Source organism: Perna viridis, chromosome 9, assembly GCF_037379345.1.
Source record: "Perna viridis isolate PV_CMFRI_1.1 ecotype Kerala chromosome 9, ASM3737934v1, whole genome shotgun sequence".
Taxonomy (NCBI): Eukaryota; Metazoa; Mollusca; class Bivalvia; order Mytilida; family Mytilidae; genus Perna; species Perna viridis.
This window is the reverse complement of record NC_142453.1, coordinates 10,538,333-10,659,732: the sequence shown is the minus strand read 5'-3', so window position 1 is coordinate 10,659,732 and position 121,400 is coordinate 10,538,333. Positions and strand designations below refer to the sequence as shown.

Here is a 121,400-nt window from a genome sequence, read left to right as displayed (position 1 = left end):
TGGAGACGCTTCGACTCTGCTTGCGGGATGAGGCACTCATAGGAACCCTTGCTTGAATTTTATCAATATCCGAGATTAGAATATGGCTTAACTCAATAAAGGGGTTGAACTGACGCGAGTTTTGTTTATCGTTCAGTCAGATATAGTCTTTATATATATACGTTAATGATGTGCCCATAAATCGCTAAAATAAGAAGTAGGAAGAAAAATTTAACAAAAATAAACCAATTAAATGCATCAATCATTCAGACGAGAAAGACAAAACAAATTAAATAAATTACGAAGGGCAACAATCAATGCAACAATTTTTAAGTTAATGCTTCTTTTACATTTCATGCAAAAGCATAATTTTATATAACCTGCGCCAAGTACACTAGTACATAAACGCTGCCCAATGAAAATAAAGAATAAAAAATGATAGGCAATCTATTTCAAGTATAATCGATAAATATCTCAATTAAAATGAAAAAAAAAAAGGCGTTATATGCATTTGCGCCAATTTTCCAATATCATATTACAATTGCACTAAATACTGATTATTTTGTTTTCGTTCAGGTAACCGTTAACGATTTGTACTCATACAAAACTGTAAGTCTCGGGTGTAAAAGTTGTGCGTTTTCTCCATATTGTTTGTGGTACAACTAATAGATGTTTTTGCGCAAAAGCATTGCGTAGTAAAAAACTAACCAAATAATTTCCGTCCTAGTCGTTTTAAACGCATTTTAAAAAAGATAACATCTCGGCCTTTCTTTGATGAGGTAACAGTTATTGGAGTAAATTTCAAAAGAGTGTAAAAGCTACTCGTTTAGTAGACCGAAGAATGAATCAGGTGCACCGGTAAGGTTAGTGTTTTAAGGCAGATACTTAGTGTGATGTTTACCAATTATGTAATGGAACATACTGAATTGCTTTAGATATCACTTTTAATTTCACTGCGTGTAGTTGCATGCTGATAGAAAAAGATCAACCACTATCGAGACAGTCTTAGAGGTATAACATTACTCTCTGAAATGACATACATGCATGTATGACTCTCATGAAATACAAGTAACTACTGATTACTAGTGTGAAAAAGTGTTACATGTACATGCACGAATTGTTGAAATGATATTAAATATACTGCCCTACAAGATTACCTAATAAGATAACTGAATGGTCTATTTTCTTATCCAAATCAATCCCAAAGCAAAATCTGGAGGCCTCGACATGATTCTGGCAGTCCTGGTTTGTTTCTTTGGTAAGAAGCTTATGCTTATGTTCATAAAAAGTTAGGTCGCAGAAACAGGTTTTATCAAGAAATATAGTACATTTCGTGCATCTTACATCGTATTTTTTTTCACACAATCGTCTCGGAAGGGACAGAAAGACACGTATATCGATTGTTCACTAGGGAAAAAAAGTTAAGAACACTTAATCACAATTCTCGAATTTGTTTTTTTTTCTGAGTGAAAAATCGATATGGGTGAAAATCCATATCTCGGCAATGTTTATACATATAAAAGCATTTGTTTTAATAATGATTGATTTCGCCATAACTTTGGTTAATGTTGACGCTTATGGCAGGCCATGGTACTCACAATAACATATTTTTATTTGTGGGTAAGACAGACTGGCTGATATTTTACAGCGATTTAATTATTTTTATCGAGGTATAAATACATATTTTATTGAGGTAAAAATACATATTTTATCAAGATAAAAAGTTATTTTATATTGAGATAATAATATTGTGTTATCAAGGTTAAGTATATTTAAGTAGCTGTCTTTGTAAGAATCATGCAAAATCTGAAAAACGTGATACACCCCAAAAAAGGCTACATATTTTTATTTTTGTAATTAAGTTGTTTTATGGGTCTATACTTTGAAATGTGTAATTACTAATTCAAGTCTGCCTGCTCTTAGGATATAATCAACATTGAAAATCCAATAGATTCTGTTGTATTTGAGTGTCAATTACAGAGTTATCTCCCTTAATTTTGAACTCTACGGTGTATTCTATATAATTTTTTATCTCCTAAGAGCATGGGTTATATGAAAAACCGAATATTAATTTCAGTTTACTATGGCATTTCAAACAAAATATAAAAAATGAAAATATATAGGCTTTTCACCTCTGAAGCACATTTTGCATGATTCTTAGCTGGAGTACTTCTTAAATTGTGATAAAATATTGTGCGTACGATGGCCTTCCATAGCCGCTAGTTCTCCATACAAATTCAAGTTAAGTTCCGGTATTGCAAAATTTGTTTTCATTGCTTGGTGTATACAGCTTAGAAAGTACTATACACTTCTGTCAATTCTGAACATTTGGTCTCAATTTGTTGAAATAAAGCTGTTTTGAGACAGAACTTTTAAGTGTGTTTCCTTCATAAATTTTTTTTTTTATAATCCTTAGTGGTGGATATTCAAGTAATTAATAGTGCATTATACTCGAATGCAACACAGTGGTTAAACCGTGTTTTGTTTTTATTAATCATCGGTTTCTTTCAAAATCTTGCCATTTCATAATTATGTCGTTCCGAACTACAATTCTCTTGCACTTATTCCTTTCTTATATTAAATATGTCCATATTTATTTTTCTTTAGAACGGTTGCACTGTAAATTATGCTTCTATGGGTATTCTTAGCTGTTCACCTTTACCTCACAATGGAAGAGGGATCGCACCATGATTCCCCTCCATGATGAAGGAAAACGTACGAAATTCCGAATTAAAATGTGAAACTGGTTTCTTATACAAGGCCAGTATGTAGTACTAAAATTTGTGGGGAACCAAAAAGAAAAAAAAACGTGAAATCATGCATTAAGATAGTACAATTGCTCTTTAATTGTGAGGAAATTAAAGAAACCCAAGATTCGGTCGCCATTCAAATAAACTTACAATATAACTAGAAAAAAAGACACAAGCAATAAAGAATTAAATTTGAGATGGTTGACCAGGTGCCCCGGTTGGGTAAGTGTCTTCTGCTTACTAGAAACCCCTGTCGAGTTGCTCACAAATAGCCTTGTCAGGGTACACGAAAAGAGGTAACTAGGGCACGGTGAATAAATCGGTTCTCGTTTTACGGATGGATACGCCAAAACGATCAACAAGATCATTTAACAAAATCTTTTTTAGCACCAACTTTGGCTGGAGTGTTCATCAAATATGAGGAGGGGATAGATAAGGTATGTCGTTAATTGTGCTAAATTGTTTGGTTAAACATGTTATGAGGTAAGTGAAATCTTAAACGCTCCGGAAGAAACATATGTATTCTAACACCTAAGTCCTTCCATAATTTTTGTTAGCCCTATTAATATTAACTTCCAAGTTTGTAAAATATGTAATAATTTTTTTATTGTCCCTATTCATTCTCCTATTGTCATGGTCTGAAATATGTATGGGGCGAAATGTCCAGTTTTGGTGAAAAACTGTGGGTTGTCATGGCCGGAAATGTCTTTCGGTCAAATTGTCCGGTGTTGATTACATCGTCTTCGTAAACAATCGGGTGCCATGTTTTGACCACCCCAATCTTAGAAAAAGCTCAGATTTGATTTATACTTATTCTAATCAAGCTATTTTATGTTTCCGAGACTTGTATGGTCCCAAATCGCATTTACCAAGTATACGAAAATGAAGCTGCCATTAACCTGTTTTCAAGCGCCCGATTTTACATGCACAAAAAGGATATTGATGCTTTTTTTTCTGCCCCATAAGTATGCAGGATCCTGTTGATAATATAGCCAGTTACGCTCCCTTCGGGAACGCATTAAGGTTCTTCCCAAGCTAAGCCCTAAGGCGCACACAACTGTCCATACAAATATCAATATTTTCATTACTTAATAAATAAACTTTACATATACATGTACATGTATATGATGATGTACATTTACATGAACAGTGAAATGGAACACTTTATCTGACTTTAAAGTTGGTTGGTTTGACAGGTGTTTGGCTCAGCAAGGTTCAAAATGGAAAGAGTTCTGGTGAAGGGTTTAGACGGGTTTTCAGATTATCATACGTGTATCTTATGGAGGGTTATTTTTGCGGGTGTAAATATTGGCGAATTTGATGCTAAAATGTAAAAACTATACCAAAAGAATTGGGGTGTCTAATTTTTATCGGATGCTATGTTGTGCACTAATTGCTTCTACCCAGAGTGATTTTTTCGTGTAATTTATTTTGGCGATTTTAGACAGACCGCTAAGAAATGCCAAAATTAGTACTCCGCTAAAATATCCCGCTATTCAATGTAAGGTTCCCCAGGTTTCACTGTCATTGTCATATAACATGTACGTTGTAACCGAGCAAAGAGTAAAAATGTCGATATATTTAGGAAATTTGTCTGTTCCTATATGAATTAAGTCATTTAACCCAGTTATATGTACATGCAACATGTCTTTACTCTAGTGACATAGAAAATCAAGACAAATAACCTAGATGATATTGCATAGCAATCAACAGGAAGCACACGGTTGTACAATTCTGACTTTTTATGAGGAACTCGGTGGGTGTTTCTAGAAAAGTAGGGGACGCTTACCCTACCGGTGCATCTGGTCCATGCTCCAAGTTTTTAGTGGAGTCCGAGTTTCTCATTTGCTTTTGTTACTTCGTATGTATGATTTTAGTCACTTCATGTTCCTTGATGTGTATGTCTGTATTTCATGTCTGGTCTTTGTCCCTAAATACATTCTTTTGATTGACGCTATAACCTTGGTTCCCTTGATTGCTCTCTTACAGTACTGATACAGACAATGAAGCAAACAAACAAAGAACGATGAACAAGAAAACACACACACACACACTCACTATGAATCAGGATTCAAGTAAACAAGGGCTTGATGCAGTAATCAAAAGCAATGGGCTAATAACATTGTGTAAGCATTAAACTGATAGATTTGTATTACAGATTTTAAACATTTGAACCAGTAAATTAATTTAATTTTAAGCGAATTATCAACGGTGATGACACCACCATTGAGACTCACCAATGGCAGGTGTCGCTTCAAAGAGGCAGCGGAAGTTCATGGAGCCACTCGTGTGGAGGATCCATCATTTCAAAAGAGTGGGTCTTGACTGCTGCTCATTGTGTGGATGGAAGTTCGTATGTACATGTTTAAGTATTAAATAGGTGTAATATTTTCTAATACGACAAAACATGATGTATACATTTTATAATCATATTGTACACTAATATAATTTGAAAGTGCACACATTTCGTGTTGATTGTCTTTTTTTTTCTCTTTTTGCGCGTTTTGCCCATGTCATTTGAGTCTGATGTCTCTGAATCGTGCTTCAGTATTTCTTATTAAAGATTTATTATAAACGATATGCATCTTTAAAAAAATATTTACAGTGCAAGTTCTTTGAGAATTGCTGCTGGTTCAAACAACTGGAAGGAAGGGAAAGTTACTCGTAAGATAGCTGAAATAAAACAGGCAAGCATTTAATTCCTTTTTAAGCCTTTGTTTTGTTCAAAACTCTCTCACACATGAAATTGCATGTTATACATGAGCCATTACCACCCCTTCCGTGGAATAAGAAAGTAACATGTATTCAGTTGAGGAGGTAGACCTACGGTAAGGGACATAACTCTCGAAATCAGTGATTTGCATCATATTCAATTTCACCAATGTCTTTTAAGCTTTCGTTTGAAACAGAATAAGTTACTTTGATGCTTATATGAGATTGATATAAAGAGCCTAAATACAAACGTTCCAATGATTTGTAATAATTGTGTCCCTTACCTTAGGTCTTCCTCCTTAAAAAAACCTCTTTGATACCAGTTGTTGCAATAGTAATTACGTAAATTTTCAATCTACATATGACAAGCATTATTTTATTATCAAGTTTGATAACTGGACAAACTATTGATATGACTAAATTCTACATGCGACAGCTCAGAGAACACGAAGAAATGAAAATGGTTTTGAGTGATTTAAAATAAAAATATATTACCAAAAGATTCCGAGAAAAGCAACCATTCTGTAAACAAATTGTTTCTATATAAATGTTTTTGTACAAAGACGCATGCAATCAACCTGTTCTAACTACCAATACAACACCGACTTGGTGGTGCATTCTGTAGCCTGCTCGCTTAGTGTGCGAATGGACGTGTGTTAGATCCCCGGTCACGGACTTTAAAACTGGTAGTCATTGCTTCTCCGCCAATTTCGTAGTATTTACGGTAATGGAAAGAGAAGTGATTGGCTCGGAGTCAGCATAATGTGTTCGAGTGTGGTGGCATGCCTACATATGGTCTGTTGCTTCTGTGAGCTGGCAAAATGAAAGTCGGCCTTTTACAAAACAGGATCTGTTGAATTGGTAAATCAGTTTCGTTTTGAAATGTATGAAAGACCTGCCACAAGACGTTATGCAATTATCAGTCAATCAATAAATCACTCAAGATCTATTGATTGTAGCATCCAGACTATGATGGAATCTCTTCTGGTTTTCCAAACGATATAGCAGTCCTGAAATTAGAATCACCATTAGATTTTGACGATACTGTGTCCGCCATTGAGTTGGCCTCTGACAACGATTTCACCAATGTGAAGTGTGAAATATCTGGATGGGGACAGACAGGTCAGAGAAGTATTTCAAATTTTCTATCCCAGCTTTGAAAGTGGGTGGTATATACATATCAAATAGTCCGTCCATTGGTACATGTTTCGTTACAGTTTTTTTGATGCTGCCATTTGATATTTAGATATTTACCCGAAGCTTATTCGTAGATATGCCATTACTCAGATTTTGTTCCAGAATGAAGCGACAACAACTCAATGCTTGACGACTTAATCTTCTTTTACATATGGTTTCTAGGGTGGGAGGGAATATCTTAGTGAGCTTTGATCACTCTTATTTTCTATAAACATTGATCGTAAATTTTGGTCGTTTGTTCAAAATTTGAAGAGTTATACTTATGATGACAATTTACGAAATTTGGTTAAAAATTAGCAGAAACGAATCTTTGAGCCCCCTTTCAAAATGCCAAAAATTCTTCTCTAAATGTTTTCTTTCCTTTTTTACAGACAATGGTATACCTGATATACTACAAAGAGTATACATGACAGTTATATCTAACATAGACTGTAGTAATAAGTGGTCGGTTGTCAGCGGGGGCATAAATGACGGACACATCTGTATTGGAAATGATGAAGATGTTGCCGCTGATAAATCTGCATGCTTTGTAAGTACATGTAATTAAAATAGTAGAAATATAAAGAGTAGTACAACGTTTAGTAGAAAAGTTAAATATATCGTCAATTGTTCATATTTAAATGTTTACATGGTCCAAATCCTGATGAAGACAAAGAACTTAAATGCAGTGGTATACACAAACACATATAGTTATTGAAAAACTTTGTTATTGCTAACAAATGATATTGAAATTTATGATTTAAAAAATAACAGCAACTAATAAACAACTAGAGTTCAGATTTGAAATCTTAAGTACAAGTTTCTTTTAAGACACAGGCAAAATTAAAAAAAAATGAATCATGAATTTCAACAACAAACCAACGCAGCAGCCAACATCAACTCTGTACGAAACAGCAGTGGCATATTTTTTTCTATGCCTAGCCCTAACCTACTTTAAATGCTTTCAGCTTGTACTACTTAAGTTTTATTTATAACAAAAATATGGAACTGTAGCGTATAAATCGGCCGAGAAGAAGCTTAAACTTTCTTGTATGTTTGCATCGAAATGCCGCCGCTGTTTCGGAGTTTTGATGCAACAGTCAATTTCCACACACTAAACCTTCGCGATTATACGTACCATAAAATTTTCTCTTTATCTGAACATTTTTATCTGAAGAAAATGTTAAAAAGATGACAACTACCTTTGTGGGAGAGACACGTGGGGGGCGGGGGGAGGGTGGGCGAGAATGAAGTACATATATATGTATATTGTAGGGAGACAGTGGAGGACCAATGATCTGTAACTCACAGTTAGCTGGCGCCACATCATGGGGCAGTGGATCATGTTCTAGCTTCCCGAATGTCTACACCAGGGTATCTCACTTCCGGAAATGGGTTAGAGATACTACTGGTGTCTAAATAGAATATCTGACATATTAAATTAATTTTATCTTGCATGTGTTTGCATATGTTATTATGAGGAACGTATACAAGATTAATACGTTTTCTAAGTGACTGCACGCCCTTCTGGACCTGCTTAACCCGGAAGTTTGTTGAACCAATATGTATTATAATTATTTACAGTTGTATCCTCAATTGATGAAGTCTGATAGTCGTGGTATGTGACAACCACGGGAACAATGCCACATTTTTCATGTAATTATAATCTTATGACCCACTTGTAATGGTAACGTTGTCAAAACCTATGTAAGATATTGTATATTATACGTGCACATTTACGAAATCATGAAACGTAGAAAAACTAAGTTCGTACACACTATGAAATATATTATTACAAGGCCCGGTTTCATAAAAGATTTTCCTTATATCCTTGAATTTTCTTCTAGTCTACAATTTCAAGCAATTTGAGCTTAGGAAGGATATAAGGAAAATCTGAATTTGAGATGTTTTATGAAACCGACCACAGATAAATTAAAATTTGCATGTACTTTTTTCTTTGAAAAAAACCCTCTTAAATTGGAAAAAGGAACGTAAGAATCTTACAAAAAAGAAACTTATAAATGTAATGAGCCATTAAAAAAGGGGGGAAATTGCCACACTATAATACGTCACTTAGAGATTATGATGAAAGAAATATAGTACTGTTCTACGATTCAACACGTCAAGAGCACAGTGCATCGTAAAATTAATAAAGCAGATATGAAAAAGGTTTCTTTAAGTTGTAACCTTGTGGAAAAATACAAAAACAACACCAACCATGCAAAACTAAATAAAAAAAAAAAAAAAAAAGAACAAACACTAAGAAACAAAAAAACAAAAACAAAAAAACAAAAAGAAAAAAAAACATGAAAAATTATATATATAGGGGGTTTATCAGGTGCTCCAAAAGGTTGAGTATGTCCAACTCCTCCAACGGCAACCACGACAGACATTGATAATGAATTGTGTCCGGTAAGCTTCGGTTAGAGTGTAAAATCTGCACATAAATCTCAATCACATTGTGCCTGATCTAATTTGTATGACAATTTTTGCACTGAAATCCATACAATTCTTATCGTGTTTTGTTAATAACGAAGCGGTCTTGGAAAAAAGAAGAATTCCCGAGCGATTCAAGACGCGACATTTCATAGGAAAGGCTTAGTAAAAGGCTAGATTTCATCCCTAATAAATTTGAAAATTAAAAAAGTCATAAATATCATTCCCTATTTGATCCAACCTTGACAAGATGAAGAAATTTAAGATAACATCATAGTTCACACAAGACATTATAATGTCAATTTCTATATATACTATACTTGATTGAAATTTGAAAATAGAATACTTTATGATATGGGAAAAGACAGGTGGAAGAGATAAGAAGTCGTACCTTCAGACCTGTAAGTCCTGGTGTCAATTAATTTGTCTCTACAAAGATGAAACTCATTCTATTCCTGGAATTTTGCGGTGAGGATTTATTTTCAGTTAAATTTTGTTATAGATCTGGTTTAGTGTTACATTATTGTATCAGTGGCGGGTCAGGAGAGGGGTCCTATTATTTGTCGATATTTAAAGAAATGGAATATTTTTTCCAACAAAAAAGGGGGAGGGGCAACCGTCGATCTTCTCTACTATAGATCCGTCACTTCTGTATCTATGCAAACTAAGCTTATGCATAAATTAGTGCATCCACTGTTTGTGATTTTAGTGCATTGAATAATAAAAAAAATAACCAAACAAAACTAAAACAACACTCCCCCCCCCCCCCCCCCAAAAAAAAAAAAAAAAAAAAAAAAAAAAAAAAAAAAAAACACATAGTGAAACAAATGGATGAGACGCGTATTGTTATATGTAACATCTTCAGTGCAAAACTTTACACTCGTTTTAAGTCGCAGTCTATATAAAAATCAGACAGGAGGCGATTCAGCCATGTCAAAACCCACCAAATCCAGTTTTATTTCTTATTCAGAAACCATTATAGATCACATAACCAGCCTTAGTTTTTCATTTGGGGGTTTAAACTTTAAAATTTACATAGACTGTACATGAAATTAGCACTTTGCAAGAGTTATCGTTCTTGATTTTGTTTGATTTGATTGATTTAAGTGGTACATAAATGTATGATTATCTAATACGTGCAGATCATCTAAATGCAGAAATGATTATCGTTATGTGAAAATATAGCATACATAGAATGAAAAAGCATAATTTCTTTTGTGGGTTTTTCTACAGCATGAATCACTTTACCACTGTCAGTGTCTGAATTTTATGTGGACTATTACTTAAGTTAAAGTGACATCAAGATCAAAATATATAAAACTGTCAAATGTCAATTTTAGCTTTCGTGAATGGAGGAGTTATTCAGTCTGGTGCTGACATAGTCAAGGTAATGTCTTTTCCCATCAAAATGCTTTGAAACAAAGCCCGCGTTTGTATACCTTGGTTTGCTCGGGCATCAATACAGAACAGGCGTTTTTACACATTAAGGGACGAATTCAAAGATTAATAAAGGGGGAGGAGTTCTTGAGAGCCCATAAATTAATGGTAACAATTATTATTGCTCAATTCTGTATAATATTGTACGAAATTAATCAAATTACAAGGAAAACGAGGGACAAAAACCTTGAAGTTCTACTCATACTCAAGCCAATACTGTTTCCTTCTTAGGCTAGAATTTTTTTCTTATTCAATGTAATTACATATTATTAAATATGGCGTAACAGTCTTTTTTGTTATTATGATCACGTGACACAAAGGATATTCCACAAACATGAAGCCTTGTTTCTATTATTAAACATATTGACGTTCTGTGTCTATTTACGTGTGTATTGACGCTAATATACTTCTAAATCTAGTTCGGGATATAAACCGCTCCGTTCCACAATTACTCTCAGCCAATGGCGGAAGTGCCAAAGACGAAGTAGACAAAAAGCTTATACATTTTCTACATATGTAATATTATATACATCTAAAATTAAGGTCTATCACTCATTTCGTCCTCGGTCTATGTAACCTGAACAGGTCCAAATATAACGTATTGACTTCGTAAAAAGTCCATCATTGATAAATATTAAGCACCTTTCTGAGAAAGAGTCAGGCAATTGTTGGCACATCATTTTTCTCAATTTGATCTGTGTTTGCCTCAAATATATTCAACTAGAGCAATGCGTGGACACAGTACTAATTTGACGAATCTAAACAAAATGAGTAATCGTTGTAAAGAATCTACGATCATCTAATATACACCAATGGTTCAAATTGCTTCAGTGGTTTAAGAGGAGTTGACCTTTAACCTTTCGAGGGGACTTGGGTTTCTTTAGAATCAGAATTTTTTTTATGTACTTTTCTAACGCCTGTAAGCGGAATATTTTTATCTTTTTATACATGTATTCACATTACTTATTTTTAACTATTTTTTACCAAATTATCTTTTCTCCACAGCCAGGATTGAAATATTTTAACAACCAAAGAGACAACCAAGCTCCTCCCTCGAAAGTTAAATGGCGCGTCCTTAGCAAAGTTCCATATCCTCATGCCAATGCACTTGGTTTAATCTGGAACCAAGAAGCTGTTATTTTGGTCCAAGGCCAAATTGGACGCTGGGGTATGGAAGGAGGTGTTGTTTTAGGACGACATATACTTTAAAAGTTGATATGGCCGGTTTGGGGGGGGGGGGCAAACTCCATCATAATACACTTGCAATAAACAATCTGACTATTCTATACATGCGTTGCGTGAATGACGTATTTTTGCAATAATCGAATATTTCAAGACTAGCAGTCTCTACATGTACTGGTGCTATAAGCTGGTTGTCCTGAGGCTTTGCCCAAGTTTTCACTTCATGACCAGTGGGCAGCAACAGGGTAACCTTGATTTTTAATTTTCAGGAATTCTGGTTGCGTCACGTTATAGAGGTCCTTCTTGGCCTGGTTTGAGGATGTTAACGTTTTTTCATTGTCAAAGACCCCCATAACCTACATTGTGTACATCAAGACGCAGAAGAGACATTAAAGCCCTGTTCCTTGATATCGGTTATTTTCTATGTATCGTGTGAGTTTTTTTTCAGACGCACATTCACTCCTTAACCACCCTTTTATATGTATATACAAATATATGATCAATCCCATAACTGGGACTTGTTCGCTCCTAGCATTTTGTCCTATTATTCTGCAAAATTTTCTGTTATTTATCAAAGAATTACCCCCAAGAATGCTTTCAAGTAGGTTATCAAAGTGGTCTCTTACTAACTCGAAACATATTGACCAAACTTTACGAAAAACGAGATGACTTTTCATTCAATTTGTCAACTTTCCTTTCATCTGTGGCATATCATAACTCATACGTTATGCCAGAGCTTGCCGAAACTACGCAGACTTTTTGTATTGCGCTACACTTATAACAAATAGGCTTCTGTAACAGGGTTATATTGCTGCAAGATTGAAGTCATCACTATAGAAGATTTATGGTCGTCATCATGAAATCGTCGATCGCTACGGTGTATCCATCTGCGCCATGAAAATTGATTTGTTCGACGTGTCATAGTTTTCATTTCCTATTCCGTCTACCCCGGACATGACTTTATGGACTACTCGGCGGGTGTTTCTAGAAAAGCAGAGGACGCTTATCCTACCAGCGCACCTGGTCCATGCTCCCAGTTTTTAGTGGAGTACGAGTTGCTCATTTGCTTTTGTTGCTTTGTATTTATGATTATAGTCACTTTATGTTCTTTGTTGTGTATTGCTGTTTCCATGTCTGGTCTTTTTATTACCGCTATAACCATGGTTCCCTTAATTACTCTTTTATCTAGCTCAAAATCGAACTTGCATGTATTTTTGTGCTTAACAACTGCACAAAGTTTTATCAAATGGAAAACGCCCGGAGACGAACGGACAGATAGATGGACACTCAACTGAATTTTTATGCATAATTAAAAGTTTAGGCTTCATTTACACATTATCCGAACTATGCATTTTGCTCGAACAGAACTTTTTATTACACAATGTAATAAAGGACAACTCAATTTTCTACATATATACTGTATAAGCTTTTTAGACTTGGTACTACATTTTTAAGTCATTCTAAAGGTGTACAAATGCCAATTCCCGTTTGTTTGTGCATGATACAAACGTAAACCAGTCGCTTATTTTTTTTTTTTTTTGGTAGGGTGGGATGGGAGGGAAGGGGAGCTGGGTTGAATATCCTTTCAATTTCTGAAAGTTCTGCTCCACCCAGTTAAAAGGTGCATTATAAATTCTTAAATTTGAAATAATTAAATATTTTACTCAAAACAATGGGTAGGGGGTTTACAAGCCAGTTTAAACATACATGTATAAAGAGGCAGGGATCCGGACTTCGGGCGCATGCAGATGTTTACACATAGAAGGGGGAGGTTTCTTTCGACAAGTTCTGCACCTTTCCATTTCTGAGCAGTTTTAAACCTCAGAAAATTTTGCGTTTTCCGTAGAAAAAAGATTGTTGCAAAGACAAATTTAGGAAGTACACAACACTACATTTATTCCTCATATCACAAATATATTCGATCTTGTATGATTTCAGCGGAGTTGCGGATCAACAAATTTATCTGTTCCTGAAGTATTATAGATACATCTATTTAACAACTGAAAAGCCATTTAAATCAATCCTGAAGCATCAGTGACATATGCATTTTTTACTGGTGAATCTAGGAAAAATGTACAGGAAAATTTTCCATAGTGCATTTCAATTGAATTTGATCTATCAATATCTTAAAAATGAAAACTTTACAAACACTTTGATGGTTATTTCTTCAGTTTATGAGGTATAAATACTTGGATCAGGCAAGTTTTTTTTCACACCTTATATACATTTTGCCTGATTCTTATGCAGAGAAGTACTTAAATAACTGGAGCTCCGTCTCCATTAAAATAAATTTATCGACCGCGACCACTCCGCCGCGCGAGTACATACATCTACATCAGGGACGATCTTCATGGTTGTATAAAATTATTGAAGAGATGTTTTGTTATAAATCTGCACAGATGAAGGGTTACATGTAAGTTCTAGAGATTTACACGTATAAATAATTAGACAGAGTCGGCATATACATGTATATAAAGCGGCTATGTGTTCTATCGAGCAATGTCAGTAGTATCTTTGTTTCGAACTCCTCTCTATACAGTTTCATTTATAGGGGTCACATCTGTTTTATTGGCTTTTTTATTTCCTCCAGCAGGTCTACCACGAGGTCTTTCTGGGACCTCACTTTCTTTTGTCAGTTCATTCTTTGGTTTGCATTGTACCTTCCTTTCATCCATTGCACGTGTTTGGCATCACGACTGGTGATCTCTTCTAATCTCCTTCGCTAGTCGACCAAGAAGTGACCACATATCCTTTTTCATGTCTATTTATACTTTTCTTCATCCAAGAACACATCCTGAATTTCCCATATGAAAATGTTGCTTCTCAATCTCAAGTTACCGAGAGTGCCCTGTTTCATGTCCATCAATAAATAACCGTGGGGTTTGGTGCTGGCATACTCGTACGATTTCATAAAGTAATTTGTCTTTTGGGAAACATTGGTTGGGCCATGGTCATGGCCTGTGATACATCTCTGGGATTTTTCAAAAGAACCAGGTAATAAGCATTCAGACTGATGGTTCTGTGATACTTATTTTTGTTGAACAGATTCCTAACCAGCAACATGATACTTATATTTTTATGGTGAGAATATTTCGTGAAGAGATGGGAGATATATTCAGTGACCGAATTCATCATATCGTCTAAAAAAGCAAGTGTCTCTCTGGGATCCAAGGTGTCAAGGTCGGGGAGTCCTTGTACAAAGTCGACATCCTTCATGGTTCCATAAATCGTCTGGTACACGTCGTAGCACCATGTTATCCGATCGGGTCTAGGCATCATCATGTGTTTCACGTTTTGAACAAATCGATGTACAAACACCCTTTTCTTACTTCCGGTAGGTCCTGCTATGACGCTGGTAAAAGGATGAGCCCACGGCATGAAATGGTCGTCCAAGTATCCTTTGGGTACGTCGAAAGCAAGGGGATCGCCTGTCGGGTGTATGAAAAAGTTTTCGTCAGCTGGGTCCTTGTGCAAGCTTTCTTGCGTTTCATTCTGGATCAATTGGCGTAGCCCTTCCATCTTGGTTTTTTTCTTTTCTCAAAGTATATTGGTGCAGTTCTGTCATCAAAGTATCGTAGTCTGATAAACCAGTTTGCATTGATTCTGTCTTTCTAAGGTTGTCTTTTGCTGGACAGGGTGCGTATGTGGACTGTATTGGTCTGTTTGCACGGTTTTTGTAGCGTGATAGACGCAGTAATCTTTGCGATGGTCTAGAATAAGGAAAACACCTGGTTTCACTCCGGTCGGGGTACATCAATTAAAGCTTGGTATCCATGAGTTTTCCTAAAATGACGTTTCATGTTATACCTGTAAAGATCATCTTGCATTCTGCATAGGTCGTGGACATTTTGTAAACGACGACCTTCTTCTTCGACAACTGAGAACAAAATGATAACAATTCTTTTTTACTTTTACTTTTAAGACTATTTTTGCGAATCTTTTGAGGCTATGTTTGGTTCTTTACTCCCCCCTTTCTTTCTTTTAACCCCTTAAAATTGACTCTTGACTCTTACCCCGACTCTTGACTCTTACCCCGACTCTTGACTCTGACTCCGACTCTTAACTCTAACGACTCTCTACTCCGACTCTTGACCCCTACCCCGACTATAACGACTCTTGACTCCTACCCCGACTCTTGACTCGTACCCCGACTCTAACGACGCTTGACTCCGACTTGACTCCGACTTTTGACTCTAACGACTCTTGACTCATACTCCCGACTCTAACAATTCTTGATTCTTATCCCCGACATTAACGATTCCCGAATCAAACGACTCTTATCTCTACTCTACTGATTCTAATCACCTGAAATTTTCCCTTCACTCCTCCTAACCTTTACTATTTCTATCTTTAACTCTAAACCTTTAACCTAACATGAGGATAAACACTAGATGGTTATTTCTTTAACTACTTTATGAAATCGTACCAGTATGACAGCGCCAAACCCCACGGATATTTATTGATCGACATGAAACAGGGCACTCCTGACAACTTGAGATTGAGAAGCACCATTTTCCAATGGGAAATTCAGGGTGTGTTTTTGGATGAAGAAAAGTATAAATAGAGATGAAAAGGTGGTCACTTCTTGGCCGACTCACGAAGGAATCATTATAAATAAAATATAAAAGAAAAAAAATCTTGTGTAATAGAACTATACTAAAGAAAGGCCTCCTTACAAACCAGGGTAGCTCAAAACCGATAACACCTATTAAAACCGTTAGCGACAGCACAACAAACATATTTACTACCAGAGCCTCATAACATGGGCCAAAGTTTGAGTGTAAGTAACTTGAAAACATACTATAGCAACAAAAAGTTCCTTATAAAAAATCCACCATACAATATTTAAACAAAAAATAAACAAAAAAACAAAAAAAAAAGGGGGCGAAGGAAACAAACCACGAAAGAAATTAGCCCCGTGCAGATCCGGGTGTCAAAAGAATAGGCCTGCAGCAGCGCTAAGCTTGTTGTAAAAGGCGACTAAATAGTGCTCAGAACCCTAGCCGGGGGCTAGGGCGCTCTGCCCACAGAGCAACTGGGATGTGTGCCCCAGGTGGTGGAATGGGGTACCCCTGGCGTGTTACATGCTGGGGTTGTCAGGCTATGGTACGGAAAACCTGACCGCAAACCATAGTGGTGCACCGTGTTGGGAAGGATGCCACACGTTAAAGAACCCTACTGTGGTGTTCTCCCGGAGTAGGAAACATGAGGCTCCGCCACAGGAGGCTAAATTGCCCGCCCCTGCCCAACTCTCCCTTTTTCCAGTTTCAATCGGAGTTTGTCGACCCCATTGTCTTTGTGTCCCATCCCTTTTTCATTTCATCATCATCTCAGGTTCATTTTATCACCAATTTCATGTTCATCGTCTGTATATAGCTGAAATACTGCTGCTCGGACGTTAAACCCCAACAAACAAACAAACAAAACAAACGAATGAAAATATGAGGAAAAAAATAAAATTAACATAGCAATGGTGTACCCAATAGAACCCCATAACGGGTCAAATCAAGTACACGCGACATGTAAACATTGGAAGTATGAAACAGAAATCGGTTTACCCGATAGAGCCCCCCATAACACAGTAACACAGATACAATCCATGAAAAGGTTGAGTGTGTAATAGGTGATGAAATGGTCGACTACAAAAATCTAATTATAATAAAATGAAGGGCAATACATTATTCAAAAGCTCTTAACTTCCAAATGTAAACATCAATTGTAAACCTTACAATTGGCAGGATAATCATTAGTGTTTAGTCAAAAAGGAAACATTAATTATTCAAACTGAATAAAAAAATATTAAAACAAAAGTAAAATTAATGTCCGAGAGGTGAACAACACGTCCTTACACCTGTAATGTATTCATATGGCACAATAAAAACGGTTAAATTAATACATGGGCTATTGAAAGTTTCAAACATCTGTGTAATCCGTGAGACATCTATTCAAATTACACAATCCATTGAACACAAAGAAATCCAAATTAAAATTTAAGATCTTTTCAAAGTGCCCATTTGATTTGACATTATTGCACAAAGACAATGGAATTACAATTAATTTACAAAAATAATTGAAAAAACAATGAACGATAATGAAAATGTAAACATAAAAAAAGTAATATAAACAAAGAAAGACAACTCTTGTCATAATATCCACTCTCTTTTTATACTTACCTATTTACACCATACTATATAATGACTCTAATTAGGACACTTTATGAGGATACCTATGGAGGTCGTTTCCTCCCTCTCAAACCTTCACCCCTTTCCAGGTTAGAGGGTCCCCATGTTCCCTTTATTGGTCTCCCATCTAAGTCCACTTCCGGTCCTAAGGTCCACTTTCGGTCATACCCAAGGTCCACTTTCGGTCATACCCAAGGTCCACTTCCGGTCATACCCAAGGTCCATTTCCGGTCCATGGCCATCGAATGTGACGTCATGTGCATGCGCATCGGGTGCTCCCCTGCCCATACCCCCCCCCATAAAAATACGACTTCTAAAACTCATACTATACTACTGATGTCGATATTAAGCTTATGTGAAATTAAGTTTTAAGCTTACAAAGGATACAAATTAAACAACAAAATCAAACATAAACATAGACTGGAGTTAATAGGATGCAAATGACTATGTTCTAATGAGAATATTGCTATTTTTGGATGGGGTTTGTGAGGGGCATGATTACATTCTGAAACACTTATAATTCAGTTTTTTTCAGAGAATTGTTGGAGGAGAAGACACAAACATTGAAAATTACCCATGGCAACTGTCACTTCAAAGAAAAAACTCTCTTACATGGAGTCACATTTGTGGAGCCTCAATAATTAGTGAAAAATGGGCAATAACCGCTGCCCATTGTGTTGACGGTAGCGTGTAGGTATTCTGTTGATTTCCAATCATATACATACACTTGCATGAACCAAACACTTCCTCTCTGTGTGATTATTGCTTCTTTTGCACAATTTTTTGTTTGTATGCTTTATGATTCACTTTGCATGTATGTTCTTTTTTACTCACGTTATTGGTTTCTGAAATTATCCACCAAACCTCCTCAGTAGTCTGAAGATAGTGTGCTCGCCTCAAGTGCGGGGGTTGTTGGTTTAATCTCCGACGGAGTCGCACCAACACATTAGAATTGGTAGTCACTGCTCCTTAACCAGCACAGGTATTTGGGATTATATTGGAGTCAGAATAATAAGTCTCAGTGTGGTGTCATTCTTACCTTTGGGTTGTTGCTTCTGCATGAGGTAGTATGATAAAATCCGGTTCAATGTGTCGGACACCTACCACTGACTAGTACAAAATAGAGTCAGTTAACCCCAACTCTTTCTAAATACAAATGAAAAAAATGCTCTTGCATATGATAACGTCGTAAAAACATTCATACAAAACACGAAAAGGCTAATTGCAGCGTATTCTTTAAGCGGGTTCCGAGTGTCGGGGGCTGTCCAGAATTGTTACAACCATAACCAAATGTCTCAAAGAGTAATCAAGGGATCCATATTCTAGCGGAAATCAAAAGAATGTAATCCAGGGACATAGACCAGACATGGAAAACAGACAAACACGACAAAAAACATAAAGCATCTAACATATAAAGTAACAAAAGCAAATGAGCAACTCGGACTCCACTAAAAACTGGGAGCATGGACCAGATGTACCGGAAAGTTAAGCGTCCTCTGCTTTTCTAGAAGTTTCTCATAGTCCGGGGTAGACGAAAGAGGAAAGGGAAACTATGCCATGTTGAACAAATCAGTTTTCATAGTGCAGATGGATACACCGTAACGATCCACCAGTTCATGATGATGACCATAAAACTTCTGTAGTGATGACTTCAATCTTGTAGCCACATAACCCTGATCCAGAAGCCACATAACCCTGTTCCAGAAACCACATAACCCTGTTCCAGAAGACAAATTATGTTGATCAAACAAATATGACAACATTTCATTAGCGTTTGTGACGGATATTAGACTAGATTTATAAACGTCCAAGCAGCGGCATCAAACTCTATAGAGATATGAGGGAAGAGGACAGAAATCGTTGGTTGACAGTGATCTGACTTACATTGTTTACATAAAACAACATGTTGCATTTTTTCATTGTAACTTGAATATAGAGTACCGATTCCATTTGTTTTAGAGCTAGCGAAATGAGGGTAGTAGCTGGGATTTCCAAAATATCTCAAGGGGATGGCCAAAAAGTTGTTCTAGAAGAAATTACCGAGGTAGATATTTAAAATTACTTTTTCGCATTTCGATGACATGAAAAATGATCTTTTGCAAGTAGCCGATAACATTGCACTGAACTACTGTAACACGATGTTTTTCTTTGTGCTTTTTTTTTTAAATAGGAGAAGACGTAAATTATTTGTCAGAATCTAATAGTTTGAATAATTAACCTTTATAATTGTACATTCGTATAATAAAAATAGAAATTTATCTGTCAAACTGCCTATAACGGAGATATGTGTATGAAACTTCACACAAGTTCGCATTCAATTAGAACGAGTCACTAGTTAAAAACGTTGAAATCCAGGAAATGTTTTAAAGTGCCAACGAAAAATATACAAAAAACACATTTCATATACTCAGAAACATCCAAAGTGCGTATTGAATGTTCATGTTTGAAAGGTATGATACCACAATTTTGTTGACGATGCACCGCATTGTTAGTGGTATTAAATCGACTAAGGTGGAAGAAAATCGCGTGTCCAGTATATATATATATATATATATATATATATATATATATATATATATATATATATATATATATATATATATATATATATATATAAAACAGAAAATGAACATATAAACGTGAAACCTACACAACCTAAAACTCGGCCCAGGTGTCCAGTCATGACAAGGGAATCGTCAGATAAATTTAGACTAGTTTTAACTAGTTTATAAACGCTATTTACAGCATCCCGACTATGTTAGCGGTGGGAATGGATTTCCCAACGATATTGCTGTGCTAAAACTGTCAAAGGCCCTGACATTCGGTGATAAATGTAGCCCGATTGAATTGGCAGATGAGAATTCCGGAGATTTTTCCGGTTCCAAATGTGACCTTTCCGGATGGGGACTTACCAAAAGTAAAATATTTTTTTACGTTGGATATACATGCATATGTAGATGACTTGAATGTTAATATGAAGCTTCCATTCAATATATAAGCTCAATGTACGCACTAGGAAAATTATTATGCAATGTTTAAAATTTGTAAACATTTGTTGCGTAACACGAAAAGCCAAGATAACCGTATGGTCCTCGATTCTAATAATTTACATATTATATTCATATTATTGTTCATACATTGTATGCTTATTTTGGCTTGGAAACATACAGTAATCATTTATGCCTATGAAAAACAAATCATTACGATATTGATAATCATATATAAACCTAAATATACATGTATGATTATCATATCACGCTCGTTTCATATGATTATCATACATGTATGTTAGAAGATATGTAATCTCATGTGTGACGCTTTTGGCTGTGCAGAAGGGAAATGTCGGTAATGTTTCTGTTTTTTCTTTCTGTAGGAATTATATAAAAAAAGAAAGAATAGATTAATATGGAAAACGCAACATAAGAATCAGCATGTTACCTAAATACACAATAGTTGGTACTTAAAGTAGTCCAAAGCTCAATTTGTGATTTGACACTAAATCTGATATAGTTATATTCATGTTCGAAATCTGTATACATGAATTGCATAAACAAAACCATTGCATTTAAATACATATAAATAGCGAACTTTTATTGTTAGTAACTCTTAGTGTCTTATTTTTAAATTAGGTTAAAAAACTTACTTCTACTGCTTTTTGTTGATGTACGCTGCCGGTATGAATTACAAATCAAAAGAGCTCATGAGTTTCATATTTATTTACCTTGATAAGTTAATTTATATGCCTTATTAAACTATCTGATCAATATTAATTAGTCCGTTTCTCCTATTCAAAAGGCACTGGAATCTTGCCAGATAATCTTCAGATGGTAACCATGACAGTACAAACAAATTCCGACTGCAGGGAAGATTGGTCTCCTGTTTTTGGAGCAACAATAAACGCCGGTCATATATGTATCGGAGGCCCTTCAACCGACGACGGAAAATCGGCTTGCAATGTGAGTTATAAATTAATGTCAGTTTTTTACCTCGGCTAGAGGCTAAACTGACATTTATAAATATTTGATTTCAGAAGTACTTGTTACAAGAACATATTTTAATGAGAAATGCACTGAGGCCACTATGAACTCAAAATATGGTGTATTATTATACAGAAAGTTACAGATGTACTTGTTAATTCTTAGAATAGTTTTTTCTACGGTCATCCGCTCATCACAGTAATATTGTGGATGGATCTTTTCTGAAACCGTCTAGCACATTCCTGCCAATATTTTGTGCATTTTATTTTTATTCAGTTTAGATACTATAGCCTTATTTTGGTATTTTTTAGCGGTTATTATCCTGGTTGTTGATTTTTTTTCTCGCCATGAAATGCTTGTGGTCATGTAGCAGTCTTTTATTTTCATTTTTGTTTATTTCAAATGGCGTAGGTAACAAAAAAAGATAAAGTCCACATAAGTGGGCAAAGTATTTGAAGACGACGATTTGCAGGTTTGTTATATTAAAAATTTGAAGTGGTATTTATAGTAAAATACAACTGCAGTACGTGCTCTACACTAAAATCTGTTTGAACTAATTTCTGATTTCAGGGTGACAGCGGTGGCCCAATGACATGTGAGGCTGGAGGTAAGAAAATCTTGGCCGGGGCCACCTCATGGGGCATTTCTGGCTGTTCAGGACTCTTCCCAAGTGTCTACACAAGGATTTCATACTTTAGAGATTGGATAAAAAAAGAAACTGGAATTTAGATTTTTAGATAAAAAGTCAACTAAAATAGTAATGTTGTTGTTGTGGTTTGTACTCGTAAATATTCATTCTTTTAAAACGATTACTGTACACATAATTCGGGAGTGATTGTTTTAACTTAAAGGACAAGCACAAAAGGGACGTTTAAGGAAGTCTCACATATTCCCGTTGATCGAAAGTAGTCGTTAGCTCAGCCCTTTATCTGAAACCTTTCCAAAAACTGCTGAATGATATTCGATCAATGAAACTTTATCTTCGTTATCTGCTTCCATGTGGGCATTTTCTTACTTTCATTTTCATCTGAATCACTATTGGGATTTCCTGTATGGCTTGTGGGGAGAGGAGAAGGGATCACTATTGGGATTTCCTGTATGGCTTGTGGGGAGAGGAGAAGGGTTCACTATTGGGATTTCCTGTAGGCTTGTGGGGAGAGGAGAAGGGATCACTATTGGGATTTCCTGTAGGCTTGTGGGGAGAGGAGAAGGGATCACTATTGAGATTTCCTGTATGGCTTGTGGGGAGAGGAGAAGGGATCACTATTGGGATTTCCTGTATGGCTTGTGGGGAGAGGAGAATGGATATTACATTTTAAGCTTTGCTAACACTTTTTCTAGCTTGTTTGTAGAAATATATATTGTATCAGTTAGCAGTCGCAGTCGGGTCTGTGTACTGACCAATATATCAAATATTTAATATTCTATTTTATATTCAACCCAAAGTCTTTAAGACAGGACAAGAAACTTATACACGATTCTTACTTACCTGCACCCAACAGACGGCGAATGTTTGCGCAATTTTATCATCATCGGCAAAAAGTATACCGATTTATAAAATTCCATGTTCTATAACAGAAAGTTAACATGAAAAAGTGACGACCTACATACAAATTGTGGCTCTTAGAATAAAATGCAATGACATGTATATATTAAAACACAATGTAGCTGGTATTATAAAATACAATGACTTATAAAAACTGAAGGTAAGGAAAACATGAAATAAAACACAAATTAAACCACATCATTCGCAATATGAACTGCATATATAGGTGGTTTAGAAGAATAAGTATGCCGTGCCCCGCATGCTGGTTACAGTCACATTACAAGTTCATGGAACGGTCTGGAGTTTTGCAACAATAACATTGGTACAATTTTTTAAGACGTAGCCACATACTAAGAGGTCCAAACAAACAAAAACAAGAATGGAATCCAAGGTGCAATTCACGTTTATAAATTACTAGGCTGTGGTGGTAGCTACATCGGCTAACCCAGTTTGAAGTAAATACGTAAACAAGGCAGGATTCTGCATATACACTTATGCACCAGAGTTTCAAATTAATATTTTGATATTAATTATTTGTCCCTAGTCGGGATAGTGTTCGTTATTATTACACTGAATATCAAGTTTGGAAAGAAAATTGTCTACGATAAACTCTTGGATTTTGGATGATTAATATGTGTGACTTTTTTCTTAATTGTTATTAGATATGCTACTTTTGTATGCGTAAACGTGATAGCCAATACCAAACCTTCAATTATAAAGCAAACGTATGAGAATTGATATATTTAGAACTTCTTTTTCTTTGCCTCGTTTTTAGAAATGACTCCAAAAGTGTCTTGAGAATACAACCATAGCTGCCACATTGCAGAAATGATAAATCAATCGTGTGGAACAAGTCAGTTGCATATTAAAAGTTGAGTTAGAAATTTTAGCGCGTACATGTAAGGAAAAAAAACAAACAAAAAACAAACAAAAAATAAAATAAACAAAACAAAAATAAACAAAACAAAAACAAATCGACTACCATCACAAACATAAATATGTGAAACTCTTTTTAAGATACATTTTGTCTCCACATGTTGTCATTTTATATAAATATGGAACTATAGGGAAAACGATTTCTGCAAAAATGATCAAAATAACTTAAAAGAAGTTCTTGGTTTCATCATGTTGTTCCTCTATCTATTTAAGTTATTTCTGTCTTTGTTTTGATTCGTACATGTGTAACTTCTTTCATTTTGTGTGTTATGATTTTTGTGTTTCTTTCCGTTTCTACGTCGTTTCTGATATAACTGTTATACAATTTTATGGCACTGTACTGTACTATGCTAAAAATTAACATTTGGGTTGATGTCGAGGTACTTTTTTCATGGGTAGGTTGGCAATTTTTCACGTATTTGGACTTGGAAATATTTATTACTCGGGCTCATTAGAAAGCAAAGATGCAATATAAATGTATTTGAATATACAAAAGCTTGTTTGAAGTACGGTATGTGAAAAAAAAATGCCAATTATAGGTAAAATGGAATAAATATGAAATTCCGAAAATTCACTTTTTTATGAAATACTCATTACTGTCACACTGAAATTTAAAAAAAAATAAAAAAATGCGCCTGAAATGGGAAGATATGTTGGACACATCGATAATAAAAACAATAATACAATGTCTGTTTTACACCATTTATATGCCAAAAATAACATTTTAGTTCTAGTTGACGATTTTTTTCATGGTGGGTATAGCAATTTTCCACCTATCATAACTTTCAAATATTTATTACTCATGCTCATTTTGAAGCTACGATGTTATTTTTTAAGTACTGTGTCATAAAAAATCTTGTTTAAATACGGTATTTTAAAAAGACAATAATCGGTGATATAGAATTTTTCCGATTTTATAGTAACTGTCAGCCCAAAAGGAAAATCTAAAGGCTTAGATGATTGTATTAATATGAGAATTATCTATCGAATGATATCAAATTTTAGACATTTTAGTTGAGCAATTACCTATAGAGTCGAATTTATGTGACTTTTTTACAAATAAATCGAAAATACCATTACTTGCATATTTTGATGAATTCTGACTACAGAAATCGCCAAAATTCACCAAAAGAACCCCAGAAGTAAAAATTGTGATAATACTTAACAGAAAATACCAAATAAGCCATTTGTATAATGCATATATATACTCTAGGGATACGACATTGAAAAATTATGTCAATTTAAGCGATTTGTCGGTGGGTAGGGGCACAGTTTTTTCATCTGGCCCCAGGAACCCTAACAATTACCGCAACTTTCTTAGTACCATGGTACAGGTGAGATATTGGGCTATATGATGCTATATAAATTTGTATAGTTTGTTCACAAATGCTATCCAAGGAAGACTTAGGCGCTCAAACAATTGTCATAAAAATCTTGGCATTTTGACCCAGTGGGGTACAAATATTGGCTTATACTAAAGAAGAATTCGAGAATATTCTTTGGCGAAAAATTGATTCGGTAATTAGCTAACAAATCACATAACATTGATGAATGGGGAGGGAGGGTGTGCACGGTGGTCCCCTTACTTACTTGACTTACTTATATGATCCCATATCTGTTCTCTTGAAAGTGTTAGTGAATTACAGACAACAGAACGTTTTAGGCTAGAAACCACTAATTCCATTTCCCATAGGCTTCTATGCTAATTTCACAATATTCAATGGCTTCTCTGGACTTTACCTTAACTTTAACCTGCAGAGGACTATATATCAGCATGATTCTACATATGTCAGTTCACAATCCTTAGAATGGCATGTGGGGTTAGCAGACTTGCAGTGCAGTACTGGTCACCGGAAGTGAAGGGTCTATAAATAGCATGGGAAATCCCAGTGTTTTCACAAAATAGGGGTATATTTAGAAACCATTATGGAGATTATGCTTCACATCAAAAGAACCAAAATGCACCTATAAAATGTACAGAAATGTTTATCCTTTCAGAAACTGTTTAAATTTTTTAAATAAGATGAGAACTTTTTTCTCAGCACTATGAGGAATAGGGATAATTTCTGCGTAGGACTATTTTTGCGTACATTCCAAATGCTCATTGGTTGAATTGGTGGTCTGTAACCTAAAGAGTCACTTTCTGTCTTAGAAAAAATAAATAACTATACAAGTATCTTCCTATACACATACTGAATGCATTTGCAAAGTTTCAGTGAAATGTGACAAGCACTTTTTTAAATATTTGATTTTTAAATATAGGGTAACCAAGTTGCGCAAGCAACAAAATGACAATATTCTACCATACTGAAATGCATTAAATATTTGCAAAAAACTTTTTCTGACTTTTCAAATAAAAAAATCAATCATGACTTGTTTATTAACAATATTGATAAATAGATAGCCTTTAAAAGTAATCTTTTTCTGTAAAATTGGTCTATTTTTGAAAATTTATGTCTGACATGCCTCCCCCTTTTTTCTTGATCACATGTCAAAAACACAAAATCTTTAAATTTTCACAAAAGGTGGTATCTTTGGCTTTAAATTTGTAAATACAGTGTTTTCACATTAAAACATGACCAGTAAAGGGCACCTAAAGCAAAAAAGTACTCAAAAATGGATTTTCCATGTTGCCATAAGGAAATGCTTATATATGTCCTTAACCGCAGTAATAAAAGTGAGTTTTTCCTCATTTCTAACCAAATTTTTGCTCAAATCTACACAAAACTTGATTTCAAGTGCTGATTACCACCATATTGAGGTAAACATAGCGCTCAAAGTTTAATATTTGATATTTTTACTAAATTTTTTACACTTTTTACAAAATAGGACATAAAAATCAGCCAAAAAGACCAATTTTCCATAATTTGGACCTATTACTTAAAAAAAAATGCATATTTTGAAGGATTTTTGTAGTGTATTCCTCTCATGGCAAAGTTTACAAGATCTTCAAGTAGTTTAAAGCTATTCCAAGAAACTTTTCATTTTTCCATGGCTGCAGCTTAAGGCTAGAAACCACTAATTCCATTTCCCATAGGCTTCTATGCTAATTTCACAATATTCAATGGCTTCTCTGGACTTTACCTTAACTTTAACCTGCAGAGGACTATATATCAGCATGATTCTACATATGTCAGCTCACAATCCTTAGAATGGCATGTGGGGTTAGCAGACTTGCAGTGAAGTACTGGTCACCGGAAGTGAAGGGTCTATAAATAGCATGGGAAATCCCAGTGTTTTCACAAAATAGGGGTATATTTAGAAACCATTATGGAGATTATGCTTCACTTCAAAAGAACTAAAATGCACCTATAAAATGTACAGAAATGTTTATCCTTTCAGAAACTGTTTAAATTTTTTAAATAAGATGAGAACTTTTTTCTCAGCACTATGAGGAATAGGGATAATTTCTGCGTAGGACTATTTTTGCGTACATTCCAAATGCTCATTGGTTGAATTGGTGGTCTGTAACCTTTATTGAATTAATCGGAAATTACAAGAAAAAAAAAAGAAAAAATTTAAGTAAATCCTAGGGTCTCTATGCCCACTGAAAAAAATGATCATTGTCCATATGCTTTGCCAATCATAAGAAACTATTTTAATATAACCTCCACCTCCGGCTTCTAAATTTTACCATCACAAGTGGAGAAACAACTTTAAATACTCATAACTGAAGTAGAATGCATATGCATATGTATAGAATAAGAGAATTCAAACACATATACGTAAATATAAAGTTGATATTACCCTTATGAAAACACAGAGGAACAACTTGTCAAATCTATCGACATAATTAAGGGTAGAGGCTGTTATCATTTTTCATGTTGTGCATAGGCTCAAACCAGATAAATCCCTTAGTGGCATCATAGTAAAATTTGAGAGGAGAAAAGACAAAAACAAGGTCTTGAGTGTGGCAATAGGTAAACTTCAAGATAAATGATACATTCAGTGTCCATGAGCAATATCCAATCGAAATTATAGATAGAAGGAAGACGCTCATATCTTATAGATACCATAGACAATCTGCATCATGCAATTTTGAAAGAGGACAAGCTATACACATATTGGAGTTCTTTGTGCTATATTCCCCTCCGACTCAACCTGCTGCTAATGCCTCTTTGTCCCATGACTTAATACAACACAGTATATGTAAAAGCATACAAGTCAAAGACTGTACATCAGAAAAAAAAGTTTCAATTAAGTATCTATATCAGAACACATTCAATCTTTTGTGAAACAAGGTAACTCTATACCAGAATTTTAAATCATTATTTACTCGGAGGCATACCGTGTGAGTTGACGTTATTCATGGCATCTGAATTGTGGGATGCTTTTGAAGTAGAATAGCGTAAGGATGGGCATGTAAAGATAGTTTTCCTAAAATTCTCTGCAATTAGTATAAACCCTTGAACAATGCTAAAACAATTTTCAACAGTAGCTTTAAATTTAATGTATTGCAAGGATAATTAATTTAGTGGTGCCCTTTGTCCAATGAACTATATTATGATGTGTTTACACCTCAGTCCACTGACGAATGTCGATTTCAGAGGATATGAGTTTTTAACTTCTTCTATTGTCATGAACGTTTCACGTGGACACTAGATATGACATAAGAAATTCCGTTCCATGATATGACTCTAAAATGTACGTGAAATATTCCATACTCAACATCATCAATTTGGAAACATATTTTAACCGATTTACTATTGCATTTTAATTTCTTTCATTATTTTGTTTGCCTGAGATAATTTTCTCAGAAACAAATCTGTTACACTTCATCTTAACACAAGGCAATTACATGCAATGCATATTTGACATAATGGAATAATTTGACCGTACAATGATTTTTTCCCAGATTAGCGTAATATTGTCAATGTATCTATCTATGTAATTTTGTATAACACACCTTTTTTGGCTGTCTACCAAAAATTTCGCAGAATCTGTTGTCCAATGTCATTAATTTATTTTGCCAGTCCACACTTTGAATATATAAAGGTAAGCAATGCTATTGTCAGACATCTGTTAAAACGATAATACATGTAGTAATTTGAAGTTTTGTTTATTCGCACAAAACACAATAGAGCAAAATAATAGTTAAAAAAAAGGAAAAAAAATACTGAAATAATCGTTTGGTTCCGGAATAAAGCGGTGACGGTCTCTGTTTATAGAACTTCTTTAAGAATTCCAATAAGACTTGTTTCAAAGTTCTTTAAACTGCACCCATGGTAAAAAAAGGGGATAAATACATGAACAACATTTCGTGCAAAACATAGGCTGCGTCTTTAATAAAATGAAGAAATTAGTCCTATTTGAATCGAAATAATTCACGGAAACTCTATTTTATCATTGTTTTACCACAGGCTGGCTATATATCGTAATTTAATCCCTAGAGTTAACACAATGCGATTTAAATGGCAAACCCGTGGTAAACCAAGGATAAAATTGAGATTTTGTGATTTATGTCTGAAATAAACGAATTCATTGACAGGTTATATCATCTTGTTGTTACTCAAAAATTGTTATCGCAGTTTTATCATTCGCGAATGAATGAAGAAAAGAAACCGTATATGGTATCCTGACTACCATATATGACAATGGAATGGGCAAGGTTTTGAAGCAACGATGTCAGTATCTTGACGTAAAGATAATAACTCAATTATAGAACTCATAAGAACAAATACATATTGTAAAAGGAATATATTAAATGGCAAACTGGCAAAATCATATGATTACTTAGTATCTGCTTTTTGTACAGACAAATTGCGTGTATGTTGAACCAGGTATGATGGCTATCCAAGCTTTCAGCATTCATATGGTCATTCAAAGTCCGGTGTAAGTTTGTGTTGATCACACCAAAGTAAAACTGTAAACTCTTTGTCAAATCAGCGTTTTCTTTGTCATATCAACGTTAGACCAGAAAGGAAGTAAAAATACAGTTTTGATTATTTAGTCAGTTGTAATGGAATAATCGGCAATGAGATAATGGTTGCTGCAGATTTTGTTTTAAAACAGCAGATAAGGAACATTTTCTTTATTTTAGTGGGATGACAATATCTCGATGTCGTTTGAAACTTTACATAAATAGTGCGACACCATTATATCTCACTAACTGTGAGATATAAGCCTCCTATATAGTAGAAGCTTGCATATTAGTTCACTTACGGAGACAACATACACAGACAACATACACAGACATGGTTTTTCATTTGGTGGTTGCGCTTTTGAAATACAATCTAAAAGTGCTGTTTTTCTAAAAGTATAGACCAATATAAAGAAAGAACCATTGTCACTTAAAAATATAGCATAGGTAGACCAAAAAACGCACTGTTTGTTCCCAGAAGTTTTCTGCACTATGAGTCACCTTACTACAGGAAGCGTCTGAACTTTTATTGGACTGGTACTTAAGTCTGTTACTGCGTCGACCACTGGTAATAAATTCAAAAGAATGTGTAGACAGAAGGTGGTTTCTCTTATTTCTATTCAGTGTAGTAGGTTATTTAGGCCTGTTTTTGTAAAAATATAAATGTACCCAAGTATAAGTGTTAACTGTGGCTTTTGTTGTACTCATTCATTTTATTCATTACAGATGCTATTCGGACTTTCAAAATGCCATGCAAAGATGCAGAGTATAGTGTAGAAAAGTCGAAGTTTTTGATAAATTACATATATTATAAAAAGCCTAGATAATTTTACGAACTAATATATAGTTAATAGAACATTTTGAGTATATGGACTGTATCTGTACAAAAAATGATATTTGTTTTTACTGAGAACCATACCACAAAAATATATTTAATCGGATTCATGCATGAGAACCAACCCCCTCCCTCCAAAAAAAAAAAAAAAAAAAAAATAATTGTAATATTTCACGTTATTTTCATATGTTGAAATCTGCATAAAATGAGGATCTTTTGTATCTGTGCATATTCAAACAACAAAAATGCATACTTCTGAATAATTACGGATGTAGGTTTCATTCTGTAATGAAAAAGTACATGTACAATCAAGATTGCTACTTATATAAAAGGAAAATAATTTCTCAATTAATTCTCTTTTAAAAAGACATTATTCCCTATGTCTTTAGATAAACTAGATTGTACGACTCTTATCATTGACTACTATGAACCTACAATACTGTACGTAGTCACACTGAAAAAACGCAAAGTAAGCATAAAATTGTTCGTAAAACAGGTGGAATTAAACGAACGAATTCTAAAGCTTTTGTGTAAAGTATAATTGATCTGTATTGATTCGTTAAAAGCGCATGTCTATCCAATTTATAATTACGTCAGACGACATTTCATGTATTTTAATTACAGAAGACCATGTTATTGTAAGTGATATAACTTTTATGTTAAACGGCAATTGCTACATTTATTTTTATACACATCTGGGTCATTACACAATACATGTACATTTAATACTTACATCAAATCCCAATCAAATGTGAACATTGTGTAGCTGTGCTTTGAATGAAAATTTCTAGTCAAAAGACAGCATGTATACGAATTTATACTTCACGTATCTAATTGTATTTTCGGCGTGTATCTTTCAAAGTGAATTAAACGTACATGTTTTGTACTGTTAAAACGTGAACTTGTTATAGTATTTATCTTGCACTTAGAAGTAGGTTAAACTTCCTGTTCTTTTATTTATAGCCTCAAAATAAAAATAGATATTGTTTCATATAAATATTTTCATTAATCAAAAATTATCATAGGATTCCTAAGTTAAAGTCCTGTATAGTACTTGTATTATGTAAATATGAAAAAGATCGAAAAGAAACAAATGTAATAAAAAAATGCTTCATTTATTCAACGAAATGCGATAGTAGCCTGATTATTATTGCAACCTCGATGAGTTCTACATATTTGGAAATTTTACAATAACACAAAAAAGAATAGCAATAACTTATTTACTTTGTCCGTAATTCTTTTATGAAAAAATATTTTTATCGGACTTATCCTTGAAACTATTGTCCCCAAAAATATTTAAAAAAAACTGCCGTATAATAAATAAAATGTGCATGATTACTTATTACTTTGTGTAGTATATCTTTACTTTTGCAGACATTTTTTGATTTGAAATTATTGAAAGAATTTTTTTAATACCGGTTTGCATTTTGTATTGACCTGAACATTGCAGTAAATCTAAAGCCTATAAAACGTCGAATTCGTAAAAAGACTTACTGAGCATTTTTATTCCATATATTACAGGTTTAGATAGACTTACATATTTTTTTTTTGTTCCATAGATATGTTTCAATTTTGTCACTTTTTTGCTTATAGTTACGCTCGCTGCTCTTCGTTCGTAAGTAGTTTCCTCATTTTCCAAAGTATATTTCATTATGATACAGTTTGTTTTGATTTAGAAATTAGTTTTCAGTTTGTCTGAAATATTTAAAAGAGAAATCAAGGGAATTAATGTCATAGCGGTAATCAAAAGAATGCAATCCAGGGACAAATACCACATATGGAAAATAGACATACACAACAAAGAACACACAGCAACTAAAATTATATACACAAAGCAACAAAAGCAAATGAGCAGCTCGGACTCCACTAAAAAAAAACTGGGAGCATGGTCAAGGTGCACTAGTATGGTAAACGTCCTCTGCTTTTCTAGAAAAACCCACCGAGTTGCTCATTGAAAGTCAAGTCCGGGGTAGACGAAAGATGAAAGGAAACACCGTAACAATCCACGAGTTCATGATGACGACCATAAAACTTCTGTAGTGATGACTTCAATCTTGAAGCAAAATAACCCTATTCCAGAAGCCTACTTGTTAGAATATTAGCGCGATACCAACAATCTGCGTAGTTTCGGCATGCTCTGACGAAACGTTTGAGTTGTGATATGACCAATCCATACGCAGGGCTGAAGGGGTGTTGCCACAAATTAAAGGAAAGTTGACAATTCTGAATGAAAAGTCATCATATGTGTCGTAAAGTTTGGTGAATACTTTTCCTTTACCATCGATTTCTAAGTGTAGGCCAAGATATGAGACTAACCACATTGTCTGTAAAAGTCAAAACACGTTGCATGTTTTTATTGTACAGGTAGAATTATTACTATTAGATATTGTGAATATTTCTAGAAATATCAACAACTTACAAGAGTTTTGAAAATATTGTTTACATCTATAGACAGGCATTAATATAAGTCGTATAAATCCAAATATTCACAGGTTCAGTTATTAATTTCCTATTAATTAACCAACGACATTCTATTATATAGACTTCTAACTACCATTGAGTATTTCTTATAACAATAACTACTTCTGTAATCAGAGCCTGATTTGTATATTATTTTTACATCTATTAGGTTTTTTGCATTAATATGACCAGTTCACCATGACCTAATGTAAAGTTTTCACGTAAAGTTCCTAGCTTTTGTATAAAATACGCTATGGGTATGTGATAAATGTTTACAGACAAAAAAATCATGTTCAGTAACTGCAAGTTGTTTTCAAGTATTGATATACGGTATAGTGGACCAATTTTACGGGTGTCTAGTTTTGCGAATTTTCTTTATAAATAAGAGTATTGTCTTATATATATTGCGTATATTTTATTCGCTTCCATCGATATGGAGTACTGAAGATATCCGTGAGATAGTTGGACTAAATTCTGACGAGATTTCATTTTTGCAATTCCCCCATCCTCGCGGATATACTAAAATTAAACGATGTTAGAACTTTCAAATTTGCGATGATTGTTGTGAAATGTATCATTAATTTGATCCTCTATCCTATATAATAACACCTAAATGAGCTGTCCCGTCTTACCACACATGTATACAGCCCTAGATTAATCTTACGAGGAGGAAATGACCCGGCCAGCGTGAGCTATATTTTATATTTTTATATTTTGATATAGCCTAGCTGGTCGAGTTGTCTAGGGCGCTGGACTTTGTGCAGGCGGTGTTGATATAAATGTCACAACGGTACCAGTTCGAATTCCGCGGTGGGAATGACCGAAAACTTGCATCGCAATTGACAGTTCTCACTCGTTGGGAATTTTTCACACGCTTCTTCTATATATACAATATTTGCTCACCAAATCGTTTATGGTTGTTCCATGGAAGCAAAACGTAAAGTCACGGCGATTCAATTATGTAAGTCCGAAGATATCAGATTATACACCTGGATGTTGATGCTGTTATAGTATAAGAAAATACTTTTTAAAGAGTGCAAATTTTATTATGTTGTATGCTATACACCCGTATCAAAGTGTTTAAAGCATTATAAAGTTAAATGCTTTCATAATATTGTGAACACAGTCCAACAAAGGATAAAGACGTATTTAAACCGTCCTTTGCGCCTCAGCGTTATCATTGCATTAAATACTGAAATTCCTTTGTGTGTTCAATTTTGAATTTGTTAATATAATATACATGCTTCAAACGGAAGTTGCTTATGTGTAAATACGCCGACACTCCAAATTGGGTGTACACGCTTAATGTTCAGCCACTTAGAAAGACGTTAAGTAAGTTTTTCATTTATATTCCAAGGATTTCTTTCTTATCCTATATTGAATTGGATATTGCTTTGATATTATGTAAAGATGTATGTTCATGTGCAGGCAATTTGTTCAAAATAATATGAATGCATTAAGGTGTTGCCTTTTAAAAGTAAGTGACAAGATTATTATTGTTAGCATAATCTTTGCAGACGACTGTTACAGCTGTGCCTCACACGTCACAAGTAACTCATCTTATAGAATATCTGACGCAATCAATGGTGTTTTTATTGACGTTCAAGTGAATCCTGATCTTTTCTCTACCTTTGTATTTACGAGTCAAGTTCATTGTTACTGATCGAAACGATTCTTATACAATCACCGAATATACGTAGGGCACATTTTCATTAACTTCTACATAATAAGCAATTATGTAATCAGTCAGTGAGATACTGATATTTTCTATCATTTCTAAAAAGATTAGGATTAAAAACTTTGAAAGTGCATGTTCAGTGTAGTTAAAGAAAATGAACCTCTTCTTTAAATCTTTGTTTAAAAACGCCATCCGAACTTGGAGTATACCTGTTTCAAGAGTTTCGTAGGAGAAGGTAACTAACTGGAATTGTTCATTGGTTTGTGAAAACGCATGTCCTTTAATTTCTCAAAAACAGGATTTCTGCCTAAGAAAAAAAAAGTTAAGCGTTCATTTTAAGTATCAGTCGTGGATACTGTTCCGTCTTGTTATTTACGGCATTAAGTGGATAAGTTAAATGTATAGCCAGCAAGTATTTATTACTAACAGTAACTGAAGGCGGAGGTTTTTGTTGATAAAAACACTTAATTTTAGAACCAAAAAGTTGCATTGTACTCTGACCATCTTACCAACAAAAAAAAACCCTATTTCATGAATTTGTCTTCATTCAAAGACCATAAGACTTTTCGAGATTTCGAGATCTCACAATTATTTTTTTCAACCATCTATCAATCGTTTTTGTCGGAACCTCTTTTGGGATTTATTCATTCTAATCGGTCAAGTTACTGTATTGCTTGTATATCGCGCAAGGACATAGAAACTAGCGATAATTTTCATTCTCACTCGACTGGCGTGAGATTGACAATTATCGTATAGCAAGATCAGAGAGATTTTAAACAAAATAGCGATAAAAAAGTATGGCAAGCAGACAAAACAAAATGTCAGTATATGGCCACTGGTACACTTATTCGATATACAGGAAACTAAATACTTTACGTTGATCAATAATGTCTGTTTTTCTTTTATCGCCATTAATTACTATGTACAGTAAATTGTAAGACTTAGAAACTGAGTAGGAAAATAAATACCAACTGATTTGTTCATCTAGATGTAAGAAAAACACCGCAGCTGTTGCTACATTAGGTTTAACTACCATTATTGTGGTAATAGGTATGTATCTAAAAGATAGGCAGGTAAGTTTTGAGCTATTGCTATGAGACAGGGAAGTGGAAATCTAGGCAACCAGAATTGGAACGTCTATAGCACACAAAAAGGACAAGATATACCCGTACAAATATAAAAAAAACTGATAAAAAATAACGTACAGAAAAAAAAGAAACAAAAGTAAATAAATGATTCTTGTACGTAATTTGCCTGCAAGTCGTAGGAGGCTATAGTAGTTGCTTGCGGTATGAACAAGGACTGAAAATGAATATCATTAGACGGAGACGACTTTACATAATATCCGGAAATGTAAGAGAATGCAAACAAAACGAAATAAATATTGAATAATTCACACTTGGCAAAATAAAAGAAATAATATTGAATGAATAAGCATAGTTTGTTTACAAGCATAAAATGTGCGAAAAAAGAGAAAAAAAGAAATATTACTTACTTCTTATTATCAAAATTACCGCCGGTAATATATTTATCTATCATACCTATTCTATCTCTATCAATGGCAAATTTATTCTAAACATGAAAGAATAATCAGTGTATAGAGAGTGGGCTTCCCCTTTATAAAAAAAATATGAATAATAACCACCTAAATGCAGTGATTATTTTTTTTAGATATTGTAAGAAGATGGTCATATATTGGTCGGTTTGTCTTTAAATATCTTTTCATTGGTATGGCTTAACTGACCTCTTATATAATTAGACGTTTATATTTACTCGAATTGTATTGCATCATCATTTCCTTATAACCCGGTACCTATGAACTTAAATTGTTTGTTTTTGACACTCTCCTTATAAAAAGAGGGTTTATATGATTTTGCAAATTTAATTGAATTTTAAATCTTGTATTTAAATATAAATTATAAATCTTGTGGATTAACAAACGTCTGTACAGACATCTGTATGATTAATTGAATGAAAACATTCTTTAGAACGGTGTTCTATTCCATGTACGCCGGTGGCATTTCATAGTTCTTTTTACAAATACTTGTTTTACTTAGACATTTCTTGATACATTTTCACTAAATCCGAAAGAAAGGAACATTTTGTTCAGTGGTTGTCGTCGCTTATTGTATGTTCATTGTTATTTCTTGTTTTTTATATAGATAAATACTAAATACTTACTTTGAAATCGTTTTTTGCATGGCTTATGGTGGATGATTGTCTCATTGGCAGTCATACCTTATAACATAATCAAACATTGTTTGTTTGATGGAATATATGGAATTGTCTCTCTTATATCATGAAAATTTACTATTTTTTAATTAGATTCGAGTTCTAGGTAAGGTCAATATTTAGTCGTGAAACATATCTTGAGTAAATGCTAAGAATGGCTGGTGTTATGTAATTGTTTCAGATCACTTCATGTATAAATCCGATCATATTACATGTTATAGTTATTGCACTGCTAGATGATTTGCGCAAAATTTGCCAAAAAGGCATTGAACATAGTTGCCTCGTGTAAGAGTAATCAAGGGAACCAAGGTTATAGCGGTAATAAAAAAAATGTATTCCGTGGACAAAGACCAGACATGGAAAACAGACATGCACGACAAAGAACATAAAGTAACTAAAATCATACATACAAAGTAACAAAAGTAAATGAGCAACTCGGACTCCACTAAAAACTAGGAGCATGGACCAAGTGCACCGGTAGGGTAAACGTCCTCTGCTTTTCTGAAACACCCACCGAGTTGCTCATAAAAAGTCAAGTCCGGGGTAGACAAACGAGGAAAGGAAAACTATGACCCGTTGAATAAATCAGTTTTCATGGTGATGATGGATACACCATAACGATCCACGAGTTCATGATGACGATCATAAAACTTCTGTAGTGATGACTTCAATCTTGTAGCAACATTACCCTGTCCCAGAAGCCTATTTGTTAGAGTTCTAGCCCGATACAAAAAGTCTGCGTAGTTTCGGCAAGCTCTGACATAACGTATGAGTTGTGATATGTTATGAATGAGTTGTAAACTTCACGAAATACAGTAAGTGCCATATTTTGGCTTTCCATTTGGCCAGACGTTGTAATTATTAAGTCATGTTTCACGTTCGTGAGCGATGAGTTGAAATTTATTTTGGAAGTATACTGAGTTACTAATAAATTGATGCATGGCATACTATGATGAAAGATATTAAGTGTTACGTTATCCGATTTTGGTTGAAAAGGTGGAAAAGATCACAGCCACTTGATACCTATTTCATTATTTTTGTATGAATTAATTACAAAGAAAACTTTTCAATAAAAGGTAATGCTCAAGATAAATTGAAGGCAGTACATCAATATTTTACATTCCCCTCCCTTTTTTTTTATAGAACATAAAGATATTGGTATAATTAACGATGCAGATCATGAAGAAAAATCTCTACATGTATGTGATACTGAAGAAACTACAGGTAAACGATACCATCATGATGAGTAAAATCTGAAGTTTTATTTATAAATTGTTTTGCTGGCATGCGTTATTTTGGTATTTACACCAATACCCACCGAGAGGTCATAACAAATGTACAATGAAGTACATATGTACCTGGTATAGGTAATGGAGTCAACCAAATAAGTCAAGAAGGCATTAATGTATCCTTAGAATGCACGGGAAGCGAAATTCGTTTTGATATCGGGTTAAAGGCAACATTACAATGTTGGTAGATATTATAAATATCGAGAAGAATTCAGACGGATACAGTGAATGCTATACCCTATCTTGAGAAAAAGTTTAAGAAATCCAGATTGGGTTCTAAAGATTCTTGTCAAAACATTTTACCGATAAAAATAGGGTAGGAAGAAGAAAGGAAAACCTAATGAAATCCACTTTTTTTATTTAGTGTTTCCTGATAATCTCAGACATGTTTATTCTGCAAGTCTGCAGGAGGATAACGTTTTAAGCTGGAGAGGTATTATTGTTTTTTTTTTTCATTTATCATAAATCTGTTGACATCCTAGGACCTTGTAGACTTGTGACGACTTATCTGTTGAATGATTTCTTGCATCATTTAAACTTCCGTATACATGTAACATAATTCATGGATCAATTGTGATGTTTCCCATGTAAACAATGAAAAGAGTAATAGCTTACAAATATGGTTATGGTTATTCTTTTTAAATAAGAATGGATAGTTCGATAAAGAGTACTGCATAAATGTTTTTAATGTGTGTTTTTCTTTTAATAAGAACATTACAAATACTTGCCGGACTTCATTTCGAATTTCAGTGATTCTCTTGCACTTTTACCCGCCCCATAGGGGATGGGTGTAAACTGTCTAATCTGTGAGTGGGTATTTTTAAGTTTATGAGGACTTCGTCCTCTGTCATTATTATAAGAAAGCAGTTACATGTAAAACACATTTAAACTTTTTTTTGCATAAAGACTGCGCATTTGATTATAGACCCTAGTGAGGTAGAAATTGTGAACCGTAATCAGCCTGGGGAAGGTAAATGCAACATCACAAATACAAGAAACAAAACGAGACAAGAAGACATTAGTGCTTCCACTCACGACCATCCCTCAGGATATCCAGTTAACAAAAATTATATTGATACTACATCAGATGAACTTTATCGCCGAGGTTGGTAGAAGTTTCAAATATATACATCACATGAACGTTGTTGTACGAAATAAAAATATTTAAGTGTTGTAATTGTCAATTGAATAAACCAAATATCATGTTCATATGATAAGTAATAGAAGTGTTCGAATTTTCCTCACTCCAGAACAGCCAGATCATCTTTTTTTATTGGTAGATTTTGAATAACTTATTAAGCATCTTCTTTATTTTTCAAATTTTATCTAAACCTATTCTCATCAATACATTTTACACTGTTTCATTTAATATATGTGTTTGCGATTAAAACTATTTCAACTTTCGAATTTATGTTCTTTTTTTTCCTTTTTTCTTTAGACTGTTTCATATTCGTAACGTTTATTTTATCATCTTGATCACCACATAGAAAACACTTCTACTTTTAGATATAAATATATCAAGGACTGTCGACGCCTATACATCGAATGATGGTATGATAAATACAGTGATTTACTCTTACTATCAATGTCGTAATTGCATATGTTTACCATTTACCAATTTTACACTGTGTTCCAAATTAATGTTTCAAATACAATGGTTAAGCATTGTTAACATAAAAGTAAAAAATATTTAAATTGCCACAATATTTATTCTTTCAAAAACAAAAGTGCATGCATGGGGAAATTTCTTTGTGTAACTCGTCAGATAAATTATTATTTCAATTGTTTCTGCTTGATTAAGCATTTAAATTTTGCACATTGATAATGCTTTTAGAGAGTTTTTAATTTTGTAATTGTGTTTTAGCATTTGAGACATTAGTTTCATTGGTTTGTTTTGGCACATTAGTGTAGGGGTATATATATTTATCTATCATACCTATTCTATCTCTATCAATGGCAAATTTATTCTAAACATGAAAGAATAATCAGTGTATAGAGAGTGGTCTTCCCCTTTCTAAAAAATATGAATAATAACCACCTAAATGCAGTGATTATTTTTTTAGATATTGTAAGAAGATGGTCATATATTGGTCGGTTTGTCTTTAAATATCTTTTCATTGGTATGGCTTAACTGATCTCTTATATTATTAGACGTTTATATTTACTCGAATTGTATTGCATCATCATTTCCTTATAACCCGGTACCTATGAACTTAAATTGTTTGTTTTTGACACTCTCCTTATAAAAAGAGGGTTTATATGATTTTGCAAATTTAATTGAATTTTAAATCTTGTATTTAAATATAAATTTATAATTATAGTATGGATGCAAATGCCAAAATAATTGTTTTTATCAGACGTTGAAATTCACTCCGAGACTGACCCTGTACTAAATCTATTCACCGGGCATAAAAGGAGTCGAGGATTCTCAGCCGCATGATCTACGTGAGTGTAATATTCCCAAAGAATTTATTATATCTTTTATACATTTTACTGTTTAGGATGTGTGTTTAAGCATTTACCGATTATAGTTTGACTGTATGTTTTATGGTACTAACAGAGTGTTAGTACTCAACTGAAGAAAGTTGTGCACCAAGTTAAAGTGTTCTTGTTTCTGTTTAAATGCGGAAATCTCTTAATAAATTATCTTAAGCATATATGATCTAAGGAAACAATTTCTAATTTCATGTAATAATTATCATATTTCTGTTAAAACGTTTGCTCATACGGGTAGAATATAAAAATAAAATTGCTCCCGATGATTACTATGACAACACTAATTTAAAAAAAAACAATCAATTTATTCGAAACCAAGTCGAAGTATTAAAAGTCCGTTGAACTATGTTACCATCCAAGAATTCTCATTGGTCCTTGATCGGTCAGATATCCTTGTTGTTTTTGAATAATCATTGTAATTAACGTTACTTGAAAATTCCAACCTACATAGAATGTTAAATGCAATTTACAAAGTCATTTCATTTATCTTAAATTTACCAAAAAATCCAAGGTACTTGTTGTATCGTTATCACAACATGTACTATTTTTCGGCGTTCAATGAAATGTCATTCCAGTATCATTTTTCATCTACGAATCATCAAATACTCTCCACTCCAAATGGAAGGTGAACCTCTCCTTCTAAGGAACCCTTACACTTGTCAAAAATATGTTTATTGTACTTCTTCAATTTCAAGGTCGTGCATCCATTTTATTTATACCATGTATCATATAAGCAAAAACGCTGAAAGGAAAATGGTGTTGGTAAGGACAATATAAATGTGCATGCTTTGGAAATGTAACAGCAAGCTTTGCTTGAGTAAATGCGTTACGAAGCATATGCTGTAATTTTAGTACAAAAATATATCAAAATGTACATTAGGTTCATTTGTCTCTTAGACGTAATAAAACTTTGTAACAAAACTTTAATTTTCTTTGATATAAATGGGTAGAAATCCTTAAACCTCATTCTGCATTTAAAAACTGGCATTTGTTGATATAATTTAGCTTCTACAAAAATTTGCCTTTTATTTGTCTTCATTTTATACATGCACATTTTCATTTAATGTAAATTCAGAAATAAATGCGATGTTTTTATTATTGCGAATAGTATGTATGGAATTTTGATCGTAACTTACATTTGACCTTCTTAAAATCACAGAGATTAAAATTGCCTTTTTAACAAATAATTGATGCACGTAATAATTTCTTAATTTTTCGTACTTGTTGATAAAACAAAGACGACAATAAATTTTATAACCATCATTAATGGTATGTCATAACATAACTTTTTATACTTCTGACAAGTTATCTTATACATGCTCTGTTATTTATTTTTTTGTGGTTCCTTTCTCTCTTTTATAGAACAGCCATCTAAAATTCCTGAACCAACTGTTAAGTCTCAGGCCAAAATAAAAGATGGAGAAAAATACGGTTAGTATTTTCACAGATTATTCTACAGTCTTTTGTTTTGTTTTGAAGCGAAATTTACATGAATGTTTCTTAGAATATTTTACATATTGGCTTGAACTGAAGTGGGGCTTGATAATGCATTTGTAAACATTGCCGTTGTTTAAAAAAAATAACCATAGGGCCTTACACTTAGAAAACTAAGTCTAATTAAGCTCTTCAGTTTAATGAAATATAATTTCCCCTATAATTTCACGTTTATCAAACTACCCGTTTCAGAATCATTGCCCCTAGTATGCAATCTTTGGTTGCACTATACAGATGGGATTGAGGTGCACTGTTTTGTACACAAAATTGACTCGGTCTAATTCTGTAAAACTTAAAAGTAAAAAGTTAAACTTGGTGGAAATATTGATTGTGGGTAGTAGAGCATTCGTACATAAATAAATATAATACTTGTGAAAGCAAAGAGGTGTTACATGCATGCTTTAAACTATCGGGAAATATTCAGGTCCTCGCCGGATTAGGTTCTCTTCCCAGCGCCAACTGTCTGTTTTTTTTTTTAAATGCCACATTTTCCCACGAACTATAAGAATTATAATCATGAATAAATGAGCGGAAAGTTACACTATTTATTTGGTTTTTTTTTACAATAATACCATGCCCGCTTACTTTTTCTAGCAGTTTTAAAGTGCCTGATATTTTAGAAAACCTGTTTTTTGACAATTAATTTTGGAAAGGCACCAAAAATGTGTTTTGAAAAGTGATGTATTTTTTTTATTTTGTTACCATGGGTACAAATTTTCATGACAAAATAAAAAGAGAATATCTTTTTATGGATCGCTATAATGTAAGGTTTTGAAAAAATATATACTTTATACAGAAAAAAAACGGTTGGATTTGCTTGTTTAAGTATCTTAATATAGCTTTATTGCCACAAATGGTCATAAATTTATCTGCAGTGACCTATCTATATAGTGGAACCTTTACCTTTTTCACATTTTTATGTGTTCAAGGAAGTTACAGCATAGGCTATAGGGGCCTAATATTGTTGAAAGTATAATTGCCGTTTCTTTGTTATTTTCGTGTTATTCTATCTGAAAAGAGCAGTTTTATTGCGAATTTCTCCCAAATATTTTGTTTCGCCAAGTTCTAACTAGAGTTATGTGGTGAGCATGATGTTATCTATCCATGGAAATATTGCCATAAAAATATTCTTGAAACGTTTCCTTCCATGTAGCCTGATATTTCATCTGGTGGCAGATATAAATTAAATATAGGGACTTCTTTTAAAGATAAACTTTTGTTCCAATGAATCAAATGGATCAAATAATTACCACTTCTCCAGATAAAAAATTTAGACTATTTAGAGCCCATAATTTGTATTACAAATTAAAGCGAGTAATATGTTCATTTAAATGATAGACTTTGTTTATCCACCATTATATAACCTTATAAACTACCTAATTCAAGTCATGGTAATCAAATCAACAGAAGACCAACATTTATATGAACTTATTTAATTACTCGCGCTGAAATATTATTTTGTCATCGCTGTCGAAAGTTATCTGTTCAATAATCATTACATGTTTTAAAGAAAGAACAGTTATGTTATGTTAGTTGGGGTTTAACGTCCGAGCAGCAATATTTCAGCTATATTCAGACGATGAACATGAAATTGATGATAAAATGAACATAAAATAATGATGAAATGAAAAAGGGATAGGACACAAGGGCAATGAGGTCGACAAATTTTGATTGCCACTGGAAATAGGGAGAGGTAGGTATGGTCGGGCAATTTAGCCTCTTGTGGCGGAGACCTGTGGTTCCTACTCCGGGATAATACCACAGTAGGTTTCTTTAACGTGCGAGGAACGTGGCATCTTTCCCAACACGGTGCACCACTATGGTTTGCGGTCAGGTTTTCCGTATTATAGCCTGACAACCCCAGCATGTAACACGCCAGGGGTACCCCATTCCACCAGCTTGGGCACACATCCCAGTTGCTCTGTGGGCAGAGCTCCCTAGACCCCGGCTAGGGTTCTGAGCACTATTTAGTCGCCTTTTACGACAAGCTTAGCGCTGCTGCAGGCCTATTCTTTTGACACCCGGACCTGCATGGGGCAAGAAAGAATAGAGTAATCCATCTTAACCAAAATGTCACTGTTGCAATTAAACGAGCATCCTTTGGTTTCACTTGAATATTATTATGCTTTAAATTAAGGTCATATTTAGTAAAAATCATATTGATCTATATTTCTTAATGAACATTCTATATATGAACAATCTCGTATTACAATGTACACCTTAAAGGACTTACCTCAATGAAAAATTTCACAGTGCTTGTTTTTTTAATTAAAACGAATAGCTGTTTTCATCTTATGATGAGAGCAAAAGATAATTAAAATAATTAATACAAAAAATCGAAAAAAATATTGATAATACTACTTCTCGATAAAACGACTTCTTATTGCAATAACACACACATAACCTTGCTTTAAAATTTCACATGCCTCAAAGGTAATTGAACTTGTAAATAAGTTTGACTTTTGAAATCATTTTAGGCATTTTGTTTATCTTGCAGCAAGATACGTGAATACTATTGAATCAATGGAAGAGTGACATAAATGTTTTTGTGACAGCAAACGCGGTTATAGGAATATTGCAGCAAAACAGCTTTGTGGCCATTATAGGAGCCTCTGGGGATGGGAAAACTGTCATGGCAGAGCATATAGCTTTGAAGTTAAAAATGAACAAGGATTTATACTGAAAAGTGTGCATGCACCAAATGAATTAGATGAGGACTTGAATGTAGATACAAAACAGGTGTTTATTGTAGACGATCCAATTGGAAAACAACATTTAGATGAAGCAGCACTTTGTTCATGGGTGAGATACTCGAAAGTTTTCAAAAATGCCTTTACAAAAGGAAACACTAAAGTGATCTCGACTATCAGAAAACCCCTTTATCAGGCCAATGACAAACCAATTAAAGAAACATTGCTAATAGAATACGTTTTTGATTTGAGACACGATGAACATCAACTTACAATTGAGGAAAAAATGGCAATGATAGCAAATTATGTTTCTCTTAAAGAAATGCCTGATAATCTAGCGGATCATATTGGCGAGCAAATTTATTTTCCAGGTTTTCCACTTTGGTGTCACGTTATTGGTAAATTAGTTGGGCAACATAATAACTATGCAATAAACTTATGTACTCCACTGATTGTAATTAAAGATTTCATTGAGGAAATGAAACAAATAAAGCATTTCTATTTCTGCAGTATTGTTCTCTGCGTTTTGAATGATGGTAAATTTGACATTAATGACTTGAGCGTTTGTGATCATGATTGGGGAACTGAGAGAGTTGAGATAACGAAGGACAATAAAACGATATATGATATTATGAGGTCTTGCAACGTAAACTACAAAGAGTACAACTGTTCCGATAAAATGAAAGATGCCTTCCGTGATTTGGCAGGAGTATATTTCCTTAAAAATAGGTCTCTTTACAGTTCTTCATGACTCAATAACTGGGGCAGTTGCTGTAATATACGGTGATTCACATCTGGATGTTGTTCTTAAATACAGTAGCTCAAAATTCATTAGTGAATTTGTTCGCACTAAAGGTGCATGTGATATTGATGAACTTAATGCTTGCATTGAAATATCTAATAAGAAATATTACAAATTGCTTGCCGAACGCTTCATTCAGGACATTAGAAATGGTAAGTTTGTCGATGTTTTCTCAAATAAATCTATGCTCGATGAGACATTTCAATTCTTTATGAACAATTGCTTTCAAGAACTAAGTGAATCAAATATTAAAGACCTGGTGTACCGTCTTCCGAAAGAGGCTAATACAAAACTGAAAGACATCGTTCAATGCACGAAATTCGCTTTAGACATTGCAATATTGTCATCAACAGTTATTCACTGGGTATGTAGATTCGGGTTACTAGAAATGTTCAATTCTTTACTTTCAAGAATTGAAAACAAAAAAACGTTTTCTCACACAACTACCAGGTGACACTAAGCCTCTTCATTTTGCAGCAGGATATGGCCATTTATCATTGGTTAAGAAACTAATTACCATTGGAGTTGATGTCAATGTAAAATCATCTCTAGATGTCAAGAGTAGCGATAAAATTGGAGAGTTTCATTCTGGATTTACTCCATTGTTGTATGCCGCACGTCAAAACTATCCGGAAATTGCAGAATTTTTACTTTAAAAAAATGCCGATCCTAACTTAGTGAGATATCATGGTGGTTCCCCGATGTTACTTGCAGCGGATAGAGGTCACACCAAGGTTGTTGAAATATTACTTCAATACGGAGGAGATTCTGTGATCATGGAACAACTCCTTTGATTCTTGCTGCACAGGAATGGCATTTGGATACATTAAAAATACTCATTAAATACAAAGCAAAAATAGACCGACAAAAATTTAATTCGAACATATCTGCCTTATTCGGAGCGGCTAAGAAAGGACGCACTGAATGTGTTAAATTTCTTGTGGAAATGGGCGCCAATATCGAACTTAAAGGTGAAAATGGCTTGACACCATTAGATGTTGCTAAACAAAATAACCATGCAGAAATCGCAGACTATTTGGAGGAGAAGATAAAAGAAGCCAAAATGAAATCTTGATCTATATAGAGTTCTATATGTTTGACATATTTAAAATTATTTGTTCTTTTGTACAACTTCTTATCCTATACTAATAAATAAAACTTTACACAATAACAGACATTATAAGATAGAAACTGCAGTACTGCCATTAGTGTGTTTTTTATCTTGTTTACGTAAAACGCCTAATGTCATATCAAGCAAACAGAAAACGTGTTTTAATACTATCATTAACAATTGTTAAAAATGTTCAGGATTTCAAACAAAATAAATGATATAAAATTGCACACAAATATCTTGTACCACGAAATACATTTTCTAATAAACGAATATGTTCACAGCATATTCATTCACAGGTTTAAACAAAAAAGTTGACATATTAAAACCGTTTCAAAAAGTTGACTATACATAGCGAGAATTCTGTTCATACTCAGCTTATTTTCGTTCAGTCCGACTTTTATAAGTGCCCTAATGTTTATAGCCTTGATAAATGCCACTTCTGTTTATATTTCGCTATTAAATTATGTAAAAATTGCTATCTTGGAATATTGAAAAAAATAGCATAAAAATAACGCGTGTGCAAAATGGAAGCCGCCATAAATAAAATAAAGTTAAACATATAAAGCGAGAGGTCATTGCGTGTATCGAATTATGCATGTAGCACCGTTTTATTTCAAGTTGTTGAAAGAGTAATCAAGGGAACAAAGGTTATGGTGGTAATCAAAAGAATGTAATCCAGGGACATAGACCAGACATGGAAAACAGTCATACACAACAAAGAACATAAAGTAACTAAAATCATACATACAAAGTAACAAAAGCAAATGAGCAACTCGGACTCCACTAAAAACTGGGAGCATGGACCAGGTGCACCGGTAGGGTAAGCGTCCTCTGCTTTTTCTCGAAACACCCGCCGAGTTGCTCATAAAAAGTCAAGGTAGACAAACGAGGAAAAGAAAACTATGACCCGTTGAATAAATCAGTTTTCATGGTGCAGATGGATACAGCATAACGATCCACGAGTTCATGATGATGACCATAAAACTTCTGTAATGATGACTTCAATCTTGTAGCAACATAACCCTGTTCCAGAAGCGTATTTGTTAGAGTTCTAGCGCGATACAAAAAATCTACGTCCCTGGCATAACGTGTGAGTTATGATATGAACGCTCCATACGCAGGTGCCGAAGGGATGTTGCCACAGATGAAAGGAAAGTTGACAATTCTGAATGAAAAGTCATCGAACTTTGAAGCATCATTGAAGCATCGAACAAATAATTACATTAATGAAGTTTGTCCAGTAATCTCCAGGTGGGAGCTAGTATTTGTGTTTTGGATTAACACAGATATGTTTATTGGCACATCGGATTCCGAGTTATGCACCTACTTCGGAATTTTTTAAAAGGTATACAAACATCATTCAATTCTGAGATTGAAATGTAAAATGTATTAGGACCGAGTTGGATATTAGCCGAACATATTAGTTGAAGGACGCTAACCTTTTTATATTTAACATAATGTAGAATGTATATTAATATTTAAACTAGACGTAGATGAAAGTAGTTGACAGAAAATGAAACATACTTTATTTATTTTGATACACAAATTAACAAATATGAAAATATCAGTAAATCAAATATTCGAGTATAAAAAAAAATTAACTTGTTAAGCACTGTTTCACCCAACCTTGTGGCAAAGCACTAACAGAGTAACGACATGGTGATCGAATAAAGAGGAAATGTATCATCATGACGAAAAGTCATTCAGAGAATCGGTATTGTGGACGAAGATATTATCCATATTCAGCAACTTTATGTCAAGCAGCCAATAATTTTAGTTTATGTTTTCAGTCAGGTTTGCAGTTCCAAACGGGATATACATCAATGCTTTCAACTACTTTATCACCTATTCAAAGCGGTTCAGTTTGCAACATGCATATATTTCTTAGTTTATAAAAGTTTTTGTACAATAAAAATTGTTCATGCTTTCTGAATGGAACTCAGTTGTATTGGAGGCAGTAGAATAAAAACGTTTTGAACCTTTCAGTAATGTTGATATCAAATTCATTTCTTAAAAAAAAAAACTGTTGTCTTGATAAATATGATAAGCTTTTATAGATGTTATTACACCCAGGAGTAGCAGTTACAATTGGAGGGGAGGAAATGGAAGGAATTGAGCAGATTTCATACTTAGGAAATGCATAAGATTGGTTGCACAGACAAATAAATCAATGTCAGAAAAAATGCAAAGCCCGTAACTAGTGTTGAAATCAAATGTGCTCTGCAAGAACACAAAAATAGAATATTTAATAGCTATGTTAAATCCGTACTCTTTAAAAGGGTCAAACTGGGAGACTACCGGCAGGATTGCAACACAAAATTCAGGTATTTACCATCAAACGTCAAAAACACATTTGTACATTTCGGTGGACAAGGAAAATTACCAATAAGCAACCAAACAGGAAAACAGCTGATGTCCAGATAAAAAAACAAAAATGACAATAGATTGGTCACACAAGGAGAAAACATCAGACCAGTATCACCAGAAAGGCGTTGGACTAGAATCCACAAGATCATGGAAAAATGTGCGACCAAGTTATCTCTGGAAGTTTCCGACAACAAAGTAATAAAATCCACGGTAACTAAACGATGGAATTTTTTTTTCAAAATCAAACTAAAATGTAAGAAACAGTTACTTCTAGAACCAGAACCAACAAATATATCATGTAGTCAGAACCTGACTTCAATTTCATGTATTCCAAGCAAAAACAGATCCAGAAGTTGTACAACTGCAATAATATCTTGGTGTACTTCCAAGGTAAAGAGGCCATCAGCTCCTATTATACCAAAGGCAAACAGAAGAAGATTAAACGTTTTGAATTCCGCTAGAAAAAAAAAACACCAGCAAAGAAATCACCAGCAACTCGCAATCCAGGACCAAAGTTAAGATTAGTACAAAATACATGTGTATTCCACCGAAGTTCACTGCAGAAGATTTTAAATTGAAAATATAAACTTTTATGTTTTGTAAATGAACAATGGCTTATGTCTTTTAATCGCGAGAAAACTTAAATAAAGATAATTTCAAACACGGATAAAACTGATCTTACCTTTTCATTGAACAATAAAAAAAGAATCACACAAGCACTTAGGTGTTACAGTTGGTCGTCATGACAAATGAAATAAGCATATCGAAAATGTAATAGCTAGGGTAAAAACACATCAATATTCTCGGGAAATCGTAATATCAACTATCTAGACAAAATCTAGAAAAAAAAAAACAATATTTTTATTAGACCTATTTTCGAACAAGTTTGGGATAATTATGGATCGGGTTAGGCTAATCAATTAAAAAAATTGCAATTGATGTGCAAGAATACTGACTGGTTTACCTACATTCACGACAACAGAATCATTATATAGGGAATTAGATGGCAATAACTAGCAGAAAGGATGAAATAACGAGAATTACAAATGTTCTATACATGGTAGACAACAATGCACCAGATAATTTATGCAGTATTGTCCCGCCAAATATCCAATAGACGTTAAATTGTCAATTACGTAATGGGCAAGGTACAATTGTTCCTTTCTGCAGACTTACTCTGCTATCCGAGTCATTCATTCCACCAACAATTCGTCAATGGAATAATCTTGACCAAAATATATGTAATTCTGACAAAAGGCAAAATTTTAAATTAATTTGATAGAGAAAAAAAATCCCGTCATATATTTTGTTTGAACCAAGAGAGTAAAATATTATTCTTTGTCAATTAAGGTGTTCGGCACCCTTTATGAACTACGATCTTTTCTGCTGTAATATCGTTTCCTATCCTTCTTGTCGATATAAGGGTTAATTGAAGATGAACGTAACTTCCCTACGGGATGTCCATTATACGCGGACAAAAGACGTGCACGTATGAATACAGTAAATAGGCTAGCCAAAACATGCCCTTAATCTATTGAACTCCTAACCAGAGGTAATCATGCCCTTTCTGATAAAGACAAATATATGTATTTTTAAACATGTCCAGGAATTCATTAAAAGTTCCGAAGATTTCTTATAGTATAACTCCTATATGTTCACCGGAATGTAACATCGTCATCACTCGCTTTCCTTTTAATTCATCCATAGATTTCAATCAACATGCATGCTAAATTTCAATTATTTGTAATATTGTATATTTGAAAAGACATCTTAAGTGTGATTCAATTGTGTCGGACCACGTTTGCTTTGAGTTATGACATATGGTTATACATGAATATAACGGACCCGGTAGATCTAATTAAACAGCGTGGGTGGCTTCTTTTATCTTTTTTGTGGTTCTTCGGCGATCCATGTCACAGGTTTCGGTTTGTGGTTTACCAACAGTTGTATATGTAGGACCTCACATTGTTTGACATGAATATGTATTTATGTTATGGAATTTAAAACAAGAAAAGCAATAATGACACAACTATACGTAAATGGAAATTTATGCATGTGTGCAGGGGATGTTGATTGTACGACGAAGAAAACTATCGAAAATAAAAATATTTTGAAAATAATGGTTTAGCATATGCAAAAATAAGTTGGCAAACTCTGTCCATCATAAAATGCATGTATCCCTGCATTTTAATATGGTCCGACATCCCATTAAAGTTATTAGGCATGGTTTATCGGCGATTTGAAAAAAAAAAAAAAGTTGTGAGTCATTTTTACATATTCATCATGAACAATTTTAACAATTCGAAAGCAGGTTAGTTTTCGATATTACATGTATTGTATGTCTAATGAAGATAACCAAATTAACATTTCCGTATTCTGAAACATTCTGAACAGATTTTTGTAACCCCAAATCACTGAAAATTACTAAACGGCTATTGAACACTAGACTAAAAACACTGAACACGAATTGAATAACCCGCACTTCATTTGCATTGAATCACTGAGTAACACTTGTATTTTTTTGTTCAGTTAATTCAGTGTAAATGCAATGGATTTGGCCGTTTCAGTAAAATTGTGGCTTACTAGCGTTTTCTGGTAGCATCAACATTCACTTTCAAGTCAGCAAGTAAACACTCTAATACTTTAACATTCGTTTTTCCTTTTTAATATTGTACTTGATATTTGTCCGGCAGAAGTGACATAATTTTGTTTAGTAAAACCACCTAAAGTTTCGCAATTATTTCTCTCACCATCAACTTTGTTCCTATTGCGGTAAGGGCTACAAATGTTGCATTCTCTCAGATATAAGATCTGAGCTCTGCAAGTCCGTCACAGCATGGAAGAATTAATATAAAAAAATAAGATTCATGCAGATACCATGGCAAAGATGGTACATGGTTTTACATATTTTAAGCTAAGATGACCTCTTACAGTAAAACAATAAAATTGTAATTACATCTGTATCCCTTTGTTCCCACAGAATGTGACTGCAAAATACCTCCATAACGATTTATTTATTTCCTGAGTGATGCAGTCTATATATAATATACGAGGAAATCAAGGGAACCATAAATAAAAAAAAATATAATGTACATAGACTGCGATCTTAATCTATACCATTTGAACATGTTTTTATATATACTATCCGTCACATAAATTGGAATTCATCACTACAGTAGTTTATGATCGTCATCATTAACTCGTGGATCGTAATGGTGTATTCATTTTCACCATGAAAATTGATTCAACATGTCATAGCTCATAAACCCCGAACTTGCCTTTTTTATGAGCAACTATAGAGAAGAAAGGACTCTTACCCGACATGTGCACCAGGTCCATGCTTTCAGTTTTGAGTGGAGTCCGAGTTGCTCATTCACGTTTGTTATTTTGTATGTATTATTGTGGTTATTTTATGTCCTTTGTTGTGTTTTTCTGTTTGCCAAGTATGATCTTTGTCCCTGGATTACATTCTTTATTTTCCGCTAGAATCGTGGTTCCTTTTGATTATTATTTAACGAAATGTCGAAGTGTCAAAATAAAGTAAGGAAGTTGTTTATATATTTTGATAAAATAAAAAGTATAATATCGAAACTTGAGAAATAAAAAATGAGTAAATGTTTATTTAATCGATGTTTAATTTTGTATTATGCTACATGAAAGGTAAAACAATGAACTGTTCATGTTAAAATATTTTTAGAGTTAAGGTTTCACTCTGAGGCTAAATTCTTTAAATGGCTAATGGAATATTATGTTTTGATATTCTTTGTATATTTTTACAATAACAATTGCAGTATTTATATCTATGGTTACACCAAGTATCAATCAATTAGAAGATCGGTGAATTGTGATTTATTGAGAAACATTGTCAATGTCTAAAGTAGCAGTCTTTGTAAAAATCAGACAATAGGTGATTCATGCATATCAAAAACCCACTGAATTTAGTTTTATTTCTTAGTTAGAATCAGTTACAGATCACATAAACAGTCTTATTTTTCATTCTGGTGTTGCGCTTTTGAGATAAAATTCGTATAGATTGTACATGAAATTAGCACTTTGCAAGAGTTATGGTTCTTGATTTTGTTTGATTTGGTTGATTTTAGTGGTAGATAAATGCACGATTTTCTCAAAAGTACAGTAGATTGAAATAGCATTATTTGTTCGGTGGTTTTATCCATGAATCCGAGATTTTCGTGTAACTGAATCTTGTGACGTTCCACTATATTAGTTAAACCTGTACACAACAGTGCTCACACTACCAGGAATTTAACTACATATTTTTTTGTACTTTTAATGCCAATATAAATTCAGTAAGTTTCTTTTGCACACGATTCAGTAATGTATTATCTAATACTATTTCAGTACTGAAATTTTCAGTTAATTATCAGTACTGAAATTTTCAATTAATTTCAGTACTGAAATTTTCAGTTAATTTCAGTACTGAAATTTTCAGTTAATTTCAGTACTGAAATTTTCAGTTAATTTTCAATACTGAAATTTTCAATTAATTTTCAGTACCGAAAAATTCAATCGTTTTTCAGTACTATTTTGATCAGTATTTTATAATAACAGTTTATACGTAGAGCATGTAATATTTTTAGTAACATTTCACCAAGAATATCTGTTTGAAAATGGATTTTTTGTAAGTCATTTTTGTTAAAATTGATTTGTTTTATTGTGTTAGGTTTGGTTTTCTTAATGTATCTTAAAAAAAAAACGGCTGTTGCGTGTGTGTCCCTACTATTTCACTGTGTTTTCCGTGCTAATAATGAATTGTTTTGGAAACATGTATGCTTCCTACTTAACCAATTCTTCATATTCTCGAGGAAGTGTATATCGGGAGAACTCCTGGCATGCTATAGACATGTCACAGGTAGCATAAATTGTATTTTCATAATTACTTTTATTCAATAGCTAAACCTTTTAAAATCAAGTGCTATCTATAAAAAAAACCGACGCAGTAATTTCTTTTTTTTCTTTTTACTTATAGAATTCTACAATTTATTCAAGAAAATAAAAAAATAGAATGCAATTTCAATTTTCGAAACAGTTTATTTCGAACGCCACTTAGTTTTCAGTATTTGGCCAATCGGGAAACAGAATTGTGATCAGGTGACTTGCGTTTTCAAAGAAAAGCGTCCTTAAGATCGAAGGGTAAAATGCAGTACTATACCGACTGCATCGAAAAAAAAAATAATGAAATATTAGGAGTTGAATTTACAGGAAACTGTGTACAGAGAAACATATACAGAGGATCACTTACCAAACTACTTGTATAGTGGAGGAGAAAGAATAATAGTGGAATACGATTTAAGTCATTAAAGACAAAGAAACCGGAAAGAATTTATTGAAAAATTGATTATTGCCATCTTTGACCTTTCCATAAAACGCAATTATGTTCAAGAAAAAAAAATAACTACACTTCAAGTGTACAGATGATTTACAGATGAACTACCAACAACTATTTCTGAATAACTCACAGGTCACTTCTTTCATCTCTTCTCTTCAACTCTTCTATTATCTCCGCTCTCTAATTCAAGGTCTTTGCTTTCATCTCACACTCAACCTTCCGAACTCATGGAGACGTTCTCATTTCCCATTTTAGCGTTTGTACATCGTTTATCCTGCGTTTACACATCGTTTTGCGTTCGTTTAAACGCACGATAGAAGCGTTCGTTTAAACGCACGATAGTAGCGTTCGTTTATTTTTGTACTTTAATAATTTCATTTATTTAGCTGTTATTTTTTATATTTTTTGCTATTATTACTTGAAATAATTTCATTAATTTTATTTTCTATTTCTTCTGTCTTCATTATATGTCAATATTTTAAACGCACGATGTGAGCGTTCGTCTATCGCGCGTTTATACGCTTGATAAAAGCGTTCGTTTATCGTACGTTTGGGTATCGTGCGTGCGGAAAACCTAAACGTCTTAACACAAAATAAAATTTTTGAGCACGTTGTAAGTTACATGAAGTCTTAACACTTCACTCTGTGTAAGCATCAGTTCGTATCCAAATGATTTTTAACGAATTTCATGTAACATATATATGAATAGTTAAAACTGCATACCCTTTTAAGTGTTTCATCACCAGTAATATGACCACATAAATTAATAAAGAAAACAGTTCGATGATTTCCTTGAAATATCAAATTATACATTTTCATTTCACGACTGCAAAAACTGTTGTAATGTTTTTTCCTCTCACACCTAATCACCCCAACATGTTTTGTAGTTTTAAAACAATGCACAAGTCTAAATTAGACAAGGGAAACGTGTTTCTAGCCAGTAAGGGTAAAACATACATATACAACAAAAAAATAAAATAACCAAAACTATACGTTAAGAGAAACAAAAGTAATATAGCAACCAGGACTCCACTAAAACTGGGAGCATGGACCAGGAGCACTGGTAGGGTAAACGCCGTCTGTTTTTCTTGAAACAACCACCGAGTTGCCAATAAAAAGTCAAGTCCGGGGTAGATGGAAGAGGAAAGGAACTATGCTCCTGCGTATGGAGTATTCATATCACAATTCATGCCAGAGCTTGCCGAAACTACGCACACTTTTTGTATCGCGCTAGAACTCTAACAAATAGGCTTCTGGGACAGGGTTATGTTGCTACAAGATTGAAGACATCACTACAAAAGTTTTATGGTCGTCATCATGAACTCGTGGATCGTTATGGTGTATCCATCATCACCATGAAAACTGATTTATTCAACGGGTCATAGTTTTCCTTTCCTCGTTTGTCTACCCCGGACTTGACTTTTTATGAGCAACTCGGCGGGTGTTTCTAGAAAAGCAGAGGACGCTTATTCTACCGGTGCACCTGGTCCATGCTCCCAGTTTTTAGTGGAGTCCGAGTTGCTCATTTACTTTTGTTACTTTGTATGTGTGATTTTAGTTACTTTATGTTCTTTGTTGTGTATGTCTTTTTTCCATGTCTGGTCTTTGTCCCTGGATTACATTCTTTTGATTACCGCTATAACCTCGGTTTCCTTGATTACTCTTAGACCAGTATACAACATTCACCTTTTTGCATCGGGAATCCACAGAATATACTTCTATTCTTTTGATTTCCGCTAGAATAATGATTACATTGATTACTCTTGTAATTTGACTCAAAACATTGATTTTTTATTCAACTGAACTATGAATGTACATTAAATCTGTCACGTACAAAGTGCAATTGTCTATAATTTTCGTAATGGTAACATGTAACGTATACGGTACTCTTATTAGGAGTTACTATTACCATAAGGAAAGCAAAATGGTTTTGAATTTAAAAAAGATGCAAATATAAAATAAAGTTTGTGGGTTTATTATTGGAACGAAATTTCATCTAAATGTTTTCTAGAGGATATACTTTCTAAGCGTTTATGTGTAAAACTAATACTAAAATATATGGCTATTGATAACACTAGCATAAGTCTCCGCTTGAACAATGACCACATTCATTATACCACGTGCAAACTCTCGTCCCGTTTACCCAATGTTATCTACTTACTCTAAAAGGTCATCAGGAGACTTGGTGGAGATTTACTTTTTGAGGAAGCAATGGGGCTAAAACACACGAAGTTATAAAAAACAAAATACGGAAGCTTTGCCTGAGGTTCAAGAGCTACAAAAACGTTTTGAAGACCTTCAAAACACAGTCCCATTAAATATCAGATAATGAGAAATAGACACATGGAAAATAATCATTAAACATTATTACTCAGATATTTACAGAGCTTGGCCATTTCCCTCTGAAATTTTTGTTTTTTAACTGTTTTTTTGTTACATAAAATAGTTTGTGTTTACGGTTTTAAAATGAGATATACACATCTCATTATTTTAGTGTCAAAAGTCAAATTCAATTTCCAATATGATATTGCTACTTAAAAAGAGTTTTTAACCGAGGGGAACCCTTTTGAGTGTTTTCTTTTCTTGGATGCACTGTTTAAAAATCAATAGGAAGTTGCTTTGCAAAACTGATACTTTTCTGTGTTTAGATTTTTGCCAACGTGTCAGTTCATTTTACTACAGATAAAGAACAGTTCTAGAGCCTGTTCTTCTGACTGTTCTAGCAGTGCCGGCTCTACTGCTAGACCTGTCAGTAGAACTTTCAATACAACTGTTCTAAATCTTTCATTTAACTGTTCGTCTGACAGTTCTAGGACAGTTTTGTGGGAGGTAAAAACTGATAGCATCTGTATATTAAGAACCATCTCAATAATTTCAATATTTGGTTTGGTGAAAATATTATTTTAAATGGTCTTTGTGAGAGGTATTGCAATTGTCATTTAAAGAAAAACCTGTTTTTTTTTTTTACTAATTTTATAATCGCTTTGTTTTTTTCTGTCTGTCAGCCTTTTTTTGCCCGTGTGTCAATTTGTCACACAAAAGACGTGGACAGATATTATAATTCTCACTAAATGTTTGGACAAATATTTGACATAATGTAAAAAGATTTCTTTGTTTATTGTTTTCAATTTTGTTTCTGGTTGAATCATGAGTAAATTAGAGTAGATACTAAATGGTTCAGCTGTTAATAGGATCTACTGACAGGATAGTGTTATTCTTTTTTTGACGTTTTATATACAATTTTGCTCTTTTAAACACCTCCATTAGAGGACACTATATACATTTGTAAATTTGTCAATGTAGATGAAAAATATAAGTATATGCAGTAGACTTTGATTTTTTTAGAACAAAATGATGCAACATTATGTGAAAGGCGAAACATTGGCAAATAATTTGTTGTTACATCAGTGACGAAATACTCGATTACTACAAGACAAAAACTTAATATAATTGGAAGCTCAGGGACTGGAAAATCAACAACGTTTGGACGTGTGACTCTCAAAATGGCTATGACATTCTACCAGTTAATGAACCACGTAAAACTGAACAATACTACACCCCCCCCCCCAAAAAAAAAAAGAAAACAATTTTTGTCATAGACGATATTTGTGGTACATATTCAGCTAATAAAACAGAACTAGATGAATGGAAAAGGTTTGTAGGCAACAGCAGTATGTTACTTAATCAAAGTGTTAAGATTATTGAAGCATGTAGGTTATAGGTTTGTAGGGATGATTTACTTAGTTCTTTATCATTGTTTTAGTCTTGTGTTTGTGACCTGTCTGATAATTTAAAATTATCCGATGAAGAGTTACAGTCAATTTCAACAATAACCTGCATGAGAGATTGCTGGAGTTATATTTTTACAAAGTATGAGGAATCTCTGCCAAGAACTATATATTTATATCTAGGTGTACCATCTTTTTTTTAGAAAAACAACAATGTATAATGTTTTTAAGTCGAAATTTTAATTGCGTATGAGGAATAGAAGTATACAGTGGTGAAAAATCATAAGTTTTTTATGCTATTATATTCTGATAGTAGTAAGAGAGTAGGTAGAAGGTTGAAGCTCCATCGCATACTTCGTCAAGACGGAGTCACAAAAAGGCATTAATAAAAGCAAAGAATCTACCCTTGATGCGACTCGCGCATGTGTGATAAAAATCAACCATCAAAGCATCATGACGTAAACACCATTGAAATGATGGAAAGTTATTAATATGAGACAAATTAAAAGTCTGAGATGAATCATACAGAGGCCAAATCAACCTTTGAACACCAAAATATTTATCTTGAACTTGATCATTACATATCAATATATCATGCCATAATCGGACGACCTAGCATCATAAACCTAAGGAAAGAAGATATATCATTACACAATATCGATATATGTACATGGTACCATGGTGATTGGAAATCTACAATGGTTTTTTTTTATTGTAATGAGGGAACAAGACCAACCTTTGTAGCTCCTTCTAAACAAAGAGGCTACACCAAGGTAGCTAGTAAAACAAAACAAGTTTGATTGGTTGTAACGCGTAAGGCATGAAGCATAAATTTCTGGTCTTCAATTTGATATATTCGTCATATATGTGTTGGTCAATCTTAATGTAATGACGACCTTACGACTTCTGAAGTGATGATATTAACCAAAGCTTAACATACCCTTGACTTACTCTAGAGTATCATTACCGTGACGTAAAGGAGAAACTCTAGCATACGGAAAACATGTTGCACAGTAGTTTCGGTGGAATTTGCAACAGCATTTATTCATTTTGAATTTTACATATTGCTAACATTACTATATGATACTTACGATTCACAACCTTTACATTGTATTACATCTTTCCGATAACGGTAAGGATTAGACGACAACCAACCCATTTGTGTGTTCAAGGACGCTTCGTAGAATATACCAATGCATAGCATAACGACTGAGTCATACATGTACCAACAATATTCGGTTAAGTTAACACACACACACAGCGTACAATACGGAAATATATTCTGTTCCTTTATATCTATTATATGCAACGAATTATAATTGAATGTATTTGACATTCTACGGGTATTCAATTAATGAACGACTGGTTGAAATTATCGTTAAAATATAATGTTTCTTTATGAAAATGAGGACTGTACTTTACGAAATCTATTTAACCCGAAATCGCATTTAGAATCAAATACTTCATTTATGTTGTACATTCGTTATTCATTTTCAGCCAAGAAATGTATGAATATCTGTCATTTGATATACTTGATTGATATCATTGTACTCAATAACTACAGGGTCGATGCCTCTGCTGGTGTCCTAAGGTCTCCGAGGATATTCAAGAACCCATTAGTAGGATTTGTCTAACCACGAAATGTATCATATTTCATTCATTAAAGTTATCAAGTTTTATATTATTACAAATTCAAAATACTTTAAACAATGAGGCTTCATACATTGTATTGTATATAGTATAACCTTTTGGTGAAGGATTCGGTCTCTTATTTCAACAGTTTTGGTTTTATTTACTTCTTGTATACAACTAAGTATAAGATTATGATTTCCCTACATATTTGATTCCTATGTTGAAAATTCAATGGCGAAGTAAGTGATGCATTATTAATGATGCTCAGTCTGAATATGAACATTTCTTCTAAACTATTACCATTTCATGTCCATTATATCATCCACCTTATGTTCATCGCCTGAATATAGCTGAAATATTGGTGCTCGGGGTGTTAAACCCCAACATTCAATCTAAACTATTACCAATCGAAGTTTTTTTTAAATAAATCATTACAATAATATGAATGAAGAGTTCATTTGCTTTTAAGGTATCCGACCCATAAATGGCCCCAAAACAACCAGCAAAACAATTTGGTTTTTTATCAGTAGTTATAAGCAGAGGTGTCAAGTGGTACTTAATATAAAAAAATCCGTAAAATGTTCAAGGTATTAGCACAGGGTTTGGTTATTCACCCCCTTTTTGCCATATTTTGGGGGTTAGGGGGTGCAAGAAGTATTCAAATGACAGTAACCACTTTAATATAATATACTACTTTATACCTCTAGAGGAACCGTAAAGATGTTCTTATCAATTAAAACTAATAAAATTCTCATAGCTATAGGTTGTTCTATTTTTAGACATGTATGGTTGTTACTAAAAATAGAAATAGAAGAAAAGGCTAAATAGGCACAACCTCAGAAATTAAGGAGTCCAGAAATACAACATTTTTTGAGGCACTCAACATTTGCATTAAAAATAACTTTAGTTATTGTTTATGTTGTAAAAAAAATTCAGAGACTTTTACCGTGCCAATTTCTATGAATTAAGATTCGTAATGTCAAGGTCATTGACGTGAGATGTAGACAGGTAATCAATTATGTACTTTTTTTGGTGTCTCGTTTCAGTTTGTCTCTTTTGTTTTTCACGAAACTTTAAGTTTGCATACAACTTTGATAGTGGGTCATAATAGGGACATTTAACAATCAAAAGTTTAAAGATTAAGGTCATCTTAAAGGCTAAAATCTGATAACAATTTCCTTTTAATGCTCAATCCTCAAAATGTGTATTTTTGTAATAATTTGATCAACTGATCCTAGCTATTGACAGTTTTACACCTGAGAAATATCATTAGATGTATATGGTCAAGTCCAACCTCCAACACAAGGTATTTTGGAATTCAAATTCTTGCAAATATGCATTTACATGTATCACTATTCCAAATCATAGATATAGAAATGTGCGACTATGGTGCATGAGAGTATTACACTATTACACAAAGTGAAGTTGGAATTACAAATCTAATTATTAAGAATGACGATTTCTTCCCTGTCGATTCAAAATGATGTCTTGAGGTCATTAGTTTGTAGAAAAGTTTAAAAGACTCTTTTTCATAAATGAGACAATACCAAAGCCAAATAAATATTTGGCATCTTTGCAGCAAATCTAACAAGGGTTCCCTCAACACTTATCTCGGGATCCTAACTTCATACATATAATAACCAAAAACTGCACAAACATAAAATAATTTATTTAGAAGTAATCTATACTCTGAATTCTAAATTCAAGATCCCTATCAACGCAGAAGGCTAGTTACATGCATTTATAATACCAACATTATTTATCAAGCATAAATAAAAACAACAAAATAAGTTATGACAAAAATATGTGATACAAATGAATCTATCAACTAGAGTATTTTAGGAAACCTAATTGCTCAACTGCAATAAATGATTTAATCAACATGCTTAGATAATTCAAGTCCTTCAAAACACTTATAGCTATAGCTGATCACGTCTTCTCAAATAAGAATAAAAAGCTTCACAGAGTGCAGCATGATACAACTGCAGTGGTCAAATCCTGAACACTTGAGAGTGCAAACACAATATTAGTTTTTGGCACACTTAAGCATAGGGACTTACAATTCATTATAGACAAAACAACATTTTGGACACCTTATGCACAAATTTAAATTCAATCCAAATATTTCAAAATCAGACCAAAAATAAGAGTCAATTTTTTGGGATGGGGCCTCTTTTACCCTTTATAACTCAACAACTGAATGGGATATCTGAAATCTGATTGAAAAAAACACCAGCAGGACTTTTTATGAGGAATCAGTTAAGTAAAATGTTGAAAATAGACCAAACATTTAACAAAGTAGTAGGAACCTTCCTTTAGTCAATAGTAAAATAATATCCAAATGTCATAACAATGGGTTAACCACACGCAAAGTAATTGCATGGAAAAAAAGGTCACCGTTTTCACTATACACACACTGCTTCAAAGCATGGGATACATAAGTCCTAAATGACACATACAGAACTATGGTTCAAATAAGCTAATGAACTCTTCAACACAATTCTGCAAAAAACTTAAAATTAATAATTTTTGTACCACAGACGACATTAATTTTTTATGATTTGAAAACCTTGGTTTTCCAAAAATGTTCTTTGACATAAAAACATCAAGAAGATCATCTTCTCCTTTACGAACATATATAAATTTTAAATGTACACCTGACCCTGACCCAGCCATGTTCTCTGCTGTTGTCATTTTCATTACACCACTAGCAATAAGGGGATGGAAACTTGGCAAGTTCTTAGATTTTGCCTTGATGAAGTTTTCCTTATCAGATGACTATTTGTTTGATATGAGTACTTAAACAGTTGTTCCGAGGTTATATTTGCTGCAATAAATATTTTGTCAAGCATCTTTACATCATCTTCAGCATTATGTGCATTATAGATTTCCTTACAAAAATGTTGTGCTAGATAAGGTTGACTGTATTTTCCTATTTTATAACTTTAAAATCTTTAGTGTGATCAATCTCACAAATCGTTAAACTTATGGTGAGCATGCTACCACCGAAGCGGTCCCATATGCATGGTATGAATGGTTTAGATACTTGGTACATAAATGTATAATTGGATTGAAAAATGTAACAAAAAATCTGGCTTAATGTAAAACATCCTCATATTTCAAGACCTCTTATTTCTTTGAAAACAGACATAAAGCTAATTTCATCAAATATGACATCAGTCATTGTTTATTTTTGTTTATTTTACAAATTGCATAATTGTATAAATTATTTTTTCTTTGTAGACCTGATTTGGTACCTGAAAAGTAATATTACTCACTCAAGTCTGTAGTTTCTAAATCTATTAGAATAAAAGTTGGATTGGCCAAAGGTGGTACTGAAGTAAATGCTGGCTTTGGAATAGCATCAGGAATCATTTCAATGTCATCTGCCTGTTCTGTTAGAATTATCTCTTAAAAGAAACAACCATGCAGATGCACGTCTGTTTGAGTCTATGCAGTTGACGAAGAGAGTTTAATTTTATGGTAAAATGTTGATAGTAATTCACAAATTCAAGAAATTTGGTTATATTCACAATTAAGGGAACCCTTGTTAGGCAATTCATCTTCAACAACAGCAAGTAAAACTTTGACTGGACTCAAATATCAATTTTCACAAAACAGGACAAATTTCACCCATAAATGTACCCCAGCCTTTCTACATGAATGTACCAATGGGTTTGCCATTGTAGATAATTTTAACTTGCTACAAAAGTTATACAAATTTAATATGTGACAAGAATCTAAACATACCATAAACCTTCATCGTTGGATTGGTCTATCTCTGTTGTACATACCGCACTCATAGCTTGCACCCTCTGACGCCTCTCAGGCTCCTTTGGCAGTTGATCTTTCTTCCTTTAATTTTAGGCGGCGTAATTTTTGTTCTGGTAATATGGACTTTCCTTGAAGTTTTTCTCTTTCAATATCTTTCTTTAAAATATATGAAACTGTATAGCTGCCTGGGAAAGCCCATTCTTTTTGAATGTCTGTGAACAGAAGATATATATTGTATTATTTAATGATGCTTGATTGAGTATAGTCAATCTGGGGATTGAATACATTTGCCGTACCTCATCTTTGCATACTTCTATAGCTGATATGTTGATATTAGATCATATTTACTATGTCTGAAATTGTCCTTTGATAAATATCGGGTACATGACAGTGACGTAAGATTGCAACTAAGCACAAAACAGAATTTTGGCAAAGGACCAGTGATTTTAATGCTTTTCGATTTAAAAGTTACGGTGTGACTCAAATTTTAAATAATTAATTTTTATATATAATTTGAAATACATGTAATAGAAATTACTCAAAATGATGTCTTTCATTAGGTCTACATTTGTACAAAAGTATGCAGAATTATAGTTTGAGTTGGGACATGAATATAAATCAATTTAACAATATGTGTTTCTCTTAATCATGCTCTCAATTGAAATCATGCAAGGTAATAGCATGTTTGACAAAAAAAACTAGCATAGAAGTTCATATCTTCTTAACCCCAGACAAGTACATTCTCTCTTCATTAATGCAAGCGGCTGAGGCTTTGACACGGAAATCCAAGCTTTCACTCTCTCCATGAAGATGTTTGGGAGCACTTAAAGATGTTGCTCTGTTAGCATGTTCACATGCTTGGCTGGACCCTAAATCAGAATAAACAACTGCTTTGGCAATAACTGGCTCAAAAATCTTTTGAGGCTTTTCCTTTTGTACTGTATTACTAAGGGGATCTTTGTATGGTAAACTTCTGTGCAGCTATTTTATGCCAGGTTTTCTTTTATAGCCACAAAAATTGGGTTTACAGAGGTCATGATCTCCAAATTGGTGAGGAATCAAGGCTTCTAGGTTTTCTCTCAGGTCATCTGGGCAACCCCGGTTTTTGGCAAAGACATATTTGAGTGATTTGGTCAAATGTCTTCTTACCAAGCTGCTGAGTTTAACATCTTTGTCAGTTTTCTGAAGACTATACAATTTAGAAGAAATATTGTTAACTGTATGGTTCTTATCCAATTTTTTTGTAACTGTTAAACCAAGTTCTGCTTTCAGCCTTGCTACCAAAGTGTTATCCCCATCTCCCTCAATTGACTTCACAGGTGTTCCTTTCTCCATCATCTCTTTGATAGCCTGCATTCCGGTCTGACTCTCTATCAGCCTTGCTGATCCTTTATGGTTCCATACACATCTGTGTGGTTTTGGCTTTCTGCCAGGTCTATTTCTTTTCCACAATTTACATGTTCCACATGTGCGATGTTTAATAACAGTTTTAACAACTTTATTACCATACTTACGTTTGCTCATCAAAAAACCTCTACCATAAAGCTAAATTGCAAAAGGCCCTTAACTCCTGTAAAATTTTTTGAAACAAAAATGGAGGCATAATATGATAAACTACATATAATGACTAACAATCCAACAAAATTTGAACAAAATCCATTGCGCGGTTGCCATTGATTTGTGCCCACAAAATGTATCTATGGTGTATTATGAATAAATTCTGCAAATTCCTATAACTTTTGTAAAATTTGTCAAACATAATATGTTCAGTGTGATGGACACACACATGGATGGTCACCAGTATTTTCATGTCTTTTTCCAGCAGCAAGTAATAAAGTTATGAGACCGATTCCATTATGTTCAAAAATAAAAGCAGTATCAAGCTTAAATTACTATATTGGTGCCATTTGGTCAGGGTTCAACTTCTGCCGGTGTACCTGTATCAAGCTTTAACCAGCAAAGCACATAAGTAGCACTCCAGCTAAGAATCATGGAAAATGTGATTCATGAGTAAAAAGCCTTCACATTTTTATTTTTGATATTTTTTTTTTAAATTGCCAAAGTAAACAGAAATTGCTATTCAGTTTTTCATATAACCCGTGTTCTTAGGAGATAAAAATTATATAGAATGCACTGTAGATTTCAAAATTAAGGGAGATAACTCTGTAAATGACACTGTGGAAGAAGGTTACAATTTAGGATTTTTAACTCAGTTCATTTGTCATGTTTACCACATCTCCGAATTATATATATTAATTTCAGAAAATGATGGTAAAATTTTCTACAATTTATATATAAAATCCTGTTTGTACATATATTTAGGCCAGAGAAGTTTTATTCAGTTTGCGCCTTTTTTTAATCTTCTCAAATGTATATATTGAAATGCACTTGAAAATTAATTGCGGTCTCATGCCAGAAACTGCGAAATCCTATCATATATAAAACGCAGATTTATAGTCTTAAGAAAATATATTTAATTAACGAAGGCACATCTCCTGTCTTAGATTCTTTCAGTACAAAGGGCATTTAAATTACTTAAACGCAAAAGTAGCATTGAAATAATTATAACGCCTGACTGAAATCAGTGGAATGAAATGTATTTCATAATATATTTTCAGTTGCAATTGTGCTAGTATTGATTATTGGTATTTGCAACATACGTGGAATGCGCATGTCTATCTGTTATGATATGATATCGACACTGCAGAGTGTTTACTATAATTGTTAACTAATTGAAGGTAAATTTAATATAAGTTTAATGATTTTATTATTAATTGTTTTTAAGTTTTCATTTTCTTTCGGGTTAAAATTGTTCATGTTTGGAACCGTCACATAAAATTTGAAGTTTAATTGATTATATTCCTTAGCAACCGTGTTTGAGCTATTTACATGAATGCATGTAATGTAGCACTGCCGTAATATTCAATCAACTGTGTTTTATTGTTGCAATCATTATTTGTATGACTTTAGAATATCAAATAATGCATGGCAGTGTGCATACATGTATATAGATACATTGTATCATTGAAATGACAATTTTACTTCCGGGTTTATTTTTGACATTTACAAGTAGCAATAAGTCAACGTATTACAGTGCTATATATTTTTGTCATGGGAAGATTGTGTTTAAACTTTACCCCTAGTAACGCGTTATTGGGATCGAGTAGAAAACCGATTAATTTCAAAGAGTAATCAAGGGAAGCAAGGTAATAGCGGTAATCAAAAGAATGTATTCCAGGGACAAAGACCAGACATGGAAAACAGACATACACAACAAAGAACATAAAGTAACTAAAAGCATACATACAAAGAGTAATTAAGGGAACCAAGTTTATAGCGGTAATCAAAAAAATGTAATCCAGGGACAAAGACCAAACATGGAAAACAGACATACACAACAAAGAACATAAAGTAACTAAAACCATACACACAAAGTAACAAAAGTAAATAAGCAACTCGGACTCCACTAAAAACTGGGAGCATGGACCAGGTGCACCGGTATGGTAAGCGCCATCTGCTTTTCCAGAAACATCTGTCAATAGTAACATTGTTTTAAATGTTTATGTAACAAAGTAAATGAGCAACTCGGACTCCACTAAAAACTGGGAGCATGGACCAGGTGCACCTCTGCTTTTCTAGAAACACCCGGCGAGTTGCTCATAAAAAGTCAAGTCCGGGGTAGACAAACGAGGAAAGGAAAACTATGACCCGTTGAATAAATCAGTTTTCATGGTGATGATGGATACACCATAACGATCCACGAGTTCATGATGACGACCAAAAAACTTTTGTAGTGATGACTTCAATCTTGTAGCAACATAACCCTGTTCCAGAAGCCTATTTGTTAGAGTTCTAGCGCGATACTAAAAGTCTGCGTAGTTTCGGCAAGCTCTGGCATAACGTATGAGTTGTGATACGAACACTTCATACGCAGGAGCCGAAGGGATGTTGCCACAGGGAAACAATGATAAAAACAATTAAATTCAAAAGCATATTTACAAACTAAATTAATGGATGGAAGAAAGTTTTTGCAAAACTTCAACTTATAAAAGGTTGGGATAAAGAATTAAATGATTTATATGGATACGCACTTGAGGACAATTGGCTGTCCCTAAAATATTTCTCACAATAACGTCTTCGTCGGTTCAACAAGCTTCCTATATAACTAACTGCTGCAGACAAGCCTTTCCAAATCCACGGAAATTTTTCAAATCAAACGTCGCGTAAAATAATTTACATTTCCCAACTTCGTAAGATTCTCACATTTTCTGAGAGGGCTTGCTGCAGCGTTTTGCTCGAATTTACCACAGCCTGTTTGCAGTTTTTTTTTAAATTATCGTTCAAATTACTCATAAGTTTCTTTAAAACATTTGCCATTTTATTCATGTCATTCCGTACTAGAACTCTCATACAATTATTTCTTGTTCTTATCTCCGAGATCGAAATATTTCCATATTTATTTTTTTCTACGAGAAATTTGCACTGAACGTATTGTTTATCGCCATCTTGTTTCTATGGATATTTTGAGATGTTCCCTATTACCTCACAATGGAAGAGCTGAAATACCACAATTTCCCGCCATATTTCTTGTTCACTGCCAATTCAATATTATATGTGGTTAGTCTCATATTGGTTACCAGTTGTAACATTTTCATTCTGAACTTTGGGATTTTTCTTTCACTAAAGGTGAAGAGCAGAAATATGCATTTGATTTCAAACTAGTGTGATCTAAACTTGTTGACAACTTTGTTAATATGTTGAATATATGCCTACTCAAGTAGGGACCGTATGGAATTAAGATGTGCCTCCTTTTGTGAATGATTTGTGTATGGTTAAATATTAAAATTTTGATAATACTTCACCATTCACAAGTAATAGATGTATAAGATGAGTTGAATCATGGAATTTCGTAGCGGGATTATGAAGTTATTATATTTTATGGAACATTGAAAGTGCTTGTACATGTATACATAATGTATGCATGTTCACGTTGTTTCATAAAACTTCATTTTTATGACATAATAAAACTTCTTTCAAAATGAATAGATGTCACAATTTAGTTGAATTGACAGTCCATGTCTTTATTAAAGCAATACATTGTGCAAGAAAAATAGAGCTAAATTGGATGAATTGCTCAATTTTCAATATTCTAAAGATAAATTAACTTGGAATAGCACATTTTCATCATTTCAAAAATCACACCAGATTCATCATGAGTTTTGTATATCTACAGAGAGATGGCACTCATCCAATCATACAAACAACGGTTAAAAACATTTTATGACGATATAGTTATGGACGTTGTACACACATATTTTGAGCTAAAGGTACTCGGAAATATGACATTTGAAAAACTTCTTGAAGAGAATTTGCACATTCTTTTCCACATGTGGAAACCAAAAACAAAATGCTGTGAATGTTTAAACAACCCATTAACTGAATCGAAGCGACGCCAAGAACTAAACAAAAACCAATTTGAACTTTTGTATATTAGCAAGGATCAAAGCGCATCAGATAAGGAACACATTCACGCAGAGAAGTGCCTTAGAATATTCACTCCAAACACGATGACATTGTCAGCGGGTGTTATATCATTGGATATCTGCTTAGTATATATTTTGGTAAAGCATTGTATGACACCTGGGTCGTTCCCAGGTAACCCAAGTGTCATGGAGGATATAAAGAATTGTAGAAACTTTCATGCACATATTGGAACTAATGATAACGATATCAGGCAGCAACTGGAAAATACATGGAGCACCTTGGAATCATCAGTACAATATCTAGCTGACATTCTGGGACGGGCATATAAGCATGGGCTACAGAAAAGAATTGATGCGTTAAAATCCAGCCATGATTTAGACTACAGTTTAGAAAAGGTATGCTACAAAACTATTCTTCCTATAATAACAGGTATTTTACTGAACAACATGCTTATTCATCTTGGCAGAGAAAAAGTCGTACAAACGGACAGCGAAATACACCGACTTACAAATGCAAATAGTCCCTTATGTCCATTTTGTTAAATTGCAGAAATGCAGTTTATTCTTATTCACTATATGCATCTGTCTCTCGACAAAATCATAACATATTCACCACCAGTGAGACTTATGAATGGTTATTTGTTTTCTTTTGCAGAGATTTGTACAACTATTCATAGACCACACCGAACCAGTGGGTAAGGCAAACCCCCCCCCCCCAAAAAAAAAAAAAAAAAAAGACAAACACACACATACGCAAATTATGTCAAAATTACATAAATAAATATAGGGAAGAATGTACCGTAATTGTTTTTAATTACTTTATCGTTTTCCTCATTTTAGTTATGGGGCGGAAAAATGGTTATGACTGTTTGTTGATATTTCAAAACTCGCTACTAAATAACATTAACCTATTAATTGATGCCGTTGTTAAATTATTTTAATTGACGACCGACTGTTATCTATTTACAACTTTGCCCTCTTTAATATATATTAATATAGTTCAGGATAAAATGTAAATTGAGAACTGTTCCGTCCTTCGATTTTTTGATGACTTGCTTTGAATGAGTGTATTTTTTTACAAATGGAACTATGTGAAACGATTTAATTTGCTTTTTTTATTTAAAAAAAAAGTAACCAAGGAAATCAAGATTCTGGCGGTAATCAAAATAATTAAATCCAGAAACAAAGACCAGACACGGAAAACAGACACACATGACAAAGAACGTAAAATAACCAAAATGATACATAAAAAAGAAATAAGCAACTCGGACTCCACTAAAAACTGGGACGTTGGACCAGGTGCACCTGTAGGATGAGCGTCTTCTACTTCTCTACAAAAACTTGCCGAGTTTCTCATAGAAAATCCAAGTCCAGGGTAGACGAACGAGGAAAGATAAACTATGACACGTTGAACAGATCAGTTTTATGAGTATATAAGCAAACATTTAATTTCTACTACAGGTAAAATTAATTTCCGTTTTGAAAGGACTGAATTCAAGACGAACACCACAAAGCTAGACAGTGATTATCAAACAGAAGGTGATTTGAATCCAAAAGTTATCAAATAGGTGTTAGATAAAGAATTTATTAGTGTAAAAGTTTTGGGATATGCTAAATAATCATAACTTAATTGCACACGTGACAAACTTAGTATGAAAACTGGTTCTTGAACAGTTCACTTCTTGTAATATCTGATGGTGTTTTCGTTCCATCAATTCCTAGATGAATACCCCGCTCGATAGTTACTTGCCGGTTTAGGCTTTAGGCGGTCCACCTTGACACCATTTTAAAATGTAAAAAACGTTTGCGTAAATCGCTTATTTTGTGCATTATTTTACATCAATCCCTTCAGTTTATGCATTTGAATTACTGCAGATTATAAATCTTCGAAAAACAAACTGCGACTACTTGAAACTATTTCAAACTTCAGATCTGCAGGTTAGTGAAACGTGTCAATTCAAATGAATGTAGACAAATAAAAATAATAAGACATTAGCTGTTTTGTTTTTTTATTTCTATTAAAAGTTGTGACGTGCATATTGATATTTGTATAAATAGAGTGAATGTAATTGTCTACAAACATTTTCATATGGAATGAAACGGAACTGTTCATATATTTGGCAGTTTAAATGTATATTTTTCAGTTCAAACTGTTTCAACCATGATCTTTTATATATCGATTAATATAATTGATATAATTAATGAATATAATTCCGTTCTCAAAATGTAGAATTCGCCAAACCTAAGTAGAAGTCTCGGACGAGAGGTGATTATTGCGTATAAAAAACTCACCAAAAACACTTTTGTTTCGAAACAGCTTTACCGCATAAACAGTCTTTGTTCGGCATTCGGTTGGTGTACTACCCTGATAAACATCACATAGATTGTGTATGATGAAATTTGCACTTTGAAAGTCGGAATTGAATGTATGATTTAAAAAAAAAATGGTTAAGGTAAAGACAGTACAAGTGTAATAGGAAAATAAAGCATATGGAGACCAAAAGTCATTGTTCATAAATTCATAAATTTCGACTTATAATACTGCTGTCTGACCTTTATATGAATGTTAAACTTATGATACTTTAAGCAACAAAAAAGAAAAATGCATGTCATGTTTCAGGTTGTAAACGATACAAGGTGTACTGGAAGTTTGAAAATCTAGCTGACGATTCTGAGGTGAAGCTAATAGAAGAAAAGTTGAGTTGTTTAGCGAGAATTTCCGACTTCGTTGTAGAATGTGTTTATGAAGGATCGATTGTTGTAGTTACGACAATAAATCTAACAACTATAGAAACGACCAGTTCATTGCAATCTATTACTGGAGATTTCTTAAAGCAGCTTGTTGGAGTAGCTGAGCTTGACTCGACAAGAGAAAAAGTAGTTCGCGTTGAAGTTGAAATCGTTGGTGAAGCAGTGGATTCTCCTGTTTCAGAAAAAGGTTTGAATAGCTATTGTCTTTTTTTAAGAGAAGATTAAGAAAATGCACAAAGGCTATGAGTTATCAATCTTTTGGGATAACAGTTTGCAAATGGAATCACTCTGAAAATTAATCAATTCTTAAATATGTTCAAAGTGCATGTTTATATTTTTTCGTAAATCTTCATTCACTGAAAAGTTGCTTTTTTTAAAAAAAAAATTATCGGCGTTTAAAAGCGTTGGAATGCACACAATTTTAATGCTGTCAGTAAAGTGATAATGTATATTGTAGTAAGAAAGAATGTTTTTAATCGATTTATTCATCAATTGCTTTCATTTTATTCCTCATTTGTTTTACCAGTATACAGAATATATATTGTATCTTATGAGAGTATTATACAGTTTACAAGTCCACTATTAGTTATCGACATCTCTGTATTTTAATCCCGTATGGTGGCTAATTTTGACGAGTCTCATTTTTTGCGATTTGAAGACAAAAGATATACGAAAAAAATTGACATTTCTTATTTTGACGGATACTTAATGGTACACAAAGTACCTAAGCCAGGAGTAAATTCGCAAAATTTATTAGACAGACCGCCAACTTACGCGAAAATTATAATATCCTGGCAAAATTACCGCTATACGATATAACATGCTCCTCTACTGGACAATCCTTTCCATTAGTAAAAACGTAAACAATTATACAGCGGTTACAAAACACAGCGCCTTTCTGAGAAACATGTGAAACCAATTTAATTTAAAGACGTTTGCTGGCCTGACGACCTCATTTGTTTCCGAAGTAAAAAGGCTTATCGAACAGCGTTTTTGCTTACCGTGCCGTGTGCCTTTGTAACTGGCAGGGAGCGTCTAGTGGCATTCTTGAAAGACATTGTAACAAGGTGCGCTTTCAGACTCTTTCTCTTTCTAAAGGCAGTACTTGGAAGAGTAATCATGGGAACCAAGGTTATAGGGTAATCAAAAGAATGCAATCCAAGGACAAAGACCAGACATGGAAAACAGATATACACAACAAAGAACATAAAGTAACTAAAATTATACATACAAAGTAACAAAAGTAAATGAGCAACTCGGACTCCACTAAAAACTGGGAGTATGGACTAGGTGCACCGGTAGGGTGCGTGACGTCCTGGGATGAGATAGAGGGCCAAATTCAGGACATCCTTTTTGAGATCCTGATCTGTCTATTTATTTATGTTGAAATGAATTCCTTATTTTTTTTCAGATTGTTTTTTCTATTATTAGACCGGAATATTTATTTTAATAAAATTTAGAATTAGAAAGTTGACAATCCCCATCTGAGGCATAGCATTGAACATCCTAGGCAACCAAAGCTAATGATCAAAATTAATTTTGAAGGGCACCTTGACTCTGAGTTTGATAGTTTTTCTTCTTAATACTTTTTCCCCTAAAGAAGGTCATAAGGCCTAAATGTTTGGCTTATATTTTGCAACATTTTAACGTTTTATTCATATTTTATATTTGTATAGTTCCTTTTTATCTTTTAAACGTGGCCATTGTTCACTAATTTATTATTCCTCTTTCTAAACTTTACCTGTCCTGCTCTTTAATACGGAACTCCTCGGAATGCGGGTAAATTATCTACCCTTGATTTACACAGCGCTTTGGATGTCGCTTCCGTCCTAATGAAAAATTCGTATAGATATAAAAATACAAACACAATTCTTGATCATATACCACTATTTATCTGCGCAAAATATTGATGTCGAGAGGTGAGTATGGACGTGAAGGAGATAATGTATTTCGAAACCAATATTGTGTAATACCGAATACGGTTTAAAAGCCAGGGAAAGGCCTTTCAGATGAATATAATCTATTTCAGAACAAAAGAGGTTTCTAGCCTTGTTAGTATAGCAAATTGGCTAGTGTCAAATTTGTGAAAAAAATGGCAAAAATTTTCGCCAGAAACTGCTTATAATGGTTAAAAACGATGAATTTAAAATTAAATAATAAAAAAAAAATGAGTGCCTATGATTTTCTAGCAAATATATATTTTAAGAGAAGAACTCAAAACTACCTAAAACAATTTCTTGCCCTGTTTCATCATTTTGCCTTGCTCGTGTTTCTGTAGTGCGTACAAACTCTGTTTTATATTAAATTTAAAGTTTAATCTCAACATACCAATGACATTTTACTTTCAGATTTAATGCTGCCTTGACTTCTTCATTTGATAATATATTAGATTTGTATAACATCAATTGTGCTTTTGATGTAAATACTATAAACTGGGAAATTTTCGCGCCGTGTTTTATGTGGTTTCTGCTATAAATTTGATCGTTCATCAAATTTTAATGTAATGTTCTTTCAGGAAAATGTCGCGACAGTTTAATCCGCGTTACAGATGTTGGCGTGGAAGTAGCGAACATTAAACTGCCACCAACTGTTTACAGAATAATAATGTAGTTTGTCCAAATAGCAATTTTTTTTGACTTAGAAAAAGTTCAATGTAAGTATTTGTAAGAATCGTGCAAAATGGGAAAATATGAAACATGCCTGTCAAAATTCAACTGATCTGACAATATAATTTAATTCAAGGATGCTTTCTGTATTTGGAAAGGCCATTATTTGATCTCTGCATCACTGGATTTGTTCAGAAATTTTCAATAAGATGTTAAAAGAATCAGGTTTTCGACAGAGTCATCTGCCTTTGAAATATTCATTTTCAGTGCATTTCAAAAAAATTGCAACTCAATACACCAGGATTATATGGAATATCTATCTTTTTTTTTTCCTTGTTTCTGATGATGCAAATTTTCTAATTGAACTATCAAAATGACAGGTTTTATCATACAATGTTTTACTCATTGCCTGATTCTTACATAGACTGTCACTTAAGTATTGATATATATACAGGACTAAGAAGCGTGTATATTTTGACAAATGAGACCTTTTCTAACTTTAGTAGAAATTCATTAATTTATTATTGCACTTTTCAGGTTTAGGATCGCCCATTGAAATAAGAGATGAGGAAAATATTAAAAAGCAATCATTTCAATTTAAAAAGAGAGAAATCAGGAAAAGATTGAGTATCCCAGAGAAAGAAGAATTCCCAACGAAAAGACGAACAGTGCCTGCGACAGCACCAAGTGACCAAGAACAAGGTAATCTTATAACAAATGTCCGAAGATATAATTCAGCCCAAGAATAACAGATTTATAAGGTAACACCAATCGCTTGTTTACATTAAGATTAAACACCAGTCACTGAAAAATGGCATACTCATATATCATTTCATTTTATGAATAATACAGAACACCAGGAAAAGTCGATTAACTCAGTTAGGCTGATAGTTTAACTTCAAGTTCACTGGACTTGAACGACTTGATAAAGATTCATATGCAGTTCATGGTATATCTATTTTTAAGTTATCAGTCACCAATACTTAGTGGATGACAACTAACTTAAACGACTGTGCTAACTGGCTTTGGGACTTGAGTTTTTATTATAAATTTCGTACTTTTAGGTTGAAATTTGATGAAAATTTGATTGAATCTTAGTGACACTGTGGTAGGTTTTCAAGAATATGTATGTAGAATTTTGTACAATAAACACATGCTAATGTATGTTTTTGTTCTTTCAAATAACTTGTCCTACTATTTGAATTATTGCGTTACAGCTATAGCAAGAATAAAGCCAATAGTTGCTTCTAGAAGTGATACAACTGGTTTAAGTATATTCGAGGATCCAAGGACTCACAGCCAGCGTAAGTCTTTCTTCATCTTAAACAAAATAAAAGAAACACCAGTAGTGTTTAATATTGTTCTGTGAATTTTCAATGTTCAAATCCACGTAAGAGAACAAATACTTTCATATGGACTATATATTTTATTCGAAAATTGCCCTAAAGTTGGAGTGTCCATATCACAACTCACATGTTATGCCAGAGCTTGCCGAAACTACGCAGACTTTTTGTATCGCGCTAGAACTCTAATAAATAGGCTTCTAGAACAGGGTTATGTTGCTACAAGTTATCACTACCAAGTTTTATGTCGTCATCATGAACTCGTGGATCGTTATGGGGTATCCATCTGCTCCATGAAAACTGATTTATTCAACGGGTCATAGTTTTCCTTTTCTCGTTTGTCTACCCCGGACTTGACTTTATATGGGTAACTCGGCGGGTGTTTCTAGAAAAGCAGAGGACGCTTACCCTACCGGTGCACCTGCTCCATGCTCCCAGTGTTTAGTGGATTCCGAGTTGCTCATTTACTTTTGTTACTTTGTAATTTTGATTTTAGTTACTTTATGTTCTTTGTTGTGTATGTCTGTTTTCCATGTCTGGTCTTTGTCCCTGGATTACATTCTTTTGATTACCGCTATAACCTTGGTTCCCATGATAACTCTTGGACATTCCGAGCAATTATCATACAAAGTGGATTGTATTTTACAACAGGATCTTAAACAGTTGTCTCTTGTGTTTTCGGTAAACATAAGACGATATTTTTGTGAATTGATTATTATGTTATCGCTGAACTAATCCAAAAGCAAGGCATGTAGTTAAGCCTGGTCTTTTGATCCCAGGTTTCGTTATATAGATGACAAATTATCGTTAAACATTCATTATTTCATGGATTTTATTCTATGAAGCCAGCCTCATAGCATGGCCTACACTTCGGGATCGATGGAATAATAAAACTATTGACCACAAAAAAAAAAAAAAAAAAAAAATACAACAAAAAAGAAACGACAAACACGATTATAATTTACTCCGTATTGTGAATTTTCATTTGATCTATGATAACATTCCTTTAGCACTTATGTATGTAGCCCATAAGTCAAACCAGAGCTTGCCGTAGGAACGCATTATATTGTACCACGTTTGACTTCTTCCAATAAGGCGCCTTGATCAGGGATACGTTAGAAGATTAAAGTCATCACTACCAAAGTTTTATGGTCGTCATCATGAACACTTGAATCGTTATGGTGAATCCATCTGCACCTCGAGAACCGATCGACTTGTCTCATAGTTCTTTTGTCCTCTATTATCTACCTCAGTCTTGACTGTTGGCTCATCTGGCCATGGGCCAAGTCAACTATTGCCATCTCTCGTCTGTAATCGTCCGTTGATTTGTTTTAAAAGCTTAATTCTTTTTTTCTTTTATAAATCAGAGGGTTCAAATTGTATAATTATATAATACAAATAACTTAAAAACAGTTGGGTTCAGCTAAAAGCTGACACGGATAACAGTTCTTTAGCGAATTGATATGGACATATGCCGATATTTAAAAAAAAATCAGTTGACAGATGTTCGAGATGCGGGTAATGAAAAGGACACATACACTACTGATGAAGCTGGTCCAAATTGCTCACTTACTTTTGTTTTTTTGAGTGTGATGTTTTGGTTGTTCCATGTTATTTGTTGTGTGTGTCTGTTTCCCTGTCTGGTCTTTGTCTTTAGATTGCTAGAAAGGTTAGTAGTTAAAGTTGTCACAATAGTGCCTGATGCAAGAATAAGCAAGGGAAAGGAAACCAAGATTCAAGCGGAAATGAAAATAATATATATTCCAAGGATAAACACTAGACAGAAAAAAAAACTATGAACACAAAATAACGAAAAATCACAAGAAGAAAGAGAAATATCGAACAAGACCTACTCCATTCAAAACTTTGATTAAATAAATAAAAAAATATGTGTTATCAATGAAAAAAAAATGTAATGTATTTTCTAATCTGCAGAAAAAAAGTACAATGAAATTATTATAATGCCGCATCGTCTATATGAATGCATCACTTTCCTATAAACAGTTGTTCAGCAATTTTTTTTTCTGTGTCATATTTTTGAGTATTTTGACACACTATATTTAACTATATGTATATTTTTGTTTCATTTTATTTCTATTTTGTTTGGTGAGAGTGAATGACTTTGATAATTGTAATAAATATCATTTATTATAATATAGCTTAGTTACAACATTCACTAATTTGCAGAACTACCTCCTCCTGTTGTTTCATACTCTAGTGTTTACTCACAAAGTACATTGACACGGAGGGTACAGGATGGTATGTTATAACACTGCTACTATTATGAAAAATTCAAAGTATCTATTGTTGAAATGACACGTTCTTACTGCGAGAGTTATTACATGTGGTCTGATACATACAATTTGAATCTAGATATTGTAAATAAAATATTTTTTCCAAGAAAATCAATGTCAAAGCACGGAATAGCTTTGACCAAATGTTATCTTCATCGTTGTGATGGGGTACAATTGGACTTTTTATCGTGAAAAATGAATGGGCACATCCGTGCTTTAATACTATAAGTATGTAGAAAGTTAGTTTAGCAAAATAACAGACATAGTAACAGTTGTGAAAAAAAATATGTTTATATACTTTGTTATATTATGATGGTTTCATTAATTTTTACAGTACCGTCATCCATGGTCTGTCAGGCTCGTTTTGAATATCAGGACATATCGGCTGAAAAAGAAGAAGATGGTACGTTGTGAAGTTGGTTGATATAATATTTCATGGGCTAAGAGGGCCCACCTTCCAGTCATCAACCTTATAATGATCTTTGTATACCTTAATTTCTCCCATTTACGAAAAAAATTGTCGCGGTTACAGTTACGGTCATTGAGTTATATGTTAAATGAAAACCTTAGAGCAATCGAAATATCTCTTAAATTCGTATATTTTCCGCTTTCGAAAGCCTTTTAGTTTTTATGCCTTAGACCTTTAGACAATAATGGCTTATTTGATATTTTTCGTTAAGTACATTGACAATTAAACCGCTGGCGTCGATTTAACACAAAGTCGTAAGTATGAAAATGATCGTAAATTATGATGTCACAATGCTATTTTATGTTTTGACGTCATTACTTACGATCTACTTTACACTGACGACTTTTAGTGAAATCGATGCCTTGGGTTCTTAAGATGGCTAATTGCGATTTCCAGTCAAACTTTACCAAACACGGGCTAAAACGGAATATCTTTTTTTCCATAAATGGTAATATGTATTCGACTCTTTAAGTGATTGCAAGACGAAAGTGCCTCAAGTATGGCACTATTCGGGAAATTACTCAATTTTCTATATTATTAAACCAGGAATAGCATATTTTTATTGTAACAATTTTCCAAGAATATTGAAAATACTCCCCTTCCCCAATAAAACAGGATGTGTATGACCACCTATGTTAAGCAACATATAAAAACTTGTTGTAAATGTTATATATTAAAAAAGTTTCCTCAGTAAATTGAACGCATTAAAACGTGAGAAATGTTTGTTTTTGGAGAAAAGCAAGATATAAGTCCTTTACCAAACAATGAGGTCCATACTTTCAGTTTTGGGCTGAATATATGTACAAATATACATCATTCATCCTTGAAGTCTGGTGTATCATTCTATATTTTGACAAGTTTATCGTATCTGGTTAAAGCAGTTTTTGAACTTAATTTTACTTTTGTGAACTTAATTTTACTTTTGTATGGCCCCCTCGCAATAGCATACATCTGACTTAAGCGAAGGCCCTACCCTAACTTTCATGAAATAGTTTTATGTATATATTTTCAATGTATGTAATAAATCAATTTTAGTATCTTCATTTGTGAATAAGCTCTAAATCGGAAACAAAGTACATAGTATATCAATAAATTGTACACAAACAAACACAAAAACAAAACAAAACTAATTGAAAAAAGTTGTGTATGTTTTGATGACAAATTTGTCTTGTTTATTATGTAACATCTTATACGATTAAGATCTAGAGCTTTTATTCATTAAATAAAAAAAATAAATAAAAAATGGCCATTACGGTGGTTCCTTATAGCGCTCTATGTTACTCGCAACTCTTTACATTTTTTAATTTAGTGACTCGCTGTACGTATAAAATATACGATATTTTTTCGCGTCATTAAAACACTATCTTAAGAGAAATTCACTGGACTCACTGTATATATCAAATACATGAAAACATCTTACGAAAGTAAAACAAACTATATTAAAAGTAATTCACGTGTTTTGTAGTTCGAAACAGAAATGTCATTGCAGCTATGGGGAAACGACATCTACAATTCTATGAGAGTAAAATGTTCTATAATGCTTTCCAATCGTTGAACTTCAGCCGCTTTTTAGCAATTATTGGAGCTTCAGGAGATGGCAAAACATCTTTAGCTGAGCACTTAGCAATGCATTTGAAGAGGATGGACAAAGACTACCAATTAGAAATAATTCATGACCCTGAAACATTTGCAAAAAAATTAAAGGTCGCAAAAAAGCAAGTTTTTATTGTTGACGACCCTTTTGGGAAACAAAACCTCAACGAAGAAGTTCTCACCGCTTGGGTAAAACTCTCAAGACAATTAAAAGATAGCATTTCAAAAGATCATACTCTAGTCCTTTCAACAGTACGGAAGCCGCTTTATCAGGCAAATCAAAGGCGGATTAATGAAACAATGTTAACAGAGGCCGTTTTTGATTTAAGTCAACCAGAAAATCAGCTTTCAGGCGATGAAAAGATAGGAATGTTAAGGAAATGTCTCACGGTAGATGAATTACCTGTCAAACTGTTGAAAGAAATACAGGAGCAAGGTTATTTTCCTGGATACCCTCTTTGGTGTCATTTCGTAAAAAGTGAAATCGGGAAACGAAAATACTCTTCTCTTTATATTCGTAGGCCAGAAATTGCAATTAGGCAAATCGTTGAAGAAATTAAAGATACTAATCTGAATCATTATTGCAGTCTTGTTTTAGCCGTTCTTAGTAAAAATGCAATCTTTGACGTCAACGATTTGATAGTGTGTGAGCGCGATTATGGAAAAGACGGAAACCCATTGCAAACAAAAATATTTAACATAATGAAGTCCTGCAACGTGGATTATAAGCGAAATGATTGCTCCATTGAGATGAAAAAAGCTTTTGAGCATTTAGAGGGAGTTTTCTTCATTAAAGATCATTCCGAATACAGAGTTCTTCATGATTTGATAACAGGCACTGTTGCAGAGATGTATGGTGGATCAAACCTTCATAATATTTTAGAATATAGTGATTCAGGATTTCTGAGAGAATATGTGCGAACTAAACATGCTGCTGATGTTGAAGATTTGGGCGTTTGTATCAAAATGACAAGAGAAAGTTACTGTGGACTACTGGCCCAACGATTTAAACAAGACATAGAAAAGGGGAACCAAGTGGACGTATTTCTTAATCCCTCAATATCAGATATTCATTTTCGGCCACATTTTATCGATGTTTTAATGACATTAAGTTTTTCAGAGTTGAAATCTCTGATGTACATACAACCTCCGATGGCAAACTCTGAGCTCAGTATTATTGTTAAATATACAAAATTTGCCTTAGATATCGCGATTTTGTCATCGACACCGTTTCATTGGTTATGTAGATTAGGTCTTGTTGACGTTTTCAACTCTGTTATAAGTAGGGTGGGGGATAAAAAGGTATTTGTTGAACAACTTCCAGGAAGTACGACGCCTCTTCACTTTGCCGCAGGCTACGGACATTTAGAAATTGTTAAGAAACTTGTAGAAATTGGAGTTGATATCAATGTCAAATCATCTCTCAAAGTAATGAACAGTGATAAAATTGGAGAATTTTACTCGGGGTTTACTCCGTTATTATACGCTGCTCGCCAAAATCATCCAAAAGTTGCAGAATTTTTACTACAAAACAAAGCCGATCCAAACATAGTTAGAGACCACGGTGGTTCTCCGATGTTACTTGCAGCTGACAGAGGCCACACCGAGGTTGTCAGAATATTACTTCAATACGGAGGAGATCCTGACATCTTTTGTGATCACGGAACAACTCCTTTGATTCTTGCTGCACAGGACGGACATTTGGATACTGTGAAAGTGCTTATTAAACATGGCGCGAAATTAGACAGACAAAAATATGAAACAAACATTTCTGCCTTGTTTGCGGCAGCTAAGAAAGGACATATTCAATGCGTCAAATACCTTGTAGAAAAGGGCGCCAATATCAACCTTAAAGGAGAAAATAACTTAACACCTTTAGCGGTTGCAATGCAAAACAACCATAAAGAAATCGCAGACTATTTGACAGAAAGACAAAGGCAAACTGAATGAAGCCTGGCCATACTTCGTTGATTTGCAATTTGTAATTTCGATATAACAAAACTCGTGAAACTGTCGTGATGTTACTTTCAATATAAACAATTAGTAGAGTAATGGCTTACGGACAGGGCTTTGATTTTCTTCAATGGAAATGCATGGTTAAAAATGTGTGATACTGAATGTGATTTATAAACGTTTAGTCCTTAAATATGTATTGCGGTCTATTTTCTTATTTGGAACCATTAAGCCATTTTGGCAACACTCCATTCCTTAATGGTGATGAGTTCCACAAGACGTAACTACCTGTCAGACTAAAATCAGGCTCTCAGTGCGTTCACGGCTATACCTTCAAAACGAATTGAATACAGTCAAGAAGTGCATTCTCTGTAACTTTTTATTTGATATGACCAAAAAACTGACATGTCAAAATTGTGTGTGTAATTACATATAAATGATATTTACCGTATCTAAAATACATGTAACTTCTAGTTTGAATTAGTTTTTACCCATTTTAATTTTTCATGCACAAGGAATAATTTCCAAAGGGAACAATTTCGAACCGAAAAGAAGACATCAATATAAATAAATGAAAGTAAATGAGCAATTCGGAATGGTATGAGTTCTCACACAAAAGTACAAAATATCAAATCGGACATAGCGTTTCAGACTAGAAGAAAGCAGAATCCGCTCAGTATATCAAAATCTCTACTCCCAGGATGTATGACGTATCTGTTAAATAAATCATCAATCAATCAATTAATCTATCAACCGGTTTTGATTTACATTTGATATACAATAAAAGCATATGTCATTCCGGTAACCAAAGCCGTGGTTTACTTATTATGAATAAATATCTATCTCAGTGTACTGCACTTTAAAATGATTCTGCAAATTAAAGTTGATTCATATCAGATTTAAAATCCAATACTTTGTTGTCCAACCTAAGCAATAATCATCATTCATGATATAATAGACGTTTATAAGTTAATTTTGTGTTACAGACAATGATACGGCGTACTCCCTTTTCTAATATAGGATGCCAGGGTTCACAAACTCTATATCCCAAGTATAGTACCAATCTCTGTGTTGTTGATATCTATTTATTCACCCTACATGATAGAAAGTCGAATGCAATTCATTGTGTATAATGATAAGAGAACAAACACGTGAAAGAGATAAGAAGTCGTACCGTCAGACCCGTTTGTACTGATGTCAATATATCTGTCGAGACCAAGATGAAACTCATTCTGTTCCTTGGATTTTGCGGTGAGGAGTTTATATATTTATACGTAATGTCGTTTTTTTAAATCTTATGTTACCTAAAATGACTATGTATTACAGTGTCTTTCTTTAAGGAAACCAATTCTAGGCGTCATATGATTTTGATATTAAAGAATAATCAAGGGAATTAAGATTCTAGGGGAAATCAAAAGACTTGGGTAAGAGACAAACACAACAAGAACACAAAATAATACATACAAAGTAACAAAAGTAAATGAGCAACATAGACTTTGCTAAAATCTGAGAGTGTGGACCATGTGTACCAGTAGGATAAGCGTCCTCTATTTTTCTTGAAAAAACAAAAACATAAAAAACTTCCGGGGTTGACGAAAGACGAAAGGACTACTATGTCACCCTGCACAAATCAGTTTCATGGTGCAGATGGATACACCGTAACCACCCTCGAGATCATGATGACGACCATAAAACTTATATAGTGATGGCTTTACTCTTGTAGGCATATAACCCTGTTCCAGTTTATCGCGATGCAAGAAGTCTGCTAAGTAACGGCAAAATATTCTTGACTTAATTCTGCTGATTTTCCAAAAAAATTACAAAAGTGTTATACAAATGATTTGCAAGGACAGAAATGTAATCAAAATTAAACCGTCGATTATGTAAAATTAATTAATAACAAAAAAATCAAAAAAAAAAAAAAAAAAAAAAAAAAAAAAAAAAAAAAAAATTGTTTGTAAAAAATGTAAAATTTGTTTTCATATTGATTGAAATGTTGTATAAAGAATAGTAATTTGATAGTTTCATTTATTTTAGCATTCGTAAATGGAGGAGTAATTCAGTCCGGAGCAGATATTTTTAAGGTAACAGATTCTTATTTTCGAATGATCAAGAAGTTGAAGTCTATTGAATTCAGCATATTTGTTTAATTGGGTCGAAAATTGTTGACATTCGTGCACGTATCGACAACTATTTACAATGTAATTCATCAGAATGTGTACATTAAACCACCCTATGTATATTTGTAAAACAAAAGAAAACAAAAAACAAAAACAAACAAACAAACAAAAACATAAACAAAAACAAAAAACAAAAAAAACAAAAAAAATAAAAACCCCAAAAACGGGGAAATGTGTTTGTTTCTGCAAACGAGTTCTAATTCTCAAAAAAGCAAATGAAACGTTTATGTCTCTTTCAGAGGATTGTCGGAGGAAAGGAAACATCGATCAGAAATTATCCATGGCAGCTGTCTTTACAAAGAGGACCATCAAGTTGGTCACATACCTGCGGTGCCTCAATTATTAGTGAAAACTGGGCTGTCACCGCTGCTCATTGTGTAGATGAAAGCTCGTATGTAATTACTTGACTTTGTATCAATTACTTTAAATAGCTTTAGTAACCATTCTGTTACAAGATAGGGCCTTGCATTTGTTTCATTGGAAAACAAGAGGATAACCCGGTTTTTATGTTTATAACATTACAAAGAAAAACTTTCTCTGTCAAATTCGTGCTCTTTTCCATTTAATACAAATTGGTCTTCGGAAATTCCGAGCAAAATGGCACAAATTATTAACTTTGCTACTACTTAATGAAGTCGTAGACATTTTTGTATGACATATTACTACAAAATATCCATAAGTGATGTCTCCAAATTTTAGGCAAAGACATAAGTCTTTCATGTATTGTCCATAGTTTAGAGATATTTATAACAGAGTAGTAAAGTATTAAGTGTATTAAGAAAAACTCCTGTTTCGTTTGAAGGAGAATTGTATATTATATCAAGATATAACAAGAAAAGCGGTTTAGCATTTTTTTCAAATAAAAAAGAAACATCTACATACCTATTGATTATACAGTACCGATAGTTTTATACAGTCCTTTAACCAATCCTTACAACTATTAGACGAGTATATGACCGATAATTGAATTACCGACGACAGATCGATAACGAATTGCCCTGGACCGATCGATCTGATCGTTTTTTAAGTAATATGAAGGATGAACGTTTCAAGTAAATTTCATAGTTTTTTTGGAACGAATCCAAAATAATGCCATAATATTTTGTTTTGAATTCAAAATATTATGTTCACATTTTTAATTTCATTAAAGAAAGCTAATGTAAAGAGTAATCAAGGGAACCAAGGCCATAGCGGCAATCAAAAGAATGTAATCCAGGGACAAAGACCAGCAATGGAAAACATACACACACAACAAAAAACATAAAGTAACTAAAACCATACATACAAAGCAATAAAAGTAAATGAGCAACTCGGACTGCACTAAAAACTGGGAGCATGGACCAGGTGTTTAGATACTTAGTGCTGTCTGATTTATTTATCTAATAATATCCCCATATATATAGATTTATATATCTATATAAGCAATCCCCAGATTCATGAATCGTTTTGACGAATTTAAAACTGATTGGAAACTAATCAATTGCGGATTGCAATTATAGTTGTATGGATTGGTTTAGGTATTGTATATGTCTTTAAAAAAATCTTTATGCATGACGTATGCATAGACTACACAGACATGTAGATTAATTTATTTCAGCCAGGTAATATTGAAAACTGATTAGACAGTTGTTTTATCCACTGTGTTCTTACAAAAATATTAGTGTTAGTTTTAGTAGATCTGTAAATTCTTGCATGTGCACTTGGTGTTTAGTTAACAATTTTATAATGTTCGTTCTGCGATGCGGTCGATAATCTGACCGTTTCATTGTTACATCCATGTCGTGGTTTTAATTCTTAACCGAGTCATACAACAAACTTCATACTTGGTACTAACTTACTTTTCGTCAAATATGAGGCATTTACATAATTCATTGACGACTGGTAGGTTTGGATTGTGAATAATGTGTCAGAGAAGGGAGATAAACTTATCCCTGTTGTGTTTTATGTTGTAATTTAAAAAAATCTGTTTCAGCTTCCCAAACTAGTAAAAACAACGTTCTTTTGGATCCATCTATCATTGTCGTCCTGTATCTCGAAAATATCAACCATTGGTTGTGAAACTACAACCACAACAAATCAATTTATTTATTGAGTATGTCTGTTTTCCATGTCTGGTCTTTGTCCCTGGATTATATTCTTTTGATTACCGCTATAACCTTGGTTCCCTTGATTACTCACTGACATATTGCAGACCTAGCGAAATGAGAGTTGTAGCTGGTACTTCAAAGTTATCGGAAGGCGGTGAGGATATTGTCCTCGAAGAAATAATTATGGTAAGCTACTCTTGTCCTATCAGACAAAACAAATTTGATCTTGACTAATATATTTAAACATACTGGAAAGGTAATCAACATTGAATCCAAATCATATATATTAAATATGTGATAAGATACACTGATATATTCATTTTTATCTTCTATCATTGACCAAAATAAAGAGCACCTCAGAATAAATAAAATAAGAATCAACGATTACAAAGGATTTGCTGTATAAATCTCATCTTTAATATTCTTGATAATTTTCTTTACTGGTCACACCCACACAAACGGCTTTAAATTTTCCTTTGCTATTGTTTTCATTATTTTATGTTTTCGCGGCTATATTGAATTTTACAAAATATCGATACGAAAAGTAACGAAGCTTTCATATTCAATATTTAGATCATTCTCATACTTAAAAAAATCCAAATACATGGCCCAAATTTGAGATAATGAAGAACACAGTGTATCAAACAGATACTAGTATTGTGACACACGAACACACAACTGAAAACACTTACAATATGAGTTAACACAAACCAAGATATACATCCGGTGCTTCGAAAGCGAAATCATGTGGCACCCAAAGGATAATTGTAAACTAGAAAAAGGAACTATAGATACATTTTATAGTTCTATACACTTTCTTTCCATCAAAGTTCATATAAAACCCAAAATTGTTATTGACATCACAAATATTTGGTGATTTATTGTGATGGTTTCACTAATTTTTAGCACCCCGACTATGATGGGAGAGGTGAAGGATTCCCTAACGATATTGCTGTGCTAAAACTGTCAAAATCACTAACCTTCAATGACGAATGCAGCCCAATTGTAATGGCAGATGACGATTCAGACGATTTTGCTGGTTTCGAATGTGATCTCTCCGGATGGGGGCGACTAGGAGGAAGTATGTATATACTTATATCATTGAAACGGTTAGCTTCTGTTTTCCAACCGTCAACAGAATAGTTTACCTCTAAGTATCATTCTGTGTAAGAATCAACGAGTAGGACATCATTTTTCTCAATTTGTTCTTGTATACCTCAAATACATTCAATATATCTAAAACACAACTGAAAAGCTGTCTAAATTTGAAATCAAAGCAAATATACCTATGTGTCTTGAGACATTTTGAGATGTCTTGAGACACGTACAAATGACTGTTTTGAAACAAGGTGTAAAGAAAAAAAATATACCCATCCCTGCTGGCCCAGCCATGACAATTAAGCCATATATACAATGTACGACATGGATTTGGGAAAAGCTAACCAACTCAAAATTTTCAGTTTTTTTTTTTTTTTTTTTTTTTTTTTTTTTTTATAACGGGCACTCATATTGAATAGAAATAGTTACCAGTTGATAAAGGACAATGCAGTCAAATTCATTTCGGACACAATTTGTCATTGAATAAACATGACTTTGACCATCAGATCAAATTTGAAGGTCATATGCAACTATCTATGGCACGTGACATATATTTGCTAGGTGATCTATACACATGCCAAATATCTCAAGTCCAAGATGTCAATTTTTTCGGATGTGTTTCCTTTCACTCCATACATAGCAAATAAACCTCAGTGTCTTGAGACATCGTGAGATGTCTTGATACACGTTAAAATTAAACATGTTGAGACATGATTAAATGTCTTAAAGTCATGTTTTAAGACATCTTGAGACATAAATTTCATGTCTTCAGACATCTTCAGATCACATTCACTTGTCTTTTAAGACGTATTGAAACACCTCTAGTGAACAAAATTTCATATATAAAAAAGTCCTTGTACATGTACAAGCACATTACTCAAATATTTTAAGACACTGTATCTTTGACGCTTTACCCATATATTTTTGCATTGCTGTTTTTTTTTTAAATTTACTATTTCAACCAATGCTGGGCCAATTTTAGTGAGGACACATCAATCCACCCTTAGCCAAGTAAAAATGTTGCATCTGAAATTATCTGCAGTAAAGGGCAAAATTTGGCATCATAATTTGTTTTTTGTGACTAGTACCATCATTTATGACCAACCATATTTGCAATTCATATATCACAATTTGTATCTGCTTTTATCTGTCAGTATTGATACATCAAAATAATGTAATATAATAATGTCAAATAAATCTTTAAATACAATTACATCAAACAAAAATCAACATAAGATCTGCACGTTTTAGAAAGATAAAATGTTCTTTGGGATACATATCGTGTATGTCATCGAATTTAATATCAGACAAGAAATCATTGAGATGGAATCCATCTCTTTGGCCAAATCCCGCCCCATACTCCCTAAGCAATTATGTATGAAATGGATTTGGGAAAAGCCTACTCAAGTTTTTTTCTGTTTATAATGCAGCACTAGTAATCAGTAGAAATATTTACCACTTGAAATAGATGTATGGAATCAATTATATTCCAACCACAAATTGTTCACTGAAAAAAAAAGGGATTTGACCTTGAGGTCAATGTCATAGGCCACTATCCATGTTTCGTGACACACATTCTTTATGTGATCTACCCCAAGCCATATATCAGAAGCCCACATTCATAGACAAAAAAAGTTACAGTCTGGACACGAGTGACTGAAAGAAACCCAAAAAACCAACGAAACTTTTACCTTGAGGTCAATGTGCAAAGTCATAGGCCACTTTCCCTGGTGGTGCATGACAAACATACTTTAGGTGATGTACTCACATGCCAAGCATCAAAAGTCCACATCAACAGACAAACTTGTTACAGCCTGGACATGAATTTGTTACTCACAAAACAGGAATTTGACCTTGAGGTCCAAGATCAAAGTTCATTATCCACGGTATGCAACTCATTATTTTTAGGTGACCTACCAAAATGCAAAATATCAAATGCTTACTTCGAAAGACAAAAACGTTACAGCCAAGACACAAGTTTTGAACGAAGACGGACATTGTGGTCACTATTTTGCAACCGCCACTTTTTGAGGTGAGGCACTTCAAAATTAGGTCAAAGATTTGATATTTGACATTAACTTTTTGACATAACATCTCAGTTAAAATGGTTTAAATCCATATAACCTCATTTTATTTATTGTATTTCTTAATGAAATCAAGCATATACATACATATGACATAAAATCTAATTATCCCCGATCTTTTTGATTTAAAAAAAAACAGACCAAAAATCTACATATATATACATGATACCAAGAGTCAGCATATCAAATTAACCCAGAAAAATTAGATATCGAAATAATTTTGTGGAATTTATCTCTATGCACACCATCTTAATTTTTAAAGACAGACTGACAGTAAAACATATGCTGAATACTAGTATTAGACAAGATAATGCTTTGCATGGCGCAGATTGATACTACCGCAGAGGTTGAACCCTGATCAGTTGGGGAAAGTATGGACACACTATTCTAACTTAACAAAGCTTTGAATATGATTACAATTAGATATTTGACACAGAATAAAAAAAAAGAACCAGAACTAAAGTGGCCACTTCAGCCATTTATCCCTAAATAGTTCCAGTCAAAACCTGCAAAATCAATCCTATCTTGTGGCACAATTCCGAATTAATCCAAGTACTTTCAATCAAGTTATTGTCCAGAAATCAGAAAAAAATAATATGTGTTTCTGGCCCCTTTGAAACCATTTACTGGTATTCTTACTTGGCTCAAGTCACAATCCTAATAAAATGCTTCCCTGTGTGCAGCGTGGTTCAACCCCAGTGGTCAAATACTGAACGGTTGGGGCAAGTGTAGACACAATATATGGGATTTGATACACATAATCATAGGAACTCACAATTCATTATTGACACAGCAACTTGTTTGAAGACATATTATAGCACAAAAGTTGAAATTCAATAAATACATTTCAAAATCAGGCCAAAATATTGAAATGTCAATTTTTTCGGGTGTGACCCCTTTCTTTGACTCCTTATAACTTGAAAACCATCAGAGATATCTGAAATCTGATTAAACAGTACAGGCGGGAATTTTTATTAGGTATCCAATTAAAAAATGCTCAAAATTGGTACAAAAATAAACAAGTTATTTCCTTGACATAAAAAAAAACATGCATGTTTCTCGTCCCTATTTTCTGGAAAGTTCAAGTCTTTGCCCCCCAAAATCAATCCAAATCTGACCATTGTGATATAGAATATTGTGAAACAATATCATTGACTGCACTTATATGCTTCTTTAAGGCCATGGTTGGGACTATAACCCTCAAAATCAATATCTACCTTCCTTTTCTGGTTTGTAACCCAAGTCCTCATTACAAATTTAATAAAAATCAACCAACTAATACTCAAGTTATCCCACAAAAATCAAGTGTCTAAGACAGATTTTGAACCCTGTTATAAAATGTCATAAAGATCAATAAACAAATATTCAAGTTATCGATTGAAAATCAAGTGTCTACACACAATGTTGACAACATGGATGTTAACAGCAACATACATGTACCATTTAACAACCACAATTTTAATGGCTATTCTTATATTGTACTTACATGCACATGTATGATGTATGATGTTATGATCTGTGTTTATAATAATATACAAACAGTCAATGAAACGTTTTTGTTGGCCACTATTCTACTACATTTTTTATTTGTCATCAATGATTGGATCAATTCAAGTCGCATTTCAAAAAAGTGTAAGAATTGTTTTATCATTTTTTATCCAGATAAATATATTAAACATGTAAAATATAACATATGTTTAGCATTTAGGATGTATAAAGAAAGGAAACACAGTGAACTACTTGATTCTTTTAATCAAGCAAGCTATAATTAAAAAAAAGACTGACTATAACAAGTTGAAGTACATTACAACACAGTTCAATTTGTCTGTAACTGTCTTGAACATTGTACACTAAAAATTTTCCTTTATTAAGTATTCATGTTTTTGTTCATTTTAAAAGCACAATACAAGTATTGGTTTACTGTACATTTGTCAAGCATTTTGAACATGCTTGCTGACCGCATATTGACTAGGTATTGTGTATATGGCACAATGAATCTCCTGTAATCGACAACTTTAACATTTGCAATATACAAAAAATGTGTGCGGAATCTTTGTTGAAACTGGTTTGGTACCTGACAAAGAAAGGACATATGATTTACAGGCTATAGGAATAGTAATCATGGTAGTAATTATGTGTAAACGAATCTCCAAACAAAAAATATCTGAAAAGCTTTTATTATGTATGTATCATTACAATATTCTGTGAATAATTGATTCAAATTTCTGTTCCATTGGCTCCCAATGCAATGTCTCTGATTTTAGGCATGTCAACCTCAGTTGACTTCCATAGAAATAAAGATCTTTTCCATGGTAGGTGAATCTTTATAGAGCTTGAGAAGTCAGGAAGCATTCCTCTATAGTGTCTGTTTAAAAGGTTTTATTCCAACTACAAAATGTAAAGATAAACCACAAAGCACCAAGTTTTAAATATCATTTCAGTTACATACATACAACGGTATCTTATTCAATTAATTGAGGGTTTATCATCTGGGAAATTTCTTTGCCAAATGATATTTGTCCATAAGTTGGGTAAGACGAAGTGGGACAAGTTGAATTTCAAGTGTAATGCGCTTTCAAAGCATATATACACGTACCAGGGGAAAACAAGCATACCATCCAATTTACGAAAATCCACAAAGATGTAATGTACATGTACTTATAATAAAACGGTAGTACCTGTATACGAATGTTTCGTGTGTACAAAAAAGCGTGGCATTTCCTGGGTTTCATGCGATCTGTCGTTAAAAAGTGCAGTCTTTAATTCATCGGTTAACAAATAAAACAAGGAAAATACTTATCTGACTAATTGTTGGCAATTTTCTTCGGCAAGAAGGTCTGCAGTTGACAACTACTTCACAACACAATTTGTCCGTGCACAATAACTGGTGCCGTATTTTGGAAACCAGTCCAGTATTAACTGTTAGTTCGTCCCTAAAAAGTTTCGTCCCTTTTCTAATTTCGTACCAATTTCAAATTCAAAAACGTATTTTATATAGATATTCGATCATTTTTAAATGTCTATTAACATTGATTATTTTAACAATTATATCTCAACAATAATTTAGATGGAGTAAATAAACCATGATATAGACTGACCTGAAAATGTATCTTTCTGAGTGACCGATGAAAGAAATAAGCCAAATTTTTTTTAAGTCTTCTTAAAATATAAGGTATATACGTTTGAAATTTAGTGGCCAGTGTTTCCGAAAGAAAGATGTTTGAAGTTACACGAAATAAATTAATATTACAATAATTTCACCAAGTCCAAAGTTCATTTGTACATGGTTCACGTTTGAATAACGTACAAGCGGATCATATTCATGAGCATACAGTCCATAAACCAAATGGAAAAACTACTTAATCACGAAAAGTTTTGCTAAGAAGAATGCTTTCCAATTTCCTTGGCTTTCTTTAGTCCGTTTCGTTCCTAGTATGACTTCTCTGAGCTTATTTTAAAGTATAAGAACACGTGAAATCTTTTTCCTATCTTTACTTCCGAACAGTGTGAATATCTAGCCTAAATCTATAAGACGGCTTTAAATAGTAATGAATTATTTTTTCTTCTATGTCTTCAATAAATACTTGCCGTTTCTTCAAGACGTGTGTCTACAAGACTTGACATAGTCCAAATTACTGAAATAAGTTTAATATCCACTTTGGAGGCTCCTGATCATTTTTTAATTATGTCTTCAGGCACGAAACAATTTTTTTGTTCAGGTGTCTCGAAGACATTTTTGATTTCGGGATGTCTTCCAGACATGAGTCGTGAGACATCTCAAGACACAAAAAATTCGAAACCATGTCTCCACACGTTCCATTGATGTCCTAACACATGCGTCTTTATGTCTCAAGACGTCTCAAGATGTCTCAGGACCCTGCGGTCTATTTGATATGTAAGAGATATCTGAATCTGAAAACAAACAGTCAGGATTGTTCCAAGAATTCATTAATATAGATATATATCTAAGTATCTAAAAACAACATGTTTTTAGCATTTACAGTACGTTTGAGAAATAAAGAAAGAAAACATAGTAAAATAATTTACTTCAATTCAGCAAAATCCGAGAAAAACGAAGATTTAATGAATCTTTTTAAAGTGCATTAAAACTTAGTTCATTAAATCTGTAATTGTACACATGTACACTAAAATGTTTTTATTGAGTTTTTTGGTTTTAAAAGCATAATATAAGTATTTGATGACTGTACATTAAGCAAGCATTCTGCATGTGTTTACTGATCGTGCGTGTGGCACAAAAAAACTTCCCCTACAATATACGACTTTATCATCCGCCATTTACGTCTAGTTTATTGTTTGATACCAGACAAAGAAATGGTACCATATTTAGATACTATAAGAGTAATCATGGTAATAATTGAGTACTTCCAAAAATACATCTCCAAACATGAAGAATTTCTCCGTCATGTATGTTAATATTATTATGTATAAATAACTACAAAACATGAAGATAAACAACAAAGCACCAAGTTTTAAATATGATTTCGGTTACATACATACTTCTGTATCTTGTTCAATTAGCTGGGGGTGTATCATCTAGTAATATTCTTTGTCAAATGACATTTGTCCATACGTTGGATGATTCATTATATTGTGCAAGTGGGACAAGTTGAATGGTGTAATGTACTAAGGATTATATATTACTAACGTTGTGAACTATGAGTTATTATTATTAGCTGAATATATTTTTAATAAAGCGCTAGTGTCTGTATACAAATGATGTTTGTGAGTACAAAAAGCGCGGCATTTTCTACAAATTCTGGGTTTCATACGATCTGTCATTAAAAAGTGAAGTCTCAAATTCATTGGTTAACACACGAAAGAAAAGAAAACATTCATCTGACTGAAGGTGTTTTCTTTCGCAATAATGTCTGCAGTTCATAACTCGCTGACAACACAATTTTTCCGTTTTTCGGGAACTATTCTAGTTTTAACTACTAGTTCATTTGAATGTAAGTCAAATTTTAGTAACCCCGTTGTTATTGTAATTTAAGACTAATGGGAATCATGATGTTTATCGTATTTGGTATAGATTCAAGTTGCTTAATTTACTATTAAACCTTTAAACACTTAATTATTATTTTTCCGTTGTAAAATAAGCTAATGAAAGCCTTTATCACCCTTTCACTTTTATATACAGCGGTCTCATTGCAATTATTTAAATATTCGCAGACAACACATGTCCGTTTTTCGGGAACTATTCTAGTTTTAACTACTAGTTCATTCCCCGAATAGTTCGCCGCCTTTAAAGTTCATACCGTTTCCCATTTGTCCAAAAAAATTTAATTAATATATCACCACAATAATTCGGTGGAGTAAATGAACTATGATATAAACTGACGTGAACATGTATCTTCCTGTGTGGAAGGGTAGTCAAAAGAAAGAGTAAAATCAAATATTGTTTAAAATTCTTTTAAAATATGTAATATATGCTATTGAATTTAAGTGACAGGTGTTTCAAAAGAATGATGTTTTAAGTTACAAATGTACACAATTGAAATTTATTTTCTAATATTTATTTAAAATGGTAAGTTACTTTTTGCATGGTTGACGTTTGAATAACCTACAAGCGGATGCGAGCATCATTCAGTCTATAAACTATATGAAGGAGTAATCAAGGGAACCAAGGTTATAGTGGTAATCAAAAGAATGTAATCCAGGGACAAAGACCAGACATGGAAAACAGACACACACAACAAAGAACATAAAGTAACTAAAATCATAAATACAAAGTAACAAAAGTAAATGAGCAACTCGGACTCCACTAAAAACTGGGAGTATGGACCAGGTGCAAATAGCAATAAATTATGTTAAGAAGTTTGCTTTCCGTTTTCTTTGAATTTTCTTGTAATATGGTCCTTTTTGTTCCTGTCACGACTTCTCAGGGCTTATTATAACGTATTTCACCACCAAAAAACAACTTTTCGTATCTTTACTTCAGACCTATGTTCTAACTGGTCAAAATCTATAAGACGAATTTAGTAACTATGGATTATTTCTTTTTTGTTTTAATGCATCTTGAAGACATGTATTCAAGACACACTTGTCGTGTCTTCAAAATGTTTGTCTACAAGACACGTCTTCAAGTAGGATATAGCCGCAATTACTGAAATAAATTTAAAGCCCATTTTCAGGGCTCATGAACTGTCCTGACATCATGTTTTCCAAGGGCAATTTTATTCGTGCATCTAGAAAACATTTTAGATCTTATGAATGTCTTCAAGACGTGTGAAGACACAAAAGAATCAAGGCAATGTCTCAGGAAGTTCCACTTATGTCTCAAAACGTTACAAGACATTGATATCTATTTCCTATGATCCAGTATCTATGACATGGATGCTTTAAGACTGCTTATGTTGGGAAAACGTGCTAAAGATTTTCCCGCCATTTTTTCATAGATCATTTCAACTAAATTTGACCTATCAATATCTTAAAAAAACAAACTTAATAAAATTTTGGTGGTTGTTTCTTGAGATGATGTGGTATAAGGACTTAGATAATGGCATAAAATATCTGCATTTTGTTCATGTGCAACACCTTCTACAAATTTTGCCTGATTTTTAAGCAGAGAAGCACTAAATTGCACGGAAGGAGTGTCCTACAGATAATAGGTTTAAATTGCCTAATGCTAAGGTAGAATGTAAACAAGAACAAACAGGTTCTATGAAACATAAGTTATTCAGTTAAAACATCAACTACTGGTATTTCACAAATTAGAAAATAATGGTTGCCATTCATAAATAGGTCTAAATGCATTTGGGTATAGATATAGCTCAAAAATATCACTTTGTTGTAATAAAATTAGAATTGTTCAGAACATTGCAAAATAGATAAATATTTGGAAAAGAATGTTGTGTGGCATTAGTTCATTGTATTTACGTTATAATGTTGCCAGCAATGTACGTCATTTAACATAAAAACTGCTGATAATTGCAAATGTGTTTTTTCGGACATATTGATATCCTGAAAACTATGTCCCCAAATAAACAACTTCATATTTCAGATATGATACATAATGTAAGCTATGTAAAAAATGAATGTTTTTCACTTAGATATCCACACTAATTCTTTACCAAATCATTTGATTAGAAAGTACCTAAATAGTACACAATTGACTGCATATTTGAATGTAAGTCAAATTTTAGTAACCCCGTTGTCATTGTAATTTAAGACTAATGGGAATCATGATGTTCATCGTATTTGGTATAGATTCAAGTTGCTTAATTTACTATTAAACCTTTAAACACTTAATTATTATTTTTCCGTTGTAAAATAAGCTAATGAAAGCCTTTATCACCCTTTCACTTTTATATACAGCGGTCTCATTGCAATTATTCAAATATTATTTCGTTTTATTGGAATAAAATGGGGAGGTTTGAAACGCTTTTAAATCTAGAATTTATCCATCATTTATTTTGAAATCCCTATTTCAAGTCAGGACCATTGCGGCACTACCTAATCCGGTGGTGTAATATCTGATTTGTGAGATTTGATTTTGACTTGACTTGATTATGGACCGGAATAGTGTCCGATATGTATTGTTACACTTATTTTACCAAGGAACTTTTTTAAATATTTCTTTAGGCCAGCCACTGCCAGACAATCTACAGATGGTTACAATGAGAGTACATTCGAACACTGATTGCAAAGACCAGTGGAAGTCTGTTTCTGATGCTGCAATTAATGCTGGCCATATTTGCATAGGGGGAACTCCACCAGACACAGATAAATCATCATGCAATGTACGTTGATGGATACTAATATAAATGAGTTAGCCTTTGTTCTGATTCCTCTACTCAATGTTCTATTAGGGAAGATAATTGCATTTATGGAAAATGTAAAAATTGACAATGCAAAGAACTGTTCTAATTAACCAAACAGGCAAACATCAAGAGATTATTGCAATAAAGAAAATGGACAAAAACAACAAATAAAACAATCGAAATAATACACACAAAGTAATTGAACAAACCGAACTAGACCATAAACTGAACCTGGTGCACCGGTGGGATGAGTCCTTCTATTTTTGACCTTGACAGACAATTTTAGATGTTAAAATGGTTTGATATAGTTCCAGCATTGCCAAACATTTTAAAAGATTTTTTTTGCAAATGTCTAATTGTACAAGTAAAGAATATGCATTGAATGAGTCTAAATTAAATTTTCAAAAATCCTTTTACTCATATGACAAAACAGATCTCTTATATAGTAATACCATAAAATTACATGCTCTGCTCTGCTTTTAATCGGCATTTGCAAGTATAAAATTAAACAAACAAGACTTGCGTGATTACTACAATAGATAGTGAAATATTTAAAGCATTACACTTTTTTTTGTCTTTCAGGGTGACAGTGGGGGCCCAATGACCTGCGAGGTCGGTGGTAAAAAAGTCCTGGCTGGGGCAACCTCATGGGGCATAGTTGGATGTACAGGAAATTACCCAAGTGTCTATACGAGAATTTCACACTTCAGAGGATGGATCCGGGAAAAAACAGGAATCTAAATAATGAAATTAAAATTCTACAGGTTAAGTAGTTAAAAAAGCAGTAAAACCTGTCCAAACAATACCCCATTTTGACTTTAGAATTGATTTGGTGTAAACACGTGTTGGTTTACCGATTTGTAAAATATATTTAATCTAAAGAGACTTTTAGGAGTTTCTTGTTTATACACGTTTCCGGATTATCCTGGGTTCGGTATAGATGATTTTTTTAAATAAAAGAACATATGGGAGATACTAACATAACAAATCATGACAATATCGTTTCGGGAATTGTCTCTTCTGTCAAAAATTTAACTCTCATTATCTTCATTTATTATATATACATTTAGCGCTGATCTTACTTCCTGACTTTTTTATGAGCAACTCGGAAAGTGTTTCTGGTATAGCAGAAGACGATGTGTTCTTTGTTGTGCGTGTCCATGTCCCTGGATTACATTCTCTTGATTTCCGATAGAATCATGGTTCCCTTGATTGCTTTTTATAGTGGACAGTCCGAATTTGTGGATGTAAATTATTAGATCCTCAACCTCTTATTCTACACTGGACAATTGTGAAGAAAATTTTTACTTTTGTTTTGAACATACATGTATGAGTAACTTATCTAACCGGTAATTGTTGTAACCTGCCGATGCAAAAATAGGAAGCCAATCATGTGAGACTCGAACTTGCACCCCTGTGACATCTATGGCAACACCGCCTGCACAAAGTTCAGCGCCCTAGACCACTCGGCCAGCTAAGCCAGCGATACAAGTTCGAGTCCCGCGGAAGGAACGACCAAAAATTTGCATCGCAATTTTGACAGTTGTAACATTGTTGGAAAATTTTCAGACCTTTCTATACGTTTACATATCTTCCCTGTATCAATTTGATCCGATGGAGCAATGTAGCGAATAGAGTCGTCACATTGTAAGACGTTTGTACAATATTGATTTGTTGTGACATGCATCATTAATTTTGATCCTCTATCCTACATATTAACATCTAAATGAACTGTCCTGTACTACCATACATCGTGTACTAAGTTACAGCCCTAGATTAATCCTACGAGGAGGAATGACTCGGCCAGCGAAAGCTATATTTTATATAGCCTAGCTGGCCGAGTGGTCTAAGGCGGTGAACTTTGTGCAGGGGGTGTTGCCATAGATGTCACAGCGGTACGAGTTCGAGTCCCTCGGACGGAACGACCAAAAATTTGCATCGCAAATTTGACAGTTCTAACATCGTTGGGAATTTTTCAGACCCCTCTATACGTTTACTTATCTTCCCTGTATCAATTTGATCCGATGGAGTACGGAGACGTATATATATATATATATAGTACAAAGATTTTGTATTGTAAATCGGCAATAGATGGCTCAGAAAATCATTTTACATTTCCTTATATATATATAGGAATAAAATGCACTATGTGCCATCTATATCACAGGAACTAACGGGTCTCGAAATGGACAGTCTCCTTAAACGGAATAGCCCGATATTTTCTTCGCTCGCTATTGTCGTTGTAACATCAGATTCTGAAATACACAATGTAGACACAAACACACAAATTTAAACAAAATAAAGAAAACAAGAAACATGTGACCGATTTAGTAATAAATGTACCCCTCTTTCAATTACTATATTAGGAAAATAATCATAGTTATATGTAAACAGGACAGGAAGTTGCGATGTTTTCTGATCCCACCAAATGGAATACCAACAGGAGGAAATTATTAAAATTCGAGGCGCTTTCATGCGTAGTTGCCGCGAAAAGTGCGAAGAAAAATATAAAGTCAAAAAATAAACTAAGTTCCCAGTAAACAGGACATTATTTTTGAATTTTCTGAAAATATATTCAGCCATATGGTATACCTACAGAACAAAAAAGTGATGAAACTTCAAGCCGATTTGATGAGTGGTTGTTGACAAAATTGCTACGAAAATTCCAATTTTCAAAAATATAAAGTGACAAAATAAACAAAGTCCTCGGTAAACAGGAAGTTGTTTTCGTATTTTCCAAAAATCTGGCATACGGACCGTTAGAATGCGATAAAATTTCATGCCGTTCTAATGAGTAGTAGCTGTGACGTAACAAAATGTCACCGACACACGGAAAAAACGGACAAAGGTAAAACTTTATATACCTCCTAGCAGCTAGTTGTTTTCTTCGACTACTAGTGAAAACGAACAGAAACATCAGGATATGCGTGGAATTATAATATCATTTGCAGCAAGCAATTTGGGAATAAATGTGATATTAAAGTTTAAAACTGTGTATCCCCTCTCCTTTGCAGTGCGGATATGCATTCAATGTCTGGTTGGTGTCCCTGGATTCCATTCGTTTGAATTCTGCTAGAATCTTGGTTTCCTTGGTTACTCTTTGGCTTACACTACTCATTTAAATTATCATCAAAGGATATTCGGGCCTAACATCTCTGCAAAGTATAGATTGATGCCAAACAAAATATTTGAATAAAACAATGATAAATGGAATCAAATCAAATATTATTTGTACGCATCATTGGCGGTGATTACATTTGTTGAAACATACTTCCAAACTTATACCATACACTGCCTCTATGCCCCATCATTTACTTCTTTTAATCGAACTTTTTCGACTTAAACTTTATATTTTAAATTTTTTTAACTTATACACTATACTCCCCATTAAGTTCGGTATGATGTTTGCGTTCTGTCTAGTGACATGGCAGTTATGCTAAGGTTATCTTACATAAATTCTTTAAAAATTGTATGGGAACTGAGATGATGATGTTTTGAAATTGTAATCATGATACAATGAATACAGTCTCTCTGTCATCATCTTTATCCGATTTATGTAACAGTCCTTATACGAATCATGCAAATTCTGTAACATGTTATGCTCCCCATGAAGTTGCACATTTTTGTTCTGGGCTTATGTTGTTTTTTAGGGTCTATACGACGAAATATATATTCATTCATTACAATCCATTTGCTTTTACGAGATAATTCACATTGAAAATTCAATGGATTTTTGTTTCAGTGTCATTTATAGAGTTATCTCCCTTCATTTTGAAATCTATAATACATTCTCTGTAATTTATATCTCCTATGAACAGGGGTTATATGAGAAGCCACATGTTATATTTCAGACTATTGTAGACTACAATAATTATAACACAATACCAAAAGTAAATAAATATGTAGGTTTGAATCTCAGTGTGCATGATTTTTAGCTGGAGTACTACTTAAATTTCGACCAACACTGCAATACAAATAATTACAAAATAAAGTTTAGTAGATAATAAATTCGAAACCTTCACGTTAGCTTAAACTATAATATAATTTAAGATGCATTGATATTATTAAACTCCACTTAATCTGATTTTCATCCCTTGAAAGAAAAATAACCATGAATATGAACGCCTTTAATCAGAAGCCATCAGTTGTCATTTGTTTGCCAAAAATATGACTGCTGAAACCTGCTCCTGATATGGAAGTACAATGTAATCTCGTATCTTGCTCTTTTATGAAATACGACAACAACGTCACGGCGTGTAACCTCTCCATTCAAATATGGTCCTTCTGGTCACGTCGTTACGGGAGATTTAACCATTATCGAAAACGAATACCTGCGTAATAGTCTTTCTAAAGGTCCCAAGTACCGTGAACCACGCTCCATAAATTGGAATTATAACTTTAAAGTTCTTATGGATGCCGTCGAGGAGTATGCAAGAAAATGGATAAAAAGAGAACAAGAAGACATTGATTCTCTGTCAGAGTGGTTAAAGGCCGTGAGGTCTTTAATTTTGAAACGAATGAAAGTCTAAAGTAGGTCAATGAATGCCAAGGCTACATCAGTTTTCAAAGACCCCGATGTCGCAAAAACATTGCCTATTATACATGACAAATATGTTGTCGAACCAGCAGACAAAGCCCAAAACAACATTGTTTTTTGTCTGCAAAACGTTTTATATCCAATTTTTATTATCAGAGGTAGACGTAAAAAACAATAGCAGTGATAAGACCTATACTGCTACCACTCTTTCTAAAGAAGAGATTGTGGAAAACCATAAATCTGTGCTATCCTCTTTTGGTCTATCTACCAAGGACGATAACTGTGATTTACCGTCTATGTACTGGATTCCTAAACTTCACAAGAATCCATACAAACAACGTTTCATAGTTGGATCTGAAAAATGTACCACCAAACCTCTTTCAAAACGTTTAACTTCATTACTCACAACTGTCAAAGAAGGTCTGCAGTCCTACCACAACACTTGTTACTTCTGTAGTAGTATTAATTCAATGTGGATCCTGAAAAATTCGAAAGATCTTTTGGAGACAATCAGTTTAAGACTATTATCTGAATATAATAGCATTAAAACCTATGATTTTTCAACACTGTTTACTTCTATTCCCCATACTCAGTTAAAATCCCGACTTAAAAACATTATACACCGTTGTTTTTTCCAAAAAAAAATGGTACACCTAGATACAAATATATAGTTCTCGGTAGAGATTCCTCAAACTTTGTAAGAAATAATTCCAAATCATCTTCCAAATATACAGAGGAAGATGTTTACAAAATGCTGGAATTTTTAATCGACAACATATTTGTCCAGTGTGGTGGACGAGTTTTTCAACAAACGGTCGGCATTCCAATGGAAACAAATTATGCTCCTTTACTTGCTGACCTATTCCTTCACTCTTATGAGGCTGACTTTATAGCTGATCTGATCAGAAAGAAATAATATCGTTTGGCTAGATCCTTCAATCTAAGTTTTCGCTATATAGATGACGTATTATCTTTAAACAATCCTAATTTCAGGGATTTGATACATCGCATCTACCCAAAAGAACTTGAGATAAAGGATACTACAGACGCTATGAAGTCAGCCTCATATCTTGACCTACACTTAGTAATCGATGGTAAAGGAAAACTATTGACCAAACTTTTCGACAAACGTGATGACTTTTCATTCATCTGTTGTAACATCCCCCCAGCACCTGCGTATGGAGTGTTCATATCACAACTGATTCGTTATGCCAGAGCTTGCCGAAACTACGCAGACTTTTTGTATCGCGCTAGAACTCTAACAAATAGGCTTCTGGAACAGAATTATGTTGTTTCAAGATAGAAGTCATCAATACAGAAGTTTTATGGTTGTCATCATGAACTGCTGGATCGTTATGGTGCATCCATCTACACCATGAAAACTGATTTATTTATAGTTTTTCTTTCCTAGTTTGTCTAGCCCGGACTTGACTTTTAATGAGCACTTCGGCGGGTGTTTCTAGAAAAGCAGAGGACGTTTACCCTACCATTGTACCTGGTCCATGTTCCCAGTTTTAAGTGGAGTCCGAGTTGATCATTTGCTTTTGTTATTTTTTATGTATGATTTTAGTTACTTTATGTTCTTGTTGTGTACGTCTGTTTCCCATGTCTGGTCTTTGTCCCTGGATTGCATTCTTTTGATTACCGTTATAACCTTAGTTTTCTTTATTACTCTTGGACACACATATTACTAATATAACAGACATTTATTTATTTTATCAGTATAGCAACTAAGGTCATGCATTTTTATAATCTGCTTTATGACACGATTGCAATGTTCAAGAAGATAATTCTACATGTGTAGCATTATACTAGAAAATTGTATATGCAAAAATTGTAACGGAACTATAAATCTGACACGGTACGATCTGAACACATTATTTAATTCAATTTATGACAAACACAAACTATTGTCACAGAAATTATTATTCCAATATCCGGTAACGCAGATATGTTTTTTTCTAAACTCGAGGCTGATTTTTAGTTGATCTGATCCGAAAGAAAAAATATCGCATAGCTAGATCCTTTAATCTCAGTTTCCGCTATAAAGATGACGTATCATCTAACAATTCTAATTTCGTTAAACTTGATGCATCGCATTTTACCCCAAAGAACTTGAGATAAGATACTACAGACACTGTTAAATCAGCCTCATATCGTGACCAACACTTGGAGATCGATGGTAAGGGAAAACTATTTAACAATCCGTTCGACAAAAGTGATGACTTTTCATTCAGAATTGTCAATTTCCCTTTCAACTGTTGCAACATCCCTTGACTTCTTACAGTTATTCTTCTTGCTACAAGATTAAAGCCATCACTACAGAATTCTTATGGTCGCCATCATGAATTCGTGGATCGTTACGGTGTATTCATTTGCACCATGAAAACTGATTTGTTCATCGTGTCATATGTTTCCTTTCCTCTTTCGTCTACCACGGACTTGATTTCTTATGAACAACTCGGCGGGCGTTTCTAGAAAAGCCGAGGATCCTGACCCTACATGTACCGGTGCACCTGGTCCCTGCTCCCAGTTTTCAGTGGAGTACGAGTTGCTCATTTGCTTTTGTTATTTTGTATGTATAGTTGTTGCACTTTTGAGATCAAAACTTATAGATTTTGTATGAAATTAGCACTAGCAAAAATGAAATTTGATACGGTACTCACAAGATTAAACTAAATACAGCTATTGATAGCATACCAAGTAAAGACATCATTGGAACAAAGACTTTTAAAAACATAGGTTCTACAATGAACGAAATATAATATCATTCAATGATATACACGATGAATGAATTTTGCAAATGACAATTTGGTGATTCGAAGTAATTCTGACCTTTCCATGTAAAATACGATAAGACGGAGAGAAATATTCCGATTATCAATAGAAATGTTATAATCAATTGTAAGTTATATTCTTAGTATGCAAGAGTTTTGATGTCAAATGACCGGAGGGTTTAATATATTTTATTTGCTTAAGGTTTTAAACAAGGTTCATAGGCAATATCCATGTAGTAGTCCGAGTATTTTGGTATTTTGAAAAGGTTTATAAATGTTGCTTCAATATTTACGTCACCATTTAAGTCGTTAACATCGTCGATAATGTAACTATACCAGTGTTAGTGGTCAACAGGAAAAATTGTAACATATGTGTTTCATAAATTTCTTGGTTTTTCCCACATTTAAGAGCACTACGAAAAACATGTATTTTCAATTGAAATAAAAATATATAACTATTTTCCATAAAGATGTTTGTCGTAAATCAAAAGATTATCATATGATTTCAGTCATTAAAGGCAAATATTGTCATTTGGGCTGTCGTAAAATATGCTGTTCCATAATTTTCTTTAGAAAAATTAATATATTAATATACTGGTCCTAAACATATCTTGATTTTTTTCCTTTGCCTATTCTACCTCATTTTTAAATCCGGATGATTCTTTGTAGGTATTATTTGAGTTATTTAATGTTCTTTGTTGTGTATTGTTTTCTTTATGTCAGGTTGTTATACTTGGATTATATTTTTTTATTACCGTTCGGTTGCTGGTTTTCTCGATTTACCGTCCTATAACTTATTATCGTCTAGAAGATTTTATAAATCTTCTTTCTACAGTTTTCTATCTTTTCGAAACTGCTATACTTATCGTTCTTATATATTTTTATGCGATTTTGTCTTTTCCATTTATTTTTTTTTCTTTTTGAGGGGTTTCTCTTCAAATTACCGGCCCTTAATACATATTCAATGCGTCGACATATTGCTACTTTTATATACGAATAATTGATGCACCTGCCGTTTCAGAATGATCCCGTTCCGATGTTGATTTCCTTGTATCATCCAGTGTTATCTGTGAACTATCAGTAGTCGTCTGTATGTGTTTAGTCTTGATACTGACTGTTTCCTGTGTTGCGAGTTCTTGTTTGACTGCTATAACTTCTTTTGTCGATTCTGATATCGAACGAGCCAGTTGTCGACTTACTTGTTGTAATAATATCACTTGTCACATCTACTGAAGTGCTTGCTTTATCAAGATGAAATGTTGGTGTCACTATTGTAAACATATCCCTCTTTGTAGTTAGATGGTCATTTGTCGTTTTACCTGAGCTGGTACTGGTTGTTGTATCAAGATCACCTATTCTAACAGATTCACTCGTCATTGTTTGTAGGTAATCCGTCGCAGGCAAACGCATATACTCTGAAGAATAATTTATCGTTTCTGTTTTATCACTGGTCGTTGGTATTTTATATTTAGTTGATATAGGTTGAACAGTTGTCTTTGATGACATTTCAATCGTCGACGTATGCATGTCATTTGTAGAAAGTCGATCACTTTCAGGCAGTTCAAACGTCGTAAAAGGCGGAGCAATTGTCGTTGTCGTCAGACTGATCGTTGTTTTAGGATGAACTGTTGTTGTTGAAGGTAGATCAGTGCTTGAAGGTGCGTCACTTGTATATTGAAGGTTATTCGTTGTTGTAGACGAAAACTTCGTGGTTGTAGGTGAACCTGATATTGTTGGCGGAACAGTCGCCGTGGCAGGTAGATCACTTGTATCTGGTTGGTCATTTATTTTTGTCCTTAATAATGAATATATTGTCGTTGTAATCTGTTTACTTTCCGTCGTCGTAAGATCATATGTCGTTGCAGATGGATCACTTGTCTTTTGTAAATCAGTGGCTATCTTTATCTGAATGCCCGTCGTTGTAAATGGTACACTAGTCCCTGTATATGGATCAATAGATGTTGAGGGCAGGCCGCTTTTTGTAGGTGAATTAATGGTCGTTGTATGACGATTATTTTTGCTTGTAGACAGAAATATCTTTGTTAGCAGAACGCTTGTCGTATTTGACGGCGTATTCAAGATTGTTCTAGTAAAACTACTTGTTTGTGGTCCACTTGTTACTTTAGGCGGAACTTCTGTCGTTGTTGGTGGATTACTAGTCGTTGTTAATGAACTCATTGTCGTCGTGATCGTATCACTAGTTATTGGTAATATATTTCGTGTCTTTGATGTCAGATCACTTGTAGATTTTATCGAATCACTCAAAGTTTGTCATTAAAGGTGGATCTCCTTATGTTGCAGACTGATCTGTAATAATTAAAGACTGATTCCCTATCGCTGTCGGTTGCAAACTCGATATTGTATCTGGATTTCTACTTGTTGAAAGCAGACCAAACGAACCAATTGTGGTGAGATCATTTGTTATTGTAAGCGACCATCCCGAGGTATTTGGTTCGGGTGGTTTTGTAGACGGATTTTGTGTCGTTTTTGGATCAGTATTACTTTTTCCACAGCTCGATTTGTTAGTTCGACTTGAACACTCGTCTATCCCGTTGCATTCATTGGCAGTTTCACATTGTCGTACATCTTTGCAAAAGAACTGTCCTTCTGTGCACAATCCGGAATCTTGATTGGGACCTTAACGAGATTAACCTAGACTTAAGCAATCCAGATGTTATAATGATATCAAATAAGCAAAATTTTCATTAACAATAATCAGTACAACTATATCCTGCTCTTTGCATATATCTATATTTTATTATTTTCATACCATTACTTGCATTTTAGGTTCGTCTTATTTTATCACTGCTAGTTTTAGCCTTGTTTTAAGATGCTAATTCGTTTGGATAATATTGACATATTTGATATTTTTATTCACGTATTTAGTTACATTTTGAATTGTTTAACTTTGTTGGCTTGTCTATTCCTATTTGAATGAATGCAATACAAATATGAAATCATATCAATGGATCGGCTAAATTACGCAACGTGCAAGAGATGGACATGTAGATGATAAACGAAATATCTTAAGTTTTTGAAATACACGTTCAAGCTTTTTCTCCTTACATACTATCTACAAAAATGTCAAATGGGCAGTTTGAAAAGATATACATAAAAATCAGCTAAGAACGCTGTCAAAGAACATCCACGAAACAATTTCAATACTGAGTCATTCTTGTCTAATGTGTTATAGACATTTAGTTGTTTGATTACAAAATTGACATTCAAGTCAATGTGTGATCCAGCAATTTGCGAAAATAGAACCACATATAAGCTTCTACAGTTTATAGTATATTGACAGTTTTTATATATATTTAAAATAATAATGTCAGTAGTATAATTCTTATTGATAATTATGTTTACTTGTTTCTCTAAGTTCCCTGTGAGTTATCAACTACTTCATTGTTTTATTTAGTGTCAATATATACTGGGGTACTCCCATTCCGTTGGTCAAAATAATATTCGTCCGATCAAGTTACCGATTTGACCAAACGACGCTAATGTTATTCATAAAAATAAAATTCAGACATTCTACTTCCTCTTCTGCAAATTATGTTATGTGCATGTCTTTATTTAATTACTACACCAGTGACTGAAAGTCGAATGTCAATCATTCGCCATTATTGTTGTCGTACACCAAATCCGTGAATTTCCGGTTCAGAAATTAAACAAATATGGGAAGCCATATGGGATACAATACATTTCCACTAAATAGAAGTATGCTAGTATTGGATTTATTGAAAAATATAGTGCTGGACAAAAATAACTTTATAGAATATGTTTTTAGTCTATTTAAAGAGAAATATTTATATGTGAGAATTTAAACACTTCATTATGTAAGGCAAATTATGTAAAAATGATGTTTATCTTATTTCAATTCCTATTCAAATAATAATTTGACTGAAATTGATTAAGAATTGATATCATTTAGAATATTTTAGATTACTTAAAATTGATATACTAGGTGATCTCAATTATTAGATTATTGAAACTTGCTACTTTTTAATTGATAAATATTTAAATATTCTTATGTAAGTATTTCATGCAACTTATCAACTTATTTTTCATTTGGTAATTCTAACTTAGAAAATAAAATCATTTATCCATTTGAACAACTTTAATAAAATTATCAGCAGCAAAAAAAAAACAAACAAAAAAAAAACAAACAAACAAAAAACAAAAAAAAAAAAAAAAAAAAAAAAAAGCAAACAAACAAACAAACAAAATTTTCTAGTGTTAAATATTGCTTAACTATTAATTTCCATTGAATCTTTCTAAGCAGAATGTTTTTGAGATGAGGCAAACTATGTTTGATATTTTAGTTTGTCAAATCCTCAGAAAATGTTCATTATTTGTTAATCTGGCTTTCCATAGTTAATTCGTATGACATATGACGTATTTTGGTCACGTGATTGTTTTTTGGGAAGCTTTGCAAATGGCAGACGATAAATCAATATGGATAGATTGGTTTCATGCGTATTTTCTACCTTTCTAAAAGGGATTAAATGATATGGCATACAGAGGTTTTGGAAATATTGGAAATACTTTTATGTTGAGCTTAAAATTTGAAAATTACTTGGAATACCGGCAATCTGATCTTTCTTGTTGTTTTCATGAAACCGGCCTGGTTCAGTATCGGCAACCTCTGACCTCTGACTAAAGCACGTGCAATCAGCTCTGTACAAAAAGGGATATTAATAATACATCGGATAGAGGGTACAGCAGTATAAAGGTAAATTGTCAAAACTTTGAATTACTTACATTTGTGTTCATCAGATGTATCCATATCATCACAATCAAAAGAGTAATCGCACCTCAACGTTATCGAGATACATTTAGATGAGTTGGTGCATTGAAACTCATCAACTGAACAATTGTGTGCTTCCTAGAATATAAAACAGTAACATTCTTAGCGCAGTTTGGGTAAAACATTACGTGATGAATTCACGATTGCATATTTTACAATATAAGATACTCATCTCTTTTTAGGCTGTGAAAACTAAGTACATATGTTTTCGTCTTTGATGTCGAGAGGTTAAAGTCATTTATAAGTGTAGTAGTAAATATTGACATAAATACACATTGCTGTGGTAACAGAATGAAAAAGATATATCTGAGTTGAAGCACAAATCAGGGTTGCCGTTTTAAGATGCTGTACATGTAAAAATCTGACAGATTTTGTGATATGGTTGGCACAGGGTAAATTAGATCCCGCTGAGTTATTTGTTTAATTTTTATGTTTAAACTTATGTAATCAAATAGTAAAAAGATTTTAAAGTTTTCTAACAAAGCGACCACACAAAAATAAGGATTTAAGTCCCCCCTTTTTAATGAACTGTAATGCTTTCTATGTATTTATATTCTTTTTAACTGTGCAGTTAATCAAAAATCAGCATTCAACTATGACAAAGGATGTCTTTTTGGTATGAAATGAATCAAAATATTTTTAAAACAAAATTTCTCATGTGCAACCCACTCCCTGGTTTAGCATGGACATCCTCTTAAAATTTACAGCCACATTCTATGAAATATCAAGCACATTAAAACAAGCACAGGAGGAACACGTGCACAGAGGTTGAAAATAGGCAGAACTAGTTATACCTCTTTCAATTCATTTTCTCGCAAGTTAAATTCCTAACCTTCGAAAGTAGTTTCTTTGAAAACAGAAAAGATGATGCTGAGGAGGGAACCTAATAAGACGGGAAGCTAAAATATTCGTGACACTTAAAATTTTCGTAATAAAAATAAACTTGTTTTACGGTTTTCTATGTGTAAACGGTTAACTACATTTTATAAATATATCCATTAAATATCAACTTTTAATTCTGACTTTTACAAAATCAGACAGGGTCAATTTTAGGTGCGCCTTATTGTAACAACCAGAAAATGTCCTGTGGCGTGAATCATTATCTAAAAATATATCTTTATGCAGCATATTTATCCCTGATATTAGGTCTTATAATGTCTACTTTGCACTAAGAGGATGGTGTTAAAGTAACGTTTTCTTTGGCATTGTATTGATGTTACAAATTTGAAAATAAAACGATCGAGTCGTTTTTCTTTTTTTTCAAGCATTATTCTATCGTTGGTCGAACATTTCAGTAACAGAAATAATGAGGTTTCAAGAGATGCTTTGTTACATTTACAATTTATATTGACGGAGTGTTCAATGTAAGACCAGAACTATGAATGGCCTAAACATATTCTGCCGGAAGTGATGAAATTTGTCGACACGAGAGTAGACGATTGTACAAGTGCTGATCATGAGGCGCTGTTTTGTCTTTTAATACGTCGGCGTTTATGATTTAATATTAATCAATTTTTTAATAATAATTTAGAAGTTATTGGCTCTGTGGATATGTATTAAGCTTTCCCTTAGAAAAGTATCAAAAATTCTCCTTACCGAATGAGATTTCACTAATAGCAATATGACGGTGCTCCTAGCTTTTGTGTGTTAAATAAATAGACTATACTAGAAGTTGATATAAATATGTTTCTTTATCTTAGACAAGAACTTACCACAGGTGTTGAGAAAGCAATAAATGAAAGTAGTAAAATGTACACTGTTGTCCACATCTGAAAATGTGTCAAAGCAAAACAAACAAACAAAAAAACCAAACAAACAAACAAAAAAACCAAAACAAAAAACAAAAAAACAAAAAAAAAAACGAACAAACAAACAAACAAACAAACAAACAAACAAAAATATTCAAACATACACACAGACAATCAAATCAATATAGATGGATATAATTTTTCAATTGTATATCAAGACATTATTTCGTTGCATTTTAATTTTAAATTGTAAAAGATTCAAATTCAGCATATTGTTATTTATCTGAAAAAAAAAATAAGTGAGACCAGATTTCTTACGGCCCTCTCTTGTGGCATTCGGAAACGAAAAAAAATGTATTTGAATTTAAAGTATTGAAAACCATATAATACACACTTTTTAGTGAAGAAGATACGAAAATACTGAACTTCGTATAGGAAGTACCGAAACATGTGACTTCCTGTCAGACTGATATGAGGCCCACCGTGCTTCAAGGAAATGATTTATTTCGTACGAGATGCAGTAATGAAGACTTGCGTAAAATAGGATTTTCAGTAATGATGCAATTATAAAACCCGCATAATTGTAACATACATAGACCATAGCAGTATAACCCCATCCGGCTATTTTGTAAACATACAACACTAATTAATGATGTATTTGAGACATATTTTTGTCTGTTTAGAAAAAGATTAGTGCAGCGCTAGCTCATGATTAATGAAATAGTGAAGGCCGTGACGAGTAAGTGACTAAAATTGGTGAAAGCTGAATTTTCCAAGACAGAAAAAAACATATATACAGAACTGTAAGAAATATACACTATATAAAGCTCAATTATTATGTTTTTGAATGAATGTATGGTTAACAGTTATTCATTTAAAATGTTATCCAAAAAGTAAAAAAAAATCCCCGAATCTAAAAAACAATCATTGAAAATTCCTCGAATGTGCGGAGTTCAACACAAAATGATATTGAACGGCAAGCCTTAAAGGTTTTTTTGCAAACAGGCATTATTTGAAAGTCTGATGGTGCAAACAAAACCCTACATGTTTGCTCAATCAGAACTGCAATTTCTCATTTAGGTGGAATAAATTCCTCCCCCTCCGTGTTCGGACGATATAAGTGAATCGTATTTATGGAAGTAATTGACCATTAAGTTTATGTTGATTATGATAAGTCATAAACAATAGTGCACTTATTTATAAAGGACGAAATTTAATCTAATCTATTGAGAAAAAAAAAACGTAAAACGATAAAAAAATGAACATAGAAAAAACGACAACCACTGGACTACATGGTTCTGGCTTGTGAAAGGTATATAAAGTACGTGGATAGATTTGTAAGCTCTCAGGAGGGGTCCTCTTTATTGGGAAAGTGGTGGAATAATAAAACAATAAAACGAACTAAAACAATTGGTTGAATTCGGATTTAACACTAGCTTGGAGTCGATACAGCATACGGACACTTAAACAAATAGGACAAATGACAATGTTTCTACCTCGAAACGGTACTCGCTTTTTGGCGAGCTAGTTCAAAATTCAAAAGTAAATGATAAGCACACCTTATTTACAAAACACGAAAGTATCAATAAAACTACGTCCAACATAGTTTATTGAAAATACAGTATAAACTGTTTCAGTAAAACAAGGTCTTCATGTGAGTGCCAAAAACTGAATTACATGTAACACAAGCTAGTCTAGCGAGTAAAAAACCTACAATAAAATCCAAAAAGCAATTTAAAAAAAAGAAAAAAACATTTTACAGTACAATAAATGAAATATCCATTGTGCTATGGTTAAATGTGGTTCAATGTCTACATATTTTGAGTTTGTACTAAATGATGCCCCGATACACTGATACACAAAGTAATTCAACATATACGTTTTGTTTTACTTTGTCGTTTTAAGTCTTAATAAACAGTTATTCAGTTATTGTGTGTTTAAAATACTATCAGGTAACTCACACTCACAGGATAATGTGTTATTTGGCATAGAAAATACATTCTTACTACTACTAGGCTTCTAAACTTCTACTGTTGATTTTATCAATTGATGCTAGAAATATGTATCTTCTTACGTTACAATATTTATTGAATCTGCATAATAGGTTTTTGTCAATTTGCTTCCTTAAAGACAAATCACACTAACCAGTTCTGACGTTAGGAATTTGGTGACATTTTAATGGAATGGTCTCATGTATAAAGGCATTGAAATCCGCTTCTAAAATATAGGTCACCGTGTTTTTAACAATGTTATAGCAGTTCAAATATTCATAATTGTCATTTTCCGAATTCAATTCAGACGTCTCTGATCTTGCCAATATTTCTACGAATGACATATGTCATACACCAGTAGATTAGAAATTGTCTGTATTTCATTCATAAAACATTAAAAACAAAATATATTGAATTTTATCCGCCTAAAAAGAACCGTTTATTGTTTCCCGCCAAAAGAATAACTAACTTTTGAACCATATTCACAGTAATCTGAAATAGTTCTCACGTTAAGATTTTTCCAAACGCGCGGTAAGAAAAGGTATTCATTAGCTAAAATTATAAACTCTTTAAAAAGTGGAGGTCTCCGATCAAATAAGAAAGTTAATCACATTTGTGTACCATTTCTGCAGAATTTGTTTGGTTATTGGACGTTTCTTACTCCAACTGTTATGTTGGATGACGTTATGTCATAGTCAGCGACGGAGCGTCTGTAGAGGAATTAGAATATTAATTAAAACGGCAATACAAAACTTGACTGTGATGAAATAGCGGAATACTAAAAGAATTACGACTGAAGAACAGAAAATTGGGCAAAAGGCGTTGTATACATAAAACTATTTTGGTTGCATGACCGTGCCTCTTCGCGTGAACATGTTTTAATTCGTATTCATATTTTAAGTTACATGTACCACAATGTTTATTTATAATAATTCAATAGCGAATGATTTATCGGGATCTAAAGTTCAACATTTACAAATAAACGTGGAGCGTTTCAATAGTTAGACGTAATATTTTTACTAGCCAATAGAAAGAAAATATCGCACAACAGCCGCCGGTGAAGTATTTTATATGTAAGAGAGTGCACCTTCCATAAGTACTTGTACAAGTTTGTGTCTTCTTATGGCGTACTTTGAGGATTGAAATTTTCAAGAAATAAAAAGGCATTATCTATTATTGTCCTAATATTTTTCGTTTACATTAAATAATATTTCGGCGCTCTATGCAGAAGAAAAAAAGGTTTCTAAAAAAATGGCAAGACAGAAAATTTGATCCTAGAATCAAAGCAAATAAATTGGCAGGCCATACTTGTCGGTAAACATACATCCTGATTGTCAGGCTATATTATATTTCCAGTGTTCCTACTCTAATACTGCATACATTTTGTTGGCAAATGGACGACAATCAATCATGATTTCATACCAAAAAAAAATATCCTCAAATTTCAAGGGAGGAGCATTCGCCGGCTACGCCCCTGGAATAGATACTTCACATGAAACTTTTTCTACATGTTTACCTCAGTAAATGTATCAGCAAATTATGTTTTATTTGCAATGATACGGGACTATCTTTAATATTCATCAATTAAATATCTTGTCGGAATTAGGAAAACTAGCGCACATTCTCAAAGAAAAGAACATTTTTCAATATCTCCCATCCGATCCTCGCTAAAATGTTTGTTAATCAAATTGGCATAAATCCATCTAAAACTATCCGACAATGCTAATTATGTTTTTTTTTTCAATGTCTAAGTATTAGTTACATTTAGTATAAATTTCCTCGGAATCCGTTGTGAAATTGTAGTCGTGAGTTTGTGTAGGACAGACGGACATACGGACGGACGCCTGGCATTTACAGAAGATTTTGCAAAGTGGCCCTTGAATCTCGACGTCATATTGCTTCTACAATCAAAGGGAGATAAATGCCAAAATGCGACGTCACAAATTGACGACGATATAATAGTTTGCGCCATAATATGCGCATAAACAGTAGTGTGATTTGTCTTTAAGAGTATTCAAGGGAACATGTTATAAGCATTTTGTCTTAATTTTTTGGTTTGAAATCTGTCAACAAACGAACAAGTCCTAATTTGAGATTTGTTGGAATTTAAATTGTATTCCGTTTTCCCAAAAGACTAGCAATTTGTGTATACCGTTCCAGTAAAGAAGAATATTTCCACTTTCTTTAATGCCATTCTTATTTACAAAAGGAGTTTGTTTTACTTAGATGAAGGTAAAATGTTTTATTGAAGATTAATGAGAAATGACCTTATTTGTTTTGGCAAACGCGGATTTATGTTGCTAATATACATATCTATCAACCTATATAAGTGTGCAAAAATCCCTCTAAAATTGGGATAGTGGGTTGTTCTCTGTACTTACAAGGGTAACAATGAAGGTTTATTCTAATATCATGAATATCAAACTGAAATTTTGAAAAAATGACAAATAATTGCAGCAACAACTATTGTATGCACGCATAACTGCTGAATTTAAAATCCATTCAAAGTCCATTAAGAAATCAATTCTTGCACGTCCTAACGCTTGTGGGATTCTAATGGGAACAAGTAGAGCGCTGCTACTCCCTAAAATATTTCTTACACACATGACTATTTAGTTGATCTGAATCAAAAGTAGGAACATCATTTAGCAAGATGCTTTGAACATTTTTTTTTCTCTAAACAATCCTAGTTTCGTGGATTTTGTACATCACGTGTACATCAACCACAAAACACTTGAGATGAAGGACACCACAGGAATGTTAAGTCAGCCTCTTATCTTGTTTAATTCTAATCATAAGATCCTTATGCTTATAGCCGTTTAAGATTGATCGAGAACGTCTTTTCCAGAAAGTTCATACTTGCATAAACTTCGCCCGATCTTTATACATGCATGAACACCAGTCAACTTGAAACCAATATGGCGGCCGTGTAGTTCGAAAGAATGCGGCAACGATCTAAACGGCATACAATAGCCATAAAATTAGTTTATTAAATCCGCATTGATTTTACCGGTACAGTTTGTTTACAGAGAGTAATTTTCAGCTCGGGGAAAGAAACTTATAAATGCTTAGAATATCTAACTACAATTCTTCGCCCAAAAATTAAATTGTCTCAGAACAAGATTCTATAAATACATGTACCGGTTCCACACATTAAAAGAAATAATTCCAAAATGTCGGGATGGAATTAAAAGAATTAAACCATGCATGTATGAACGTCCGCAAATAGCTATTTCATCCTATAATCACTCATAAATAGCAGCGGAAAGACAAAAAGCATGGCCAAACTATTCGACCATCGAAATAACTTCACATTCCATATTGTCAACTTTCTTTTCATCTGTGGCCAAGTCGATATCCCATCAGCACCTGCATATGGTTTTTTTTATATGACAACGGATATGGTTTATCGAATCAACGTGGTAATACCGTGCTATACTTTATACAATTTTGTTCATTGAACATGGCTATGTAGCTACAGGAACAAAGTCACCACTGAAGACTATTTCAGGTCGTCATCATGAACTCGTGGGTCGTTATTATATACAATTTGCACCATGAGATTCGATGTGTTTACGGTGTCATTAATTTCCTTTTTTTCTTTTTTTCATCTACCCTTAATTACTCTTTGATACACATCGCTTATTTGGTAACGAAATAAAATATTCGGAGATTTTTAATTTCAGGGTTTTGCTCACACTTCTATAATATCTTATATTAATTTGAGGTGAATTTATCATTTACTGATTTCTGATTTAAACAGCTTACCTTGTAACTTATAGTATAGTTTTCATTGTATATTTCCTGTCTTATTACGTGTAATTAAATATTCCATGACATAAATTTAAAGCCTCTGAAAGTTAAAATTCCCAGCTCCGTAAACAGATGATTACTACTTATATATAGATCAACCTTTGGTGTAAAAATAAACTTTGGTTTTACCTACCCATACCTATGTGCAATGATTGCAGTAAAGGGAACAGTAGAAGGATTAAGAATACAGCAAAATAGCAAGTCTTAAGAGGTGTGTTAATATAACAATAGACAAGGGTGGTATATCATGGTACCTGTGATGACAAGATAATTCAGTTGAGTTGTAAAGACAATTTCAACTTCAACTGAAACTAATGTGTGAATTTGTTAGAGTAGTTGTTCTGTCTCAACCCATAGGTGAGACATGGAAATCTCGCTAATCTAAGAATAAAAATTTTCTTGTCGCATTTGTGAGAGAGTAATCAAGGGAACCAAGGTTCTAGAGGAAATCAAAAGAATGTAATCCAGGGAGAAAGACCTGACATGGAAAACAGAAAAACACAACACAGAACAAAAAGTAACAACAATAATACGTACTAAGTAACAAAAGTAAATGAGGAACTGGACTCCACTAAAAACTGGGAGCGTGGACCAGTTGCTCCAGTAGAGTAACCATTGAGAAACAATTTTACGTTTTGACTTACAATATTTCTACCCTTACGACAAGGAATTCCGTTTCAATTTTATTTTCAAATAAACAGAAAAAATACTGTATGTAAAACAAAAAAAAACAAAACAAAAAAAAAAACATTCCTCTATTTTTTTTTGAATTACAAGTTTACAATAATGTAATAAAAGAACAAATCAAGAGAACCAAGGTTAAAGCGGTAATCAAAAGAATGTAATCCAGGGACAAAGACTAGACATGGAAAACAAACATACACAACAAAGAACATAAAGTAAATAAAATCATACATACAAAGTAACAAGAGCAAATGAGCAACTCGGACTCCACTAAAAACTGGGAGCATGGACCAGGTGCACCGGTAGGGTAAGCGACCTCTGCTTTTCTAGAAACACCCGCCGAGTTGCTCATAAAAAGTCAAGTCCGGGGTAGACAAACGAGGAAAGGAAAACTATGACCCGTTGAATAAATCAGTTGTCATTGTGCAGATTAATACACCATAACGATACACGAGTTCTTGATGACAACCATAAAACTTCTGTAGTGATGACTTCAATCTTGTAGCAACATAACCCTGTTCCAAAAGCCTATTTGTTAGGGTTCTAGCGGGATACAAAAAGTCTGTGTAGTTTCGGCAAGCTCTGGCATAACGTATGAGTTGTGATATGAATACTCCATACACAGGAGCCGAAGGGATGTTGCCACAGATAAGAGGAAAGTTGACAATTCTGAATGAAAAGTCATCACGTTTATCGTAAAGTTTGGTCAATATTTTTCCTTTACCATCGATTTCTAAATGTAGGTCAAGATATGAGGCTGACTTCACAGTGTCTGTAGTATCCTTTATCTCAAGTTCTTTTGGGTAGATGCGATGTATCAAATCCCTGAAATTAGGATTGTTTAAAGATAATACGTCATCTATATAGCGGAAACTGAGATTGAAGGATCTAGCCAAACGATATTCTTTCATTCTGATCAAATCAGCTATAAAGTCAGCCTCATAAGAGTGAAGAAATAGGTCAGCAAGTAAAAGAGCACAATTTGTTCCAACTGGAATACCGACCGTTTGTTGAAAAACACGTCCACCACACTGGACAAATATGTTGTCGATTAAAAATTCCAGCATTTTGTTAACATCTTTCTCTGTATATTTGGAAGATGATTTGGGATTATTTTTTTTACAAAGTATGAGGAATCTCTAGCAAGAACTATATATTTGTATCTAGGTGTACCATCTTTTTTGGAAAAACAACGATGTATAATGTTTTTAAGTCGGGATTTTAACTGAGTATGGGGAATAGAAGTATACAGTGTTGAAAAATCATAGGTTTCAATGCTATTATATTCAGATAATAGTCTTGAACTGACTGTCTCCAAAAGATCTTTCGAATTTTTCAGGATCCAAATTGAATTAATACCACTACGGGAGTAACAAGCGTTGTGGTAAGACTGCAGACCCTCTTTGACAGTTGTGAGTATAGAAATTAAAAGTTTTGAAAGAGGTTTGGTGGTACATTTTGCAGATCCAGCTATGAAACGTTGTTTGTATGGATTCTTGTAAAGTTTCGGAATCCAGTACATAGACGGTAAATCACAATCATCGTCCTTGGTAGAGAGACCAAAAGAGGATAGCACAGATTTATGGTTTTCCACAATCTCTTCTTTGGAGAGAGTGGTAGCAGTATAGGTCTTATCACTGCTATTATTTTCTACGTCTACCTCTGATAATAAACATTGGATATAAAACTTTTGAAGACAAAAATCAATGTTGTTTTGGGCTTTGTCTGCTGATACGGCAACATATTTTTCATGTATAGTAGACAATGTTTTGGCTACATCGGGGTCTTTGAAAACTGATGTAGCCTTGGCACTCATTGTCCTACTTAAAACTTTCATTCGTTTCAAAATTAAAGACCTCACGGCCTTTAACCACTCTGACAGAGAATCAATGTCTTCTTGTTCTCGTTTTATCCATTTTCTTGCATAGTCGTCGACGGCATCCATAAGAACTTTTAAGTTATAATTCCAATTTAAGGAGCGTGGTTCACGGTACTTGGGACCTTTAGAAAGGATATTACGTAGAGATTCGTTTTCGATAATGGTTAAATCTCCCGTAACGACGTGACCAGAAGGACCATATTTGAATGGAGAGGTTTTGCAAGAACAGTCAGGTGGTTTAGCCTTGAAGTCCTCAATCTCCAGGTTCTGCAGTAGCCTTTTATAATTGAAAATTTTGGATGCAATGGGTTAAGTATAGGAATATGAAATAATTGGTATGGATTTGTCTTTGAAATATGAGGGAATTAAGTTGGTAACGTTTTTGTGATGGAGGATGTTAGCCAAATTAATTGCATCTATACCTTTGTTGACAAACGGTAGTGGAGGAAATGACCGTTTTTCTTCATCTTGACTTTTCGCACAAACTGGTTTAAAGAGTCTGTGGAAACCAATATCCAAAATGATGGCAACAAGTCTGTATAATGATGAGGTGGGGTCAGACACAGGAGTGTCAAGACTTGTTTTGTAAAGGGAGTGTATTAGAGTGAGAGGTATAGATTTAAGTTTGGTTCTAATGTGATGAAGTCCAAGAGGTTTTTGTATGAAAGGAAGGAGACCATCTATAGAGACATCATGTAACTTAGGTGACGTATAGTGGCGATGGCCATGACTCCTTTCCCGTCTTGGATTTTTGTCAAATAAATAAAAATTAGAAAAAAAAACAATCTCCGACAAATCTCGGTAAACAACAAACCGACAATTTAGAGGGGTTGTAATTACATATAAAAAGAAGAACAAAACAAATATATGGATCTGCAGTGTTTGCATATGGTTAAACGATAAAGTATTGGCATTTAAAGATTACTGTATATAAATTAAACCTACGTTGATTTCGTAAAGTTCTTATTTATAAGAAAATTATAATGATAATAGAAATTAGAAAAAGAATAGTAATTCTGCGGCTCATAAAGTAGACCAGGACCTATGTATGCACGGTAATTTTAGGTGCTGTCAAATATATAATTGCAAAATAATTGACGTCTCCTATTACAGAATTTGCCCCATAAAATTTTTCTTTGCTCTAATCCAATGTCTATTGTATGAAATCATCAGTTAGCATTTTTAAAATGCAAACAAAGCGTACTATGTGATATAAAATTGCCTAATTGAATATATAAGCTTTTAAAACCTATCTACAAATCCTCGTCGCTCCCTTTGGGCCATAAGGTCAACACAAGACCTCGCTTTCTAGCACCCCATGTCGTTTTGAC

General features: G+C 33.4%; 6 protein-coding genes and 1 pseudogene across 21 annotated transcripts; 5 read left to right on the top strand and 2 right to left on the bottom strand.

Annotated features, from left to right (window-relative positions):
* Positions 1 to 1,128: 1,128 nt before the first annotated feature.
* On the top strand, positions 1,129 to 8,072 carry LOC148606656 (trypsin delta-like). The gene is made up of 7 exons (XM_088545904.1): positions 1,129 to 1,237; positions 3,117 to 3,166; positions 4,928 to 5,082; positions 5,335 to 5,416; positions 6,401 to 6,563; positions 7,010 to 7,167; positions 7,893 to 8,072. The coding sequence occupies exons 1-7, from the start codon at positions 1,153 to 1,155 to the stop codon at positions 8,034 to 8,036; spliced, it is 837 nt and encodes a 278-aa protein (XP_088402030.1). The 5' UTR covers positions 1,129 to 1,152; the 3' UTR covers positions 8,037 to 8,072.
* A 1,320-nt stretch (positions 8,073 to 9,392) lies between these two features.
* On the top strand, positions 9,393 to 22,588 carry LOC148606655 (fibrinolytic enzyme, isozyme C-like). The gene is made up of 7 exons (XM_088545906.1): positions 9,393 to 9,521; positions 10,394 to 10,440; positions 18,390 to 18,544; positions 19,814 to 19,898; positions 20,600 to 20,771; positions 21,650 to 21,810; positions 22,402 to 22,588. Exons 1-7 carry the CDS (start codon positions 9,491 to 9,493, stop codon positions 22,558 to 22,560), a joined length of 810 nt encoding a protein of 269 aa, XP_088402032.1. The 5' UTR covers positions 9,393 to 9,490; the 3' UTR covers positions 22,561 to 22,588.
* An 8,928-nt stretch (positions 22,589 to 31,516) lies between these two features.
* On the top strand, positions 31,517 to 45,416 carry LOC148606654 (uncharacterized). Of its 10 annotated transcripts, XM_088545908.1 has the most exons (14): positions 31,530 to 31,646; positions 32,602 to 32,623; positions 34,986 to 35,018; positions 36,135 to 36,196; positions 36,818 to 36,874; positions 38,522 to 38,602; positions 39,032 to 39,100; positions 39,593 to 39,772; positions 40,174 to 40,218; positions 40,731 to 40,787; positions 41,025 to 41,112; positions 42,526 to 42,594; positions 45,155 to 45,191; positions 45,273 to 45,291. In XM_088545908.1, the coding sequence occupies exons 1-11, from the start codon at positions 31,616 to 31,618 to the stop codon at positions 41,105 to 41,107; spliced, it is 720 nt and encodes a 239-aa protein (XP_088402034.1). In that variant the 5' UTR covers positions 31,530 to 31,615; the 3' UTR covers positions 41,108 to 41,112; positions 42,526 to 42,594; positions 45,155 to 45,191; positions 45,273 to 45,291. The 10 variants fall into 10 exon arrangements, with proteins under 10 accessions (XP_088402039.1, XP_088402034.1, XP_088402035.1 ...); XM_088545913.1 differs by lacking the exon at positions 39,032 to 39,100 and having other exon boundaries at positions 31,517 to 31,646; positions 45,155 to 45,416; XM_088545909.1 differs by lacking the exon at positions 34,986 to 35,018 and having other exon boundaries at positions 31,534 to 31,646; positions 45,155 to 45,416.
* A 17,384-nt stretch (positions 45,417 to 62,800) lies between these two features.
* On the bottom strand, positions 62,801 to 65,482 carry LOC148606653 (uncharacterized; annotated as a pseudogene).
* Positions 65,483 to 66,772: 1,290 nt separating this feature from the next.
* Positions 66,773 to 83,083, top strand: LOC148606652 (uncharacterized). 3 transcript variants are annotated; one of them, XM_088545880.1, is made up of 10 exons: positions 66,773 to 66,849; positions 69,606 to 69,990; positions 70,250 to 70,289; positions 71,056 to 71,133; positions 72,215 to 72,532; positions 75,489 to 75,653; positions 76,169 to 76,255; positions 78,482 to 78,553; positions 78,923 to 78,991; positions 80,523 to 83,083. In XM_088545880.1, exons 2-10 carry the CDS (start codon positions 69,679 to 69,681, stop codon positions 82,598 to 82,600), a joined length of 3,219 nt encoding a protein of 1,072 aa, XP_088402006.1. In that variant the 5' UTR covers positions 66,773 to 66,849; positions 69,606 to 69,678; the 3' UTR covers positions 82,601 to 83,083. The 3 variants fall into 3 exon arrangements, with proteins under 3 accessions (XP_088402006.1, XP_088402004.1, XP_088402005.1); XM_088545878.1 differs by having other exon boundaries at positions 69,345 to 69,990; XM_088545879.1 differs by lacking the exon at positions 78,482 to 78,553 and having other exon boundaries at positions 69,345 to 69,990.
* A 636-nt stretch (positions 83,084 to 83,719) lies between these two features.
* LOC148606651 (fibrinolytic enzyme, isozyme C-like) lies at positions 83,720 to 98,719 on the top strand. The gene is made up of 7 exons (XM_088545907.1): positions 83,720 to 83,854; positions 84,641 to 84,687; positions 85,023 to 85,174; positions 86,975 to 87,056; positions 87,777 to 87,951; positions 97,655 to 97,812; positions 98,416 to 98,719. Exons 1-7 carry the CDS (start codon positions 83,824 to 83,826, stop codon positions 98,572 to 98,574), a joined length of 804 nt encoding a protein of 267 aa, XP_088402033.1. The 5' UTR covers positions 83,720 to 83,823; the 3' UTR covers positions 98,575 to 98,719.
* On the bottom strand, positions 95,673 to 117,581 carry LOC148606650 (uncharacterized). Of its 5 annotated transcripts, XR_015915297.1 has the most exons (5): positions 117,462 to 117,581; positions 109,909 to 110,032; positions 106,157 to 107,784; positions 105,037 to 105,115; positions 95,673 to 100,088 (listed from the first exon to the last, which is right to left on the bottom strand). XR_015915297.1 is itself a non-coding variant. In XM_088545901.1 (3 exons), exon 3 carries the CDS (start codon positions 107,323 to 107,325, stop codon positions 106,246 to 106,248), a length of 1,080 nt encoding a protein of 359 aa, XP_088402027.1. In that variant the 5' UTR covers positions 107,326 to 107,784; positions 109,909 to 110,032; positions 117,462 to 117,581; the 3' UTR covers positions 106,051 to 106,245. The 5 variants fall into 5 exon arrangements, 1 of the variants encoding a protein (XP_088402027.1); XR_015915296.1 differs by lacking the exon at positions 95,673 to 100,088 and having other exon boundaries at positions 104,928 to 105,115; XR_015915299.1 differs by lacking the exons at positions 95,673 to 100,088; positions 117,462 to 117,581 and adding an exon at positions 111,667 to 115,794 and having other exon boundaries at positions 104,928 to 105,115.
* Between the last annotated feature and the right edge of the window lie 3,819 nt (positions 117,582 to 121,400).

Coding starts and splice junctions, on each gene's coding strand:
- LOC148606656 (XM_088545904.1), top strand. CDS start 1,153: ATGGTCTATTTTCTTATCCAAATCAATCCCAAAGCAAAATCTGGAGGC. Junction 5,417..6,400: donor AGATAGCTGAAATAAAACAG/GCAAGCATTTAA, acceptor TATTGATTGTAG/CATCCAGACTATGATGGAAT. Junction 6,564..7,009: donor ATCTGGATGGGGACAGACAG/GTCAGAGAAGTA, acceptor CCTTTTTTACAG/ACAATGGTATACCTGATATA.
- LOC148606654 (XM_088545908.1), top strand. CDS start 31,616: ATGTATTTTAATTACAGAAGACCATGTTATT. Junction 32,624..34,985: donor ACGCTCGCTGCTCTTCGTTC/GTAAGTAGTTTC, acceptor TAATCTTTGCAG/ACGACTGTTACAGCTGTGCC. Junction 36,875..38,521: donor CTTTAAATATCTTTTCATTG/GTATGGCTTAAC, acceptor TTTTTTTTATAG/AACATAAAGATATTGGTATA.
- LOC148606652 (XM_088545878.1), top strand. CDS start 69,349: ATGGCACTCATCCAATCATACAAACAACGGTTAAAAACATTTTATGAC. Junction 70,290..71,055: donor AGACCACACCGAACCAGTGG/GTAAGGCAAACC, acceptor TTTCTACTACAG/GTAAAATTAATTTCCGTTTT. Junction 78,992..80,522: donor GGCTGAAAAAGAAGAAGATG/GTACGTTGTGAA, acceptor CGTGTTTTGTAG/TTCGAAACAGAAATGTCATT.
- LOC148606655 (XM_088545906.1), top strand. CDS start 9,491: ATGAAACTCATTCTATTCCTGGAATTTTGCG. Junction 10,441..18,389: donor CTGGTGCTGACATAGTCAAG/GTAATGTCTTTT, acceptor AGTTTTTTTCAG/AGAATTGTTGGAGGAGAAGA. Junction 20,772..21,649: donor CGGATGGGGACTTACCAAAA/GTAAAATATTTT, acceptor CCTATTCAAAAG/GCACTGGAATCTTGCCAGAT.
- LOC148606651 (XM_088545907.1), top strand. CDS start 83,824: ATGAAACTCATTCTGTTCCTTGGATTTTGCG. Junction 83,855..84,640: donor TCTGTTCCTTGGATTTTGCG/GTGAGGAGTTTA, acceptor CATTTATTTTAG/CATTCGTAAATGGAGGAGTA. Junction 97,813..98,415: donor CAGATAAATCATCATGCAAT/GTACGTTGATGG, acceptor TTTGTCTTTCAG/GGTGACAGTGGGGGCCCAAT.
- LOC148606650 (XM_088545901.1), bottom strand. CDS start 107,325: ATGAGTTCATTAACAACGACTAGTAATCCACCAACAACGACAGAAGTT.